This window comes from Hermetia illucens, chromosome 1 (genome assembly GCF_905115235.1).
Source record: "Hermetia illucens chromosome 1, iHerIll2.2.curated.20191125, whole genome shotgun sequence".
Taxonomy (NCBI): Eukaryota; Metazoa; Arthropoda; class Insecta; order Diptera; family Stratiomyidae; genus Hermetia; species Hermetia illucens.
Window position 1 is genome coordinate 187,050,691 of NC_051849.1, and position 144,179 is coordinate 187,194,869.

The 144,179-nt window shown below is 41.4% G+C and overlaps 2 protein-coding genes across 7 annotated transcripts; one reads left to right on the plus strand and one right to left on the minus strand.

The window, feature by feature from the left end:
- Positions 1-392: 392 nt before the first annotated feature.
- Positions 393-110,982, minus strand: LOC119654770 (uncharacterized protein DDB_G0280205). 6 transcript variants are annotated; one of them, XM_038060331.1, is made up of 8 exons: positions 47,165-47,175; positions 46,246-46,247; positions 38,895-39,528; positions 22,994-23,268; positions 15,360-16,236; positions 15,103-15,198; positions 8,795-8,878; positions 393-1,187 (listed from the first exon to the last, which is right to left on the minus strand). In XM_038060331.1, exons 3-8 carry the CDS (start codon positions 39,450-39,452, stop codon positions 984-986), a joined length of 2,094 nt encoding a protein of 697 aa, XP_037916259.1. In that variant the 5' UTR covers positions 39,453-39,528; positions 46,246-46,247; positions 47,165-47,175; the 3' UTR covers positions 393-983. The 6 variants fall into 6 exon arrangements, with proteins under 6 accessions (XP_037916259.1, XP_037916243.1, XP_037916251.1 ...); XM_038060315.1 differs by lacking the exons at positions 46,246-46,247; positions 47,165-47,175 and adding an exon at positions 110,676-110,982; XM_038060323.1 differs by lacking the exons at positions 46,246-46,247; positions 47,165-47,175 and adding an exon at positions 67,421-68,116.
- A 25,869-nt stretch (positions 110,983-136,851) lies between these two features.
- LOC119646212 (26S proteasome non-ATPase regulatory subunit 14) lies at positions 136,852-138,282 on the plus strand. Its single transcript, XM_038046595.1, has 2 exons — positions 136,852-137,810; positions 137,903-138,282. The coding sequence occupies exons 1-2, from the start codon at positions 137,046-137,048 to the stop codon at positions 138,062-138,064; spliced, it is 927 nt and encodes a 308-aa protein (XP_037902523.1). The 5' UTR covers positions 136,852-137,045; the 3' UTR covers positions 138,065-138,282.
- Positions 138,283-144,179: the final 5,897 nt, after the last annotated feature.

Genomic DNA, 144,179 nt, shown 5'->3' on the forward strand with positions numbered 1-144,179 from the left:
TACAAACAAAACCTTAAAAAAGTCAAAAAAACGGCCTTCACACGGGATGACCCCCTTAAGGATAAGACCAAAATTGAAGATTACATAGTTACATTACAAGCGAATGAACCAAGAAATGTAAGACGCAACGTTAAAAAAATTTAATAGAGATGCAGAAAATAAACAGAAATGGTTCACGTTTTGGATATCTACTATTGCAATATATCTATTGTTAGTATTTGTCATTCTCTTCATTCTCAAAACGAATAGTATTTGTCTTTTAAAGCGTTATTTAAATTGCTTTATTTGGTTTCGAAAACATTTAAAAAACTGAATTAATTACGACTCTTTAATGAATTTTGGAAAAAAAAAATAAACTGATACCTGGGTAAGGACAAAATAAAACAAATCCAGTTGGTTCTAAAATAAAATATAATGGAATACAACAAAACAATATCTTTACATCGTCTTCCTTTATCACAATATCATACAGTTTTTCATATACATCCGAAGTTGTATTTTATAAAATATGCGGAAAGCAGATGATTTCCTTTAAAATAATCACTAAAATTAAAAAACAATGCATGCATATCTCTTTGATTAGGTGTTCTGTATCTATCCACACATTTACGCCTATAACCCAAGTTTTCTAAATCAACCGCAAAAGACTCAAAAGCATCGTACTCAAAAGGCAAAAAAGCAACTAAGCCGATTATCATTGGATCTAAAAGTAAAGCAAATCAATTGAAAAATATAATATCAATGAGAACTAATTAATTAATTAACTCATCGCGATTAATCAAATTAATTAGTTTCTTGCATTCAGTGTCATTCTATCATTCTGTTTAAGCTCTTCTTGTATATATCCTTATCAATACTTTCATAACGATACTACCTCTTTGCGGATTTTCTTTTTTCATATCTATTCTTTTTAGTGAACAGTCTTAACATTTTCACAAGAGACTTGCCTACGCTTCCATCTTCCTACTACCATCTATATGTGTCTATTTAGCTTGTCGTGCTTTGCTGATATTATATTTTTCCTGTTCGGAAAATTCTAGGATGCTTTCGATTGCATTTAAGTGACCTTGCGAATTCTCTTTATCCGTTAAGAAATAGTAAATAGCGCTTTTCAGAAACTGCAACGTAACTTCTGGATCGACACGGGTTTTATTCTGTTGTGCCTCCATCAGTCGGCGATAAATGGTCTAAAATATATAAAAAATTGAGTTAAGTTTATTGGGGATTTAGAATAATAAGCAACATGCAAAGCAAAATGAAACATTATGGATACCAAGAAATAAATATATATTAAATAAATTCCAAAGCAACCAACTCATAGGAGAAGCTTTTATCCTCTTTGTTTTGAAGCCTCTAATCAAATTCTTCTCAGTGGAACTACCGCATTCCTATTTGGTGAATTGAATCAGATCAAACTAAAACTTTTTTCAACTTAACCTTTATTGTCCTAGTTTACAAGTGTCCTCGCCATACACTCTACATTGCTTGCAGGGTCGTATGAAGGAAATGTCAGGCCCGGGACGAAAATCCTGCGGACCACACTTTGTTAAAGTTTCTTTATTTCACAACCTAGAGATAGGTTAGAGGTAAGTGTCGCTTTGATGCTACAGACCTTCAGAGGCACCTCTACAGGTTCCACATCCGTGGGTCCGACTTTTCTCGGGGCCGAAACATAAACTTCACCTTTTTTTCCAAGATAAAGTAAACTTGAAAGCCAATCAGTGAATGTGTTAAGGGGGAACCGCTGTATCTCCAATTGCGACTACTCTCAGAGAAATCAAACACGAGGAGATCGAGTCTCGGGTGGTATGGCGTGGGGGAAACCCCGTCACAGGCCGACCGTGGCATACGCTTCTAACTGCGTTCCATAGCAAATTAAACTAAGTTTATGTCGGGAAACATAAAGATTGGTCAAATCAACCTGCAGTATGCCAAAACCTCCTCATATCTGTGGGCAGACTTCTCCTGCATTTTCCTGGTGCAAGGGCCGTGCGTTCGATTTAAAAGAATCTGTGGCATTGGATCAGTAAATGGGGGCTAAAATCTTCCACGATGAAAGATCCATAAGACCGAGAGCTTGCGTCCTCATGTCAAGACGGTTAGGGGCAACCATGCTGAGACAGTTCTGTTCCCCGGAGCTAGTTACGGTCATTGCACAATACCAGATTAATGGCGAGATAAAAAGCATCATCATCATCATCAACGGCGCAACAACCGGTATCCGGTCTAGGCCTGCCTTAATAAGGAACTCCTGACATCCCGGTTTTGCGCCGAGATCCACCAATTCAATATCCCTAAAAGCTGTCTGGCGTCCTGACCTACGCCATCGCTCCATCTTACCATAAATATTGCCCTCATAAACTTTCCGGGCGGAATCATCCTCATCCATACGAATTAATTGACCCGTCCACCGTAACCTATTGAGCCGGATTTTATCCACAACCGGACGGTCATGGTATCGCTCATAGATTTCGTCATTGTGTAGGCTACGGAATCGTCCATCCTCATGTAGGGGACCAAAAATTATTCGGAGGATTCTTCTCTCGAACGCGGCCAAGAGTTCGCAATTTTTCTTGCTAAGAACCCAAGTTTCCGAGGAATACATGAGGACTGGCAAGATCATAGTCTTGCACAGTAAGAGCTTTGACCCTATGGTAAGACGTTTCGAGCGGAACAGTTTTTGTAAGCTGAAATAGGCTCTGTTGGCTGACAACAACCATGCGCGGATTTCATCATCGTAGCTGTTATCGGTTGTGATTTTCGATTCTAGATAGGAGAAATTGTCAACGGTCTCAAAGTTGTATTCTCCTATCCTTATTCTTCCTATTTGACCAGTGCGGTTTGATGTTGTTGATTGATTCGTCTTCGGTGCTGACGTTGCCACAATATATTTTGTCTTGCCTTCATTGATGTGCAGCCCAAGATCTCGCGCCGCTTGCTCGATCTGGATGAAGGCAGCTTGTACGTCTCGGGTGGTTCTTCCCAGCATCATAATTGCCTCTACTTATTTACCCTATGATTCTTTGTATCCTCCACAGACTCAAGAACTAAGGGATCTGGTAGCATATGAAGAATCAAGTGGTCTCGAACTCTTAATAGGTTGCGATGCGAATGCTCACCATATTGGGACAGTAGCAAATGCAATCCAAGAGGAGAGAAGCTATTTGATTTCATCACTTCAGCTGGTCTAATGAGAGTGAACGTAGGGTACGCTCCTACTTTCGTGGGACCGAGAAAAAGTGAAGTAATTGACCTAACAATCTGTACTTCAAAAGTGTTAACAGTTGTTTATAGACTGGCGTTTACTTGACGAAGTCTCACTGTCAAATCACCGATACAAATAGTTCGACCTGACTATTACACGCGAACGGTCTGTTTTATGAAGGAACCCTATGAAAACGGATTGGACGAAATTCAATGAATTTCTTGGCAATAAAGCGCAGCTGCCTAGGTAACAAAGAACTCCTTTGGCGCTTGAAGATGAATTGAAAACTCTGAATTGTACACTTTTAGAGTGCTATGAAGAGGCTTGCCCTATTTCCGGAGGCTAAAGCGGTAAAACGGTTTCTTGGTGGAACCGGTAACTGGAAAAACTTAAAAAATCAACAAGGCGACTTCTGAACTGTGCTTGTAAAAGCAACAAGAATGAAGATTAAACTCCCGGAACTTACAGCGTGACTATAAGAGACACGTTAAGTGTTCGAAACGAGACTCCTTTAGAGTGTATTGTGAGGAACTGGAAGGCGGAGGAGAGACTTCAAAGCTGTGCAGAGTCCTTGAAAGGGATGAGTCGGCCAAGTTGGAGTCTCTTAGAAAATCCGATGGTACTTTCATGAGCTCCAGACTGGAATCAGTGCAGATCCTCTTGGAAGTACTCCATCCGGGAGAACTGGTAAGATAAGTGGAAGGGGAGATTTGACGGTGCTTGCCACCCCTTTAACATGCAAGTGTTGCAAGGTGAACTGAAATACTGCCAAAGCGGTTGTTACCAATCAAAAGCTGAGAGCTGCCATACTGTCCTTTGAACACTTGGAAGCCCCTGGTATGGATGCTATCTATCCAACAATGCTAAGAAATATTTCTCCTACATGTCTTGCTTTGGGTTATGTGCCTACCTTTTGGTATAAGGTTAAGCTAGTCTTCATACCGAAGCCTGGGAGAGATGACTATTCTAATCCAAAGAACTTCAGACAGATCAGGTTGACTTCATTCTTGCTGAAAGATTTGGAGAGGCTGGTTGAGCGTCACATTTGTGGGAAGACGCTTAGATCGCACCCACTTAATGAACAGCAACATGCTTACCAACGTGGAAAGTCCTGTGAGTCTGCTCTTCATTCTTTAATTTCAAAGATAGAGGATACAACTCTGAAAGGTGAGTACGCGATGGGGGTGTTTATGAACATTGAAGAGGCATTTGACTGTGCGCCTTTCCAAAAACTTTGTGATGCCGCCAGAGCGCATGGTGTTGATGATACTTTAATTAAGTGGATCTATGCCATGCTAACGCAGGCTTACTATCATTTAACTCTCCGAAGAAGTGAAATATCTGGGAGTCACTCTAGATAAAAAGCTTTTTTGGAACAAAGATGTAGAGATAAAGTAGAAACGAGCTCTCGCAACCTATGGGCTGCGCAGACAGACATTTGCTTCGCCATGATTGCTATCATTACGCCGATGTTCGTATATGCATCCATAGTGTGGTGAGTTAAGGTGAGACAAAAAGGTGTTCACCGTAAACTAGCCTCATTGCAAATAACTGTGTGTTTGGGTGCCATGAGCACCACATTCGGCGTTGACATCACATCCTACTATTATTCTCAAGGCTTTATTTTGGCACATTGGTTAGCTCTGATGAATGTTCCACTGCGAACTTCTTCTGCCGATGTGGTATCGCCATCACATAGGTCGTTGACCAAAATAGCCTAGAAATCTTTTGAGACTACCATGCATACAACAACAGCTCAGCCTGTTGGAAGTTTAGGCCCCTGACAACCCCACCAACAACCCACGGTTCTTGTATGAAGTATACAAATGTCTTGCAGCTATTGATCTGACAACAAATAGGTGCAGTCGCCGCTTTACAACGCTGCAAATTTATTTTGGAAATATGGCACCTCATCTACGCTTTAGATAAAGATGCCAAGGGCTTCAATAGTTTTAGAAGCCGACACTTGTAACGTGACGGTCCCTAGCCCATAGTAGAGCCTGCAGCCCGATTGCTCCCGAACCTTCTTAAGATCGAGTTCGAGAACGCCAATAGTAAGTAAAGTTCCTGGCCCATCGGCTCTCTTTCCTGTTTTGTTGCCTAGCAGTATTCAGGTGGAGGTGTTGAGGTTATTCTGGACACCAAATTGTTTCAGAATCTCAGCACCATTACGCTCTTCTTCTGGGAGCCAGAGGAAGCAGTTTTTGAACGATTGCAGCTCAGAGATCCTTTTCAGGGTTAGTCGCGCACCCTCCCACATATCGTTGAGGGATGAGCAATACTGCCTGAGCCACTCGATAGGGGGAAACTTAAAGTATGTATTGCATTTTCCACGACTATCCAATAGGCGCAGAGTTGATTCTACTGACCACTGCCTTGCTAAGATATTGTATCTGGATTGTAAGCAAATTATGACTAATTCAAACCATGTAAAATGAATGAATAGAACTACAGAAGTATGAAGTAGAAAATTGGTCTTATTAAAAAGCTAGGAAGCTCTTCTCCGATTCGCCTGATTCTAAGGATTATCAACTGACGATTGTTAGAAAATGAGTTCTACTATTTCAACAAGTCCGTTACATATGTACGAGTATATGCAACTTAATAATAAAGAAGGTTTCAGTGATGAACCTGATAACGACGGTGTGTGAAGCTTCCATGCCCCGGAGGGCCCCAGGCGCGACAAGCCTTCTATGTACTGGTGGACAGCAAAACTTGCCGACCTACAGAGGGAGTGTCATAAGCTCTGCCGTTTGACACAACGTTTGCACGCCAACGAGGAGGCATATGCCATAAAGGCACAGTATAGACCAGCAAAAACGGGACTCCGCAGCGCTATAAATAAAAGCAAAGCTCGTGGCTGGCAGAACCTTGTTAACGAAGTGAATGAGGACCCGTGGGGACTTGGCTATAAGCTTGTCACCCGGAAAATCGGGGCTCTGTGGAGGCCCTGCATACTAAGTATCGACCAGATGGACCCCATTGTGCGGGCATTGTTCGCCGGACACCCTGTACGGGGTGATGTAAATAGCGCGGAAATCGTTGAGGATTGCCCCCTTTTCACAATGTGAGAGCTCGAAGAAGCGGTTCTCACTATCAAAAAGAGGAAAGCGCCAGGCCCTGATGGCATCCCGGCGGAAGTTTACAAACTGGTGTTCCGCCAGCGGCCAGAATTGCTGCTTGAAGTGTTCAACGCTTGCTTGAAGGAGGGCATTTTTCCTTGCCGCTAGAAAGTGGCCAGACTCGCGTTAATCAGTAAGGATAAAGGAGACACGGAGCTCCCGTCTGCATACCGACCGCTGTGTATGCTTGACACGGCCGGAAAAGTGCTCGAGAAGCTCATCAGGAGTAGACTCGCTGAAGCGATCCCCGCTGCCGGGAGCTTATCCCAAGGCAGTTCGTGTTCAGAACAGGGAGATCTACAGTGGATGCTGTTATGGAGGTCGTAGATGCGATTTATCGAGCCGAGGCACACAGCCGCCGATTTCGACGGATAGTGCTCCTCATAACGCTCTATGTCAGAAATGCCTTCCATTCCGTAAAATGGACAGAAACGGAACGACTCCTACGCCCGAAGGGTCGCGCCTGGTCGGTTATGCAGACGACGTTGCGGCACTTATTGCCGGACTCACCCTCGAACAGGCGCAAAGCAGACTTGTCATATTGATGTGACGGGTAAACGGATGGATGACTGCTCACGGTTTCAGCCTTGTGCTGGAAAAAACCGAAGTAGTCATCTTGACTAGAAGGAGAATCCCGACCCTGCGTCACATATCGACCGGCGAGTTGACTATAGAGTCAAAACCAGCGGTTAAATACCTTCCAGAGGCGGGGAGCTTTGCGGGTGGCGTCTGGTTATCGCACCGTCTTCGAACCGGCTGTGATGGTAACCGAGGGAGTGATTCCCGTTGCGTGAAAACTTAAGAGAGTTGGTTGCCGTCAACCCACCCTTACCGAGTGGCAACTTTCTTGGCAAAATGAGCCAAGGGACAGATGGACTACACGACTCATCGACAGATTGGACCCATGGTTGAACAAAACGCACGTTGAGATTAATTACTTCCTCACCCAACTTCTAAGTGGACATGTAGGTTTTCAGTCTTACCTGCACAGGATCGGGAAGGCGTTATCTCCTAATTGTCTGTTCTGCGATGGAGTGGCGGACGACGCTGAACACACTTTTTTCTCTTGCGAGAGGTGGAACGGCTTTCGTCAGCAGCTTTATGCAGACACAGAGGAGCTCTCTCCAGACAGTATTGTCAGAGAAATGCTGAAGAGCGCTGGCAGCTGGAATTGTATTACGCATTATGTTCGGGCGCTTCTTATTGCGAAGAAGATTGAACTCGAGTGGCGGAGGGATCGGACGGCAAGGGATTTCCTGAACTGACAACTCGCTTCCTCCCCTCCCCTCCCGTTGGTGAAAGGAATTCCCTGACTTGAAGCTGGGAGAACGGGAGGGCTAGCCCGAAGTAATGTGTCAAACGGTTGCAGGCTAGTTCTCTGATGACAGGGAGGTGTTTAGTTGGTAGTCCGCCAGCGTGCTGTTGCGGGAGTCCAACACTCTGTGCGTAAACGCATTCACCTACCCTACTCCAAAAGAAAAATCATAAAGAAGGTAACTGGTGAAGAACTTTCCAGGGAGATCAGGTTACAGCTTCACCTAGATCTGAAAGTCGCTGGTGGATCTAGCAGGGAAGTGTTTTTTAGGTTACATTGTTGCATGTGCTTTTGGGCCAAGGTCAACGAAGTTAATACATGCATTAAGGCACTCGCCTTTCTTGTCAGAGAAAACTACTTTTTTTGGGATTATGTTTGTAAAACTCTAAGATAAATACGATGTCTTTTCAGGATCATGCAAATTTAAGTATAATAATTGCAACATAGTCATGGACTAGTAGACTGGACTACAGTAGACTTCAATAATATATAATAATAATCAATAGCAAAGCGCAGAATATTTTAGTATATTTTTAGTCAGATCGTGTTATCAAAAAATTAAGGAAATCATTAAGTCAAGGCTATTGGAGTACCATTCCTACTCCAACCAAAAGATACTAAAGATACTATAATTATTCCGGCCGATACCGATACAAAGAATAGTTTTATATTTTTTTCTTGGTAAATCATTGACTTATTATTATAGATACCACATGCATATTTACAAAAACCAAATGATATATTTACAATGTAGATTCCAATAAAAAGCTTGAAAGCAACAAAAAGCGATACAAGTGCAGCGGCCAACGACTAAGGTGGAAAACTTAAGATAGAGCTATAGAAAGCTATAATTCTACGATTTCCTAACCGCAAACGATATATCCAATAATTTGATACTTTGTTAAGAACTCATGTGTTCAAAACCATATTGTATTGTTCAAATAATAAGCAAGAAAACGTAAGCCAGTTCAGGTGCATAATTAAGGCCATGGTGTCTTGACTCAAGTGCAACATTGTGAATAGCAAAAACAAGTAAAATTTATAGCAAATTAAGAATGTAAAGAACTGAATTTGTTTGTCTATTTGAAAAGATACTTTTGTTTGATTCTAAGCTTGCAGGCTTTGATTGTTTTGTGTTGTAAGTGTACAAACCTTCCTTGCGCCAAGTACCCACAATGAAATTGCTTCTTTTGCGGTTAGAAGAGAGCTGCCACTTTCTGATCTACAATTCGATGCCTAAAAGAGTTTTGAGAGGAATAGTTTTGTTTCATTCATTCACAATTATAAATCGATTTCATATTGATAAATTTATATTATATTAAGGCAAAAAGAACAACTACTTTTACAAGTTTTTTTTAACATAATTGAAACGTATCAAATCAATCAATTGAAAGCTATTATGCATTCTGAATGTTGTTTTTCATGCACAAATAATAATTGTGCCACGTTTTAATTCAACTTACGATACATTGATTTTTCCTATAGTGGCACTACAATAAACTTTATTCAAGTATTTCTAACAGAATATTTTCCATAGAATTTATTATTACACAATTGTTCATTTAATAACTACATGCAGGCATGCTTCCCTTGCAAATTAAGAAAGTCTAACTGTTCACTAACGGACTTTTTCTTGTCTTGATTTTGTATTTGCTAGTGAAGGGGTGCATTGGAATATCTAATCAGGAAATTACTATTTGCGGACTTAGAGCTCCTCAAACCATTTGGAACTTAAATTGGTCATCGATCTGTTGTGATCCTGTTGGAGTATCCGCTCAATTATAAAGTAACGTATAGCACTGAAGAAAATTATGTGCCCCAATAAATCTTCCTGTCTTTTTAGAAAATTAACAATTCCGAATATCAATTTGCCGTTGTTTGGAGCAGAGATATGTATATAGTGGGAGCCATTCACTTTTTATTTCGTATAAAGAAACCTTTCTTTATAAGTTTCAAATTTTAAAACTTTTGCGATACTACGGATACTTTCTAACTGAATAGCAACTAAATAACGAAAAAGATACAAAAATATAAAATGAAAACTACAGTCTAGCGTGATATACACTAGCGACGAATCCATTTTAGAAAATGTGGAGTTTGAATATGCTCTACTCATATACTCATATATATTATGTACAATTAAACTCAGTTTAGAAAACTATAAATAGTGTCAACGTGCTTTAAGATAAAACTAAATCTACTCCAAAATATCACAGATCAGTGCTGAAAGAAATGGGAGCTTGAAATCTCTGGTGTGACATATTATGTTCTTTCGTGAACTGAAAAGCTATTTATAGATTGTGGTCTAGAAAGGATTACTCTTTTGAAAATTGAAAGAAAAAAATTATTATATTTGAAGACACTTAATTTCTTTCAATGTAGATTTTTGGAAAACTATTTTCTCAATTGCCGCAAAGTAGTTACATTATTGAAGCATACTATGCCTTTAAAGTGTTCCAATTACAAAAAAACAAGTCTGGAAACCGGAAGCTTGACGCTTCAGGTATAAAAGGTTTTGGTTTCCCTGTATGTGGAGCATAACGTAGTTCTCCATTGGCTGATGGCATTCCACAACTGGTGTTCTTTGTGATCGACGTATCAGCGCGCATCCCAAATCTAAAATTTACTGCAATGTCGTCCGTCTGCCGCTCTCTATAGTTCTGAGTGTTGGCCGACTATAAAAGACAATGAATGGCGTCTTGCGGTAATGGGGACGAAGATGTTGCATTCCAGTGGTAGTGTGACACGTTTTGACCACGTCTGAAATGAGAATATCCGTAATCGATATGGGTTTGCATCGATCATGGAAAAACTGCGAGAGAAGTGTTTTCGATGGTGTGGTCACGTAATTCACGCTAACGAAAATTCAATAACCAGTATTGGTCAGAACATCGAAGTCAATGGTAAGCAACCAAAAAGCCGGCCAAAACAATGTGGCTTGATACACTGGATGGGGATTTACATCCTGATCAGGCATTTGATAAATTAAAATGACGAAACCGATCACCACGAGCCGACCCCGCTTGTGAACTGAAGGCTGAAGAAAAAGAAAAAGATGTGAGGAGCGACGAGTGCACGACAGCTCCGTGTCACATAGCTTAAAATTCCATTGTCCTCTATTTTCTAGATAGCGTTTTAAATAAATCATTTGATGGAAAGCGCTGTATTGATAATAGTAAACCTCATACGCTTCACACTATGAGTTTAATATTATTACCAAATGCCAAGGATTTAACCTTGAACTGCTATAGCTTTGGCGTTAATGGCCAGACTTCCACAAAATTTAGCACGTATATGGGAAACATTGTCCTCTATGCTGGTACAAAAATCCTAGGATGAATTTAACGGGGGTTTTTCAGAAAATTTCTAAAAAGTAGTAATACACTATTAGTAAGTTTATTTGAGCAGATATCGGAATGGGACATATTTTGAGGACAAAATTTCGTCTAAGCGCACCACCCTGATATTTTTCGGATTTTTAGGTTGGGTAGTTTCCGAAAATGAGTCCTGTTTCACTTTAAGTGCGTACATTTTGACTCGTTACTCACGCACTTTGCAACTCACGCCAAAACTAATGTCAGTTTCGGAAAATACAAATGGAGACCTTTCATTTGATATCCTACACGACTATATCCGATGAAAAAAAATTTTGAGTCCCCCTTTGCATGTATGGGGAGCCCTCCTTTAAACTCCACCTAAATTTATGCCACTCACTGTATGCGTCGGATTTCACAGTTCCCATCCGTCCACCAAATTTCGTTTGGATCGGTTTAGCCGTTTTGGAGAAAAATGAGTGTGACAGACAAACAGACAGACATTGAATCGATTTTAATAAGATTTTGTTTTACACAAAACCTTAAAGAGCAAGGTTTTCAGTGACGGGTCATTACAATCATCAACAACCGGTATGTGGCCTGCCTAGTCGATATCCCTGAAAGCTGTCTGGTATCATGAGCTACGCCATCGATTTATCTGAGGCAGGGTATGCCACGCATCCTTCTTCTTTTTCTACCATAGATATTGCGTTTATAGAATTTCCGGGTTCGATAATCCTCAACCAAACGGATTTAGTGACTCGTCCACCGCTCATAGATTTTTCTTGCTACGACCCCAACTCTGCGAGGTATACATGAGGACTGGTAATAACATTGTCTTGTACAGTAAGAGCTTTGACCCTGTGATGAGACGTTTGGAGCAGAACTCTTTTTGCAAGATTACATAGACTCTGCTGGCAGCCAAAAACCGTGTGCGGATTTCATCGTCATAGCGTTTATCTGTTGTGATTTTCGACTCTAGTTAGGATAAATTATCAATGCTTTCAAAGTTATATTCTGCTATCTTATCTATCGTTTTCAGTTGACTAGTGATGGGTGATCGCCTTATGCCTATGGGCAGAATACTGAAGACGTTCATCAATTTATCTAACTAGGAAGTTTCGTTTCTGCCGAAGGCTACATTTGCCATTCCTCTTTTGTCCAAAATATGGCAAAGCATATGTACTACAATCTGCGCCAGGATAATCCGCAAAATACTAAATTCGTTACTTCATTTGGAGGCTCAATCGGGATCGCGGCGCTTGAACAACAGAATAACAAGCGGTAAGTATCATCGAAACACAAAAGGAACTGGAGATGTCAAATTAATAGCTGTGCTACCCCAGCTGGTTGGAGCATCAATGTTAGAAATGGACTGATTTTTCTCTGATGACAATGATGCAAACCAAAATCTCGGAAGCAGAGAAGCTATCGGCACAGAAGACGCTGGAGTACATAGTAGCAGATTGACAACGCTATCGTCAGCGAAGCCGCCAAGGACACCACTTATATTACGAACCGAATACCAAATGCACTCAATTGAGATAGATGTCAACCGGGGAAGGAAACCTTTAAAGAATCTCTCAGGATTTGTATTCATAGAACGTTTCCGAAGTCAATCTTACGGAAACCTTTTCAATAATATATAGATCACAGATTAGCCTGAGATACAAATTCTTCCGTAAGCTAAGGTAGAGAAGTGTAAGCTGAGATTTTGTGTGTCAAGGGGGAGACTCTAATAAAGTGACTGAATGGTGGATTCTCTAAGTTTGGCTCGGATTTATCATTGATCCGCTTTTGTTGCCCTGTCTAAAATTTGGAACTGCGGTTACTTCAACACCAAGATCAAGCTGAGTTTGTTCTGTGCTAGTGTTCTTTCTGTGTTGCTATATAGGAGTAGCACATCGAAAGGAAACTTCCCTGTTACCCAAAAGCTCTTAGCTTTCGTCAATACCTCTCTGTATCGTATCATCGGAGTGCGCTGGCCTAGCACTATCTCAAACGAGCAACTTAGTCGACGAACACACCTGCCACTCACTATAATTTTAAGACAGAAATGGCTCTCCACTGGCACATTTTAAGGAGGGGCGCCAATTACATTGCGGGTCACGTCATGCAGTGGAATCAACTCTCCCAAAATGGCCGACATTTTCACCACGCTCCAAAGGCACTTGACGCAGAATAGGAGAAGAGGAATGCGAGCGTCTCGAAAAGTCACGTTGAAGCGCATTTCAGCTAACTACGAACGATGGCGCGTAGGTGTGGTTCACGCGCTATACCCCATCAAGGGGTAAATGGCAACCAAATATATATATAAAATTATACGATTTCCCCGAAATCGCATAATTAATCCAATTTTGTTAAAGACTCTCTATTTCGGGCTTCTGAGAAAACTTCAGACCCGAGACTAATCCCTCGTTCTCCCTCGCCCCTCTCAACGGGCTTTTAGATACCGATATTGATTTTATATTCATATGTGTCGACGAGTACGTAAAATAGCACATCAGCGCTACAAGATTGAAAAATTGTGCCCAAAGAACAGCCAGTTCGAACGTGTGATAGCCCTTATGAAATTAGGCTGCCCTTCAATAATAATATTGACAGGACAGATAGGACAAGGACAATCGAAAACACTTGTGACCACTGCTAGTGAATTATGGATTTTTAAGCATGATGCTAAGGGGAGGAAGATAATGTCTCATGCCATACGGCTATCTTCGTCACGGATTTTTTTTCTATTTCACAGACCCCTATTTCAGCTTTTGCAATTTCTTTTCACCAGGGTAAAAAGATATTTTAAAAGGATATCATTTTAAACCAAGAGAAGAGAGAGAAGAGAAGAGAACATTAAAAGGAATGTGGCAGAAATTCTGGAGATTATACTCGTTGAAGCCTTCCAATGCTGATATCAAAACTGCAAAAAATCACTTCACCAATTGATAATTGTTCAACAAAGGAGCTATATTGGTAGGTATCAGTGATTGCTCCAAATAGCGGAAGTATTGCTGTAGTGCACCGTTTCGATGCCACAAACTGCTAAGGCCATGACTTAGTCCAGTCGGCTCGGATCTTCAGTGCCAGCCCGTAGCATTCACGAAGGAAAGAAACTTTTCCACCCTGTAGCTAGAGATCTCTTTGAGGTTCTCAAAGAATGGTTTCCTTAGTATCCGTAGCCTGACTCTAGCTAGAGTTGCGCAATCGCAAAGGAAGTACCTGAGGGTTTCCTCCTCTCCGCCGTAGCTTCGGCAATGCGTTGCAGGGTATGCAGATTCTGGTGGCATGGTCTCTTATTGGCCACTACCCCGTGCAGACCACCGTAATCTTGTAAAAACGCCGATATAATTTCAAAAAAACATTGTTTTTAAAGCGATTGTGGAGATGCCAATTTATGCAGCTTAAAGTTGAGTATTTCGAGCATCGATTCAACACTTTTCAGTCGTTCGAGGGTAAAAACGAATAATAACCAATTATCCAAAACAAGTGATAAGATCACGAACCAGAGGTTTCGGGATGGAACCAAAACCACCTGTAGCTATGGCATTCTCTGTTCACTTCATGACCAAAAGGCTCACAATTTTCTTTCACCATCACATACATTATAGACTACGAACTTTATCACTGCTTCAGAATACCTGTGAATTATATTTTCATCCATAAGCAGCGGGTATTGGATTCTGATACCTAACTATCGTTAATTTATCACATTTTTTACGACCTTTTGGGACTTTTGACAAAGTAGAAACTCAACCTAACTCGATGACAATTTCTGCGCTGTGATAGTGCGTTGCCAAGATGAGGCGTTGCGGTCAGAGGAAACCATAAACGATCCAACAAAACGACGGACGCTTTCCCATGACGTGGACTAGCTAGATGCTATCAAATGTGAAAAAAATACCACAAATGGATAGATCGATGAATGCGATAAATCACAAATGAAAACATTGACAGTACGGAATATACCATAGGTGAACGAGTATATCTACGTGAGCTGGTGTGTGATGATTACTGTGATATTATGGAAAACACCAAAATTACTTAATGTGCGCCAAACTAACGCCGCAGTACGTTCAATAACTAAACTAGCAAACAAAGCTACTAACACAAACAACTAAAAGATATTATGATAAAATGTGTATATTTCCTTACCCTGATATTTTCCAATTCATCCTGTGTGTTTTGCAGTTGCTGTAATAGTTCTGGCACCGAAACTCGGCTTGGTGCCCGATGTGCAAATTCCAGAACCTGTTCACCAATTTTATTTTTCAAAACAGCGCCCCAATCCCAAGATGTAAAGCAATCAAATAAAATAATCCATGCAGCAATAGAAAAAAAAGATGAAAAAGAAAACGATATACGATTAGTTCTAACATCACATACTACGGTATAGAAAGATCGAATAGTACTTGTTCGGCATGAGCCATTCTCTCTGCTTCTTGTCCTTTTGTGTACATGTGAAGATACATCTTCTTCTGCTTCTCCTCGTGCTCTTGAAGACGCCTCTGTAGATCCTCCAGTTGCTTCTCCAATTCACGGATTCGCTCTTTAGCTTGTTCATAGTCAGGCACAATATCTGCGTATCTTGTGTTGCATTCCGCCAGCTTTTGCAACAGAGCCTCAACTTTATCATTGTGTGATCGCTTCAGTTCACTAGTGGATGCATCATGCATGCGAATCAAATCTTCGATTCGTTTCTCATAGAGTTGAATCAGCTCCTGACGCTGCTGATCATCACTGGTGGTTGACTGAGTATCACTACCGCAAGCACGATCATGTGTCTGAACGAATGAGTCTTTTGAATGAACGGACGATGTTGTGAGATCCTCGAAATGCCCAGAGTCAGCAAAGGAACTTTGCATCTCGGAGTTAGAAATTTTATCCATAAATTGGACTTGATGAATACCATGCTGGTGGAGGACATGTCGTGGACTCGCTTTCATTCCTTCGTCTATCATGTCGACTATCGGAGAAACATCCTGTGATGTTTTCAGTTCTGTTGTTGCTTCGCGAACAGTCACAGCATCACTTGAATTTGAACGGTCTTCCGGTGAACTTAGTGATGCTTTGAATAGACGCAATTCTACAACTTCCCGAGTTAGTCGAAGTATTTCGTTATCCTTTCGTTCGAGATCATGACGAGCTTGTGTGAGAAGTTCTTTCAGACGTCGTAGTTGACGTTGAGCTCGTTGTGTTGGCGTTAGGTAATCTTCTCCAACTTGTCCAGCATAGGATGAACAATGAACAACATATTTCATTTTACGACCACTGAATGTGGTGCCATTCCTATAATGAAAATTGATACATTACTAACTGCATGTGATTTGATCGGATAATAATATTAAAACTAGTTTTTCTTTTCTGGTGCAATGCAATGTGAGCCATTTTCGCTTAATCAAATATATGTATATAGTTTCCTGGTGGTAACTGGAGACTGTAAGGAGAACAGTCGAGTTCCGCGCATAACATATCTTCTCCTACTCAAAAATAATGAAAAAAATCTAATTCTCTGCAGCAAAGCAGACGTAAGTCAAGAACTGAGGCCCTCCTCTTGCTGGGAACTACTGTGCTATCTCTCCCATCTCCTCTTGCTCCAAAATCCTCGAGAGATATATCTACGACTGGCCGATCGCGCACTTCGGTCACCTCATTGTGAAAGTGCAGCATGGTTTCGTGAAACATCGATCTACTGCTTCAAACTTTCCTAAATGTCTTAATTCACGATAGAAGATACACGCTGTTTGGACTGATTCCTACAAAGCCTTCGATACGGTTGGCACAATATTTTTCTCTCCAAACTCTTTCTACTCAACTTCCTTCTATTATCTGTTGGCTTTCCTCTTACCTCTCATACCGTTCCTGGAGAGTTTCTCTTTATTGCTACTGATTTCGTTCCTTCTCTCCATCATCCTTCATCATCATCCCTCCATCCTCACCTACCCATGTTTGCTTCACGTAGATGATCTTAAATTATTTGCTTCTGTTTCGCCTCCGCTGGTACAGTCCAGTCCTCTTGTAGTCCAACCTTGATACTTTGATCCGTTGGTGCTCGTTTAACCAGCTGATACTGAATGTCAGCAAATACGGCATCCTTTTCTTACTCTCCTGGTGGACAATCCTTTTCACTACTGACCTCCTTTGAAGACCTGCGTGTAACCCAGGATGAAAAAACTTCGTTTCAATTCCCACTTCATTGGCATCATCAACAGCATTTCCAAAATGTCTGGTTTTATACTATGTTCTGCTTCGACTTTACGTCAATCCAGCCCTCCTTAACGCTCTTCAAGTCCGTTGTTAGAAACATTCTTGAATATTGCTGTGCAGCCTGGTCCCCCTTCAGTCACGGCTCTGTACCCCCAACTTCCCTTCCCCGTAACAACGTTGCTTCTCCCTTGATATTTGTATCCTTTTCTAACTCTGTAATCGTCTGATAGATTGCTCTGCTAACTCCGATATTATTTTCCGCATCGCATCTCATAGACCACGTAGTGCGGACATTTTTGAAGTCCTCTTCGCGGAGTATACCGTCCCTACAGTGCCATACAGCCTGGGTCCTTTTGCTCTGCCTCCCTCCTTAGTTTGAAGGATAAGTAAAACCACTTACTTGCCTCTCCTTCTGAGGACAATATGTAACTAGAAATTCATTTCCTGTGTATTCTCATTAAATAAATAAATAAATGCTGAGATCAATAGTGAAGACATTCTTCCCGCAAAGATCGAGCACCCACAGCAGCCAACTCAGAGAAGATACCCTGCATCACAGAGGATGAATTGTTTAAAGTATTCAAGGAAATAAGCGACAAGAAAGTGCTGGGACCTGATGGGCCTACACGAGCCCAGAAGTGCTTATTCCATATAAAAAGGCTTCAATGAACAAACGACTAGATCTCTCATCATACCGCCCAGGTCTTCTGGATACTTGGCTCTCATAGGATGCCTATACGCATCGTTAGCTGCTTTCTGTTTCACCTTCAAATGAATAGGGGGTAGATTTAGAATAGCTTCGAGTGCCCCGGTCGGTGTACTACTCATTGCTCCAGTAATACTTAAGCAAGCGAGCCTCTGAATCTGCGTCAGCAACTTCCTATTGTTAGCCAAGTTCAGTTTTCGCTATTAGACGATGCATGCATACATCAAAATGGATGTATTCATCCAATGAATCCGTTTTGGTGAAAGACCCTAGGTATTACCTATCGCAGCCCTGCAGCACCAGAGCAATCCGCAGGATTTCTGGTATTGTTCCTGGATATAGTGCTTCCACATTAGCGCGAAATCGAAATGTACTCCTAAATATTTGATTGTTTGTATCAGCTGGCTTTCCGCTCCTGATGTGGTGGGTTGCTACCCAATTGACGATCCTAGTGAACATCACTAATCCAGCCTTCCTAGCGTTCACTGTGAGTCCTTTACGGAAGTACCAACTGTGGATTACATGCAGCGTTGCATTCATCCATTATGACGGCTAGATCTTCCACAAATACTTGTACAAAGATCTTTGTGCCTCCCAAGAGCCATAGAAACGTGTCGATAACCTGGAACCAAAACAGAAGGGAGAGAATCCCTCCCTGTAAGCAACTCCCAAGGCATCCTGCCTCAATAGACTTCTTTTCCACCAATATGTGGATCCTTCTCCAGTTTAGCATGCGAAGAATCCAAGTGATTAACAGTGGATCTGGTAGGCATATTGCCAATAGTGAAGTGGCCAACTAGGGATGTATGTATCCCTTAGCAGAAAGGGAACTAGACTAATCAGTGGGAAGCTTTTTGCATCCATGTAGGTTGGGTTCCCTAGTTCGAAAATAAATATCACCTTCACATCACGCCCGTCAGTTGGAATATAAGCATGTACTAAGCAATTACGGTATATATTCCGAATTTGTAGATCCAGGGCATCCATTTCCTCTATTACTAGGGCAGGAATAATGCCCAATAAGCTTAGATAACCCAGCTGCTGGCTACGTGCAAGGATACGCTTCAGCTTTGAGGTTGCCTCAGCAGACCTGGTCTTTTCGCAAAAGCGTCTCCATGATGATCGTTTAGCGGACCTTATGCTTAAGCCTCTATGTACCGATTCCAGCCAGCGGCTAAATCAGCCTTTAGAGCTTTATACTACGGAAAGGAGTGAAGGGGGAACATTTGTATACACTTAGCCGAGGTTCCTTAGGGTACCGGATCTACTCTTGCGGAACATCCTATATAGGGGAGTCTTACGTCCGCCGCTATCAGAATGAATGCTTTGTTGTGGCGAAGTGCATCCATAATAGTGGAACAGTAGCGAATTTGGCAATCTGGTAGATCCACGGTTGACTCCCTGTGGATCACAAAATAAAATTCGTACTAATAACAAATTAAAAGAGCCTGAATTACATCGAAATACAAGTTGGAGACGAGACGATAAGAAGCAAAGAGGCATTCGAATACTTAGGTGTAATGTTTGGTGATAAACTAACATTGGAAGTGCATATGCAATACATAGAAAACCGGCCTTTCAAATGCTAACAAATATCAATGGACTCAGATACGCCAGGAAAATACTGCTCTCTTGAGTTATTAACAACAATGGATCAAAACAGAATAAGAGTATCATAATTACACAAGAGGGCTTATGTGCCCTGAGAGTAATTAGTAGCGTTAAAATGATGTCGAATGACTCACAGTAGTGATTGAGTGATTCGTTCATTCCGATGCGTTGGTCTGCACCGGATCCTGAAACTAACTAAACGAGGGAATTCGTATGACCTATCGAAATACCATCATGCGATCTAAACCTAAAAAGTAAATTAAAAGAAATAATGGTTCAACCGCGCGAGTTTGTGCAAAAGGGGGGGGAGTGGTAAATTTGTACGGTGTCGGAATTGCATATAATAACTCCACACTTGATCTCACAGGTACAATCATCAAGAAATTCGGGTCTGATCGACCTCCCCGAAAACGTAAGAAAACAGCACAGCAGTAAGGAAACTGCCTCCGGGGAGCTCGTTTTTACAAGGTACCTGTATAGAAATATCAATGAAAAAAGGGATAATAGAGTGGAGGCGTCAAATTTTTAGCCCCTCCCGATCGGAATCAGCTGATTTTGGGTATGCACTCAGAAAAGAAATTCAGGACCCATGAGAAGATATTGTATTTATGCGAATTGCATGCGAATCTATGACACACAAAGCTTTTCTATTTCTCCCAAGTTATAATAATCACAGCCCATTAAGACAAGTTCTTTTCAATTTGTGCTTTCTTTGAAAATACCTTCAGCTTAGCAAACATTCAAATTTCCCTAAGAAGAGATAGAACTGATCCTCGATCATTGTCTTAGGGGTTTTGGCAAATACATTGGTCAATGCTTGATCTGGAACTGTCAGTGAGATTTTTCTTCCTTTTAGGGATCAATACTATACGAATGGCTCTGTAGTATGATGGCACTGATTTCTGCAATCACAGAGAGTTTAAGGATTCTAACAGTTGCATACATGTTGTCTCATTGTATAATAGATGTTGTGGTATGTTTGTAGAGTACTTTCATGAATTTGACTCTGTATTCGTCATTCCGGAGGGATATTTGCTCCTATAAGCTCAGAAGTTTTATAGGAGGGGCTATTTCTTCAACTTTGGTATTCCAAGGCAAGCACTTAGTCTAGTAGACTTTTTGATTCCATTCTGCCGAAGTTTTCTTTTATAAGTGACAGCTCGGGCTAAAGAGTGGCGTCAAAAACTTTGTAGGGTCGTTGTTTTTCAACAAAAAACCGGGTTTGGGGATATGATAGGCATGTAGGCGTGTAATCAAAAATTATTGTTTCCGTGGTCGATGGAAGAAAATTTTCCGTGTTAGCCGTGTTTCTTCTATTCAGTCGTTGAACTTTAACAACCTTTACTGAGGGAGGGGATGCAAATCCTTTTAATACATAATTCTATGGAGGCTTTTATGCCCTTCTCTTTCACTTCTTAGTTAGTCATGAAATCATTGACACGAAAACATGAGATTCTAATCCGAATATCCTTTGGACAAAAAATGTTGTCGACGAAAACAAACCCTTTTTTGAAAAGCTATTACCGCTTAAGTGAAGTATTGTAGCGAATGAATTCCTAGAGGAGCTAATGAATACTGGAATACAAGTCCAAGGTTATGCTGACGGCATTGTTTTAATTTGTAGGGGCAAATATGAGAATACTCTATGTTATCGAATCCAAACTGGACTAACGGCGCATCAATCTAGCCTAAACCACCATATTACCATTTATAATACTTAAGTTTGAGCATCTGAGAGCTATAAGGTTACATGGCCTGGAGGTGAACGGGAAACATAGTGAAATATATGAGAATTACACTAGACCAAAAATTACTCTAGAATACGCATATCGGAAATGACTTGCAGGTCCATAGCAGGAAAAAAATGGAGTTGCACTTCGAAGATACTACTATGGATATACACTGCAATAGTAACGCCAATGATTACTCATGGGGTGTTAACCTGGGCAGAAAGAACTGAACTCAGCACACAAGCCAGGGAATTATAATACATAAACTCTAATAACTGGCTTGCGTGTGTAAGTGGAGCAATGAAGACATGCCAGGTCCTTTGTCCATCTGCACACATAGATACAGGCATGGAGAACGATCTTTAGGATGGCTGGGAGTATCAATTAGGCGGAGAGCTGCGTAAATCGTAGGAAGATTGATATTCTTTCCAAGCGATACCCTGAATTATTGATACCAAGGGATGACATGACAACGAGGTTTCACTTCGAACACACGTTGGAGTAACAGGACAAACTGGGAGAGCATGGCTGTGGCATACGGCTTAAACCAGCAACTGAATACTTGATATACTGACGGATTTCTCACAAAAGAGGCGCGAACACCGGGATCATTGTTCCAAGGAAAATATACTTTGAACCATTGGGTAAGCACACTAGCATATTCTAGGCGGAGATATACGATATAGACAGATGTGGCTAAAGGAACGGGGTTAAGACACTTAGGTGCTATCAGGTGATTTCTAAACTGGTATGCGAGAGACTCGCGCAAACCCAAGCACAAGGCACAAAAGGCTGTTTGAATCTCACCAAGAAGAACCTTCGGATGATAGTGGGAAGACTCACTGGTCACTGCCGACTAAACTATCACTTGGGAAAACAAGGAGACTAGGGATATCTACGAACACTGCCTATTATGTAACTACAGGTTCTCTGCAGGACGTAGAGAAACCTCCATACACGTTCTGGGACATCGAACGGCCGCTCGAAGTACCTGAGAGAGCGCTTGAATACCAAATGCAAAGTTGAAATTTTGGGAACTTGAGAATATATTAAAATTCTTGACGGTTGTAGGCTTGCTTAACATACTATAGTCAATAGGTACACTACAACCAGTAAAAGGGGCACACTAGTTCTTTAAAGATGGAGGGCAACTTCCTTTAATAGAATAATAATGAATAATAATATTAAAGAGAACCAAAGAAACAGTAAGAAAAATTTACTGTATTCCTGTACATCCTTCAAAGAGAAATAAACAACAGACTTTCAAAAAAGTTGCAAGTGCGAACTTCTTCTGAACAGAGGTTTTCGCTTTCATAGATATATATTTTGTACAGTAGTATGTTCGTTTCAACCAGTTTCCCCGAGTCAATCAAGCCAATTAATTCTCAGAAGTCAGCTTTACCACGACCATATTATTTTTTAGAGGGCGAACTATTTGATAAATTTTTGAAATTTATAATTAAATTTCAGATACAGGTTACCAGTAGGGTAAACTTAAACAAGTTAAGCTTCCGTTTAACTCCTTTTGTAAAGACAAGATCACTCACATACTCTCCATCTCCCAATCAAGATTCGAACCAGGGGCACAAGATTGAGAGACATGCGTGCAACCACCCCGATAGGAAATGAAGCTGTGACTTCTGCTTGCTGTTCAACGTGGTCAGTTTACAAAGTTAGGTAGGAAAACTTCACTTGAAAACTCACAAAAATGAACATGTTCACTTCATAATTATTTTAAACATCACATACTATTTTACATAGATACATATTTAAATAATAAAATTATACTCACCGAGCCACATACGGATGCTCGCAGGACATTGTCGATCGTCCTGACGTCACCGAACTATAACTGAATAGTGAATCTAAATCGTCATCTAAATATATATGCGGCGAATCTGGAGTAACTGGCGGTGTTTTGGGTGTTAATTTATTAGCTACAGGGTTACTACTGTAATTTGGTATTCTAGGCGTACGAATTGTTGAGTTTGGCGAGGCTTGAGTTGTTGACAATGTCGTTGAAGGAAATGCTGTTGCGGTCGTTACCGTCCCGTTGAGGCTCAAAGACTGTGAACAAAATAAAAAATAAAAACATAATCAGACCCAGGCTTAGATATAACTCGGAATATTCGCAAGCGCTTGTTATATTTTGCTTAAATTATTCTATTTTATGATATTTAGTATAATGAATGAGAAGAGAAACAACCTGGAAATTACATAATTAGACTACACATTTTCACGAGCTTCTTCAAGAAAAGTCCCGAAAAGATGGAGATAATAATAACACGAAAAACTACGCTTTTAACGAACAAGCATTCTACAACGGAAACTATATAATATCACCATCATTTCCTTCCCTCTTGGAACACTGAATGATGGCTTATTATAATTTCTTCCCAGCAGTTATTCACCTTTCGGTCTGCAAACTTATACTGTTTCTCTCATGCCCATTTTACAAATTACTAAAAATTAAGACGATTTCAATAATAATTATCTTTTTTCACACAATAACGAATTACGACATAACTGAATGCATCTTGGAAGTTGCTTTTCGAGTTCGCTTCGATGATGACATTATAAAAGGTACAATCTCAGTAATGCTCTGCAGGTATAATTTAGCTTCAATTCAGTTTGGTAGGTCATCGCAACTCAAATGATGCATCAGCCTTTGAAAGATGTATGTACTCGTATGTGGGTAACGGTTACATCGATGGACCAGAAATAAAGTGGCTTGCAATTAAGGTTTCCTTTTAAAAACAATGAATGTCATCTATGTTAGATACTTTTCTGGGTCAAACTCATTTAGGGAGAAAGTTAGAATTAGACTTCCCATCAAGTTTCTTAGTTAAAATTCTTAGTAACAAATTGGTGACAGCCTTTTTAATTTAAGTGTAAGTGGTCAAAGGGAGAAGGATGAGAGCGAGTCTCCCGCGCCTAGAAACGGGATAAATGGTACCAACTGGTCCTCGAGGTTGGGGGTTGGGTAGGGCTGACAACCCTACATGGACAACCGAAGTTACGAAGCCAGAACAGGAGCCTCGGACTGGACGGATAATACAACGACGAACCCGGCAATGACAAAGGAATAACGATTTGCGCATTGTCCCATGAAACGTGCGCTCCCTGTACAGAGATGAAGCTGCCAAGCAGCTACTCGATACCCTGTTCCAATATAGGGCTGATGTGACAGCGTTACAGGAGATGCGTTGAGCAGCGACCGATTTCCTGAAAAAGTCACTACACCATATATTATAGCAGCCATCCAGTAAACCAACCTAACGTTCAAGCCACTACAGAGGAGACTGCAGAGTCGAAGAAGGATACCTTCTACGAGGCAGTGGAACGAACCCTCGAAGCCTGTCCCAGATATGATATCAATATCACACTTGGGGATTTTAACAGCCAAGTAAGGAAGGAGCCCGTATTCAGGCGATACGTTGGTTCACATAGGTAGCAGATTATTCAATAAGCAGTGTCACACGAAATGGTTGTTGGAAGTACCTGGTTTGCGCGGAAAGCGCTCCACAAACATACGTGGGCCTCTCCAGAGGGGACCACTTTCAACAAAATTGACCACGTGTTGATCGAATGCCGTCCCTTTCAGCCTTGATGAATGTCAGAACGTATAGGGGTGCCAATATAGTCTCCGATCACTATCTCGTTGGCATGGTGTTCTGAGCTCGAATAACAACACCACCCAGAATCCCTTCTGACAATCAGGTGAGAGTTAACACTGAAGCCATCCACAACACAACCCTCCGCGGCACCTATAAGAGGGAAATGGATGCCGCAATAACCACAGTCAACAGAGATCCTGGAGATGAAGCATCAACAAATGATCTTCACAATCACCTGGAGAACGTTATCATAAATACGGCCACAAACATACTTGGCCCCAGCCGCAAAAAGAGTCGGAACGCCTAATTTGACGATGAATGTAAGCTAGCAACGGAACGGAAGAATGTCGCAAACCGAATAATGTTGCATTCTCAAAGAACGCGAGCACGCGCAGAGACTTATCACGAACTCCATTGAGCGGAGAAGCGACTTCACAGACGGAAAAAGGAAGCCTGGGAGAACCAACAAGTCTGTGAACTCGGAAAGTACCGGGAACAACGGCACCAGGCGCGCAAGTTTTACCAACAAGTCAGCAGAGGGAAATCTGATTTCCGACAAAATGGGCATATTGGAGCGATGGGTTGGGTACTTTGATGAGCTACTGAACAACCAGAACATCGGCGAGTTGGAGGTCCCGCCCACTGAAGACGACGAACAATTACTGCCACCATCAAGTATAGAAGAAACAGTCCGTGCAATTCATAGGCTAAAAAATCATAAGTCGCCAGGAGCCGATGGAATTACAGCCGAATTGGTTAAATATGGAGGCGGCCAATTACACCAAGTGATTCATCAACTTGTGCTCAAGGTGTGGGACAGCGAATCAATGCCTGACAATTGGCAAAGGGACATTATCTGTCTCATACATAAAAAGAGAGATATCCCACAGTGCAGCAATTATAGAGGTACCACGGTGCTGAGTACCATCTATAAGATATTCTCCGCTATCTTGCTAGGCCGGATAGCTCCATACGCCCACAACATCATTGGCCCATACCAAAGAGGCTTCACTCCAAGCAAATCAGCAACAAATCAGATTTCCTCTGTGCGGCAACCAATGGAAAAACTGTTGGAATATGGACAACAATTGCACCATCTTTTCATCGACTTTGAAGTCGCCTATGACAGCATAGCCAGGGTCAAATTGTAAACGGCCATGAGAGAATTTGGTATCCCAACGAAATGGATAAGACTGAGTAGGCTGATCCTGAACAATGTGCGAGGCTAGATAAAAGCAGCAGGATCACTCTCAAGACCATTCGACGTCAACAATGGTCTACGACAAGGGGATGCCCTATCATGCGTTCTCTTTCATCTGGCCCTGAGGTAAATGCAAGAGGGACGATCCTCTTTAAGTCCACGCAACTACTGGCCTATGCTGATGATAGGAGAATACAACTTTGAGACCGTTCATAATTTCTAGGGTTGTGGTGGGCGGGTCACTTAATCCGTATGGATGAGGCTGATCCAGCCCGGAAAATCTATGAGGGCAATATCTATGATAGAAAAGGAAGGCGAGGCAGACTCTACCTGGGGTGCAAATGATAGCATAGGTCAGGACGCCAGACAGCTTTTAGGGATATCGAATTGGTGGACCTCGGCGCGAAACCGGGGTGTCTGGAGTTCCTTATTAAGGTAGGCCTAGACCGGATACCGGTTGTTGCGCCGTTGATGATGATGAATGGCTAGGTAATCGGCTTATTAAATACTAGGGATGGGGATGTATTTATTGCGGAGGTCATAGTTTCAGGTGGATCCTCATTGCAATTGGCGGCTTCACCAAATCGCAGAATAATTTTTTGAGAGTCTTTATGGCGACCGAGTGAAGGCTTTTTCACTTGTTGAGTTATCGAGATGGTGGATTTCGACTTTAATACTCTTCGCAATAGGGTCTTGTTGTATTGGATGTCTCAAAGGATGTTTTACGTGAGGGAAAATAGGATGCGGAAATGAGAGGTGAGTGCCGACACGAGTTCGTTCCATACTTTCTGATTTGCTTCAATGTATGCAGGAACCATGTGATCCATGGCATCATTCTAAATCTTTTCGTATTGTGAAAGTTCGATGTGGAGCTAATTCCGGTGAATGAACGGCTCTACCGTATGAATTGGACAACTGTGTAGTATTATCACATCGTGGTCGCTGATAATAATAATATTAATCGTTGGCAATTGGATCCAATTGGATCAGGGCCTTGAAGTGTGTTAGAACAGCTCATTGAAGACCGTCACGGTAAACAACAGGATTACAATACCCTGTAAGATGCAATGTGATCAGCATTGCGCACGCCCGAGATTATTACCCTAATTTATTTTAGGTACTTATTCACAACTGGGTCGACTGGTACCCGATGACAAGTAATGATACAAATCCCACTGCCACAGCGACTTTCCGTACGATAGCTCTAACCACTAGTCTATCCGGACGTGGTCCAGAATGGGAAAATATTGATGATTAGGTGTAACAGCAAGACTGCTAAGTGTAAGTGGCTTTTACTTATACATCAAAAGTAGGGAGCGACGGGCAGAAATGGTATATACTACATGCAGTAAAACAAACGGTTAGGCAATGGTAGAATTAACAGCATTTATTATTTGTGTAGGATACCAACCAGGAGGTGCGTATACCTTTCTAGATTATTTGATTATTCTGGACCAGAATCTGTCAGCTCGGCGAGGTTGGCCCGCAAGCCTTTAGGAACATGTCGAAAGGGTCAAGCCATTGATTAGGGCAATCGAGGGATACGACGTATACCCAGCAGCAGACGGTTTCAATAGAGGCCGTAGTTACCTTAAGGATAGATGGGAAGTATGGAATTTGTCAAAGACGATCGATGCCCCGAGGAGATTAAAAGTTTAAGTATCATACCTAGAATAGTACCTGGTTAGTATGGAACAGGTTATAATTTCCCCTTCTGCTGCAAGATAGACAGGTATTGGGAGAGTGGGCTACATCAGAAAGTGGTCAGAAACATATCTGTGTTGCTTAAAAGAGCAATTCAATCTTAGCGTTATAGGGCGCTGTGCTATAAAAAAGATATGAAGACTGCGATTTTTTTTTCTGATTGATTGACTGATTACTGCGGGCTAAGTAAAGGCATGTCATGAGAAAAATAGAGAAAATCATGGTATCTGATTATTCCAGTCCAGTCATTCCAAGGGGATGTGAACGATCGACACGTAACAGTTAGCTACACTTTTCGGAATATAGGGGACGGGGGTTGAACTGCACAGGTAAATGGACGAATTTACGGTAGCGCTAATTGGATCAAGGATACGTCTGCTACTACCTCGATGTGGGCATGTGGGAAACAAGCCATGAAGGAAACAATAACATTCCCGGCAGCCGATTTTGTCATGGCGAAAATCCTCGGCATGTTTTCTTCATATCGCCGTACTTGTCTTTTGGATACTAGAGGAATGGAGGCAAGGGAGGGAAAGTTTTTTCCAAAGTTTCTTATTAGCCCCAATATGGAATATCTTCTATGATTGGCATCCCTATGTCATAAAAGGCAACGTTGATTGATTTTACAGACTACCTGGTAGTGATTGTAGTTCCGAAATATGCCGAGGAGACCGTCAACTCATGATTATGTTCAGCACTCGTAGAAAAAACAGTGCCATCAATATCCGGGTTGGTGATCACGATGTCGTATAAAAGTCAATCGTTATTTGGCTGGAGGTAATGATTGATGCCAAGCTAAGCCTCAAAGGGCGCTTGGACTCTTCGTAATAAAGGACAACAAAGGTTAGTTAATCTCCAGCAAGGGTTATACATAATTTTGGAGGGCTAAAATATTAAATCAGTTTTAGTGTTCAATACGAACCTGCATCCGCCCCTATAACACGGTTGCACATACAAAAACAAACAAATTATAGCGATCCCATAGGGAATTCATTACCGGCTGTAACCGATGTAATTGGTTTGATTAGAATTATGCTACTGGTCATTCCAAAGATATTTGATCTTATAGAGAAATTTCGTGTTCTGACAAGGATTGCCAAAAACGAGACAATGGAGAGGCTATAAAAAAGCGCGATAGTACCATTGTTAAGATTTTTATTTATTTATTTATTTATTTATAAAATGGACAATAAACAGAAAAAAATCCAATTACGTATTGCCCTCACCATCATAGTTTACACGTAAACCTAAAGTGCAAAAGAAATCCACGGGACCAAGCTGTAGTGTATTTATAACTCCGACATAGTCTCGGGATCGGGGAATGGAACTAGACCTCAAGCGCCGCAAAGGGCACACCTAAAATGTCAGCGTTACAGGTATTGTATGACGCGTTACGTAAAACCATATCAGCAGTGACGGAGTAGTCCATTAGGCCGGTAGGGATTTTGAAGAGGGTGCAAAGATCGAAGAAGATTCTACGTTATTGGAGGTAAGAGAGACGAAAGGAACAAACAATTATAGAAAGGGGACCAAATCATGGAACAATACTCAAGGATACTTCTCACGAAGGAGTTAAAAAGCATTATGCAAGGTTGGACCGAGATGAAATCAGTACAGAAACGCAGTATGAAACCTGACATTTTGGAAGCACGTTTGGTCATATCGAAGTAGTGGCTGTCAAAACGGAGTTTATCGTCGAAGGTTACGCCCAGGTCGTGGATAGAGTTCAGATAGGACAGAGAGCAACCATCAAGAGAGCAGGAGAAAGACAGTAAGAGCCAACTTATTAACTATGCACCAATGGACTAAAGTAGGCAGATTTGTCTGCAGGGAATCCATTGGGGGCGAAATAGAGGAAAACAGCTTGAGGTCATCGGCGTATAACAAGCAAGGACAAGTGAGGATAAAGGGGAGGTCGTTAATAAAAAATAAAAATAAAAGAGGCCCTAGAATGGATCCTTGTGGAATCCCAGAGGAGGGGGAAAAAGGACTAGAAGTGCAACCATCAAAGGAAACAGTATAGGATCGCAGGGAGAAGTAGGAAGCAAGCTGCTGTGAGTTGAGACATTTGGCCACAAAGTTATTGAAGTCTAGAAGATTGGTAGCAGTGGTTCGGGATTTTATGAAGTCGTGTTGCTCCTTAGCTATAAGGTGGCCGAAATGGGTGGTCAACCAGTCATTGACGAACCTCTCGAGGATCTTGGAACAGGATGAGAGGAGCGAAATTTACTACAATAACTTATTAATGGAATGCCCGGTTGTCTTTTACGTTGTAGATATCTTTAATGCTGGAATTTCAATAAATGCAGGCATGGTGCTGGCTATCAGATTCAATGAGCTAGAAAAAATGTAAAAGAAATGAAGTAGAAAAAAATACTGATTTTATATCCATATCTTTAACCATCATATCATGGTTTTGCTTGCGGTTCAAATTGTATTGAAATAACCATCTGCAATTCGAGTGAAGATTTCTTGAAATCTGAAATATGCATGTTAAGATGAAAAATCAAGAGTTACTCATAAAATACTAGGAAACCATAGAGGATAGGCATCAAACAACTCCAACAAGTGAAAAATAATCAAGGAGAAACGATTGACCATGCAATACCTCGACCCCGTAACGTGGCATGTGCTCTGTAATTGTCTTTACCATAATGAAAATGTGAATTTGATGTAGGTAATTGTGAAAGCACTCATGTGTATTTTTATACTAGAACACTAAATCTTAGACTTTAAGGCGATTCAGCTGACGGCCAACGAATCGTGTGTTGGAAGCAGGACAGGTAATCAATTTTTCGTTATAAAAATTTGAAAAAGCTGTTACCTAATTTAAAAATCAATGAAGAACTACAATCAACCTGAATTCATTGTTACCTAGCCGAGTTTGAAACAAACGTTACTTGCAACTTTTCTTCGTTACAGAATGTAAGCAAGTTAGCGCATGGTTATATTCACAAACTTGCTCAATAGTGGTATCGGCAATTCACCCAGGTCAGTAACCTCAGTTCTACTCCGTGGTAGTTCTCATTCTTTCAAATAGTTAAAACATCAGACACATTCATAAAGAACAAAATTCTAGCCGCTCAAATTTCAACGTTCCGGTTGCTTCTTTTTTGGTAAAACTGGTTGAAATTAATATAAAACATGTATGATTACGTAAATTAACTTAATTAATATGTTGTCTGCTCCAATTCCACTTGACCTACCTTACTCACACACGTGTACATTAAACTTTTAACCTGTGTCTTCTGTGACCCTTCACGAAACAGAATACTTAAAATAGATACACTTCAACCTAAATCTATTGCAGCAACGCAACCAAATATACTGGAGAATTTAGAGTTTAAGGAAAATCAATAGGAAACTGTTTATAGTCACATATTTTTTTCGATTTCTTTCCATCTTTTGTTCACTTCCCGTGTAAGGGATCGTTATCACGAATGGTGTCATACAACACACATAAAAATGTTCTTTTAATTAACGATATGGAAGCGCTATCACAACCTAATATTCTAGAAAAGTTTTCATTCCGCCCATCACTTTCGTCGATAACATATCCCTGCGAACTGAGCCGCAACCAACGAGTTTTATGAATTTTCCGGTACAACATGGAAAAGTGGAGCAAGAAAATTCCGCAATCAATGGCCCATTCTTTCTTTACATCTATTTTTCTATGCCGCATTTGTATCTACAACTATACCCAGTGCATTGCAATTCAACGTGATGACATTCAACCCAATTTCTTTGGGGGTGTAGTTGCGGTGACAACAAGAGTACCTACTCGAGGGATGGTATGAACAAACACTTCACGTTTCTTGGTAGCAAGCACTTGAAGTGTTACACCAAGGGGAAGCATATTTTCCGAATGAATTATGCATGCGACAAACTAAGGCACTTTCGGGAGACATATTAAATCTATTTTGTAGTTCTTCTCGATGCTATTTATAACAGAAGTTATTCTTTTTTGCGATTCAAAATCACACCCAAGTTCGATAAGAACCAAATAAATATACCCAAATATTTGGTGTAAATTAGTCTGAAAGAAATGAAGTGACTTTCGATTCGGGGTCAAATTTCACGTTCCTAGATTGATTGTTGGTTCAGTGGTTGTTACTTCTGAGTCAATGAAAACCGTCCCTTATTTGACTTCATTTGTTGAATTTATTTATATTAAATAAGAACCACATGAAATAGAAGAAAATCCAATTACATGTTTTGCTTAGAAGAAGGACGAAGTTGATAACGTATCCTACGCTAGTTCTAAGCGAGATAAAAATATTGGAAAATGCTAATATAATATCGTCACAATATAATCGATGACACAACAAACCAACTTGAATCTAGTCCTTAAAGTAATTTTAAGATCTACTGTTGGACACTTGCCGCCAAGCGAAAATCCTTGTGAAGGAGCCTAGGGCCACTAGAGCGGCATTTTTGTTGTCCCTTAAGAAGTGGGACATGAAAACCCTAGTAGGGCTTTTGACGGGACACTGCCCCTTAAACTACCATGTGGAAAAGATTGGGGTAGTGGTTTCGGCTGTGTGCAGCCAATGTAAGGAGGAGGAGGAGACTGCCCTGCACTTTTTATGCAGCTGCCCGGCATCCTCAGATCTCAGACGAAGACACCTTGGCAAGGTTTTCTTCAATGAAGAATCTGCACACTCTCTGCCTCTTGAGAATGTTCTCAGTGTCAGTGTGTCTCTGATGACAACTCCACACCAACTGACTTGATATGCCGCTACCTTTTAGTGCTAATAATGCTGCCCGACTGTCGGAACAGATTCGAATGGTGGGGCCCCACTATTTTTGTCGCAGACATACTTCTGGTGCCAATAAAATGGCATATACCACTGTGAACTCCCGGCCATTAGAAAGGCAAGTAAATTTTTTTTTCCTAGGTTTGTAGGACTGTCTATAACCTTTGCCAGGCGTCTGTTTGTCAAAAGGTTTAATTATCTCCGAGTTGCACGCTTTTTTGTAAACAACCAAAAGTGAATTTTACAATGAGTGACTTCGTTGAACAAAGAACTTACATTGGCGCTCAATTTTTTGGAATTTTTTGCATTGGTTCTTCACGACTTTTTTGCCAAAACCTCGACCCATATCACTCCGCAACGACCGTATTCGCCTGATTTGGCTCCGTACGACTTCTGGCCATTCAGCAAACTCTAAAGACCAATGCGGGGACGCCGTTTTGTCACAATTGAGGAGGTAAAAGCCGAATCGAAGAAGGTCTTGAAGGCTATACCGAAAAAAGACTATTCCCACTGTTTCCAGGACTAGAAAAAGCGTTGGCAAAAGTGTGTTTTATCGGACGGGGATTACTTTGAAGGGGGTTAAATTGATTTGGAAGAATAGATAAATAATTTACAATATATCCGCCAGGAATATGTCTGTCACTTTTCCCGAGGAGTCGGGCCAGTTCCATAATCGGATTCCCCTAGAACCTAAATATTTGACTTTGTTAGTGCCAGCTGAATTTCCACCCTTGTTAAGGTAGGTAGTTCCAGTAGTCCAGTCTTCTTAGCGTTCACCGTGAGTCCATTGCGGAGGTACCAACTGTGGATGTTATGCAGAGTTGCATTGAGGCGGTTACATACTGTGTCCGCGAACTTACCGGTAATTTTTATAGCATGATCGTCAGCAAATGCTTGTGTGAAGGCTTTTTTGTATCCATTACCAGGAACTATAGCAGCGGAGAGAGAACCCCTCCATGTGATTAAATGCGGTTCGATTCCATGCCACCTCATAAATTAATTGCCGCGAATGAGGCATAATTGAAGGCACCTTCGATGTCCATGAATGCGCCTAAGGCATATTCTTTTCCGAACATCGCCTTTTCAATTTTTGCCGTGAGTTCATGGAGTACTGTCTCCGTGGATTTGTCTTTCTGATAGGCATGTTGCCTATGGTGAAGTGGCAACGCAGGAATGTGTGTATCCCTTACGAACCGATCTGCTAGTCTTTCTAGTCCTTTTAGTAGAAAGGACGTTAGATTGATCGGTCGGAAGCTTTTTGCGTCCATGTAGACGGTTTGGGAATAAATACCATCTTTACATCACGCCAGTTAATTGGAATATAAGAATGTGCTAGGCACGCACGATATACGAGTATATTCCGAATATCTATACCCAGAGCATCCATTCAGTCTTCAGCGCAGAAATGATGCCATCCGGACCTACAGACTTGCATCTATCATACATCTACCTCTTTTGCATGCCAGATTCCAATCTCTCGCTTGAGGACTGTATGCACCTGTTCGCCCCGAGTTTAGATTTGGATGTTGCCTGGGAAATGAACTTCAAGCAAATTATTTGCCGTCTCTTCATCGCTTTCTGTGTAAACGTAAATAACCCAGCTTCTGGCTGCGTTCTTTAACAAGAATCCACTTCGGCCTTGAGGTTGCCTCAAGAGAGTTAGTCTCCTCGCATCCAGGTTATTCTAGACATTAAGTTGTTCTAGCACCATTACGTCTTCTTCTGGAAGCCAGTGGAAAGACTTTTTGAACTATGACAGCTCAGAAACTCTTTCCAGGGTTGGTCACGCACCCTCCGACACATCATTGAGGGAGGAGCAGTACTGCCTGAGCCACCCGTTCGTGTCTTCCTCGGTAAGGTTTAGCCGTAACATTTTAGGGTATACACCTACCTACCGCATTGTTGCCTTATGTGTCGAAGAGTTGGTAGGATAGGGTAGTCCATCAGGAGAAATTTTTTTTTTTATAAAAAAGGAAAAGTTTTAATAGAGAAATGACGCCTGAAGAATAATGTTAGAGAAAACCAAACATTCTGGAAGCACAATGACGATATTGAAGAAGTGATAATCAAAACGAAGCCTTTCCTTATGCCCTCACGCCTTTAAATCAGCTCAGATATGATATTGATTGTCCACTGATGGATGCGATGGACAGGGACCGGTTTCCTGGAGAAGTGCCGCTACACTATATATTATAGTGGCTATCCAGTAAACTATGTGCTCGGAGTAGGTTTCTTAGTTAGCCAAAAAATGAAAGCTGCTGTTATCGGTTTTGAAAATATAAGCGAAAGGCTATGCCCTCTGCGTTTGCGAGGCAAGTTTAGAAATATAAGCCTCATAAACGTTCACGCCCCTACAGAAGAGACTGCCGAGTCGGAGAAGGATACTTCCTACGAGGCAGTTGAGCGAACCCTCGAAGCCTGTCCCAAGTATGATACCAAAATCATACTTGGAGACTTCAACATTCAAGTAGGGACGGAGCCGGTATTCAGGCGATACGTTGGCTCCCATAGCTTACATAAGGACACCATGATAATCATGATAACGGACTGCGGATTATTCAGTTAGCAGTATCATACGAAATGGTTATTGGAAGTACCTGGTTTGCGCGGGAGCGATCCATAAACATACTTGGGCCTCTCCAGGCGGGACCACTTTCAACCAAATTGACCTCGTGCTGATTGAACGCTGCCATCTATCAGCCTTGATGGATGTCAGAACATATAGGGGGGCCAATATAGGCTCGGATCACTATCTCGTTGGCATAGTGCTCCCAGCTCGAATTACGACACCACCTACAATCCCCTCTGACAATCAGGTGAGAGTGAATACTGAAGCCATTCACAACACAGCCCTCCGTAGCACCTATAAGAGGGAAATGGATGCCGCAATAACCGCAATCAACAGAGATCCTGGAGATGAACCATCAACAAATGATCTTCACAACCACCTGAAGAACGTTATCATTGATACGGTCACAAAAATACTTGACCCCAGCCGCAAAAAAGTCGAAACGGTTGATTTGACGATGAATGTAAACTAGCAACGGAACGGAGGAATGCTGCATACCGAGTAATGTTGCATTCTCAAAGAAGAAATTTATCACGAACTCCGTCGAGCGGAGAAGCGACTTCACAGATGGAAAAAGGAAGCCTGACAGAACCAGCAGGCCTGTAAACTCAAAAATTACAGGGAGCAACCGCACCAAATGCGCAAGTTTTAAGCTCAAGTCAGCCGGATGAAGCTCTATACACCTCGATGCTCATCCTGCTGAGACAGAGAGGAAAAATTGAATTCCGACAGAATGGACATATTGGAGCGATGGGTTGAGTATTTTGATGAATTGCTCAAAAACCAGACCATCAGCGAGTTGTAGGTCCCATCAAATGAAGACGACGGACGAATGCTGCAACTACCAAGTAGGGAAGAAACAGTCCGTACAATCAACCGACTTAAAAACCATAAGTCGCTGGAATTACAGTCGACTTGGTTAAATATGGATGCAACCAACTGCACCAAGCGGTACCTCAACTCATGCTCAAGGTGTGGGAGAACGAATCAATGCCTGACGACTGGCATGATCTGTCCCATACATAAAAAGGGAGATGTCACGCAGTGCAGCATTTATAGAGGTATCACGTTGATGAGTACCATCCATACGATATTCTTCGCTATGCGGCCAGATAGTCCCATACACCGAGAACATCATTGACACATACCAAAGAGGCTTCACTAATAGAAAAACTGCTGGAATATGAACATCAGTTCCACCATCTTTTCATCGACTTTTTAGCCGCCTATGATAGCATAGCCAGGGTAAAACTGTACACGGCCATGAGAGAATTCGGAATCCCAAAGAAATTGATAAAACTGACTAGGCTGACCCTGACCAATGTGCGAGGCCAAATAAAAGAAGCAGAATCGCTCTCGAGACCATTCAACATCAACAACGGTCTAAGACAAGGGAATGGCCTATCATGCGTCCTCTTGAACCTGGCCCTGGAGAAAGTGATTCGCGATGTAATTGTAAATGCGAAAGGTACCATCCTCTTCAAGTTGACCCAACTACTGGCCTACCACACACAGCTATGACGATGAAATCCGCGCACGTTTGTTGACAGCAAACAGAGCCTATTCCAGCTTACAAAAATTGTTTCCCTGGGAACGTCTCACGCTATGGTGAGCTCTTACTGTACAAGACTGATTTTGCCAGTCCCTATATATTGCTAGAAGATCTGGATTCTTAGTAAGAAAAACTGCCAACAGCTGACCAGGTTCGAGAATCTGCCGAAGAATTTTCGGCTCCCTACATGAAGACGGACGATTCCGTAGCCTACATAACGACGAAATCTATCTTAAAAGGAAATTTGAAAGAGAAACATTGAAACACAATTTCCCATTGTATCCAAGCTGATATTACATTCACTTTAAAAAACATCCCAGAGAAGGTCTTCCGATGCTGAAAACATCGTCTCCAGAAAAAAATCCACGCAGAAGGGTAAATAAAAGGGGTAAATAAATAGCCTTTTATGAACTTTTTATAGAATGTATCTTAGTAGTACCAGCGGTAAGATACAACCTTGACCATCACCACTTCAAACAAATTTTTCGGAGATTTTACGTCAGAGCAGTACGTGATACTTTGCGATATGGTGCAGGCTCCATCATACTCCACGGTCGATTCTTAGCAATAAGCTTCCGAATCTAAATTGCATTAATATTGTATATAACGTCGTCTACTTCCCTACACCAGTGAAACTTCGCGACATACTCCTTTTTTTAAGACACCAACTACACCGCGTTGGCTCGATCTCACAAGATATTTGGTTTCTAACGAACTGCACTCGGAACAGCTATTTAAGCCTTAAACTCCTGACGAATATAGTTCGACGTCTACATCTGCGTAGTTAGACCGATTTTCTGAGGATCCTCTGAGGCAGCCACCAACTTAGCGCTCACCACTAGGGACAAGGATGATAACTAGTTGCCACTAAAATTCACTGCATTATAATTGAAATCACCGAAAATGGTGTATCTACTTCAGGAACGCACGTACCTCGTTTAAAATTCACTACCCGAACAAGGTATTGATACCACAAAGTGAAATAACGAATGAAAAACTGGTAATAGGTATCTCCATTTTTGCTTAAAACTACAGTTCTACCCGCCTATGTTCGTATTTGTTTAGAATTTAGATAAAGTATGTCCTTCCAGCAAAAACTCGCGACGAGTTGATAGCGGAACTCAAAGGGTTATAAAATTGTGGAAAATTCAATTAACTACACATACAATTGATGAATTGGAGATACATTGCAAAAAAAACTCCAAAAAGAGTATTCAACCTTGCAGTCCCCAACTGAATAACCAGTTCAGTACTGGGAACCAGAGTTACATGCGTGCAGCCTTTTGCGCCACTACTATAGAGGATATGTATATATATATATAGTGAAATATATAGGATGAAGGTATGTAGTTATCTGATTCTCATGAAAAGCAGCTAAACTGGACAACCACTACAAAATTAATAATTGATTTTATTTTAAATGGGGTAGCCAAAAAGTTGTTAACACCACACTGTTCTTTACTAACATCCATAAATCGAAAAAATAGTCCTAGCCGTGTATATAGTATGTACATAGATAGTATAAGATGTAAGGGACCTTCTTTTGCTTTCTTGCTTCCAAGAAGAGTTCAAGTGCATTATTTAAGATACATAAAACACGAATAAATTAGATTAACCCACTTGTAAGATACTAAAAATATTACCTAAAGTAGATGCCACTGTTTTCCCGTTCTTCCTTATGGGTAGGTGAATATTTTCAGGAGTTTTGTAGGTGTAGCATTTAAATCTAATGGTGGTACTCGAGAATTCTTGGAACTTTGCCCAATGCCAACCATGATATAATCATCACTTTAATATGTACGTGCTTCTCATTTCTTTCATCTTAGGATTCTCAACAGGAGACGGTATACAATATTGAAGATAATAAATGTGACGTAAATTCACGATACATATTCAAAAATGTCTATCCACGGTCGTAGATACATACGTTTGTTCTTATTTCAGATACTAGATACAATTCTGTGCATTTAAATGTCCTTGAACTCACAGTAATTTTGGAGGTATTACTATTTGTTTTTGTATCAAACTTTCAATTAGGGCAAGCTTTATAGAGTAACAACAAAACTAATTTATCTCACTATTCAGCTTGGGAACCATTATTCACCTTGAAATACAAAAAAAGATACACAGTGCACTGACTTGACCAACATATAAAGTTAAAGTTTCAACTGTTTTCAATAAAGTTAAAGGGATGTAGTACGTTTGAACAAATCGATAGCTGGTATGAATATAGTACGTATGTCAGATGAGGGCGATGAATGGAGGAATAGGAGAAAAATATGTTGACACTTACCATTCCATGTGATTCCCGTTTCACTATTGAAATCCTGCTTCCGGCTCCTGAATCCACTGCATCGCTTCCACTCTTCGAGCCTGATTTACTACTATTATCACTATTTCCCGCGGAGTCCCCATTAAGAGGATCCTTTGGTAAACTAACACTACTTGAATCGGCCGTGATTACTGTTAAAGAACGAGAACTACTCAGGTCGCGTCTAGGACTGAGGCCGGCGCTCGTTGATAAACCATACGAAGCAAGTTGACTGCCACTTTTCCAAATGTCCTTCTTGTTCGCATCAAGGCCCTCACTTCTTGAAAACTGAGAGGAACAATTGAGAGCGTTCGTTGATGATGTTGTTGTTGTTTTCACCCCACTAATAGGGGTGGTGTTGGTATTGTTTAGTCCGTTCTGGCTTCCACGCAATCTCAATGAGACGGAACGTCGAAAAGGACCGGGAGATGGCAAAGGGATACGCGATTGAGTTGCCGCTACTCCGCCGCCACTGTCGTCATTATCATGCAAAAAAAGATTACGTCGACTTGCTGTGGGTGTACTTGTTTTTGACGTCATCGTTTTAGAATAAAGATATCATATGCAATTTTCTGCATAAACAAAAACGCAATTTGTTTTTATAATAGGATGTAATCTGGAAGGAAAAAGGAGGAATGGTTAGAAAAATAAATTTATATTTAAATATTCTATTTCTAACAACATTCAAAATTAGCCTTCAATTCGTTAGGGCAAGTATAATTATATGGTTTCAATATTCTTCGATTGTATATGTATCTATATACGTACACGAGAAACAGCAAGAGTCATGGAAGTAGGTTTGCCAGTGGATAATAGCAAGAATCCACCCAAAAAAATATAGAAGATAGTCATGAGTTTCGACGAAGGCACCCACTGCTACTATAAGAGAACTAGGTCAAATAGTTATCCATGATTTACAACAATAAATGGGCGCCACTTTCATAATTTCTGATTAGAGGATGTTTATACGATACCTTATATCACATCGCATGTGCTTATGAAGTTCTGGAGTAGTTGAAATTGTAATTAATGAAATTGAAATAAAATTTTTCAAAGATATAACAGGATCATATATAAATTAATTGAGTATTTTAAAAACAATGTTGAGATATCAGCAGCGTAAATTGGATATAGTTCTCTGAGGAAGCCTGAAAATAACATTTTTAATTGAATGCATCCGATATGACCATGATTGATACTCAAATGCAGCCAGATCGAAGTGGGTGTATTCATTAGAGAGAGAAGGAGGTTTAAATTAAAAATTAAAATCGATTTAATGTCTGTCACACCCGATTTACTCGAAAATGGCTAAACCATTTGTCACGAAATAGTAAGAAGGTGTGGTGTTGAATGTGAGGGGGTATGAAATTTCTTTTCACCAAAAATGATAATGTGAGGTATCAAATGAAAGCGCTCAATTAGTACTTTTCGAAAATTATCTTTCTTCTGATATTGGGTGAAGCATAGAGGAGTTAGGGCTCAAGATATGTGCCCCAAATTGTGGAACAGGGTTCGTTCTCAGAGCCTATCAAACCAAAAAACATAAAAAAATGACAGCGATGCATCTCAACAAAATCTAGGCCTCAAAATACATCCAGTTCTGATATCTGCACAAATAAAGTTAATAATAGTATATTAGCACATTTTAGAAATTTACCTGGCAACCCCCCTTAATTTCATCGTAGAAGTACAAAACTTGGTGTTAGTGTAAGGGATAAGGCACAATTTGGTCAAGTTTGGAGAAAATCCAGCTATTATTAACAAAGTTATAGAGGGTGAAACTTTGCAATTTTCTGTGAATTTCATGCATTCTACAGTGTATGACGTCATCATCACATATCAATTGGTCAATACAACACACAGTGAGCTCATATGAAAGAAGAAGTTTTAATTTATTAGTCAGTTGCATGTCAATATGAATTACTCGAGACAGACATATGAAGGTATATACATGCGAAATTTGCAGGTAATATCTAATTCAGATAGATATATTTCTACATTAAATCAGCGGCATTCAATATACGTACTATATATTCACATTTATATGCTTTTGTGCACGAAGTAAGTCGGGAGTATAGGTACGATCAATTTATATACGCGCATATATATGTACAGTATTCGGTAATAGACAGTTTGTTTTTTTTAGGGTGAGGGTAATATTTATGTTTGCTTGGAAAAATATGAAAGGAATATGTTGAATTTGTAGCTATATACGGATGGAAAAATTTGCGTAGAAGTTTTTCACATAAGATGAGCACAATACTTTTACACCCGATGCGCGAGCTCTGGTATTCCGATTCGTTTAATTTAGTACAAAGAACGACCGCAATTTCGTCCAGAGCAGAAGCAAACATCACCCGCTGCCTCATCTCTGCCCTGCAAGCATGAATATTATATGTATGAATTTTACAATAGCCATAATTCTGCGATTGCGTCGCATAAATGAAGCGCCAACTACTCAACTCATTAAAACATTGGTACAAAAAATTGAAGAGACCTAATCGACGAGGGGGGGGACTAAGATCGTCGTGGAGAGTGTATATCAATCAGTGAGAGTGAATGCCATTCCCTATCCCTCTCTTAAATCTTCCTTACACCGCATTATGCGCAAAGATTTGGGTCTTCACCCCAACAGGAGATTCGTCTCTGGCGCACAGGAGATTCCTTCCCGGCGCAGGAGATTTGTCTGCCAGCGCATTGCTTAAATTTGTATAATGAAAGAAAAGCATTGCATATGTTTGGCATTCTTCGACTACTTGCGCATGAAAAATTTCGTGCATTCACTCTGGTGTTAGTGGAATGTATGCGATGGAGTGCATTGATGTACTGCCACGTGGTTGCGAGCACATACCAGCATGTATCATAAGAATTCAAGCAAGCGGCACACTGCCGTCGACACATATCAATACATGAATCACAAGGGCATCGGCCAGTTAGCTATCTCAAACCTACCCCGCAAATACGTAATGACTTTCCATGCTCCCTAAAATCTTGATTTGCTCCTTCTGAATGTAGTCTTCTTACTCTACCCCTACAAGGTGCAGCTGGTTCAACGGTTGATACCAATAGGTGGGGCCGACAGGCTTAACACACATGTTCACCTTGACTTCACATTAGCGAGCGAAATTGCCAGAAACCAACACATAAACACAAACCACTTCCTGCACAGAAAGTCACTGTTTTGGTCGCGATATCGGCACGAGAATTAATTGGCACGTACTTTCTCGACCCGGTTATTTGTGAAAATTTTATGGTGGTTATGCCTATACCGCAGGTAGAGTTACTTGTGGGCTCAACAGTTGCGATATTGGTGTTAGATATACTTCGCATCCACTGGTATGAATACTGAACCTGCACTCAACATAAACAGTACCGCTGTGTCACTCATGACTCTGATTATGGTGTCCAAATCAATCCATATCCGAAAAGGACCGTGGAATTTCAGTACACGGCAGGTACTCACGTAAACCGCCCTCCCCCCCACCCCCATTCAGTCCAGTTCTATAAGATTTTGTTGGCACATACGTTTAACATACACCGGTTGTTCGTGAAAATTGATATCTGGACGATGTGACATATACTGGTGTCCAGTGCGAGGCTCCTTTCGTGGCTTCGTAACTTTAATTACTCCTTTGACGGTAACCCAGCCGTGCATCCAACCATATACTCGTGGATTAGTGGAGAAACAAGAGCGGTCGACTAAAGGAGAATAATACCCAGGAGACCACCAGGTTCCCAAAAAAACATGAAATTACCATGTAGTGTAGGGACTTAGGTGAGGTCACCTCTAAAGTAGAAATTTGCACTGCCTTAGCAGATTTGGTCAGGTTCCACAACTTACAGGGGGCGTCTATTATAACCCTTAGAGAAGGATATGGATGAACAGAGGCGGCTACCAGCCGAGGCAACGTGCAAGGTGCTGGATGTCGCAGAGAAGGTCCGCATTGGATAGGTACTCTAAGTGGATCTTACAGACCAGATCTCCTTTAAGAGATGATTTAAGTGTCCTCTGATCCACTGTGCAGGGCATACGCAAATGCGGTTGATCGGTGTGACCGTTGCATACAGTGTGGGAAAAAAGATCATATTACGCGGAAATGTGACAAAGATCCCAACTGAATACTGTGCGATGGAAAGAAAGACGGAGCTGCAACTCGCTATAATAAGCAAACCCTATAAAAACCATAACAATAATGTGTGGTTAGCCGATGCTACAGGTGGTGCGCTGACCAAGCCATACAAGAATGTATGAGGCAGCTTACAACAGGATTCGTATGGGCAAAAATAGACGGCATATGTTCCTCTAAACATGACGCTCACAAAATTCCGAAATACATTAGACTGATTGGTCTTTGAAGCGAAAGCACGGAGACAGGCAGTTTTTTTTTTATTTGAAGAACAAGGTAAGCAGTTGGTGACGTGCACACCAAGAATGAGAAGAATGCCAGGTTGGTTTGCGAATGCAAACATTTATAAATGTGTCGGAAAAAGCCTTCCATATCAAGCTATGTTTCGCGACGACATGCGACTCATTGATGAAGAGGTGCTATTCCTTTTCCAGTTCAAGGACTAACTGCGGATGGAACAGTGAACTGTCTGATCTGATGGGCATGTCATCGGGCCAGGTGACGTGGCTGCAATACTCCCAGTAACGACGAAAAAAATCCTGGAAGTTTGCAATAAGTTGGCAGACCAAACAAAGAGATTGTGTAGTTTTTGAAAAGATGTTTGGTGGATGGGTTCTTTCCTGAGATATTAAAACATTAAAAGTTAGCGTTGTTACCTAGACTGGTAAACCTCTTCCTGGTCTATTGGAAACCGATGCCAGCAATAGATGAATATTGCTGGAACAGATAGTATATAATATATTGCTCCGGGCTGTAGAGAATCTGGGAGGCTTATCAGAACGAAATCAACCATCGACGAGATCAAACTGGTTATTGACTAAGCTGGAAATACAAAGCACGGCAAAGGTAGTACTAGCAAATATTGCGAAGTGTTTACCCTTTATATGCCAAAAACGTTTTTGCTGACGATTGTTGTACCCAGTTACTTAACTGCGCCCGACGACAGTTATCTATCAGGAAGAAGGTTTTGGTACTACAAATACAATGGACCCAGGAAAAATATTCTCTCCACGAGTGTTGCATAAGACTCTGTGATAGGACTACTATTATAGAATATCGTGTTTAATGGTATTCTCGACGTTCCAATTGCTATCGAGACCACAATAGTGAGTTACAGCGATAGGATAGCGGCGACTGTTGTAGCCAAATATTTCGCGGATGCGAAGTTGTGTTCATCCGAAGCAAACAATGATGAGCAAGCGGGTCTGGAACTCGCACTGGACAAAACAGGACAGGAAACGACTGCTCGCATCCAAATGGGGAACCGCATCATCGCTTCAAATACCTTTGAGTGATAATAGATGCTAGGTTGAACTTCAAGCAACATTTCCAACACGCTTGCATTAAGGTGTCTAATTCCCAGTGGAACCCGGCTTTAGAACCATCACAGCCGAGCGGCGGCTTAGGCAGTAACCAAAGTGATAACGCTCGGCATTTCGACCAGCGAAATGACTCGCATTTATTTCACGGGAAATGACAGACATCGTAAATACCAGTATACGTTTAAACTGGACAGCTAAGCTGACTAGCCTGGCTACAACAATTTTCCGCGGAGCTAAATTGTTCCAAATTCGTAAAGGAAAGGAAAATTATAAAAAAGACACATTACAACATTACAATTGTGTGCCAAAAGAACTTCAATACAATTAACCACATGGTGGGGCAGATTCCACTAGGTTGAATGAGGTAGAGGAGGCCAGAAAGGCGCTCTTACAAATGCAATCGACAGACGAATCTCCCCAAGAAAAATCTTGGGATTATAGTAGGAATATTTCCTTGTCACTTCAGGCTAAATTATTAATTGGGTGAGCTGGGGATATGTACGAACACTGTTTGCAAACTCTGCAAGGAGAATGACGATACATCCACATATGTTCTGGGACAGTGTCCGGCACCTGTGCAAAGTAGGTTGAGGCACCTAGGAGAATACTTAATTCCAGATGCCAGGTTGAAATACTTGAAAGTAGGGAACATAATGAAGCTCCTGTCGTTTGTAGGCTAAAACGGCATACTATAGTTAATTGGTATAGTATAACCAATAAAGGAATACAATAGTCCCTTTAGGACGTCTTCATAGTAAAATTCTAATACCAGAGCGAAGAAAGACAAATACGATGATCTAATGAAGTCATCAAATTGCATAGACATAAGAAGAGAATCCATTTTGATGAGACTCTAACGAACATTGACAATCACAACATCAAACCAGCACTAAAGTAATGAGACCACCTTAAGATGGCTTTGAAGCACTTAAATTTAAGGGTAGGTGTATGGTAAAGTACATCCTTATGCTGGTCCTACATATGGAGCGAAGAAAAACTGCCAAATAACTGGTATAAAAGCTTTATTCACCCTATCCATAAGCAAGGCAATAAACTGATATGCGGAAACTACAGAGGAATCTCTTTGCTATACACCTCCTACAAAATATTCCCAAAAATTTTGGCGAAGAAACTCAATCTCATGCTAGAAACCTAATTTTTGAATATCGAAGCGATTTTAGGGCTAGACTATCTAGAATAGATCAACTATTTACGGTGAAGTTGGTTTTTGAGAAATGCTAATAATATAATGTTGGCGTCTACCAAATATTTGTAGACTTTAAGAACGCGAACGACGACATTACTCACTCAGCACAGTTCAAAATATTACTAACATTTGACATTCCAGCGAAACTAGTCCGGCTCGATGACGAGCATGATTACTAAAATGCGGATTCAAAATTCAGTAACTAACCCATGTGTCAAGGTCGAAATAAGAAGCCGACTAGTCTCTATACTTTTCAATATATTGATTGAGCATGTAATCAGAAAGCCCCTCATCAACACCAGACGGACACTACTATTTACATAAGTCTCGGTGTAAAAGAGATTCTGGTAAGCAGCGAAGATAGTCGGGCTTAGAATAAACGGAAACGAAACGAAGGTGATGATCAAACCTGGAAAAGGAGGTCAATTCAATTTTTTTCAGCTTTTTCAATTGAGTAATTTTTGAGAATGGGCCTTTGAAGTAATCCACCCTTCTTCTCACAATCAGTGTCAAAACTAATACCTGCTTCGGAAAGTATTAATCGAGACCTTTCCTTTGTTACACTATATGAATATATGGCATTTAGTGAAAATCGATTATGCACCCCTGTATCTCTAGGTGTATTTCACCCCATGGAGGTTCACAATTCCAACCTTTTTACTGAATTTCGTATCAACCACTGGCGCCGTTTCTGTGCATGGACAGACAGACAGTAAACCGATTTTAATAAGGTTTTGCTTTCAATAAAACCTCAACAAACCGATTTTAATATTGTTTTTAAAATTTTCGGATGATTTTATGCCTGTGCTTTGAAAGGAAAAGGGTTCACTTTTTAGATTCTTCTGTTAAAAGCTTTCTAAGAGTGGTACTTGGGGTAGTTTAAGCAATTGTATGCCCTGCACTCTCCCATTTCTCAACCAATTCCAAAAAACCATTCACACCACCAATTATGACCTGTGAAGTTTCATTTGAAATCGATCCGCCTATGTAGAGACAGATACAAAGATAGATGAATCGACTGAATACCTATTGGACAGATAGACAAAAAATCAATCGAATTTACTAATACATTTTTCATCTAACATAAAACATAAAGGCTCTTAAGAGAATTTTGATTGATCAAATGAATGATACAGAGTAATGATTATATATTATTATATTGAAGGTAAACCTGAAGATGAGTAAAGATTAGGGAAAGTATCCTTCTCATTTGCTATTGGACTTTTCATAATCCCTATTGAAAAGACCTCAATTAGAGTAATCAGTAGCCTGTGAGATAACAAATGTAACACTTTCCTGTCATTTCATAATTATGTAAGAGTTTATGATGAAGTTTCCATCAAATATCTGTGATTATGAGAATCAAATTATTCAGTGTTCAGTGTTTTTGCACTCTCATAAAAACTAAATTAATCTAACGGTATCATTTATAAACGATCAAAGGAGATCACAATTTTAAACAATTTATTGAAGGAAAAGCAAACTCATTTGTTACTTTCGCATCAAATTGTGTATTATCAAATCAATCTAGTTTAGACAATAACCAGAAAAGTAAACTAGATATAAATATAATAAAAAAAGCAATTTTTTTGTTACGTAAGATAGTAAGATATGTTTATTGCAGCTTCAATCTATTTCATTAAAAATAAATACTTTCATAAATTAGACTTCACAAGTTTTATGATGAGAGCGGAATGTTTAATTCCCCCAAAGCTAGTATCATTTAAATTCAATACAAAAAAGTCTCTTATATATGCTTATTGTTAGCACCAAGAACGCGGTATTTGTATAATAAATGATTTTCTTCGTGTTAATTAACGCAATACCTTTCAAATTCCAAACTAAAAGCAGCCAATCGTCTTCTAGACAACGTTCAATGATATTCTTTCTAACAAAGGGGGTCAATGCTCTGCCTATGACGGAATCTTTTTATAAATTTTAGTGTTAAACGAACTGGAACTGGAGAAAAATAAAAAAAAAAAATAAATATTGCAGTATCAACTGGCAATATCACACGCACATCTGAGTTGAAAGCTGTGAATAAGCAAACGAAGCAACAGCAAAGATGCATAACAACAAAAGAGAATTAAAATTATTTGCAATTGTATAAAAATATTTATAACTTTTATTGCTGCAAATTTTTCTCATCTACCGCTTTGATGAAACAAAAGCGAGCTGTTGTAGGTAATATGGTAATTTTGTTTAACATTTAGAATTTTATTCAGGTCAAGCATTTATAGGTTTGTTAAATAACGATCTTTCTTTGTTGTCCGGTAGAAAATTAGTCTGTCGTTATTAGTGAATCATGGATTTCAAAAATAAAAGGTGATCTTCTGTGATTGAAAGGATTTGAGAAAATTTTTGACATTTTGCATCTATCCATTAGTATGTTGAGCAAAACTGACTTTAGCTAACGGAATTATTAGTCGAGTTTATAAAATGAATAAAGTGTTCGTCAGATTGATTGGTTTATTGCCGAATCGTGGCTAGTAAATACTATTATTCAAACTAGTCGCACCAATCTATTTTCTTCAGTTCTTATTTATATTAAGATTATATTCATCTGAAAGCATCTATTCATGCAAAAAGTGAAATTAGTTCCAATGAATTCAAAAGCATCACTACCAGGGGAAAAATATGTAGTTATGTGGTAATGGAAAACCAGGTTTTCACCAGGCTCAAAAAGACAACTAGCTAAAACAAGCAGATATTCCCTCCATATAATGATCAACAAAAACAGCAAGATCCACCAAAAAGTAACTTATTTTTCATTGCAATTTGAATAGATTATCTTGAGGGCCTTGTCATTCTTTTTTTTTGACACGTGAAAATGAGAAGATTTAATATTTGTTAAAATGTCTTCAATTGTTTGCATATCGTGTTAAAATAGTTAAAATCTATTATAAAAATGTGGACCTGTGAAACAAGATTTTGGCTTTTAGTCGCAGCCAATTCTGAATTTAATGCGCAAATTAGAATTCAGTGATCCAGTAAAAAGATGACAACATGTGCTTGTGCAGGAGGTTCAACCAGAAATATTTCTGCAGTAGGAGAAAGCGTTACAGAGGTCACAGAATTACATATCCAGACATTCTCAAGAATCGAACCAATCCAAATTACAGCGAATTTTGCAGAACGATTTGGTTGTACTGCCTTATAAGGTGTTACATATCATTATCAACGTCATTGACTTCCTGATTGGGTCACTAAACTGGGTGCTGACTTTTGTGAAAACAATATATTTTCAAACGAAGCCGACTTTCACTTAAGGTAGTAGTACAGTGAGATGTTCGAAATGTCACTACTCTTGAACAAGAAAGTAGCACACGGTCGCTTTGCAATTTTTGTATAATTTTAATAGTATATTAAAATATACAAAAAAAAATTTACCTAATTTTATTTATGATTTTTAAAGTGAAAGTCGTGCCCCCCGAAAGATGAGGAAAGCATAGAGTGATGATGTTAGCTGGACATTCTGAGCCTAACCGGAGTAAGATGTCAGGACTCTGAAGAGTACTCCTCTCCTTTTTGCCACACTAATAGCAATGTGCTTTTGGGCTCTGGAAGGTGGTAGCAGCCGCAAATTCGGTGTAGAGTTATTCCTAACAGCTACCCCAAGGCGCGCTCTATTTGCCAGAATTCCAGACCGAATTCTAACTGTAAGATTTCGATCCAAGTTAAGGAGAATCACAATTTTACAGTGCTAACCACCAAAACAGACTTCTGATATAGTCGAGAAAGATTCTTTCTATGAGCAATTACACACAGTTCAGAAGAGGGTTCCTTAAGTTGATTGAGATCATTATCGGTGATCTGAATGCCAAGATAGGCCCTGAGGGCCCCTTGCTCGAACATGTTATGGGGAAGCATAGTCTTGACGACCGTAACGATAATGGTGGGAGATTTGTGGCTTTGTGCAGCTTCCACCGCCTCGGCATTGGAGCCACATTGTTCGCACACAGAGACTACCATAAGAACATCGTAGGAACAATTAGGTTGATCACATTGCGAGTTCAACATCGACCGTCTGTATTATCCAGCTGTCACTAGACAGTAGGAGAACTATTTTGCTGATCGAACGACAGACACTGAGTAACCCGCCTGAGAATATGGCGGATGCTGCTATAAGATCTGACTGACGGCGGAATTGTGGAAGCGGATTGGTGAACGGAAAGGGTTGAAGGCTCTATTGACCGCTGCAAGGGATGGGGCTGTGACGCGCTCGAACTTCGATACCACGCGCAATCCAGTGAAGATCAGCGTAGTTTACATCGTGACAAAAGAGGTCAGGGAAACGGAAGATGCCGCAAAACGCAATGATTTCAGAAGCGCATACTGCATTATAAAAGAACTTGCATAAGGCCGTAAATATTTCGATCGTTCTGCGAACGACGCAAACGGTGGATTTCTCATCCACGATGACCAGTAACCGGAGAGTTGGAAAGAACACACCATGGTTCTTAGCTGTGGACCTCCTAGAGTTCCACTTCATGTGGATGAAATTACTAGTCACCGTAACACGCGAATACGAAATATTCCTCATGGTAGAAGATAAATCATTTCGCCATCAATACACTCAAACAGAATAAAGCCGCTTAGCTTGGCGGTTTCGCCACCGAGTCATTTATCGTTACCCCTGAAGTTTTCGCAGGTCTGTTACTTCCACTCATATGGAAATGCTGGGAGTCACAAACCTTGCCCGGAGAGCGGAAGATGGGGCCGATCGTTATAATTCCAAATAAGGGCACCTGTTTTGAGTGTGACAATTAGGTGTTAAAATAATCCTGGAACGCATCAAGGAATACCTCGAAAATTTAGTCGGCAGAGAACAGGCTGGTGTTTTTCCGGATCATCCAACATTAACCACGTTAACACCTCTGCTCTTCATCGACTTCAAGAAAGCTTTCTATAGCGTCAATTGGAAGTGCATCTGGAGTTCTCTACGTAAGAGGGGCATTCCGCAGAAATAAATAGCTTTTATCAGAGCGGCATATGATAACGCAAAATGTCACTTGCTACACCGAGGAAAAATCTGAGAGGAATTTTGAGGTCGTTAAGTCACTAATATTTCATCTTCTTATTATCGGTGATGTTTTTCATGCTAACATGTCCAAAGAACGTGGAGGAGTTTAATGAACTTTGACATCTTTCCTCAAACACCCCGGCTATGCTGATGACATCTATATACTTTCTCATCGAACTGGATGTCGCCCACCGCGCTTTATCTGCTTTCGCTGACTTGTCTAAAATTTATGTAACCATATGGAAGTAGCACATGGAAAGTGACCACCATTGTCACTCGAAACCTCCAAGGCTCCGTGAACACCTCTCTGGGTGATATCGGTCTACGCCGGCCTGCTGTTATTACAAACGAATAGCTTGGTCAGCGCACAAGGCTGACATCCGTACGCAATGTTATCGGAAGGCGGAAGTGGCAATGAATAGTTCACACATGTTCTGGGACAGTATTCGGCACTTGTGCAAAGTAGGTTGAGACAGTATTCTCCGAGATACCAGTAGGAAGTAGGGAACATTATAAAGTTTTTGTATATTTTAGGCTTAAGCGACATACTCTAGTCAATAGATATACTGTATCCAGTAAAATATATATAATTACTATAAGACACAGTGCGACGTCCCTTCAGAATATTATTAACACTTAAAAAAGTAAAGTTTTTGTGAACTATTATACATATTCAAGAACAAAAGAGAGTTAAAAGACTAAAATTCGCGAAAGGCATTGGAGAGCGGATAGGCTAATGTGAAACATGAAAGACTACAAATGACGGCCATTATATACATGACTGACGTATGAAAGTTTCGTTTGACTATCCCCCGGATTTAAAGATTCCAGAAACCATAATGATCCTTAAATTCAGGGAAGGGTAGTTGCAGGTAACATCGTTTTGAACCACCAGTTTATTTCTTACTCCCTTAAATTAACATATTGATAGAAAAAAAAATTAAACAGTATCTTCTTACTTCGGTTGTGTGTGTCGTTTTTGGGCTTATTTTATAATGAACAAAAAAAAGACAAATTTTATTTTTTAATGCCGAATAGTGAGTTTTTTATTCCTCATATACCGGTATTTCGAGGACCAGTTGTCTTCTTCCTCAGTGAGTTTTTGTTATACAGTTTTTGAGCAGGGGCAGACCAAAGCCCCTGAGGAACAGCGTACAGGATAATTATGAAGAAGATGAGAGGGCGAACACCACAACTGGCCTCCCAGCATATTCTGCTCGATATCGTGATGGCGCTCTTCCCCCCGGATAAAAAGGAGCGCAAACAAAACAAGCGTCTGGATGCTGTTCCCAATAAAGCTGTTAAACTCGCTATTAAGACCAAGCCCTATTGGTTTATCAGCGTTTTTGAAACATGCATGGCAAAAGGAGTTTTCACTGACCGGTGGAAGAGGCAAAAACTAGTTTTGTTCCCGAAGCCGAATAACCACCCAGGACACCCATCATCATATCGAGCAACTTGTCTCATCGACACGGTAGAAGACATGCTCGAGAGAGCCAAATTGGATTTCGAAGTCCACTCAACGATCGACGCCGTAGACGTTGACAGAGGCGCGTCATCTAAAATTGATGTGCCGTGGTGACGTTAGATATAAAAAATGCGTTCAATTCCGCTAGTTGGGAGTGGATAAAAAGCTCACTGGTTAAAACAGGTGTTCCTAGTTATTTGACTAAGCTCTTCGACAGTTACCTTTCGGAGAGGGCCCTTTGGTACGACACGGATGAGTGATCCAACCAGTAGACTATCACCGCAGGAGTGCCACAGGGTTCAGTGTTGGGTTCTCTGCTGTGGAACGTTATGTACAATGGGTCCTTGTCTTTCCCGTGCCGAAGGAGGTCAAGATAATTAGTTTCGCAGATGATCTAGTTGTGGTTGTCGTCGCGGAACAACCTGAAGACGATGAAGTGTATGCTAACAAAACCATTAGCGCCATAAAAGCGTGGCTGGAGATGGATCAGCTTGACCTTGCGGAACAAAAGACGGAGGTGGTCTTAATTACCAACGGTAGGAAAAGGGATACGGTTAATATTCATGTTGGTGGTCACATCATCACTTCGAAACCGGTTATCAAATACCTAGGGGTGATGGTTGACCCCAAAATCAATTTCAAGGGATACCTGGACTATGCCTGTGAGAAAGCGGCAAATACCAGCGTATCATTAGCGCGGATGATGCCTAACATTGGAGCCCCAAGATACGGTCGCAGATTACTTGTAGTCGAAATGGTTCGCTTCACACTATTATACGCGGCACCAGTTTGGGAGGAAGCACTAGCGTGTGTGGGTAATCGGAGGAGGGTAAATATGCCTTGCCGCTTAGTGGCGCTAAGGGTGTGCAGCGCCTTCAGAACAATATCAGGCGACGGAGTGTGCGTTATTCCGAGAATGATCCCGATAGACATTCTGACAAGTGAGACACGCTGTCTGTATGAGAAAAGGAAAATGAATCCTCCTGAACAGAATGCAGAATAGCGAAATGCGGCAAGGCGAGAGTCGCTGGAGAAGTGGCAGCAACGGTGCGATGATCCGCAGAGGGTTTGCTGGACCCACACTTTGATTCCCCGTATTGAGGAGTGAATCCAGCAACGGCACGGCGAGATTAACTACCATCTGATGCAATTCCTGTCAGGACATGGTGGTTACAGGATGTATCTGCGTCAATTCAGGCTGGGTGATTCTTCTTTTTTGTCCTGAATGTGATTTCACACCTGAGGACCTGGAGCATGTTATGTTCCACTGTGCACGATTTTTCTCAGAGAGGAGGAGTCTGGAAGATTCCCTGAAAACTAAGCTCGCAGAACATCGTCGGGGAAATATTGAAGTCGGAGGGAAACTGGTGTACGGTGAACTCGGTAATCAAAAGAATACAGGAGGAACTTGGAGCGCGCAAGGAGGACGCGAAGAACGGAAGGCAGTCCACCCCGCCAAGTAATGCTTTGCGGAGGTTCCGCGGGGAAGGAAGAAGGAGAAAGTGAGGGTGGTTTTAATGGGTGAGAATTCCACACGCTGCTGCAATCTAGCGCGGCAGTGTCTTTGTAAGATTTCCACCTCCATTCATAAAAAAGAAAACAAAAAAAAAGGCAGACAGACAGTAAACCGATTTTAATAAGGTTCTGTTTTACACAAAACCTTAAAAAGGAGCGATTTCCATCTGCTGCCATTTTCGGTCACACTGCTCCCAGGGCAGAGTTGAGAGAGCATCTAATGAGTTACCTCTGTCCTGGACGAAACTTTCTTTCTATTTTATGAGAAATATTATTTTAACCTTCTCCACACGCAAAATATTTTAAAACAGCACTTTGAAATACATCTAAATTGTCTTTAGTATTTATTTATAAATAAAGGAGCTTACAGAAAAAGTAATTATAGACAATAACAAATTATGTTAATATGGCTGTACAATAAAGTAAACCACTCACTAGAAACCTAATAAACTAACCAAACCAGCGAATTTCCATGAAGTTTCTAGTTCATGATTAGTTCGCATGCAATCAAGCATTTCTGACGATCTGCAGTTTCTGTTCAAACTGGGAACTTCTCAAGGTTTACCTAATCAGCCTTCTGCAAAGATCTTACCTATCATCAGAATATCAGCTTTCAAAATAACAACGGAATAGACTATTTGGCACAATCTACCCTCATATGGATGTGTGTACTATTCAATTAATTAATTAAAGTTTCTAATTTTTCCGGATAAAACACGGTTTTCTAATTTGTGAAGATTCTTCTTAGTGTGACCTTGAGTTAATTATCAATCTGGGACGTATGTAAATATTTCCTTTTTTTTTGCACATAAAAAACAGTTTTGCATATCTTTTTTAACCAATTTAAAAATGCAGAAAAATCGGATCGTCACCTTCAAATTATTTATTAGGTTGTTGAACAACCTTTTACGATAGCCATTTTGAGTAAATAGATAGATTGTAAACTTCGGAAACACATCAACTTTAAATCTTAATACTTGATCACGAAAAAAGGATTAATTTAAAGAAGCAGATGCTAATATGTATGTATATGCAAAGCAACTATACTATCTGCCGGACAAACAGCAATCATTTATAGATTTTTGGTTCACAAATGCATTCATGATTTATTTCTGTTGTTTTTGGAACAGAAAGTGTTCAATCTGAATAAATTGGTTTGGCTCCAACAAAGCATGCATATTCGTATATTTGCATATGAAAAATCGTGTTTTTGATTGATTTTCAGCGCTTCATGATGCGGTAGTGTAGTGCTGGAACTATATTTTAAAAATTCAATACAAATTGAATTAAATTTTATTGCAAATCATAAATCACGAATTCGCTTCAAGTTTTCAATACATTTTGAAAACTGCAATACTCCAATGCTCAGGGCGAAACTGAAAGGAATATCGCAATAAATACACTAATCTCGTAACTGCCTTGATTTTCCGATTTGTCAGAGTTATTGCCACATTCAAAAACAAACTTATGACAAAATTATGCGTGAAATTCTCTTTTCCAGTGAACTACATAAATGAAGACGGGGCGGGAACTTGTAAAACTGATGCAATGTGAGTTAACTGAGAAAACTATGATCACTATAACGTTACGTTTCCATTGTTTTCATCAACTGGGTAATACCCATTTTGAGTAAAATTGACTTAAATTCCACAATCTGGCCAGTAAATATGGCGATAATTGGCATACATATTTTGGCACTTGCTTCTGTCTGAGTCAAGTTCAAAATTCTATAACGACGAAATTAGGCGACAGAGCAACATTTTCAAAAGCCGAAAGTGATCATTTCTTTCACGGATCCATTCTCAGAAACTAAACAAGTCGGGAAACCGGAAGCTTCACGCTTCAGGTATAAAAGGTTTTGTGTTTCCATATGTGAGGAGCATAACGTAGTTCTCCATTGGCTTATAGCGTTGACCCGGGATATTTAAATCGCTCAGTTCTGGGCAGGTTACCACCATTGCCAGAACTCAGCGATTTAAATATCGGAAGGGGCAGATTACTGCCATTGAAAGAATTAAGCGATTTAAATATCTCGAGTCAATGCTATCAGCCAATGGAGAACTGCGTAATGAAATGTTTCAAGCATTAACGCCACCTGGATGAAGTGACATTCCGCAACTGGTGTTCTTTGTGATCGACGTATCAGCGCACGTCCCAAATCTAAAATTTACTGCAATGTCGTCCGTCTGTCGCTCTCTATAGTTTGAGTGTTGACAATAAAGGACAATGAACGGCGTCTTGCGGTAATGGGGACGAAGATGTTGCATTGCACTGGTGGCGTGATACGTTTTGACCACGTCTGAAATGAGAATATCCGCGATCGATATGGGTTTGCACCGATCGTGGAAAAACTGCGAGAGAGGCGTTTTCGATGGTGTGGTCACGTAATTCACGCTAACGAGAATTCAACAACCAGTATTGGTGAGAACATCGAAGTCAATGGTAAGCAACCAAAAAGCCGGCCAAAACAATGGTCGCATGATACACTGGATGAGGATTTGAAGGTCTCGCGATTACATCCTGATCAGGCATTTGATAAAATAAAATGACGAAACCGATCACGACGAGCCGACCCCCCTTGTGAACTGAAGACTGAAGAAAAAGAAGAAGATGTGAGGAGCGGTGAGCCTGACAGTTCCGTGTCACATAGTTAAAAATTCTATTGGCATCTATCTTTTAGAAAGTAATTTAAATAAATCATTTGATGGAAAGCCCTGTATTGAAATAGTCAACCTCATACGCTTCACACTCTGAGTTTAATATTATTAGCAAATGCCAACAATTTAACCAACATCAAATATAAAAAAGGGCTAAGGAGAATTAGATTCTTCTTGAATGGAATTTTAATATTTCACTCGAATTTCAATTATTCTCGTTAATTATCACGTCAGCATCTTATTTGTATGGCTTAGAATGCTGTTAATTAGCACGAAATTGATAAGTTTGAACTGCTATAACTTTCCCACTAATAGTTAGATTTTCATGAAACCTGGCATGTGTATGCACGAGGCTGTCCTCTATGTCGGTGCAAAATTTAGTACACTTAGGATGAACTTAAGGGGAGTTTTTTAGCCTATTTCTAAAAGTTGATAATATACTATTAGTAAATTTTTTGAGCAGATACCGGAATGGGACATCTCTCGAAGATTAGATTTCACATAAGTGTTTTACACAAAACCTTAAAAAGGGCTGCAGATAAATAGATTCTTCATAAATGTGACTTTAATATTCCACGCGAATGTCAATTATTCCGGGTAATTATGACGTCAGCATCCCATTTGCATGGCTTTGGAAGCAGTAAACTCGCGCGAAATTGCTAAGTTTGAACTGCTATAACTTTGGCGCTAATTGCCTGATTTCTATGAAATTTAGCGCACATGCACGAAATATTGTCTTCTATATTGGTACAGATTCCGGAAGTCCTAGGATGAATTTAAGGGGGGTTTTTCAGTAAATTTCTAAAAAGTAGTAATATACTATTAGTAAGTTTATTTGAGCAGGTATCGGAATGGGACATATTTTGAGGCCTAGATTTCATCTAGGCGCACCACCCTGATTTTTTTCGGATTTTTGGGTTGAGTAGTTTCCGAAAATGAGTCCTGTCTCACTTCAAATGCGTACATTTTGACTCCTTACTCACGCACTTTGCAATTTATGCCAAAACTAATGTCAGTCTCGGAAAGTACAAATCGAGACCTTTCATTTGATACCCTACACAGCTATATCTGGTGAAAAAAATTTTTGAATCCCCCCTTTGCATGTATGGGGATCCCCCCTTTAAACTCCACCTAAATTTATGCCACTCACTGTATGCGTGGGATTTCATAGTTCCCATCTGTCCACCAAATTTAGTTTGGATCGGTTTAGCCGTTTTGGAGAAAAATGCGTGTGACAGAGAAGACAGACAGACAGACAGACAGACAGACAGACATTGAATCGATTTTAATAAGGTTTTGTTTTACACAAAACCTTAATAAAAAGAAAAGAAAAGAAAAATCAGAAAAAATCAGGAGGATGCCACTATATGGTGCCTAGGCTCCGAAATACCCTTCATACCGATATCTGTTCAAATAAAGTTAATAATAGTAGTATAGTAATAGTATATTACTATAATTTTTAGTAATTGACTGTTAAACCCCCTTAAGTTCATCCTAGAATCACCAATTGCAGCCATATACGCTATAAGATAGAGCACAATCTTACCAAGTTTGGTGGAAATTGCACTATTACTAACAAAGTTATAATAGGCTAAATTTACCACTTCTGTGCAAATCCAAGATTTGAATGTCAGTATCACACGAAAGTGGGTATTCTCATATAATATATACATATATTATGTGCTAGGCTCTAATCGGACAAATGTCCACCCAAATATTTTTATATAAGAAATACACAAAACCTTTCATACCAGAAGCGTCTAGCTTCCGGTTTCCCGACTTGTTTCTAATTTCATTTTCAATGACTATGCTCCAGTTATCACATTTAAAAGGGCACTGGTCAAACAAAAAGCCTATAGGCAACTCATCAGATACTAGCTCACCTCTGCCCTGGGAGCAGCGTAATCGAAGTAGTTACCGGGTGTTGTTTGCCCCTTATACACAATTCGTAAACACAACATGAATAGGAAAAATATTCATGCCAAAAACCCGTTAGGCTTATCTAAATTTTCCTTTAGCAGATGACGAGTCCTGGGTCTACCATCCACTTGATGGGGGACCAGGTCAATTGGGGAGGAACTCTCGATGTTGATGAGTTGTTCCCGCCCTGGCCAAAACCGCAAAAACAGTAGGAGAAAATCAATCAAGTCAAATCAACAGCGTTGAAATCACGAAAAGATGTTGAAACTCTCCACGAACAAAATTGTAACTCTAGTCACTACCTTATCAAAGCCAAATATCCACTTCAGCTATTGAAAGGTCTAAACTAAAGGAGGATCGGGAACACAAAATTCATTGTAATGTAATTAAATTAAAACCCAACACGAGCCGATAAAATAATAATCAGATTTTAAAACTTGATGAAGATATCAATAATATATGATATGCATATACTGCTATGAAAAATTTACAACAGTTAGGAGTTAGGCAAACTCCTGGATTTTAAACGCCAGCGGACTACGACATACCACCCGCAATCCAATGGGATGCTGGAACGTTGGCACCGGACGCTGAAAGCCGCCATTATGGCACGCGACGATCCGTCCTGGACTCAAGTCTTGCCTCTTGTCCTACTCGGCCTATGTACAACCCGCCGAGAGGAATTTGCTGCCAGCCCCGCGGAGCTGGTATACGGGGAGAACCCGAGACTTCCAAGTGATCCGATCTTCGACAAGAGATCGGGTCTCACAGAATCGGGGTTGGTGCGTCTGCTGAGAGACAATCTCCGACGCATCAAGGCCACTCGTCCCACCCAACACTCGTCCGCACCTGTCTGTGCGCCCAAGGAACTGGACACGTGTACGCACGTCCTGGTCAGGACGGATGCCGTCCGGAAGCCGCTGCAGCCTCCTTACAAAGACCGCGTTCTCGAGCGGGGAGAACATTTCTTCCAGCACAAAAAGGCAGTCTCCCTGTCCAGGCTGAAACCCGTGTGCGCCCCGAAGCAGCGTCGTGTCCGCTTTGTGGATTAACGGCGAACGAAGTTCCGGGATCCGTCACCGAAACCCCCTAGGTTTCGTCTGGGGGCGGAGTGATGTGGCGCGGCAGGATCTGCAGCATTCGAAATTTACTTCGAATGTTGCGGATGCGGACGGGTATATGGCGCGGAACTCTCCACTCGCTCATTTTCAGAACGCACCAGGGGAGTGGAGAATTAGCGGTGGAAAAATGCCGTTGGTTGGGACAGTAAGGACCGCATGGAGATAAGCCGGTCTCTTCTGTTTCCAACCGCGGCAGCGTAAACAGCACATCATATATAAAATAATTTGTAATATTTAAAAAGTTTCTTTTAAAGATCATCCAAAACTAAATTAAATTGGATTAGCAAGACGATCACGCTGTGCATTAATTTTCTTTAGCGTACTTGGTCTATACGGTATAATAATTTGTTGGCTATTGGCCGGTATCTATCTAGCGACATCAGTTAGTGTTGGTGACTTCTGTATGCGACCAACAGAATTCATGTGGCGACAAGTTGCAACTGTTTTACATGGCCATAAACTGCAAATAGCTGCATTTAAAGATTAAAACTCAGTCATTACTGGCAATTGCGACGACATTAAAAACAGGCGTACATAGCACTTCAGCGATTCTCTTAACCCCAGCTAAGTAGAAACAATTATATGAAGATCCACTCTAGAGGCAGAAGGGAGAGGACTGAGTTCCACAATGCTACCGAAGCCGGTGCAATGAAACACATGAAATCTCTAGCAAAGAAAGTGCTGATGGTTTACCCTATTTCAACAAGTTTCCTTGCAGTCGGGGCTTAAATCAGAAGGTGGTCTCGGTTCTATCCTTGTCAACTTGGTCCTCGAGTACGTCATTAGCAAGCTGTCCTTATTGGATACTAAAAGGTGGTGGTGCCCGCAGATGACATATATATTTATAATGACTCGATCAACACTTCGGGAGAAAAAAATCCACACTCAGCAGCAAGTGAAACAGAGCTCAAAACTTGTCCGACTAACAAAAATCACAATATGAATTTCAGAAGAAAGTCGGTACTGGACCTTGAAAATTGCATTGTCTTCAGGATAGATCATCTGTAAAATACTAATCGATGCCAAAATTGCACTTCTACCTAAGTTCTCTCAAATAACGACATACTCAGAGGGGAGGCAGCGTCTGATGAGTTGCCTCTTCCCTGCACGAAACCGTCAGTCAGCCTTTTCGTTCTTTTTTGACATACTCAGACTTCGCAAAAATTATTACATAATTTATTCCATATGCAGGAAACATTTTTCGACCCAGATTTGGCAAGAAAGGAAGTTGAGTTGAAAGTCACCGAATCAAAAAATTCAGATCTTTATCAATTTAAACTTCAGGCAAAAACCGCCTCTGAAAGATGACTACTTGGAAAGTGTGGGACATTTAGACATTTAGTAAATGTTGGCAGAGCAAGGAACGAATACCATCAAACTGTGCGGAAATGTAGTAAATAAAATATACTAAGCAGTTCTCCCAAAAAAAGGAAAAGTTCACAGGAAGAACAAGTCCCACATATACTCTTACTAACCAATTTTAAGTTCTGTGTTACTATATGGGGATGAGAGAGTTTACATTCTTAGACAGATTACAAAATGCAATGGACATATTTGAATGGAATATTCTACAAAGAATGTCCCTCAGAGCAACATATACTGTACAACGCTAGACTGCATAATCTACACGAGGGACTAACTACAACTGCAACACATAGACAAGCACCGAATTCCCCCTCCCCGCCACATACATTAAAGAAGAGGATAGGCGGATTCAATTGCCTCGGACAGTAGATCATTTTTAATACAAGAAGAAAAGCTAAGGGCAAATAATTAAGCTTACAGCTTGGAAGGTTCAGAATTCAAAATAGTTTTATTTATATGGAATCTGCTTATGGCGAATTCCAATAAAATTATTCTTGAATATTAAATATTGGAGTGAAATTATGCGGTGTTTCCAACGATTAATTAATTGAAGTAATAAAAACTTGTTGTTTCTTTTTCGTTGGTGTGGATATTTATTCTTGCAAATACCGATATTTCATCAGTGCTAACAATTTTTTCTGAAAAAAAATGCGTGTAATAGACAGACAGACAACCTGTGAGGTATTGCCAGATATCCCATCAGACGCGTCCCTTCGCGAGGATAAGGAAACGCTCCGCGGATGCTTGCACGCGCTCGAAGGTGTGCGTTTATGGACATGTTTATGTGTAGATCCGGTGGGTGGAAGCAAAACCCGTGAACAAAAATGGTTATGGGAAAGTCACCCAGAATAATAAACCGATATAGAGGAAGAGAAGGTGTGTAAAACCAGCTTAGTGCTGGCGGCTTTTGGGAGTGGACAAGGAGGCTTCCAGTCATCAATATCCCTTGACTGCACCGAGGTGAACAGCTCCGTACCATCTAATGCTACAAACAGCTTAGACAATGAAGTGTTTAAACCGAGCACTTCACTCTCTAGAACTTCTTTTTCTTCAGCCTTTGTCCTGTTCACAAGCGGGGTCGGTTCGTCGTGATCAGTTGCGGCATTTTGCTCGGTCTAAAGCATGATCTGGATGCTCAATCTCCTACAATATCCAAAGCGGAAAAGGATTTGGGCCAAAAGAACGCTGTTAATATCTGAAAATGTACGGAAAGAAGAATAAAGGCTGTGGACCAGAAGTTCGACCTGGAAGAGTCATCCTTCATTTTACTTGGAGCAAATTGTTGAATTGTCAGAATTTATCAAAGATAAACACAACCAAGCAATTAAGCATATGATGAGATCCGACAGGGTTCTACATAACAAATCGGGGAAAGATGCGAAAGAATCGAAGGAGAGCTCTAAAATTACTACTTCAACGGTAACACAGTCAACGCAGATGACACCCAACCGTATACTCGTGGATGGACAGAGAAAAAAGAGGCTTCTAAAGCCACAGTAGGCGGGAAGATAATGCCTAAAACACTAGTGCCAACAAGGAAGCCGATGTTCGATCAAAAGATGCGCGAGGGTTGGACTAAGGTTAGGCCTAAAATGTAGAAGAGAATGGGGATCCTTCCTGAGGTGATCATTATCTGAAGCAGGTGTAGTATATCTTAAGCAGGCATACTAAGAAGAGTAAAAGCTAACCCTGACCTCAAAGACTTGAGAGGATTTCCTCTAAGCAGGATTCGGAGAAACCAAAAGGGCGATCTTATGCTGGAACTGAAATTGTCCGAAGAGAGCAAAGCTGAAGGCTTCTACAGCCAATTGAAAAATTCAGTTGAGGAACGTGCTGCCGTGCATGCTCAAAACTATTAGATCACTATATAGAGCAAAGACCTAGATGAAGTCAGGGCGGAAATCTACACTGCCTTAGCGGAGCAGTTCAAGCTCAATGACTTGCAAAAGCAATCCATTGTAAGCCTCGGAAAGGCGTATGGAGGCACATAGACGGCAACTATTCAGCTACGAGCAGAAGCAGCACTCAAGATGCTAGATGTTGTAAAGGTCCATATTGGGTGGATAATCTGTCACCTTAGAGAGTAAATCTCTTTGAACAGATGTTTCAAGTGCCTCTTGTACGGACACCTGGCGAGAGCATGCACAAGTGCGGTTGATCGGTCTAATCGATGCAGACGCTGTGGTAAAATGGTTGACATTGCCCAGGAATGTACCAAGAATCCAAAATGCATGTTATGCGATAAAAAGTAGGGCCCGAATACCGAATACCGAATACCGACCTGAAAAGGAAGCCAAACGTTTGGAGACCTGTTTGTCCAAGAATGAGGAGAACGTCGGGTTGGTCTGCAAAAATAATTAACGAGCAAACATTCATAGATGCATATTGGAGCCAGGATACTATACCAGGCACACCCTCGGAGTGCATCGGGACGGCATGCAACTTATCGATGTTGAGGCGTTATACTTTCCCTAGTAGAAGGCCCAAGTGCTGGTGAAATAGCGAATTATCTGATCTTTGTTCGGCGTGTCATCGGGTCAGACGAGCGGCCCAGAGAACAGGATTGATCAGGAGATGAAGCAGCCTGTTTACAAGGAAGCTCGAAGAAACCTGAAGCTAGCTATTCGCATTACAAGAGCGACTACTTCAAACAAACCTTCGCAAAGGCGGATATAGACCCATGGGGAAGCACCTACAGGGTTGTAATAGGGAGATTCAAAAGTCAGGCAGCCCGGTCTCCTACTGTTTAGGACTTGTTTCCTTAGGAAAGGACGAACGAGTACAGTCTGCAGACACATTTAGATATGGCTGCAATCCATCAGTAACGACGAAAGAAGTACCGAAGATTTATAGTATACTGGGAAAACCCTTAAGTTGGCTGTTAAGTCGTGGCAAAACTTATTTGTAGAGTTGTTTGAACCATGCTTGGTGGATGCGATCTTTCCCGAGACATGAAAAAGGCAAAGGCTAATGTTCTTGTCGCCATCAAATGGGTCACTGACTTAGCTGGAAATGCTATGCCAATATTGGCACCAGCAGATATTGCGCAGTGCTTACCCTTGACGCGAAATGCATTTAACTCGGTCAGTTCCAATCTTATAAAAAGCCGGTGATTGGTGCAGCCAGTTACTTAACCGCAGACTCAGAGAAACCATTGTCTCCACGGGTGTTCCACAGAAATACCATGTATAATGATATCCTCAACATCCCATTTGCTAGCGAAGCTAGCGGACTCCGCCAGTGATATAGCGGTGATTATTGTTGTAAAACATCTCGTGGATGTGGAATTGTATTCATTCAAGCAACAATCATTGCTATAAAGAAATGACTGAAAGCTGCTGGTCTTGTTCTGGCGGAGGATAAAACAAAGGTGGTGCTTATCACGAAACAGCGTAACAAAACCACTGCTCGTATCGAAATGAGGAAGCATATCATCACTTCTAAACCAGCAATCAAATACCTTGGAGTTATGATAAATACAAGACTGAATTTCAAATAGCACTTACAACATGTTTGCACCAAGACGTCTAATTTTAGCACGGCCCTGGTAAGGATGATGCCAAATGTTGGGGTCTCGCGACGAACGCGTAGGCTACTTATAGTTAGATTGGTGAGCTCTATACTGTGCGCCTTAAGAGTGTGCTTTGGTTTTAGAACGAACTCAAAAGAAGCGGCTTACGCGATAGCCGGAATGATGCCAATCTTCATTTTGGCCGACGAGATGACGTGCATCTATAATGAATCTGATTCTTCCTCTAGTTAGCTAGCTACGGAACGGAAGAATGCCCCATACCGAGTAATGTTGCATTCTCAAAGAACGTAGGCACGCGCAGAGACTTATCACGAACTCCGTCCAGCGGAGAAGCGACTTCACAGGTGGAAAAGGAAGCCTGGGAGAACCAGCAATTCTGTGAACTAGAAAACTACAGGGAGCAGCCGCACCAGACGCGTAAGTTTTACCAACAAGTCAGCAGGATGAAGCCTTATACACCTCGATTCTCATCCTGCCGAGACAAAGAGGGAAATCTGATTTCCGACAGAATGGGCATATTGGAGCGATGGGTTGATTACTTTGATGAACTACTGAACAACCAGAACATTGGCGAGTTGGCGGTCCCGCCAAATGAAGACGACGGACTAATACTGCCACCAACAAGTATAGGAGAAACAATCAGTGCAATTCATCGGCTTAAAAACCATAAGTCATCAGGAGCCAATGGAATTACAGCCGAATTAGGTAAATATGGAGGCGACCAGTTACACCAAGTGGTTCACCAACTTGTGCTCAAGGTATGGGACAGCGAATCAATGCCTGACGATTGGCAACGAGGCATAATCTGTCTCATACATAAAAAGGGAGATATCACACAGTGCAGCAATTATAGAGGTATCACGTTGCTCAGTACCATCTATAAGATATTCTCCACTATCTTGCTAGGCCGGATAGCCCCATACGCCCAGAATATTATTGGCCTATACCAAAGAGGCTTCACTCAAGGCAAATCAATAACAGATCAGATTTTCTCTGTACGGCAAGCGATGGAAAAACTATTGGAATATGGACACCAGCTGCACCATCTGTTCATCGACTTTAAAGCCGCCTATGATAGCATAGCCAGGGTAAAACTGTATACGACCATGAGAGAATTCGATATCCCGATGAAATTGATAAGACTGGCTAGGCTGATCCTGACCAATGTGCGAGGCTAAATAAAAGCAGCAGAATCACTCTCAAGACCATTCGACATCAACAACGGTCTACGACAAGGGGATGCCCTATCATGCGTCCTCTTTAACCTGGCCCTCGAGAAAGTGATCCGTGATGCTGAGGTAAATGCAAGAGGTACGATCCTCTTTAAGTTCACCCAACTACTGGCCTATGCTGACGATATCGACATCATGGGAAGAACCACCCGAGATGTACAAACTGCCTTCATCCAGATCGAGCAGGCGGCAATCAGTGCGTGATCTTGGACTGCACATCAATGAAGGCAAAACAAAATATATGGTGGCAACGTCAGCACCGAAGACGAATCAACCAACAACATCAAACCGTACTGGTCAGATAGGAAGAATAAGGATAGGAGAATACAACTTTGAGACTGTTGACAATTTCTCCTATCTAGGGTCGAAAATCACAACCGATAACAGCTACGGTGATGAAATCCGCGCACGGTTATTGGCTGCCAACAGAGCCTATTTCAGCTTACAAAGACTGTTCCGGTCAAAACGTCTCACCATAGGGTCAAAGCTCTTACTTTACAAGACAATGATCTTGCCAGTCCTCATGTATTCCTCGGAGACTTGGGTTCTTAGCAAGAAGAATTGCGAACTCTTGGCCGCGTTCGAGAGAAGAATCTTCTGAAGAATTTTTGGCCCCCTACATGAGGATGGACGATTCCGTAGCCTACATAACGAGGAAATCTATGAGCGATACCATGACCGGTTGTGGATAAAATCCGGCTCAATAAGTTACGATGGACCTTATCCATATGGGTGAGGATGATCCAGCCCGGAAAGTCTACAAGGGCAATATCTGTCGTAGAAAAAGAAGACGAGTCAGACCCTGCCTGAGATGGAGCGATGGCGTAGGACGCCAGACAGCTTTTAGGTATATCCAATTGGTGAACCTCGGCACACAGCCGGGATGTCTGGTGTTCCTTATTAAGGCAGGCCTAGACTGGATATCGGTTGTTGCGCCGTTGATATTGATGATGATTCTTCCTCTGATCAGCACGTGAAAAACGCCAAAAGAGAAGAATCGTTAAGAAGGTGGCTACAACGGTGAGAACGGGCGAATGGATGGCCCCACAGATTAATTCCCAGCATTAAGGTGTAGACGCAGAGAACATATAGTGAAATTAACTATGATCTCACACAGTCTCTGATGGGACATCGCGGATACCGTGAATACCTCTATGGGTTTAACAGACAGACAGTAAACCGATTTTAATAAGGTTTTGTTTTGAAGAAAACCATAAAAATTAGAGAGCGCTTGTTTTTTAATCTCGAATATAGTCGGATAGTATTTTTCCAAGTAGTTTTTTTTTTGTAAAATATACAAAATATCTAAAACCATAAAAAAAAGTGCTCATAAATTTGAGATTGTATCATTTAAACCGCATAAAACGAAAGTATAATATTCCTGTCGCTAATCTCTCAATCTATCAACAAAACACTTCCAAGCACGGGCAAAGCACATTCACTCAAATTTCTTTTAAAAATGCTCACAATTCAACAATAAAAGTGGAAATAGGAGGATCAACACAAATCACTTCCGATCACTCTTTCAAACCCATCAATCCGATAATGAACTGAAAAAACGATAGCCATAACACAGGCACACACCACGAAACCCAATTAAACTGCTAACAACTATTACGTAGGAAAATGTGGAAAACTATTGGATCGGTACACGACATCTAATTACACACAGATAAAAAATCCACATTTCGCACGGCTACGAACAATAATAATAATTACGGGCTTTTTGTCGTTATCTAGGTTATCGTGTAAAATGTATCTGAAATTCCACCTGAATATACGTGGAAGTTTGAACATATGGGTATGTATTTATCCAGTTGATGAGAAAATATATTGTTCTGGGATGTATGTAAATGCTCGCGTTTCACCTGCTTCCCATAACAAGAAGTCATAAAAGTCCACAATAATAATTTCTTAGGTTATGAGAAGGTATTAGAAGCGCCGGTTATAAGGAAAGTCTTTTCCAATTGATATACATGCGATCTATACATATGAATATATTATATCAAACGCTCTCACCATATTTTTATTTAAAGCGTAAATCTGCTTGCATCATGCATAATATGCGGATTCTGGAACTTATGACTGATAAGAAAGGTGCACTTGTCTAGCTTCGCATTTCACATTTCACCTAGAGTTTTGCTATATTCTCATGGCCGCACACGATATCAGCGACGACTAAATACAGTCCAAAGGGGATAATGGAAATTGGAAGAAAAGCGTCAATTGATATCAATCAGGTCAGTAGTTCTAAACAAAAACCTTAATTCCAAAGATAGATTACACACACGTGGAAGATGCAAACAATTTATCGCGTCTAATTAACTCAATTTTAGGAGTCATTCACAACCATTGGTATTAATTGCAAAAACTGTTTAAAACACCACAACTTTCTCTCCCTATTATTCCATATGTTGAATCTGTTTTCTAAGTAGATGCACCCGCGAAACAAGATGTTATTCCAACTCTCGCCAAATATTCAGAAAATTCGACTACGTTAAATATTCTTCAGACCGTGCGCTGATAACAGCTTATCGCGCTCTAGCGATAGCTCTTTTGATTGACTGATTGGAGAAATTTTTTGCGGATACTGAGTCACGAAACTACATTTCGTCGTCGGAATATAAAAAAGATACTCGAACTCCCAAATAAGAGAGTGTGAGCAACTTTTTTACAGACGGGATGCACTACCAGCACTGAATATGGCCGGAAAAAGTCAGGAAATTACAATCAGAATAAATGACATGTAGACTACCTATAATTCGATTTAACAAAATTCTCCCTTTGCAACGAGCTGCAGCGAATAGAAACCCCTTATGCGGGTATATCTAGGTCTATTCGATAAATTTTTTGAAAAGGGTTGTAAAGTCGATGGTTTTACTATGAAAATTAAGTGGAAAGTTTTCTGTTACTGAAATATGTACATAGAAACTCAATTTGCTCTCCAGAAATTTATAGAGATTCTTCAACCTATTTGAGTAGTATATTAAGTAAGATACAAAGCAAAGCTGAAAAATCGGGTGGTGTGTATAATATAGTGTACTTGGGTAAAGTGCGGTTCACCAACACCGATAAATAATTGGAAGTATAATAGTTTGAATCAATTTCAACAGACATTATTTTGAGAAAGGATTTCACATAATATTATAGAATAGAATCACCGCAAATATTTAAAACGTAAAACAAGTCGGGAAACAGGAAATTGGTCGCTTCAAGTATGAAAGGTTCTGTGTATTTCTCTTATAAAGGCATTTGAGGTTGCATTTGTCCCACTAGTACGTAGCACGACATTCAAAGTCTTGAATTTGCAAAGAAGCGACAAATTTGATACCACATGACTATACTTGGTGAAAAGAAATGTACACCTCCCTTTTGCATGTATGGACTTAAATTATGTAACTTACTGTATGCGTGAGTGTTCACACTTTCCACAGTGATAGACGGACAGATAGAGTTTTGTTAATGGACCTAAAATAATAAATCCTCACCTGAAGAATATAGAAACAAGAGCACTTGATGAGGATACATTTCTAGAGATATTGCAGTGGAACACCGAGTTTACTGGAACGGCCATAGAAAAAGCATAGCAGCTATCCTAACAGATATAGTGAGAATGTGACGCTTCCATGCCAAGGCGCCCACACTTTTGGAAGCGCCACCCTAACTACGGGTGGAACGCTGAAATATCAAAGTGTTGTACAGAATGCTTGGGCAGGTACCTCGAATATAAACAATCATGCAAAAAGTTGCAGTGGGCCATCACGAAAAGTAAAAATTATTACTTCAAGCGACTCTATGATGAGGCAAACTCCCATCCATGGTAAGGAACGTACAAGACGGTTATGTCGGCAATAAAAGGCAAAAGGTCCTATCCTATTATATGCTCTAGATTATTATGGGAGATAGTTTCGATAGTGTTCCCCCACATCCGGAAACAATCTTCCCAATGATACCACAGACGAAGTCTTGGACCCAGCCAAAAGGGTCCTAAAAGAAGGACCTTCCCCGCAAAGTGGAAAATACAAAAGCTTGTATTGATACCGAGACAGGTAAGCCGGTAGGTGAACCAACATCCTATAGACCTATCTGTCTTCTGAATACAATAGGCAAGGTTCTCGAGCGGGTAATCTACGAGTATAACCTATAATCTATATCTATTAATTGATAGTGGCGTATTATTTATCAATTAGGCAGTTTGGCTTCTGAAAGGTTCGGTCAGCGGTTGATGCTACCAAAGTGGTGATTGAGCTGGCCAGAAAAACCTACGACGAACGGAAATACTGAGCACTGGTGACTCTTGACATCAAGAACGCGCACGGCACAAACGCCAAAATATATAGTAAATATAATTTTCGATTACTTCCGACAACGTAAGCTATTTTATGATTCGGGTGAAGGGCCCAAGATTTATGTAATAACGATAGGACTTCCGCAAGGGTCTGCTCTGGGCCCTTTGCTATAGAACTTAATGTATAATGGCGTTTTACGGGTCCCAGTAGCTAAGTAAGCCGTTGTCGTCGTCGAACACAAGACGGAGTTGGTGCTCTTTACAAAGCAGCGTAAATAAAAAACTGTTGAAATTTGTATCGGAGCGCATGTTGTCAGCTCTCAGCCATCGCTGAAATACCTGGGAATAACATTCGACTCCAAGCTAAGTTTTAAATCCCACTTATAGCTTACTGGGCAGAAAACGGCGACTATCAGCTGAACACTAGCAAGGATGGTTCCAAATGTAGGCGGCCCGAAACACAGTCAACGATTACTTTTATCGCGAGTCGTCAGCTCTGTCCTTTTATACACGGCACCAGTGTGGGAGTCGGCCATAAAAATCGAAGAAAATCACAAATAGCTTCAAAGTGCATATCGGTTAAGCACTCTCCGAACATGTTGCGCCTACCGAACAACATCTTATAGGCAGTATACGTGATTGCGTTAGTGATCCCGGTAGATATTCTAACCGATCAGGCAAGCCGTATGTACGAGAATCAGGAAGCGAGCCTAAACAAACAAAGTGAGGGTATGCAGTCATTGGCTGCATGGCAAACAGCATGGGACCAGGCGGAGAATGGCCAGTGGACACACAGCCTTATCCCAGACGTAAGTATGTGGACTATGCGGAACCACGGTGAAACGAGTTACGATCTGACTCAGTTCTTAACCGAACACGGTGGATACAGGAATTCCGTCTATAGGTTCGGTCTACATGAATCGCCCGATTGTCGTACATGTGAAGGTGCAGCCAAAAATGCAGAATACGTTTCGTTCGCCTGCCCAAGATTTAAAGGCTTAAGGAGAAAACTTTAAATAGAGCTAAATACTCGTTTAACGGTGGAAAATCTGATAAGGTCCACGGTGCAATGAAATAGAGTATGGGACGCGGTAGTTGCAGTGGCGAAACGGATTCACCAGCAGCTAAAAGCAGCAGAAGCGCAGAGAAGACATAGAAAGGAAGCTACTGCCATTAACGCCACGCAAACGGTACCAGCTCGTTTAGTGTGAACAGCTAAGAACTGAACAGCCTCGCGAAGCAATACCAGAACGTTGGTCCCACGGGGAGAGTGTGAAGAAAATATGGAAGGTTATAGTCGGTAAGAGTCCGGCATGCGTGTCCTAGATTCCAGATGCGTATCCACGGCAGACGACTGATTTTAATGTCCGGATAGCACTAATTTTAGGGCCGTAGTCTCTAGTGCCTAACCCCAAGCTTGTCTAGTAGTACCTCATATAGTGCTTTTGTCGCACTAGGGGGAGGGGGCGTAACAGTTGTAGACATGGACGCTATTGATTTTTGCCTTTACAAAGCTGGCTCCTGGAAGTGCCATTGTTTCTTGAATGGCTTGTCTTTTGCACGTCCATATCGTCGCATTTCCAGATGTACTTTTCACTCGCATAGCACTAAAGTAATTTCGATAATTACGTCAGATTCATTTTCGACTCTCAAATGGGTTGCAAGAGCAGGTCAACTTCATTTTGCCCTACAATTGAACTTCCTTCTATATGTCGGACATCTGTCACCACATGCACTGTGTAGATCGTCTACTCCCTCTTTCCCCTTGCACAATATGAATCGTGGATTTCCAGTTAAATCTTTGATGGGATGGCCCTCTTCTCACACTTCCTCCTTTCTAATCTGTCGTGTTGGATAGTGCTTGCTGTGTGCAGCATCTTTTGAGAGATACCTGCTCCCTTAGTCCGCACACACGAAGCTTAGAAACTAGCAACTAGCGGAGGATACGGAGATCTTCAAAACTAAGACAGAAAGATGAGTTGCAGAAAGGAGAAGATTATCAAAGTGGAAGTTAGTGATGATAAGCTAATCTCGATTACTAAATAAAAGGCGGTGATGATCAGTGCGAAATTGAGCTTGAAGGTATACCTAAAATATTCTTGTCAAAAGGTGGCCAGCACCACTGCGGCAGACCCATAGTTAAAATGGAGCAATCGATACTGCTGTATTCATCGCTTGACGTCCTTAGAAGTGAAAAAGATAAAGTCGGTTTCCCGCCCGATGACTTCAAGAATTTTGCAAAACTTCAGGGCAGCATCTGCCGAGGTAGAGTTGGAAAGAAACACTGCTTACAAAGTTATTATGAATAACTTATAATAGCAAAGACGCTCCAGTTATGTCCAAGTAATAATAACCCTTTTGTCAGCGATGATAAGGCTCTAGTCCAAAAGGACGTCTTCTCAACACCTTCGGTTGCCAGGAAGGAGCTTCGAGAGATATCTGGACGTTGTGTTGCTAGATGTAATGTAAGTCTTAACAATGGTTTCACAAGGATAAGGAGAGAAGAGCGATGGGGGTGGTTTTAATGGATGAAAATCCCACATATAACGACAACCCAGCGCAGCAATTTCTGCCGTTAAGCAAGTTTCCGGTTACATTGAAAAACGAAATCACATAAAACTATCTAATAACTGCTCCTAGAGGCAGTATGCAGGTAAGCAGTAGCATATCGAAGTGTATCACTGCCAACAAGGCACTGACTAAAATCATAGATACCGTTTACTACGTGAACACCTATGTCGTCTAGATTGCGGACGTTACTACTAGCAAAGCGCTAGTTAAAATCGTAGATACCGTTCAATACCTGAGCGTCCATGTCGTCAAGATTGCGGATGTCAGAGTACGCTGGACAGACACAGAGGATATGAACCAGTCCTTTGAATCTCCGCCACACAGAACACAACCCTGACTGGAGGCAAAGTTCCGCGAGAAGAGAAACTCATTCACGCTACCAGCAGTCAGCAGGAAGCTAATCTGGCAGGTACACATTTCATGTATTCATAAGTGACTCCAACTTTCCCACTTTCGTTTCATCTAAGCCGCTACTTAGATTTTACACTCTCATCTAAAAACTTTTTGGCCGCAAGCGGTCCTAGATCCTCCACTTCACTACTCCTAACAAGATCCGTTTGTAGCAGACACGCCCCTCCCGATCCTCCTCGTATTAGCGGTGGCACGCCAGACTACCTCAAAATCGAAAGGAAGAATTTTCAACAATATCTGTATGGCATCGATCGAAACCCAGCGAAAAACAGGAAGACGTGCCACTAACTAACAGGCGTACGGCAATTTCCTGTCCTGCATAGTCTACGCAAAATCACACAACAGAGGGGAGAGGACACGTAAAAAATGCGCTCGGCTGCTTAGACCCCATTCCTACCTCACCACACTCTCACCACCGCCCTGAATTTGATCAGGTGCCGATATAAGCGCATGTGTTCAGAAATGGAAACTCCCAAGTATGTCATTTTCTTTTGGTGTTTCAAATTTACTCCTTTCAATTTAACTAGAGGCGGACGACGTAGTGCGCCATTGAGCAACATCGCGACGGTTTTTTGCGCTGAGATCGCGACACTGATTTCAAGAGACCACAGATTAACGGTGCGCATGCACTTAATACCCCGTTGCTTTTTACTCAAGTCGGCTTTTCTCGTCAACGAGAATGAGGAGATCATCCTCGTAAAAAACGCAATCAACCACCGAACAAAGCGCACCTAGCAGCTCATCTATCATCAAGTTCCATATAAACGGACCTGCGATAAATCTCTCCGGACAGCCGGGCTTCATATTAACCCACACACATTCATTAACACCTTAACCGAAAGCTTTCCTACCATGGAAGTAGCTCTACCGCAGAGCTAATTCTGGCAGCCACACTCCTAATGTGTCGATAACATAAATGAGCAGCTTAGGAAATCAAATGCGCTTTTGAAATCTACAACGATTCCAAGAACATATTTGCTAAGACAACGGACAACAAAATTTTTCATTAAGGCGTCATCGGTCACCCCCAGTCGCTAGACCACAATCTTCTCAAGGACCTTACCAGAGGCTGCGAGAAGACCGAGAATTACTCTTATCCTTCTCTGGCAACTTCAGGAACGCAACAACCCTAATAGTCTTCCAGAATGTGGGGAAATAGCCCACCCGTAGACAACACTCGTATAGACACGGGATTGAGATAAGACAACCCGCCAGATGATCGTATAAATGTGCACAGAATATACTATGATACTACACTCTGTAGCAATTAGATTGCTTTGGAAAGTAATAGAGTTAAAAAAAAACTTTGTTTTCAATAAAAGATCTAATACGTAAAAGAAAAGAGGACTGGTGTTCGATATCAGTTGTCAATTTACCACTTTACTTTATCTAAAACGTAAAAAATAACGATGCAGAAATGCAAATACGAGTGTATCCATTTGTTCATTGTGAGCGGGAGCTGGTTCATTTAAAAAGAACTCATGAAAGATAAATCATGTTTTCTTAAAAATTAGACATTAGATAATTAGCAGTTTAATATCCATCCCTGAATATCTTTACCCTCCAATAGTCATTCATTGCAATGGTAATAGTTTAAAGCATGACAATTTTATTAGAGCATATGTGGGAATATGTAACTTAAACATACTACAATCTTTTAGATATAATAACCGACGTAAGCTTGAAAATGCAGTAATTTATTTTGTGTGTCAAATTAAACGTAATCAAGTCGCACTTGAACAGAAGTTACACTAAAGTTGCCACTATTTGGACACTATCTTGAACGTTAGAATTTATTTAGTTTAGTCTAATAGAATAATATTCTCACACATTCTGATCTCACCGACTTTATCTCCTTTGCCTATTTCTGTATATCCAGAAATCCATTGAGCAAGGTGTTGGGGCAAGAGGATATTTATCATGTTTGACTGCAGTAACGTAGGAACACGAATGGCATAGACGAAATGAAGTAGCGCACATTTGAAGGTGGCAGGAGTTTTTACTGTTTCTATAAATTTGCCCAAACAAACGTGAAAAATCAATACTCAATGGAAAATATCCTTTCGGTGTATCCATGTACCGGCATGTATTTACATATATACATATTATTTGAAAATATCTATGGCGCGTGACTATAATTTGAATTACAAATTTATTTAAGTCCTGCACTTTTAAATTGCTTCGTAGATCATAAATTTAGTTGATTGACGTGTAAGTACTTTTCTTTAATAACAATACATACATAGGCCATTTTCATAGTGCTATGTTCCAACTACCTAACAAAATCAAAGAAAAAAAAAGAAAAATAAGAAGCAGGAAACGAAACCCCAATTTCTTATTTTCTCTTAATCTAACTTTACACCTTTCCATATTAATTTGTGTTCACATTTTTATAGAAAGCTTGAGATTGTAAACATTCATTTTCTGAAGAAAACCACTTCCATGATGCTCACTTTCAATTTTCTTAGACGTTCTTATGCAATTAAGTGTTAGATCAGAAGATATTTCCTCCTTCACAATTTCTTTCAATCAAACACTTCACTACGTTCCCAATTTTTTCATGACTTTCTTTCAATTTTTCCAACATCTGTAATTACTCTGTGTTTACATAAAATTTTCAATGCATTTTGATCTGATAGTTTGTGGTTACGGCTTTTGCATATCATTATCTTGTCTCGTAATTACCAACTGCGTTATGCAGATTGCCTTTCAAAAATTAAGTTCAACTCATGCATTTAAAGGCAAGACTTGTGTCGGGTAAGCTACAAAAAAGGTAGTAATAATTACTACTTAGCCATCAATGGTTGTGAATATTAAATTAAAGATAAGAAAAATTTTGGTTATTGCGATTAATACAAATTGTGCGCAGCGTAATTAGTTTCAAGACAACTGTTACAGAAATAAAGTTCGACGACACAATGGATGATGAGCAAAGGCAATAATTCTGTAGTTTTCCAAATATAGAAATAAAATGATGTTGCAAATGCTATTGGAGGAGGAAAGTGTTGTTTTTAAAGTTGTCTAACAATATTTAATGATTTTTAGTCTTGTTGATAGCGTGAAATCGATGAACATTTCTAGAAAGTAGAGAACTATAAAACTATATAAGATGGCAAAATAAATCGCAAAATATACCCCACATATCTGGAAAATAATTCCAGCAAATATAATTTAAAGCTAACTCATCCGATTTTATAAGATAAATTTGCTCATTATGCTTTGAAAAGCTTAAAATAGCAACTCATGTTCATCACACCAAATGTTATGTAAACTATTTTAACTACCCCGAAGTAAATTAAATGTGGCAGATAGATGGATAGGTATGCAGGCATTATTAAGACTGGAATAACTAGTCGAAAGAACGTCATCAATACCAAAGCAGGAAAAACGCCGACCATGTCAAAATCTATAAACAAAGATGTTGGCACCGCAATAAATAATATAGATACGCGAAACATCACTTTAGTCGGTGATGGGTTTTTTCAAAGTAATATCACAAACATCACCTTTTATTACTCCAATCGTACATGTGATGTCGGATCACCAACGTCACTAGAGTGATATTGTGGAACTTAATTATGAATGGAGAATGAACCTTCCATGCAAGGGAAAAAGAAAAAGGTTAGCGTAAAATATAGTAAGATATTTTCAAATGCAAATAGTAGGGAATCTTCCGAACGAGTACTTTTTATCACTTAGAAATATATATAATGAAACAAAAAGACAAATTTTATCTTTTAATGCCGAATAGTGAGTTTTTTAGCCCTCATATACCGGTATTTGGAGGACCAGTTGTCCTCTTCCTCAGCGAGTTTTTGTCTGACGGTGGCAACTGGTCCTCGGAATACCGGTATATGAGGATTAAAAAAATCACTAGTCGGCATTAAAAGATAACAAGTCGGGAAACGGGAAGCTAGACGCTTCCGTTATGAAAGGTTTTGTGTATTTCCTTTAGAAAGAGATTACAGTGTGCAGAATTTTGTGATTCTAGGGTGAACTTAAGAGGGGTTTTCCTGTCAATTACTAAAAATTCTAGTAATGTACTATTATTAATTTTATTTGAAAAGGTATCGGTATGGAGGGTATTTCGGAGCCTAGGCACTATATAGTGGCAGCCCCCTGATTTTTTTCAAATTTTTGGGTTGGGTAGTTTCTGAGAATGGGTTCGTTAAAAAAATGATCACTTTTAACCCCCCGCACTCCCCACCTTTTCAACAAATGTCAAAACTAAGAGTGGCTTCGAAAAGTACTAACATTTAATTTGATACCCCATATGACTATATTTGATGAAAAAAAATTTACACCCCCCTTTTACACGTATAGGGACCCACTCTTAAATTCGACGTAAAAGGATGTAACTCACTATATGCATGAGCGTTCACAGTTCCCACCTTTATACCAAATTTGTTGCCAATCGCTACAACCGTCTCCGAGAAAAATGCGTGTGACGGACAGACAGACGGGCAGACAAACAGACAGTAAACCGGGAAACCAGAAGCTGGGCGCTTCAGGTATGAAACGATTTGTTTGTTTCTTGTGTGAGTATATTTGAGTGTAGAACTATCCCATTTGTACGTAGCCCGTTAAGAATAGGCATTTAGCATATCAGATTTAGTACTTCGGGTTGTAAATTTACACGGTAAGGCAACTTTGAACTACTGTAACTTTGTTATTAATAGTATGATTTAGATCAAACTTGGAGATAATATGCTTCATATTATATTTCATACTATTACCAACTTTTATAATTCTGACATAAACTTAAGGGGGGTTTTACTCAATCTTCCCAAAAATACGGTAATATGCTATTATTAACTTAATTTGAATGGATATCGATATGGAGAGTATTTTGAGGCCTGGGTACCGTTGGCAGCTTCATGATTTTTTTCAGATTTTTCGGTTGGGTAGTTTCTGAGAATGGCTCCGTTAAAGAAATCATCACTTTGCACCCCTCCCACTCCCCGCCTTTTTAACAAATCTCAAAACTAAGACTAAGGCTTTGAAAAGTACTAATCGAGACCTTTCATTTGATACCCCACATGACTATATTTGGTGAAAAAAAATTTTACACCCCCTTTTTACATGTATGGGGACCCCCCCCCCCTAAATCTCAACGTAGGAGGATATTACTCACTGCATGTCTGGGGGTCCACAGTTTCCACCTTCTCACCAAATTTGGTGTCAATCGGTATAGCCGTTTCTGAGAAAAGTGCCTGTGACAGACAGACGGACAGACAGACAGACGGACAGACAGACATTGAAAAACGACATACACAACCGAAGAAATAGAAATATATGCATTTTTTGTTGCATCGAAAAAAAACCCAATAGTTGAAAGTTATCAGATTGCAACCCGAAATAATTTTTCTAGGCCAAAGAGAACAGGGAATCTTAACATTAACAGATTCGCGAGCAGTAGTCGGCTTCGGCACTCAACAGTCGCCACCACTGCGTGTACTACAATACATTGCAGTATTAAATTGAAATTTAGTAATATCTTGTAATGTGGTATCGCATGGATATTACCAAACATTACTTATCACGGGGGTAATATCATTATCGTTTGACGTCGTGGTATTAAGTAATATTTTGAAGTGTAATGATGTTTAGATCACGCTCGGTGATGGTGATGCTAAAGCGATACCACTTTTTTGATATTACATACATTACTCAGCAATGATAGATAATAGATTCACTTTCAATTATAACTCGCGGCAGTATACAACAGGGCACAGAAGCATTTTTGTGTAACATGCCAAGCATAGCTGAATCAAGACAAGTGATAGAATAAGATTCATTATTTAAATCAATAAACAAGCAATATAAATGGTGTCATCCTCTACCTCACCTATTCTGACATTACCCTATTGCCACGAAACCCGGAGATGGACTTGGAAAGGAAATGGATCGACAGAAATGAACAAGCAAATGAATACTGGATTACTCTCTTGAACTTTGAACTTACAATCTTTATACAGACCTGCACGAGCGCTAGATACTTTTTTCCAACAAGTCCCGCAGTACAAACTGAATATCTTTGCATTCATTATTGACAAAACCCTTGAGCTACTTGACCTAAAAAGACTCAACGGAAGTCTGTGCATAAAAGGTTTGGGTAGCCAACAGCAAAGCCCTCGTTAATAGAGTCAACATGACTCCAAACAAAACCAGTCGCACAGGTGAATATTTCTACTCTAGAAAAGGAACTAATACCCATGCCAAATGATTTGAAAAGTATGTCAACGGCTTACCAGCAAGAGTAAGATACACTATTAAAATTGTCACGGAGGCAGGCAATCATGCAGCAACTGCGTGGTTTTGTCCGGGCAGCAAAGTATCCGTCAAAATCCTTGAAGAGTCGAAGACTACACGTTAAATATCATCGGGGAGTGCCAGGACGGCTGCAAAGCTGGACATGGCAATTAATCTTATTTTTACCATGAAACAGGCGCTTGAGAAATGTAACAAGTTCAACGTTCACATCCATGAAACATTCGTCCACTTCAAACCAGCATACATCTATATCGATCTCATCCGAACTGTACGAGGTCATGGTCCCCTTGGGCATCCCAGCTACTTTTCCCGTTTTACAGCAACTAAGACGGAATCAACCTCGTATGTACGAATTTAAAATAGTTTAATTGATGTATTTCCAACATAGAACGGTTTTAAGGAGGAAGATGGGTTAGTCCCTATCATCTTTAATTTGGCCCTTTAAATGCCAGTTTGTGCTAAACGAAATGTCACTCTTAAAACTAACATATTATAAATAATAGCGTAGAACGATGATATCGACAGCTTATCACGCCCCATCCCTGGTGATATGGAAATCTTCGTGAACTTCCACAAGGCAGCGAATGATCCAGGATTCTAGGTCAATGACCAAAAAACCAAGATTACCATTTAGCCATATCTTAAAAACATGTTCCAACTAGCTGCAGCGGCCGATCATGTTCAATGAATCATAGAATCAAAAATATCCTAAGGAATATCCCAAAAGATGACCGATATGTTAAGGAAGCAAAAGGTTTAGGCAACTTATTATGATGAAGAATTGGTACTGCATCGTTAAATCGATCATCAATTAAATGTCCCTTTGCCGTAACTCTAGTCTTTTTATTGTTCCCCATTAGTCTAAACTTCTCTATTTTGATAGGTCATGAGCCCAGAAGGATCAATAAATCAAATCGGCTAGTAAAATAAGTTTCCCCAACACCATTCAGGTTGAGACACAAAGAGGATACTGACATGGAAGATCATGATGAAAGTTCTGACAATGAAAAATAAAGCCTAGTGTGATGTTGATAGTGTGATAGTGAAACCGGGAAACTAGAAAAACGCGCCATCATTGTCGATACCTGGCCATAATGGAAGAGCTTGCGCCCTCCCCCGACTATTGTGCCTTCCGTTCGCAGACTATCATGAGAGAGTGGATTACAGTGCATGGCATAGTGTTCACCCGCCAGATGGAAACTCTCGGTTTTGTTGGTACTTACCATATCTTCTTCCTCCAAATCCAGAAACATTCGGGCGAGGCCCATGACTCATTGGGAAAGCAAGGTAATATCAAACAAAACAGCATGAATTTTATGATTCAAGTTTAAGAGAACATACCAGCCAAAGGGGCTATTCGCAAGGCGCCCCTTTTGAAAAATTAAAAAATTAAAGACCGTAAAATTTTGCTCAAACACGCAAGGGAAAGGAATAAAAAATCATTACCTTGAATAATGCATTTCAAGACCAAAATATCGGCAAAAACCTTATGTCTACAGCAAAATTTACGAATGAGGAAACAATGTGTGAAAATGGCTGAAAACAACAACGGCGCAGCAACCGATATTCGGTCTAGACCTTTCTTAATAAAGAATTCCAGGCGATCATTGTCTTTTACGATAAGAGCTTTGACTCTGTTTCAAGCTACCAACAAGCGTAGGCGGATTTCGTCGCCATAGCTACTATCGGTTGTGATTTTTGACCCTAAATAAGGGGAATTATCCACGGTCTTAAAGTTGTAGTTTCCTTTCTTTATTGTTCTCATTTCACCTATGCCGTTTAACGTTGAAAACAACGGCGAAATTCGATCATTCTTTAGGCCCTATAAATCTAGAAATATGGTATGGACATAGAGAATACCTATGTAAACATTCAAGACCTTCGAAACAATGTACAAATATTAGTAGGTCTATCATGGGGCACTCGGTAGCCTAGAATAGAGAAAAATTATGCTATTTCAAGGGGAGGGTGAGAAGTCATAATTTTCATCTTTAACCCGGTTTTTCCCCCATAAACTTAATTATTAGTAAAATGAAAATTAAGAGAAAAAAGTAAGAATGGAAATGATGACTTCGTACAAAAATATCACCTTCTAATCTTTATGGCCCGATGCAAGCAAAACAAAATACGTTGTAAAGTTAATGATAACAGTCCACCATGATGCAAAGTGCAATTTTTCAGCTTTTAAATATAAATAAAAAACCTTCGTAAAAAAATCACAAATAGAAGATAAAAATTTCCCAGCCAGATAACAGGATAAAATGTTTACGCAGCAAGTTCAGTGAAACTGAGTTCAACGATGATTAACTGTAGAACAAAAAAGGTTTAAAGGCAAAACAGGACTCAGAATATTCAGTCAGGTCTCTCTTTCCAAATGATAATTATATGAAAACCAGATGCTCAGTGAAAAGCCTGGACGGACGAACATCCCATGAAATGTGGAATTGTAATTTAGGAATTGTAATCTAGGTTAGCGGCTGTATTGTGGGTTTTGTTGACATTCCGCCCTTATACTTGGCAATATATAGATTTATTAACCGATTGCCTCTTTTGTATAGTGTGGGAAGAGGAAGATGCAAATCAATTATATTCGCTGTCATATTCCATCACGAATAGCAAAGCCGTTCCCTACGAAACCATCATGGCAGTCTCGCAAATCAAGGCACCATTGAAACAGCCCGTGGAACCCACTGACAAACCGCAAACTAAACCAAATTATAACACTCACGCAACTGTTGACCATTAAGAACTTCGAAGGAACGAGGAATCAAACAAAAAATACTATCCAGAGGCGGCTATCCAACCCTCGGTGTTACCAAGCATGATAAGAGACTTATCAACAGAGATACTTTTCTTTAGAATAACGATGTCCAAATGAAGACCCATGAGGGGAAGTGCTACGTTGATAAATCGTTGATCAATTGTCAACCGGGCAGCCCACTATAAAGATCTTTATCATAAACTGGCCCCTCGGGGGCAAGAGAGAGATATGTGTCTATTGTCAAAAACGGACACCAGTAGGAAGAATAGCGAACACTTCCATGGTTCTGATGGTAAAAATGGTATGTTGCTTAGCGACAGGCGAGCCGTGCCGTGAAAATGAACTATGCCTGGTTTGTCAAGGATTTTTTTTTTTTGTGCGTACACGGAGGTGGAAAATTTTAGAAAGACACGTCTGCCGCAGCTCCGGCGCCCGAACGGCGGAACTACAGCGGACGCGTGTGGGATTCACACCCACTGAAAACCACCCCCGGTCTCTACAGCCCCAGCCCCGCGGGACCACCATTCAGGTATTACTTCGCGGGGTAGATTTGCCCTTAGGCACTCATCCTTCTTCTATTTCCGGCTTTCCTCCTTCTTTGTTCCTTCAGCAACTCCTCCTGCATTTGGATGATTGCAGAGCCAACCGCAAGCCACTTCTCCTTGGACTCCAGCATCTCAGTAACCAAGCTCTCCGGGGTCCCGCTCCTGCCCAGCACCTGGTTTAAGCTCTTTCTCTCCATCGCAAACCGTGGGCAGTGAAACATCACATGCTCTGGATCCTCCGGTATGCCATCGCATCTGGGACAGTTCGGAGAATCATCCAACCCAAAGCGGTGCAGATACTGCCTGTAGCAACCACCGTGCCCCGTGAGGAACTGGGTAATGTGGTAGTTGGTCTCCCCATGTTTTCGCTCAAGCCACACCCTAATGTTGGGAATGAGCCTGTGCGTCCACCGACCTTTCGCAGACTCGTCCCACTGCGTTGCCAGATATCAAGCGACTCTGACCTTGCCGCATTTCTACGCTGTGCATGCCTCTCCATATGTCTTGCATTGTACAGGACACTCATTTCTTTGGCCAGAATGTCAACCGGGATCATGCCTGCCACCACCAATACTGCCTCATCTGAGGTGGTTCTAAAAGCACTGCAAACCATCCAAGCCATCCGCCGGTAAACCGAGTTCACCTGCTTCCGTCTCTGAGAGTTTGCAAGCGCCTCTGCCCACACAGGTGACGAGTAGAGCAGGATGGAGCGCACCACTCCGGCTAACACCAACCTCCGGTAATGTTTCGGCCCACCAATATTTGGCAACATTTTGGCAAGTACCGTGGTGGCACTGGCTGCCTTTTGACATGCATACTCTAGGTGTTCCCTAAAACTCAATTTGGTGTCAATAATTACCCTCAGGTATTTGATAGCCGGCTTTGATACGACCGTATGTCCACCGACCTCCACTTTTACAGTGTTATTTTTCCTGCGTTTCGTTATTAAGACCGCTTCCGTTTTCGCGTCCGCCCAGGTCAGCCCGGCCTTTTCTAGCCAGGACTTTACCGCTCTCACTGTTTCCGTTGCGTAAACCTCCACATCTTCTGAGTGTTTTGCTGCAACAACCACAGCTAGGTCATCAGCAAAGCCGACAACCGTAGTCCCCTCTGGGACGGGAGAGCAAGCACCCCATTATACATGATATTCCACAACAGGGGACCAAGTACCGATCCCTGTGGTACACCGGCTGTGACAATGTATTATTTGGGGCCCTCATCCGTCCCGTACCAGAGAGTCCTCTCTGAGAGGTAGTTTTCCACCAAATTCGCTAAGTATCCGGGGACACCTATGTCAGCCAACGCCCCTTTAATTCTATTCCAGTTGGCCGAGTTGAATGCGTTTTTGACATCCAACGCCACCAAGGCACAGCAGCCGCCAGAAATCAGTGCACCTTTTGCCAGGTTTACCACCATGCCAATTGCGTACACCGTTGAGTGGGCGCGTCGGAAACCAAACTGGCGTTCCGGCAAACCATTGTTGGCTTCGACGATGGGCAGGAGTCTGTTGTAGATGACTCTCTCCATCATCTTCCCCATTGTATCCAACAGGCAGATAGGACGATACGACGCTGGGTTTCCAGGTGGCTTGCCAGGCTTCGGAAGCAACACCAACTTTTGCTTTTTCCACTGGGCAGGGAATATTCCTTCTTTTAGGCACGCCTCGAAGGTGTTGGCGAAAAGGTCGGGCCTAGTCTTCACTGCCAGTTTCAAAGCTCGGTTGGGGATGCCATCCAAACCTGGGGCCTTGCTGTCACCAAACCTACCACATATTTCCCGCAGCTTCTCCACAGTTACAAGCGGTATTATGCCGTCATTTAGCTGGACAAAAATTTGCCTTCCCCTATTTTCGTGGTGAGGGAACAGAGTGGTAACAATCTGTTTCAGGAGGCGCGGACAGGTCACCTGGGGTGATTTCCGCAGCCTTTTCATCACCACTCTGTAAGCCTCGCCCCCAGGGTTTATGTCGGCATGGTCGCACAGCTGTTTGAAACAGTTCCTTTTGCTCCTCCGAATGGCTTCCTTTAGGCGGCCACACAATTGCTTGTGTGCCTCCTCTCGACCGTCGCCACCGGGTTTTCCCCTGAGCCTCTGGCAAAGCCTCCTTACCCGAAAACATGCGGCTCGCAAACTTGCGATTTCGTTGTTCCACCAGTAGTTGGGTTGCCTACTGGGGAGCAATCGCCTTCTGGGCATAGTAGCATCGCATGCTTCCGTCACCCATCGAGTGATCTGGGTGGCTTTCTCTCCAGCAGTACCATTCAGGGATATGTCGGATTTGAGCACCGCGGAAAACGTGTCCCCCTCGAAAGCTTTCACTGTCCAGCCAAGCATGCCACCCGGCATTCTGCGAAAACTCTTTTTCGAGTTCGATCCGCCCTTGATCTCTATGCAGTTTGACTGGTGGTCGCTTGTGAGTATAGTCCTCACTGACATGCCAAGCGATTCTTCTGGCTAAAGTGGCACTCACGTATGTCAGGTCCACTATAGACCCCAGGCCCTTTCTCCGGAAAGTGTACGAAGACCCAACATTCGCCAGTACTACCTCCAGCTCCGCGAATGCTTCGAGGAGAACACGTCCCCTGATATTAGTTATTCGGCTGCCCCATTCAAGAGCCCACGCATTGAAATCGCCTCCTATTATGATCGGCCAACGTCCTCTTGCATCCAAAACAAGAGCAGCAAGCATCCGCTCATACTCGACGAGTGTAACGCTCGGTGGAGCATAGCAGCTGTAGATGTGGATGCCCTTCACCTTCGCTCTGATGAAGCCCTCCTCCGGGTGCTCCATTATTTCCTGGAAGGCTTGTTCTCCACAAGTCCACAGCGCTGCTTGGCCCGTTTGGTCTTTGACCCAAACGCTACCACCGCGGTTTCGGTATGGTTCACTTAGTATGGCTACATCGATGTTTTTCTCGTGGATGGTTTGCGCGAGTAGATTCTGCGCCGCAGTGGTTTAGGTTGATTTGTATCAACCTCATCTGCGACTTGTGCTAAGGGCTCTCCTGTATTCCGGGCACCTGCTGCTGCCCGCAATGTGCCGATGGTCCACACCCTCCTTTCCTTTGCACAGTAGACAATTTGGGTCAGCTCCGCAGTCCTTGCTGATATGGCCTTCCACTCCGCATCTCCTGCATTGCTTTGACCTGTCATTTGGGTTAGTGCATGCCTTCGCAATGTGACCAAAGCCAAGGCATCTAAAGCACCGTTTTAACGCCACCTGTTCCCTAAGGGGACACATAACCCAGCCTATTCTCACTGTCCCTGCTGCTAACAGTTTGAGTGCGTTCTCCACTGGTAGGCTGATGATGGCGGTTTGTGTTCCCCCATAGGCTTTCCTTAACGTTTTCACCACTGACTCTTGTAGTCCGGCAAGATCGAACTGTTTCTCCAACGCTTCGCGAACCTGCTCCTTCGTCGTGATTTCATCTATTATTATAGTGATCTCCGGCCTGCTAGCTCTTATGTCGGCTTCCTGTCCTAAAGTCTTCCCGATTTGGCTTAAGAATTTGTCCGCGGTTACATCCTTGGATTTCTTAAGTTCCAACATAAGATCTCCCTTCTGGGACCGTCTAATGCGGCTGACGTTGTCTCCCAAATTGGTGTTTGTCAAGGATAGGGAAACTTCTGACATAATATACGTTACTCGGGCACTCATGAAAAAACACTATGAGAAGCATTGCATTCTTGGACCTAAAAAAGGCGTTTGACCACGTGCCACACAAACTCATTTGGTATGCATTGTCGTAACACATATTGCTAAAGGGAATCATGCGGCTAAACTGCGATGCGCTCACCCTCCCTTTATTTTTATGGCCGTATACAATGCTCTCTACAGATGATATTTTTCTGATCTCGAGGAACTTTTCGAAAAGTGGAATGATCAATGCTACAAGCTGACACAACCTGGATGAAGTGACGATCCACAAATGACTCCTTTATAAATGAGCATACCAAATTCAAAATTTACTGCGGTGTTTTTCACCCTATCGCCCTGTGGCTCTCAGTGAATACTGGCTATTAAAGACAGTGCACGCCAACCTCGTAGTAAAGGATATGAAACTCTTGCGTTCGATCAGTAGCGTTAATAGGATATGATCACGTCTGGAATTAGAACATTCGTGATCTATATGAGGTTGCACCCTTCATGGGAAAATTTAGAGAGCGGCTCTTCGCTGATATGATAATTTGAGTCGCGCCGACTTAGAACTCATTAGCTAAGAGCGGCCTAAATATCTAAGTCGCTGGAAAACCACCCAAGATCCGACAGAGATTTGAAAATTTTCCATAGTTAAGCCCATCATTTTTACATGTTATTCGAAAGCTAATATAATGGGCCAACTTTTATCAACTTTGCAAGCTTCTAAATTTAAAATACCGTCACAATGCTGCATTTTGAAATTTAAATGAAAAATCGATTGTCAAATTTCTTTAAAGTGATAGAGTCCATTCCATGGAACAACCAACTATCCATCATCCTGATTCACCTTTGGAATGCTGCTGAGTTCTTAGGTGTCATGAAAAAAAGGTTACGCCTTATCTATATTTCGGATCTACCAACTGATCCTAACCTGGGAGCACCAACGTTTGCAGATGATACTGCTATTTTAAGTATCCACACTGGTCCTCAGGTTGCAGCTCGGACTCGAGTACAAAGGCATGCTCTACGAAGCTGCCGTAATACGAATATGGACTTACGAAATTCCGCTCTGGGGTTGAACGTGCACATCTATCATAATATCGAGTTGCTACAGAGAACCTAGTCCAGGATATGTAAAAGGATATGTTCGTCAGTAAGAAAGGAGATCTCATTTCAGGTGATGAAGTATAGAGGAAAGTTAGCTTCCCATCAAAACCCCCTAGTCAGAAGGTTGTTACTCGTACAATGTAGGCCTAGTGTCAGTGGAATAAAAAAATTCAACATTGCAAAATACAGACAAAAAATATGTTGTTGAAAAAACAGCTAACCAAGAAGAAGGGGAAACGTACTATATTAAAAGTTCACTTTCCCAATTGCATTGTGGATGTTGGCTTGATTGATTAGGGGAGAGACTCTCATACCTAACTTATAGAAATAGCAACCCACACTCTCTCTCTCTTTCTCGACATCCCATGCCCATTGTTCTCCTTCAAAAAGTATCTGGATCTTTACTTTAGTTGATATCATTAAAGGATATGATTGATATGTACTATATTGATATCATCCAACAACTAGGTAAAATTGCACATTCTGCAGTGCCTCTAATTCAATGCTCTTTAAAAGTAATTTGGCAAGGGCCAAGTTAAAATGCATTTTATGAGTACGTAAGCGTACCTTGAAAACGCATTAAACAGTAAACGAGAAATGCAATGGCGCAATACTATAAATACATATGCATGTATACAGATAATAGATTGCCATGCCTTCATCCCCATGTATGTCCAAATGTGGATAATGGTTGCACTTAATTGTAACTGCAATTAGTGCAAAACTGTTATTATTTAAATAAAACAAGCGTCACGTAAATTATGGTTTCATGTGAGTTGATAATTGAAGGTGAAGAATTCAACCAAACAAGATACTGCCAAGTTCATCTAATTTAGACGAAAACTGATGATAAGATTGTGGAACAATCTTTCTCATTATTTTTTCGTATCTTTATGAGCTTTAGTATACCAGTAAAGAAGCTTACTTAGGTAGGTATTTAATTAAAATTTCATAAAAGAACATTATATATTGTGCAGTTAGAGGCTTCAGGCTGCACAGGTTACCATCCATGTGAACCTCGGCAAAAGGAGAGTTAAGTTAAAGTCAGGTGTTACTTTGGTTTGCTTGCTTAGATTTAGTGGCAAACATTCTCTCATTCCTTTAGTACGTAAAAACCAAACTTCTTGGTACCGCGTGAAGAGTTATGCACTACTATCATTAGCACATAAAACCGCTCTGAAAACAGTCCTCTCGAAAGGACAAAGCCGTAACTATGTACAAGAACATCTATACCCTTCTGACACTCAAGAATTTTACTGTTTTAATACTACTATAAAGGCAGAAAGGCAATTTGGCAGAGATCGGAGAAGACGTAAAATTAGTATTAGTATTACAATTGAAACAACACTACGGTTTACGCAATGTTAGCGCTTTTTTGACAACTTCGATGATCCATTTATTATACATCAATATACATATATACACAATTACCACTCCACTACATATTTATTCTTCATTAGGTCAAACATAAAATTTGTCTAAATATTTCGTATATAAGCAAAGAATGCCATTAGGATATCAATTTATAATATAAATTATTTCTTTCAAGTAAACATACAAAAGACATGTAAGATGTTCACAAGCGAACGGGGAGTGCTCGTTTAATGCAAATATAAAGCAAAAGAAGAAATGCCGATCAGTGAAAGTGAATAATGCCTATAAAGACTAGAGTTGTGTATTACAATTTATCCAACGTAAAAAGATACAATCTACAGGAGATACTATAAGATAAAGACTGAATCTCAAAAGTTCAAACTACACTTCCAATTTGCATAACACCGCAGTAATGAGCAGAATAATTGCTATCATTCGTAAAGCAATTTTCACTTAATTACGGATAAAATGGGGGAATTTATAGAATCAAAGTGTAAAGATAATAACCAAGCGGTACTTTCAATTCATGGCAATTTTGATCAACTTTAAGTAAAGAGAGGCATACAAGTAAAAAATTACAATATTTGATTGCAATCAAAGGTATCCGTCTGAAATACAACACATATGTGTATGTTGCAGGTATGATGTATCTGTATGAAGCGGAACGTATTTTCATGAATTCCACCATCGTAGTGAATTTGGGACTCAAAGACGGAAACTGGCAAAAGTAAAAGAACATCAAGCGGGACTCCTCTAGAGTATACTATAAAGGGACTGGAAGGCAAAAGACTCTTTAAAAGATGTGAGTCGGCTTAGTTGGGTTCTCTTAAAAAACCGAGTAGAACTTTCACGGACCACAGAGTTAAGTCTGTACAAACTCTCTGGGAGGTATACCACCAGAGAGAAAAGGTGACAGAAGTGGGAGGGAGCGGTTTCTCCAAACCTTTCAAAACGAAAGTGCCGCAAGGGCAATTGGGACACTGCGAGTGCGGCGGTTATCAATGAAAAGGCACTTCAAAGCAACTGGCCCTTTTCAGCCATGCTAAAGAAGCATCGAGGAGGCGACTTCTACGAAATATTTTTCGAAAATGTCTTAGCAGAAGGTTAAGGTAAGATTCATATCGAAGCTTAGGAAAGATGACGATTTAAATTCAAATCCAAAAAATTTCAAACAAATCGACTTAATATCATTTTCGCTGTTTGAGCGTCATATTAGCGAGAAAGCGCTAAGGCCACACCCAATAAATAACGCGATGATGACGTTCGTAGACATTGAATTGGCTTTTGACTGTGCGGCTTTTCAAAAACTTAGTGCTACCTCCTGCAGCGCGCCGTTGATATGATTGACTGTTGGTGGTTCATGCATGGACTTTCAGTAAATCCAAATAAAAACACAGAAAGGAGGAAGCTGAATGGTCTTTGCCTTCCAGAGATGAGGGGTACAACCCTTCAACCTTCAAGAAACATGTTTGGAAAAAACATGTAGAGGACCTATCCTAAAACGAAGAGAAAACTAAGACGCCCCAGAAGAATCAGAGGCCATATATACTGAGGTCTTCTACACTGATATCTTTTGACCAGTTCAAAAATCGTTCAGGAATGTAGAAACCGATTAAACTCTAAATCTATATTCAATATGGTGGAACTACTCTAGGTGCCTGGCCACTGTTGTGCATAGGGAAATAAAATCTCAGAAGCCTTAGCAAAAGAGGATTCAATTTCCTCCATACCAAGACCAGAACCAACAATTGGAATGTCATTAGCCTTGGCTAAGGCTGCTATCAAAAACTGGGAACAAACTTCCCATAATAGCAGGTGGCAGAGCTTTACGGCTGCTAGACATACCAAACTTTTCCTGTCAGAACTAAATTCCATTCTGACTGACCAAAGGTCACTAGTTGAACATTGTTCGGAATTGAGATTTTCCAAGATGATGTGTCCATCCTGTAATGGGATAGCGAGATCCACGGAACATTTCCTACGTAGGTGCCCCTATGCCTATGGCCGCAACAGATATCCGATTTTTGGTGTTGCTCCTCTAGCTAATATTGAAAATTGCAAAGTTAATTGAACCCTTATCTGACATGACCTTATTCTGATAAAATAAATTTGATACCCCTCCCCCTCATATGTACATTCAATTCAACACAAAGTGCTATCCCTGGGTATAAGTAAAAGATTAGATTAGGTAGTGACTGAATCGGTTTTAATAAGTACTGTTTAAAACCATAACAATAGGAATGTGTAATTGGTTAATATAGTGCCTTGGGGAAGGGAAAAAAGAACCGGATGAGCAACCAGCAGATGATTCCCTGGATGAAATATGGGAGACGAACCATGCAATAATTGATCCGGGAAAGATAAGTGAAGAGAAATGAAAGAAGAGTATGTTGCGTTTGAAGGAATCAAATTACTTTCGAGAAATTGGTGTAAATGACGTGTACTCCTGCCGTGAATTAAAACATTTAGCAACAAAGTTGGTAAAGTCGGCTGGAAACAGTAAACCCATGTTTCGCGCCCTTTTGCTACAAGACGACCGAAGTTTGCAGTCAACTGGTCGAACAGGGCAGTAGTTGACAACTAGAACAGGAAAATCGCTTCTGAAAATATGAAGTCCTTCTTTCTAAAGGTGTGGGAAGTAATACCCGTCGACTATTTTTTTTCTTTAAATTATGCTTAAAGGGAGCAGGAGATGTATTTTCTACTGTTAACAAGTTTATAACATCCATCGGAGCTAGGTCTAATACATATGGTTTCCATGCACCCCTTGAAGGGGTAAAGCGCTTCATCCTCATCATTCGCAGTTACTTGAAATACGCTTCAGCTCCCCCAAGGACTCCCCGAAACACCCGCACTCCCCCTCTACTTTCCTGCGTCAAGTGCTCTTGGAGTGACACATTCATCGGCCATCTTGGGAAAAGCAATGCCAGCAATGCTATTGTCACCCCCCTTTAATGTGTTACCTATCCACTGCTACTTCCGTTTTCCGATCACATCGCGTATGGACGTACTCCGATAATACGACGCAGGTCTTGAAGAACATTTGGAGCCTTAGACTTACAGTGAGCGTTACTTTCCATGTGCTACTTCCATATAACAACATAAAAAGAACATTATAGCACAGAATAGTCCCAACTTGATCTTGGTGTTGAGATAACTGAGTTTAGCGGATTTAGCGCTGTTAATGCATCAGGCAATATTCACTTCAGTACCACCGTCAGCAAAAATTACCTTTCCTAAATATATAAATGGTTCGACGTCATCAATGTTCTGTCCAATTATGCAGATAGGTTGAGTGCGATGACCCGTCAGACTGACAACTTGGTTTTGTTGGTGTTTGTCTTCAATCCAATTTAACCTGCCTCTCTTTCCAAATCCAGAGCCATTTAGCCAAAGTTTGTGGAAAGATGGCATAATTCATTGTAGTTCTTCACCGCCTCCGGACAAAGTATCCTAAAGAATGTTACTGATAAAAAGAATAACCATTCAATAGTGGTGTCAAATTTACCAATGAGGAATTCAACCAATAAAAAAACAAGGAGACAAATGGCAAACGACTCAAAACGGTGTACACCAAAAAGAGGCATAGAAGAGGTACAAGGATGAGGAGGTAAACACCAAAAGATGGTTGTGATGAATCCACAGTGAAGCCAGCAAAACTGATGAAGGAGGGAAAGATTGAGTAAGATTGCAGAAATTGTGAATGTCGAGCCTGACCGACTTGACATCACTTAGACCTCAATGATCAACAAGTATAGTTTATACCCCTTTTTTACCGTCGATTCATGATGGAGTATAGGGCATTTAAATGAGCATATTTCATATTTCAGCTATCACGGAATATGTAATATGTAATATGGAATATGTATGCATGAGCATGTCTCACTCTTTTTCAATCTCCGTCCCGTTCGGAAGCGGGGTCGGTTCGTTTTGATCGATTTCGCCATATTGTTGGGTCATCGACTTTGATGTTCAGACCAATCTTAGCAAGTGAGTTCTTGTCAGCGTGAATTACATGTCCATACTATCGAAGACGCCTTTTTGCAATTTTCACCGGGCGACCCCATATGGATCGCGGATGTCTTCATTTCAGTTGTGATCATGGCGTGCCAATGGTCTCCATTACCGTGAAGCGCCGATCATTGTCGGTGATAGATGTTCAGCACTCAGAACCATAGAGGACGACAGGGCGGACGACAGTGCGGTAAATTTTAGATTTGAGACATGCACTGTTACGCCAATCACAAAGAACGCCAGTTGTGGAATGTGACTTGATCAAAGTTTCGCTGATGCGTGAAACGATTTCATAAAGCAGTTTATTATTGGCTGACAGCATTGATCCGAGATATTTAAATCGCTCAGTTTTTGGCATGACATTGATAGTGCCTCTTCCGTTAGGCTCGGTCAACAAAAATTCGGCGGTAATCCCACTTTAAAATATATCGCTTTTTTAAAACCAAGTTCAAAATCAAAATATGTAATGATCATCTGAAAATATTACCTCAGATGAAAAGGCTTTCAGGATTATTGTATTGGAGCACAATCTGTGCTGTTTCTATTAGAATTATAAAAGAAAAGAAAAGACGTAAAGTATGCATCTTATTCTGAGGGTGTTGGCCTCCATCAGTGACTTCATTAAAAAGTTACTGACAGTAAATAAGGAGGAAGAAAGTAGAACACATTTAATTCTCTCGAGTCTTTAGTATCAAAGAAAACGCAAACAAGAATGTATAAGTGAAGTAGCGGATTCTACTCAAATTTCCGATTACGTAATGAACGAATCCAATAGCATTCATACCTCTGCTGCAATTAAGGGGTACGGCCCTTGAGTTGTAATGCAACTACACTCATAGATCCCACAAGGAGCACTTTTGCAATATGAGCGCAATTACAACCACTGATCACTAACCTCGAGTACATAGGGACAGCACTTCCCAAAGGATTGAAACGTGTCAGGCCACTAGTCCAACGCAACATCTCCGTTACCATTATTGCAAAACACCATTCATTGCCTTTTATAGTCGGCCAACACTCAGAACCATAGAGAGTGATAGGACGGACGACATTGCGGTAAATTTTAGATTTGAGACGTTCGTTGATACGTGGATCACAAAGAACATCAGTTATGGAACGCCACTTCATCCAGGTTGGGTTAATGCGTGAAGCAATTTCATAACGCAGTTCTCCATTGACTGATAGCGTTGACCCGAGGTATTTGAATCGCTCAGTTCTGGGCAGGTCACTTGCCGCTGACGGTGATCCTGCCTGCTTCTTGGGGATGGGTCGTCAAAAATTCAGTTTTATTCAGATTCAATCTGAGGCCGTGTTGCAATATAAAGAGGGCGATGCTTCTCACGGTATTTGAGGACAATGCCCTGTCAATAATTTATCTTTTTGTATGGTGTAAAAGAAGATTCTAGCTAAAGCCACGATCGCCATCCAGGAGTGAATGTGATAAATGCTCAAAATGCCATGAAACATCATTCATGGAAGTGTCAACAATTCGTGGTAAAAATTTTCAGGACATAATTGCCAGCCAATATAATATTAACTACCGTATTTCTCATGGCGATGCCAATTTTAGTCATTCTGAAAGATAAGAAAGCCAAGATGTGCTAAGACCTTATGACTTTCGCTATTTAAACTGCTCAAAAAAGCAGTTGGAGTCCAGGGTTTCAATAACATCCAAGCATCCCATTGAAACCCAAATCAGTGGGAAAAAAACCCTTCAAATTCGCTGAGAGAAATATATTCGTAGTACAAGAAATGAGGTATTTTTATAAGTAAAAGTAAAAATATATAGTTACAATTAAAAACGAGTCCCGTTTATATTTGATACACCTCGTACTTGATATTAAGTACAAATGGTTGTCTTCGACCGCAGTCTCAATTCTCAATAACTAAACCAGGTCTAACTACAATGTTTTCTAGTAATGCTATACCTACTAGGCTGCAGCTTCGCTTCTGGAATTTTGTATTGATACATATTTGTAAGATAATTTTATCTCATTAAATCACACTCTAGAAAATCGCAATTAAAATGCGTTTCATATTGCTTGTATGAATGAAGCCCTGGCGCTAATGGAAGTTGCATATATAACCCCATGAAACAGTTCTCAGATAGCATTTAAACAACAATAACAATTAAGTGATTTAAAGAAATCATTAATATCATAAATAGGAAAATACTATGTGAAAATCTCGCGGCAAGCTTCAATCATCTCAGTATAGTACTTTTAACAAACAGCGTGAGACACGAAAGAAAGTACTATAAACATTTTGAAATCAGATACGAATCCAACAGCATCGCAATACAGAGACGAAGAGAAAACAATTCAAAGGAAAAAACTTCGTGAACCATGACAATAGTTGATCTTGTATTTTTCTTTGGTTTCTTGAAGAAAAAAGTAAATTTCAATTACCATATGTATGTACGAATGCGCACTGTCTGCTCGAAATACAATGGAGGAAAATCTCCATGTTAAATCTTACTAACATATTTTTTCGTAATTTCTTCTTATTTCTCTTATTTTCATCTTTGCGTTTTCTTCGAATCTTCAATTGTCCATGCAGAAAACTCGAAAATCCAGACGAACCAGTGCTTTATATAGCCGAGTTAGTTTTAAGCATGCAAATCTAAGTAGCGAGTGCACTTTACGTTATTTCAACCGGTTATATTTATATACACATGTAGACATTTATTACGGAAGATAATATCCAAATTTTAATTTCTTGGGTAATTGCATAACCAATTATTTATGGCTTTTTGAATGAATTTAACTTTTTTATACTATATAGCATAGATATGGCAAAATATGAAAGAAATAAAATTAAAGACTTTAATGACTGAAAACAAGTCAAACTGCATATATGTGGTTAAATACATGAAGCAGATAAATTATCTTAATATGGGCCGGTAAATGAAAAGTGAAAAGTGCAGCGGTCAGGGAACTTCCTCATTTTTCAGCCAAATTACTTTGCTTCCCTAGGTGATAGTTTAGCTGGCAGTGACCAGTGAGAATTCCCCAATAAGCACCCTGGAATGCTCCATCCCTGGTAGGCCCGCCCAGTATAGTTCCCTCAACCGTTCTTCTTCATTACTTAGAGTCATAGCCATGAAACCGTTTCCGATTCCACAAAAGGGTTCTGGCCCGTGTAAAGGCGTCCCTGCTCCCTTCTTGGCTAGTTCGTCCGCTGTCAAGTTGCCTTCCAACCCAGCATGGCCTGGAACCCAAGGTATCCAGACCTTGTTGGACGAGCCGAGTGTATTCAGCCTTTCAAGGCATTCCCACACCAGTTTAGAGCTCACCTGGTTGGACCCAAGTGCCTTGATCTCTGCTTGGCTATCGATGAGAGTAGCTATGTTCCGCCCCCTGTAGTTCCTTTGCAGATTAAAGGAGGCACATTTGTGTTTCCCGTATATTTCCGCCTGGAATATGCTAGTGTACCTGGCCATTGGCTCAAAGTACATTTTCCTTGGGCCAATGACACCGGCACCCGCTCCCTCTGTTGTTGATGTCGAATGGTCTTGAGAGTGATCCTGCTGCTTTTATCTGGGCTCGCATGTTGGTCAGGGTCAGCCTAGTCAGTCTTATTAATTTCGTCGGGATACCGAATTCTCTCATGGCCGTGTACAGTTTTACCCTGGCTATGCTATCATAGGCGGCTTTAAAGTCGATGAACAGATAGTGCAATTGTTGTCCATATTCCAACAGCTTTTCCATCGCTTGCCGCAGAGAGAAAATCTGATCTGTTGCTGATTTGCCAGGAGTGAAGTCTCTTTAGTATGGGCCAATGATGTTCTGGGCGTATGGGGCTATCCGGCCTAGCAAGATAGTGGAGAATATCTTATAGATGGTACTCAGCGACGTGATACCTCTATAATTGCCGCACTGTGTGATATCTCCCTTTTTATGTATGAGACAGATAATGCCTCGTTGCCAATCGTCAGGCATTGATTCAGTAAGGAGGATCCTCCGGGAAACTAGAGGTGACACCTGAAGCTAAGCGGTAATCAAAACATCAAGTCAAGATGTGACTACCGTGCCGAGGGCTGATTGGTTACAGGGGTTAAGACGTGGCTGTGAACGATAAACTCTGGGTACCAGGCAACCCCCATGTCTTGGAAAAAAATGGCTCTGCCGAGATCTTATTTTCCTCGGCAAAACAAAAGCCGTGTCAGCGAACTAAGAAGTAACTAAAAACCCGACAAATTAAAGAAATCAACAGCACTTTGATCATGACCATCCAACTCTGAGCGAAGGGGCAATCCTGAGCTCTTCGATGGAGAACCTGAGTCTAGACTAAAATTAGCCACTTATTCAAGGGGGAACCAACCCTATTGGGACCCAGTCCTTAACGGACGACCCAAAGCAGTCCCCTTCTGTGTCCATCTGGAAATTTCTTACCAAACATTAGGTGGCTTTGATGCTTGCCGCTCATATGGTGTCCAGATTCGTCTTCGAAAAGACATACTCCAACGTAATCACCAAAAGAGAAGAGTGATCGATAAATGGCCACGAATCTTTTCGAATTACAGACTTAATAATCTTCACCGACGGGTCCACGGGCGCAGGAGTATTCTCGGGAAAACCGATTATGAAACTGGCTCGACCTCTTGGAAAAATGACAGCCATATTCCAGGCGGTGATATTTGTCATTTTATTGACAGCAAAAGAAGGTTTGCGGCAAAAATGGAGAAGTTCCGACAGTCGAGCGGCATTATCAGCACTAAACAGCAATGACATATCAAGCCAGTGGATGCGGAATTGTCATCAGGTGTTGCTGAAACTTGGCCGACTGAACGAAACATTCCTGATATGGATGCTAGGGCACTCAAACATTAGTGATAATGAGACATGACAGACTGGCTCGCCATGGTTCTGTATCTAAAATGATGAGGTCAGAACCAGCTTTTGGTCATCTACTGTCAAGTCTACTCGAAAAGGGGAAATAGTAAGGATTTACGCAGCCGAATAGAGAAATTTGAACTTCTGCCAGCAGGCGAAAATCTTTGTGAAGGAACGTAGAGCCACTAGAGCGGCATTTTTGTTGTCCCCTAAGAAGTGGGACCTGAAAACCCTAGTAGAGCTTTGAAGAGGATACTGCCCCTTAAACCACCACATGGAAACTATCGGAGTGGCGATCTTGGCCATATGCAGCCAATGCGAGGAGGAAGAAGAGACAGCCCTGCACTTCGTATGCAGCTACCCGGCCTCTCGAGACCTCAAGCCAAGATACCTTGGTAAGGTTTTCTTCAACGAAGAGGCTGCACGTGAAAGCCTGCGAACGCGCCGTCCGCGAGTGGCCGATAAATAGTCTACCTCGGAGGGTAGTACAATGATCCTAGCACAGGTTTGAGTACTTGAAGTTGGCTGCCCGTTGTGTTATTAAAAAATAAAGTCGCCGCCGCATAATTTTTCTGCGAATTCAATCATTAATATCTCCAGAAGTTCACAAAACTTTCTCGAATTCATTTTTGTTTGAACTTAACCAATCTCACCTTCTCATTAGTCGCAAATTCAACCCAAATTATAACACTGGCCCCATTTGATAGCCGACTCATTCTAACTTCATCTCCAAGACGTTTTTAAAGTTTTGTGTAAAACAAAACCTTATTAAAATCGAGTCACTGTCTGTCTGTCTGTCACACGCACTTTTCTCCAAAACGGCTGAACCGATCCGAATGAAATTTGGTGGACAGATGGGAACTAAAAAATCCCACGCATACAGTGAATGACATAAATTTAGGTGAAGTTTAAAGGGAGACTCCCCATACATGCAAAAGGGGGATTTTGCACCGAATATAGTCGCGTGGGGTATCAAATGAAAGGTCTCAATTAGTACTTTCCGAATCTGATATTAGTTTTGACGTGAACTGTAAAGTGGGTGCGTAAAGAGTCAAAATGAAATTTTTAGCTATGTACACGCAGAACTGTCATGCACTCTTCGCTCCTAACATTGGGAAACATAACCTTTTATACCTGAAGCGTCAAGCTCGCGGTTTCCCGACTTGTTCATGCTTATAGAACTGAGATAAACATTTTTCTCATCACAGAAAAATACTTTACACCATTCTTACTCCATGTTTTGCTCTTTCTAACGAAGTTTATTTTTGGCCTTACGTGAAAATGATTAAAAGTTGGCCTTTTTGCTCTCTTCTTGAAAATCGAGTCTGCCTTATGCTCTCATTTTCATACAAAATTTGTCTTGCTAGACTACCTGCAACTGGAGGCTTTGACATAATTTGACTAGAAAAGCCGCAATTTTTGAATGTAAGTGACTATCAGATTGCGGTCCTGCGCCTCAACCAATTTGCCTTGTCGAGAAATCCGCAGGTTTGTATGAAGGGATGACAGGATTCGCCGAGGACGACAAAAGCTTTTTGGGCAGTATTTTTTGTGCACAAATTATTGAGTTTATGAGAATTTCCACTTCAGATACGCTACAGGGTCTTACAACACACTAAATATGCCTGTGAATTTGCTAAACACTAAAAATTCACGACCGACAACATAAGGGTATTATAATAGAACGTTTATAGATTCAGTAAGCTGCCCACATTTTCCAACAAAAAATTGGGTTATTATCGATTTTGAAATTTGAAAAGTGTAGGAGTTTATGTTAATTTCCACCATTGTACATCTGGATGATGCTACTATGATAGTGGTTTAATTTTCTCCCATCTGGCCTCTAAAATATATGTTGCTTTCAGTTACTAAGATAAATTTTGTGGGTTTCATCGCAAGATCGTATCAAAATGTTTTGGTGAAATACAGAAAGACGGCGACTAGAAATACCTTTATGATATATTTACTTCTATTTCCGCATATCTTGGCAAAGAAAATCAGCGGTAGCGCTACCAAAAGATAAAACTATACTCGATGCTTTTAAAGCAAGTTTGGCGTCTCTGTATCAGCAATTGCAAAAAATTGTACAGACAGATATTAAGGCGGTGTTTTTTTTTAATTGATAATCATAACAAAACTATATACATACATAAAATCTAAAAAAATCGAACATGGATATAACCGCCAAAATAAATGCCTGAAATTTTTTGTATACACAAACAGATTAAAATTTAATCATTCATCAAACCAGATTTTAAAAAATGTCAGACCAGCTAAATTTTATGCTACATATACTTATGTTAATTGGATTGGATTGGTGATATTCATCATAACATATCTGCATATGCACATATATTAAGTTGGGGTATGCAAATTCAAATAGAAAACGTTTAATTGCTTTTATTTTATGTTGTAGATTCTCGTAGAAGCACATAATAAAACCTAATATTTTTTGTTTTCACTTTTCCGACTATTTTTTGACCCAAAAATTTGAGCAAAAACGCCTAAATACTTTCTAGAACTTACAAGCATCCAATATTCAAATAGAGAAATTTTCCTGAAGAAAAGTACATATACTCGCTGCAACTACACATTACGCAGAGAGACTCACTGCAAAACCACAAACAATAAGTGAGCCCAAGGTTATTTGTGATTACTATGATACTAGAGGAGGAGTTGATATGGTCGGTGAACATTTTCCAAATTACAGACCATCTAAGACAAAAATTATTGTGAACAAATTTTTTCCAACCTTTCCAAATACGTAGGTACTGCGGAGCTCAGTTACTTTGTACAGAAAGTAATGGCAAACAATATACAGTAATATGATTCCACAAAAACTATTAAGCATGTTTTTGGATGCGTACATGGAAAGTACATACGTGTATACTTTTTTAACTTATTCAACCAAGTAAACTCGCGCAAGTTTAGCTCGGCTGTTGTAGAAGTGTGCTTCTCCTAAAATTCCGTAAATATAATAACATATATAATATATAACAATATATATAACAATTACATATATTGGTTTTATCAGGATCATATTGGCATGAGTCATGGGCAAAAAAACGGAGAAGATTAAGATCATCCAAAAAAAAGTTGCCACTTACCACCACCAAAATTTTATTTCTGCTCAGAGATAATTAGGCTCTACGGCCCATAAACAGGAAGGAAGGAAGGGTGGAATACTACCTTATCACTGCATTCATCTGGGGCTGCTAATACCTCAAAACCTATCCATACATGGAGAGACATCTTCCAGTGGGATTCATTGAGTATCCTCTAGTTTTGCATGGCACTGAACCCCCTTTCAGGGCTACTGAATAATGCCAAAGCATGGTTTGGCAATTAAATATGGCATACGTACTAAATGTGAGCTGGCACATTTGATGCACCTGGATGACATCAAGCTGTATGCTAGTACTGACGACCACCTTAGAAGCCTGTTGCAAATAGTAGGCATATTCAGTCGTGATGTCCAGACGGAATTTGGAGTAGACAAGTGTCGAGTCCAAAATATCCGCAAACGTCAACACGAGCTGTATCTCGGACATAGCATTGGTGAACTCCACATCCGAGCTATGACGGATACCAACTTCTACAAACACCTAGGAAAACTGCAAGGAACCCGTGCTCGAGTTGGTGATCTGAAGGATGCTCTGCTATCCGAATTCCTGCGACGTGTAAAACTGGTGCTGAATTAATTCGCTTCACTGGCTTATGCATTCGAAATATTGCCGTGGACGAAAACCGATTTGGAAAACATCAAGTGACGGATATGGACTGCTATGTCCAAATTGCGAACGTATCACCCAAACGCTGCCGTGGAGCGGAAGAACCTTCCTCGTGACATTGAAAGTAGGAGCGTGACTGATGTAGGGGCACAATATCATCGCCAAGTCGACTCGCTTCGTGCTTATTTTTACAGCAAAGGGCAGGCGAGTCCCTTGCATGCAGTTGTTTGTAAGGCAGATTGCGGGCTGATTCCACTTAACTTGAAGAATCGATCTTTCAATCCTCTGAGCGAAATGAAGTCAGACTAGGAGCGGACCGATGAATGGAAGTCAAGACTATGCACGATAAACACGCGAATTGTCTTTGGCAGACATTTGTCGATTTGCATTTGTTGAACAGATGGATGTGTGCTGGGGAGCCCTTTGTTGAAGCGGAGAGATTTATGTGTACCACCTGAGCTTATAAAAAGTTCATAATGAAAGAACGGGTGGAATACGACCAGTGCAGAATGTGTGGTTTGGCATTAGACGTTGGGCTATCTCATTTCTGGCTGCACTGTAATAGCACTAGTATAATACACGAACAGGTGCAATGCTGTGTGCTGCCCTACCTTCATTCAAAAATTGTGTCAAAAATTGAGGCTACTTGCTCAAATTGTCAGTCATATGTACACGGCCTAACCTTTATTGAAAAAAACCTGGAAGCAAGTACATTCGTTTCATTCAATTGAAAAGGGACAGCAGGTAATAAAACTGTTTTGTTTTCTGATGAATCTTCCTCACCCTCCTTCTAAATTTCGTCCTTTTGAAAATATTCTTCTCAAAACTATTAAGCAAATTGCTTTGGAAAGCATGAAAAGTTCAGTTTCTGTGTGTGTGAAGATTCTCAACTTACAACAAAGTATTGATGAAATGACAGTGGCTGTAGATGGAACCTGGCAGAGAAAAGTCACCAATTCCTGAATGGGATTATTTATTGTAAATGCCCCAATAAAAAGTGCGATGAAGAAATGTGTAGTGCAAATGTTTATGGAACAAACGAGAATTTTGGTCGCTCGGCAGCTTTTCATGAAGTAAAGTAAGTTCACTAATCTATATGTATAATTTGAACTACATTTATAATTTCATCAATTTTTTTTTTTCAAATATACGCAATATTTAGGAGAAGGCGACTGCAAAGCCTTCAAGGCTATTATCAAAAGCAAGGTTTATTTATTTATTTATTTTATTTAATTAATTAGCACCATATACAGAAAACAAATGCCTTGTTACCTATTGTCCTGAGAAGGAGGAGCGCTTAAAACTAAAGAAGGAGACAGAGTCAAAGGGCCCAAGCTGTAGAGCGCTGTAGGACCGGCATAGCCTCGAAATCGGGGACTGAATATAGATTTCGAGCTCCGCGAAGGGTACTTCAAAAATGTCTACACTACGTGTGTTATGAGAAGCGATGTGCAAAGTAATATGCGAGTTGGCAGAGCGTCCTTCAGGCAATTGCAGAGTTTGAAAAGAGTACACACATCAAGGAAGATACGGCGGTGCTGCAGGGAAGAGAGATATTGAGGGTGCGGACTCGTGATGGATAGTCAACTCATAGAAAGTTATTTTTGTAAAAGAGGGTCCGGGTGAATTTGCGTTGTACAACTTCCAGAAGGAAGGCAGACCAGACTGCAAGGCAATATTCAAGGACATTTCTGACAAAGGAGTTGAAGAGTGTTAAGGAGGGCTGAATTTTGGAACATTTTGGAAGCTCTATTGATGATGTCAACGAAGCGGGAATTGAAACGAAGCTTGTCGTCGATTACTACACCCAGGTCTTAGATGGAGATCGGTAATGAAAGGAGTTGTCCACTAAGAGAATAGGAAAAGGATGTTGGGGAAGGTTTAAATGAATAGAACATCTAGTGACATTTGCTGACATTCACTGTCAGCTTGTTAAATGAACACCAATGGACCAGATTATCAAGTTTGGACTGCAAGTCCAGCGGAGATGAAACCGACACAAATAATTAAAGGTTGTCTGCGCATTGCAAGCACGGGTAGATAAGGATGGAGGGGAGGTTATTAATAAAAAACAGGAAGAGTGGGGGGCCAAATATAGAGCCTTGGCGAACCCCAGAGGAAAGAGAGAAGGAACAAGATAAGTAACCATGAAAAGAAACTCTTCAGGAACGGTATGAGAGATAGGAGGGAAGCCAGGAGATGATTGAAGGGGAAAGTTGAGTAGAGAGAGTTTAGAGAGGAGAATATTATGGTCAACGGTATCAAAGGCTTTTGCGGAATCAGTATAAATCGTATGTACTTCCTGTCGTGAATTAAAGCATTTGGCAACGAAGTTGGTAAAGACCAGTAGATTTGAAGTCGCCGTTGACGTAACTTTCCAGGATTTTAGAGCAAGGAGAGATAAGAGAGATGAGGAGTAGAAGTAAGTCGTTGGAGTAACTTTCCAGGATTTTGGGGCAAGGAGAGATAAGAGAGATGGGGGTTAGGGATGATAATGATAATGATTTTTCCAGAGATGCGGAAAGTAGCAGTCTTCTATACTTTTGTTATAGTTTATACACAGGGGAAGGGAAATGTTTTTTATACAGTAGAGAAGGAAAAGGTTAGGAAGCCCATTGGGGTCAGGTCCGACATTGGGGTTAAGATTACCAATGAACTCAATCAAGGAAGGTATAAGGATAGAAATAGTCAGAGATTCGGAATAGTCCTTAGTTAGAAGATGCGTAGAGGGTGGAGTGGTCGAGAGAGAAAACACAGAAAAGAAGAAGGTGCAGAAAAGGTAGCAGGATAGTTTTACGCAGTGGAGCCAGCAAAACTGATTGAAGAAGGGAGAGATTGACTGGGATTACAAGAGTAGCGAGTGTGGAACCAAAAGGGTTTCAAGTTACCGTAGGCAAGGACGGCCTCGACGCTCAATAAGTACCTTCTATACGCTTTTTAAACATTGACTTCACAGTGAAGGGCACAGCCTTAAAGTGAGCAAGGTCGGCGTCATTCTTAGAAGCCCGAGACTTCCTCCGCAGAGCATATTTCAGGCGAATGTTATTAAGGATCTCTGTTGTGAAAAAAAGTTGGATAAGAACGCAAGCAAGCAGGGGAAGAAGGGACATAACAGAAGAGGAGATTGAACAAGTACATATTTGTTACAGAAGTAGCAGCAGCAGCACTTTAGACCTTCCATTCACAACTTTCATAGCTGTGAATGTAAGGTGCGTTCCTAGAACAAATCTTTCTGCTACCAATGAGATCTGAACCGCGAACACTTTAACTAATGAGCCACATCCAACCAAAGTATAAATGTGAGTTAAGTATACACTAAAAAATAGAAAAAGAATATGGATTGCTAGTAATGCATTTTGTAGCATAAGAATATCACACAATTGCAAAAAAGCGTAGTATGGATTTGTATCTAAGAATACAAAAAGGTTATATTTCCTTTTCAGACATTGTTGGGGATAATTGAAATTAAAAACTTTTGAACAATGGATTAACGCATATCAAACATTTCTTTGATTCAACAGGGACCGAACAATGAGGTGCTGGTGAGGATAAGCAAGCAATAAAGGATATTTTTCTGGTAAAGAAACTTAATCTAAAATATTCGGACCATATCATGCCTACTCAAATGTATCGCCTGCTGCAGGTATCAATCGAAGGAAACCTTTAACAGGCAGGAGGGCCATATCCTGGCTCAGAAAAAATGACATGTCCAATCCCCGTCTACTCAACGCTTGATAAGGAGGAAGAGATCAGCTCAGACATCATCTTGAATAATGCTATACTAGAAAGTTCAAGAAGGAAAGGTGAGTTGTTGATACTTCTGCTAACAACTTTATTATCCAAAAAAAACTTAGCTCGTTGTCTCTGAGACCCGCAACTAAAGGAGCTTTTGTCAGTACGAGTTTTGGTTGTCCCTCAGATCTGCAAATTCCCCTAAATGGACTGATGACTAGGACAGAGTCTACATTGCCATCGTATATGAAGGACGACTATTTGGTTTGTTCTCGAACCCTTGCTAGCCAAAAAAAATCCTCAACTAGCAGACATGTGCCGCATGATTTTAATGGTACTTTCAGTGAATGGCCGTTATTTTAAAATTTATAGGGTAGATTATGTGTTTAAAGCAGTGATTATCGACGGCACTTTCTTCTCGATTTTTTTGTTTAATTGTTTATTAAATTTATTCCAATATGTTTGAACAACTGTATACTGAGCACTACCAGCATCAGTGAGCAATAATTCCAGTCATTAAAGCCTTTCGGCTCCGGTGCGACCTCTAAATTCTTTCAGCCCGATTGGGGTGCCTGTAGAGGGAGGCATAAAAAATAAAAGTTATGCAGCACCGATGTGCGCCACCCCCCCGGAAATAACCGCAAAAATCGATTAAATGGTGCCACATCCCTCCAGGGGGAAGCGCTCATCGGCGCTGTATAACTTTTGTTTCTTCTGTCACTCTCTACCCCCACCCCAAATTTCATGACAATGGATCTTGACTGAAAGAATTCGGAGGCTGAAAGCTTTGATGACTGGACTACTCTAGGAACAGAGTCAGTAGGGGATCCAATGATATCCCACCGTTAGTTGTCTCCGAAGTGAATGTAGAACAGCGAACCGCTTAACTGGTAGATGAGCTTTAAAACCCAAAATGACGCCCCCAATAGCAGGGAAAACCGCCAACAATTGGTTCATTACTTGATTAGTCATCAGCTGTGGATACAAGGAGATGTTGCTCAGGTTTAGGTTTAGCTTAGCACCTTATTATTGAACAAGTTTGGTGTTCAAACTACCATTGCTTTACCGTGATGAAACCAAAACCACTCGTAAAGTACTGCACATATTTTTCCTTGTTGATGCAAATCGGGTCGTCGTTATTCAACCGGGATCAAATTCAACCACGTCCAAATACTCATCCCTTCACAATTCATTCAATCGTCTAGTCCGTAATGTAAATATAATAAATTCCCGAAAGTCAACAAAGCAATCAAAGGGCAGTATCGAAAGAGAAAGAAAGAAAATAAATGAATAGATTAAATGACACACTATTTGCCTAAATTAGGTGGTCATTTGAAAAGGAAATTGTAAAGTATAAAAATTGACTCTCCTAACCATAGAAGGAAATTAATTAATTAATTTCTATTTTGCATTTTATCCATGAGTGTTATAGGAGCATGAATGAAAAGGTTTAGGAAAGCGATAATGAATAAAACTGTTGAAAGGAGGTGAATGCCAAACATTTACATTTTAAGTGATATTCAATCTTTGTAGCTTTATTTGAGGCTTTAAATTTATACGAAATATTTTCTTCCTTCTTCTTTTTCTCTAGTATTTGTACCGGAGTCCTCAAAAGCAATAATATTATAGTATAATATATTATGTCTTCTACTTTCTGTTTAGAGAAAAATAGTTTGCCTACATTGCATTGTTTTCTTGTAATAGTTTATTTCATTTCTAATTAACCGCGGAATTTTCTTTAGTTTTGTTATTGCCATATTTATTGCTCTGCGAGTAGTAGGCCTACAGTAGCGTGGCAAGAACAAAGGCAGAAACGCATTCATGACCGAAGGAAAGACTTGAATCCAAGGCACTAGATCAAGAGGCTAATACATAACTATGTCAGCCATTGAATCATTAAGAACAAAGTTTACAATTTTTTTTTTGCAAAATCGATATTCATTTAAATTTTATTCCATATAAGAACTAAAAGTTAAATTTTTGTGACTTGCTTATGCCAAATAAAGAATTTTTAATATTTCGTTCATATTTAACCCAAAATTTTAATTCACTTTATAATACATATATGTATATAAACGAAAAGCTTCCAAATTAATATAAGTCTAATATACAAGTATAAATAATATATTGATAAATTAACAATAACTCGTTCATGTTGTAACTTGTTTTGGTGGAAAGTTTACAATAATGAAATAGTTGTATAAATTTTGCTACATCCGCGACATCTAACTCACTCATTATCATTCTAAATCCTGAAATTTTTACCATATTGTTTACCCAAAATATCAACAATGCCAACTTTATTTCCATACCCCTTTTGAGTAACAATAGATTTGTGAAATTATATTTATTGAAAAGTCAACAATATTGCAATTCGCTTCGTGAATTTAAGTTGAATTCGATGGATTCACAGATACATTTACCTACTCATTTCATTTAGCATCTCCCAGTGAATTGGATGCAATTTATTCTTTTTATACAGTTATATCTATTAAACCCCTGGTTGTTGGAAACATTGAGAATGCTGGAAAAAATATATGGGCAAATTGAAATTCTTGCATATAATACTTCTACGCGACAATCGAAAGAGTCCAAACCGGACCTCGAATTTTATAACACGATACATCCTTTTGCAAGGAGAATGCCCTGCAATTATTGAGTCTCTTCGTTTCCCTACTGTTTGCATTCAATTTAATTGGCAAAGGTACACGTCTTCTTTTTCTTCGATATATCTTACCCTTATAGACTTTCCGGGCTGGATGAGCGGCCCACCGCAACCTATTCAGCCGTATTTTGTCCACAAATAGACGGTCGTGGTATCACTCATAAATTTCATCGTTATAAAGGCCAGGGAATTGTCCATCCTCATGTATGGACCAACAATTTTTCAGAGGATTCTTCTATCGAACGCGACAAATTTTCTTGTTTAGAACCCACATCTCCGAGGAATACACAAGGACTGGCAGTAATAAACGAAACAGTTTTTGTAAGCTGAAATAGGAGCTATTGACTGCCAACAACCGTGCGCGGATTTCATCATAATAACTGCTTTCGGTTGTGATTTTCAACGCTAGATAGGAGAAATTATCAACGGTATCAAAGTTTTTCATTGTTCTCGCTTGATCAGTGCAATCTGATGTTCTTGGTTCTCTCGTTTTTGGTGCTGACTATACATGCAGTCCGAGATCTCTCGATCTACATGAAGGTAGATTATTCATCTCGGATTGGTCGATATATTTAAGTCGCTCAGTTCTGTCAATGGCAGTAACCTGCCCAGAACTGAGCGATTTAAATATCACGGGTCAATGCTATCAGCCAATGGAGAACTGCGTTATGCTCCTCACATAGGGAAACACAAAACCTTTTACACCTGAAGCGTCAAGCTTCCGGTCTCCCGACTTATTTTAAATTGTTATTGATTTTGGGATTCGAACAAATAATAAATAAATAATAAAAATAATGCGTAATAAAATTGCTTCACGCATTAACGCAACCTGGATAAAGTGACGTTCCACAACTTGTGTTCTTTGTGATCGACGTATCAGCGAACGTCTCAAATCTAAAATTTACCACAATATCGTCCACCTGCCGCTCTCTATAGTTCTGAGTGTTGGCTGACTATAAAAGACATTGAACGGCGTCTTGCGGTAATGGGGACTAAGATGTTGCATTGGACTAGTGGCTTGACACGTTTTGATCACATCGAAGTCATGGGTAAACGACGAAAAGGTCGGCCGCAACAAGGGCTGGATACGCTGGATGGGGATTTAAAAGCCTCGCGATTACATCCAGATCAGGCATTTGATAAAATAAAATGGCGAAATCGATCACGACGAGCCGACCCCGCTTCTGGACAGGACAAATGCTAAAGAAAAAGAGGAAGAAGTGAGGAGCATGCATTACAGCTCCGTGTCACATAGCTAAAAATTGCATTGCCCTCTATTTTTTAAAAAGCAATTTAGTACTCCTAGGATGAATTTAAGGGGAGTTTTTCAGTCAATTTCTACAAGTTAGTAATATACAGCAGATATCGGAATGGGAAAGGGCTGGGGCGAAGTAGATTCTTTATAAATGCGTCTTTAATATTCGCGCGAATGTCAATTATTCTCGCTAATGTTAGCATTTTATTTGCATGGCTTTGGAAGCAGTAAATTCGCGCCAAAATGTTAAGCTATAACTTTGGCGTTAATGTCCAGATTTTCATGAAATTCGTCACGTATATACAAAATATTGTCCTCTATGCTGGTGCGAAATTTGGAAGTCTTCGGATAAATTTAAGGATTTTTTTTTGGTAATAGTAGTAAGTTTATTTGAGTATATATCGGAATAGGACATATTTTGAGGCCTACATTTCATCTAAGCGCACCACCCTGATTTTTTTCTGATTTTTGAGTTAGATAGTTTCCGAAAATATCGGTACTAATTGAGACCTTTCATTCGATAAACCACATGTCTATATTGGGTGAAAAGAAATTTGCATCCCCCCTTCACATGTGTGGGGAGCCCCCCTTTAAACTGCACGTGAATTTATGTCACTGGATCTGATAGTTCCCCTTTGTCCACCAAATTGCGAAACTAGTATCATCTTCATCATTTTCCAATTCCAAATCCTCGTTTATTCTCAACGGGATATAGAAACTTACTTAGGTTAATGGGTGGTTCCCTTATGTCTTTGTAAAGATGATCCTAAGGAGAATCAGCAGTGCCGGAGGACAATAAATACCAGATAGAAGTAAACAGTGGAATTCGGTAACTCAAACCGTTTAACAACATTCAAAGCAAGGATAAAGGATAGTCAAAAGAAGTGCTCAAGAATAAAAAACATAATATCTGACTGGACAAGAAATGAAAAAATCAGTAAAACAACTCCTTTGAAGACAACAATCGGGCATGTTTACCCTTGGATGGCGAAGTTGGCTATTCTAAATCCGATTTTCTATTATACTTCTCTTCGATTGTTAACTGGAGTTTTAAGTTTTTCAAATTATTGTCGAACGTGGCACACTATCGCTGGCCTTTAGATTCTTTTCCATCTACTTCGGTGTTCAGGCCAATTTAAGGCTACCTGTTATGATCAACTAAGCACAACCTTACCTCAAATTCTTCTTGAGTGGAAATGACATGGATCTGGACCAAAAATTCAGCGCCCTGCCCCTATTATTCTTGTTTTTTCTTGAAATTTCTATTCCGGCTTTCCAAGGAAACTCCGGGCCCGGTAGGAGTCCCTCCATTTCCACCACCTCCCGTCCCGCCTGCTGCCTATCAGTTTGTTTTTATCACTCCAAAGCAGACAGAACTATCAAGTGTAAAGGGTTGGTTCTGAATTCAACCAATGACCTTTCTATTTAACTTTTTTAGATCTCGTCCGTAAGCAAAAATTAAAGATATTTAACTTCCACTAAGAATAAACCATATTATTTGCAAATGGCTGCTCAAAAGACTTCTAATTACATGCTGAGGATTAAAAGAACTTTGTGCGTATCAATATCCTTGAAAAGCACTTCCGAGATAATAGAATTCCTTCTCAAACTTCAGAATTGAAACCATGCAACTAGCATCATCGAAGGTTATTTTTGATCGCCATCTTTTTGCTTACATTTCAAAATAGATCAAATTTCAAATATTTCTTATCTCCTCTCGCTAAATTATAGTTTTATATAATTGTATATACTCGTACATAGCCTAAAGTGAAATATGCAAAAGATTTGCGTAAATTTAAAATGAATGTGCAAATAAGTAAATTAGCAACTGTGCGGGCAACCATTAAACTTTATCATCATTTCGTTTCGAATGGTTTCAGTGCATGCAGTTCGACTCCATTGGAAACATTTCAATTCATGCTTCATTATTTACCAGTAAAAACTTGCTTTTGAAGGTTGGGAAGTTAAAAAATCGTTTTCATGTTACTCTACAAGGTCTATCTTGGAAAAATAACTGTTTACGAAGCTTTGTTCATGAGGAAGACATAATTGAAAAAAAGTTTAATACTAACCAGTAAGATAGTATCCACTCACTTCTCACTAGATATTTTTTAAAAACTTAACAAATTTAAAACTCACGAATATCACTTGCTATGAAAAAGTGTTAAAACAAAGATATCAACTTGCAAATTTAGGTTGAAACTTAGAAAAACCAATAAATACGTAAATTTTTAATTTACAGCTCCCGGTCAGTGCACGATCGATCCAATTATCACGAACGCGAGGGAATATTGCTGCGATCTAATTGCCAATCTGTATCTACCGCATTTAGTTGTTTACCGTCTTAGCTCCTATCGACAAACTGAATATCTACTATCTACGATTGGACTGACTCACTGGCGTTTTCCGAGTCTGCGACACAGTCTCTATTGTTCCCCACATTACCCACATTGGAACCAGACGAAAAGTGCTCCATCATTATAACCGGTGATGGTGTAATAACTTTTTTTCTTTTTCCGCAAGAAAGCACTCACCTGAGCTGGTACATTTTAGGGGCCTTCTTGATTGTGCTCGCATGCATCTAGGTGAGTTGTGATCAAAATCTTGCGGTCAAAGTGCATTAAGGTATAAACACATGGTGAATAGACAAAGCAATATTACTTTTATTGCCTAGTTATAATGTCAGTGCTCACATTATGCATTCAACAGGAATGTTTTTAAATAACGCAACATTTTGATGCACGAAATGGTAACAGTAGTATTACGATGCATTGTATGCCAATTAGCTGCTAGCGAAATGTCTGAACCTTGAATCCGGTATTAATCCGGCCCAATAATTGTAACGAACAATAGGCAGCAGCACCTGACTGTCCTTTTCGTCTGCTTCCACACTTATGTATATTCATAACTCTCTTGCCATAAACCCCTATGTAAGGCATAGCGGCAGACTTTGCTATATTATTTTCGAGCGATTTTAAGAATTATAGCCAAAATTTTCTAACTCCCTGAATATTTTTTAAAATAAAAGTGAGCTTAAACTAACAAGGACATATATAGAAAACATTAACCCATTTCGGGCCTTGGCCATCAGGATGTCCTTCCTCCAACCATCTCCACCTATTGATCGTGTCTTCCAATTTCGAAATCCGAGCATTGATACGCTGCCCACCCCTTTCACTTCCCATCGGTTTTCGTCCTTCTGTTCTCTCCTAGAATACCCTTTCAGGTATCCAAGTATCGCCCATACGTTCAATGCGGCCAGCCCATTGCAGCTTCCTCGTGACATTTGTGAAAACAGGTAGAGTTTGGTACTATTTCAGAGCAATAATTTTTCAGATCGGTCTAACTTATTTGAATTCCTTTTTTTCAACCACCGATTACGCAGAGATCGTGAGCGCTTTAGTCGGTCATCGCTCACCCTGATATCAATTTCAAGTCTACAGCTGACATCGAGTGATGCTCCTGTCTAAGTATGGAATAATACTGATGTCGTCTCCCATTTCTTATTTTCTGCTCTAATAGATGCTGAGGTTGGGGGCCTAAAAGGGCACTTTTAGAAACCTCATTTCTATCATCGTCCTTTAAAAGCATTTTTAAGGCAGAGGGAGAATTTGGAAAAAAAGATGCATTTTCAATAGCGAATAAGCTACTTTCTGTTCTCAACGTCTATACTCAAAACCACAACACTAAACTGTACACTAACACAAACCAGTACAAGTTTACGTCAAGATTTTTTCAGAGATTTCCAGACCCCACCAAAAATAAAGCCTACGTATTTCGGGATGCCACTTTATTCAGGAATTTGATAATCAGTGTTGTGTCATCCAATATCGAGTCGAACACACCGATCCTTTACAATCAACGAATGGAAGTTGCAGGTACAGCCAAAGCTTTCCAATAAGCCGTAGCCGCGCGCAGCGTCTCAGAGGATAGTTGAGGAAGGTGATTGTAGTCTTGCAGATTACTCACTGAGAACGCAATCACCACACCTCGCAGTTAGGTGTAGGTACAAAATCCACTATCAAAAAGGAGGAGAAGGGAAAATGTACTTGGTGACTGGGTCGGGTTTCCGTAATGGATAGCACATCTAGGCACCATGGTGACCAGGAGCAGGGCTCCGCTTGCTACAGTTGTTTCACCCCAAACTGTGGCGACCACTTCAGCAGATTCGCGTAGACAGCGGATGAAGTGGACTGAGGACATGAATCTCTTTATCATCCGTTTCAACTGCGAGGTAACAACGGTGGTGGCAAGTACAGCTTACCAGCACTTGTTGCGCCAAAGATTCGTCGAGCGTTTCCTGCAATATGCACATATGATGATGGAGGCAGAAGCGGTGGCATCAACACCCGGCTGAAGTTTCCGTAGAGGTACCCGGCGAATTCTAAAGAAATTCTCGAAAATAGATCTTTTGCATAGACCAGGTATTCCTAGGCTCTATGCATATCCAGCAACTCTGAGAATTCTATATCAAATCAATGATAATTACACCAGCTGTGTGCCGATATGTCAGTGCAACTACAATTACTTGTGTATTGTGGTGCAGTTGCGGCTGTCAGATTGCACAATCAGAAGATTCGCTCTCGCGGTTTGAGTGACCAAAAAGGTGCACCACGAAAAATTCGTCTGGAATGTCGGCTCAACTCACTAAGGAAGCACATTGCTAGGCGGACTCAAATCAGTGACAAACCTGCAGTTAAAATTCTAGTCACACTAAAGCAGAAACATTCTGTCGTATACAGAATGCAACATACGTACCAGACCCACGAGTTTTTTCGGATCTCTCAAGAAACCCAAGAGAGCGACCAGCCAGTGCAATTTTCGATGACTAAAGCAAGAGAATATTAGGGTAGAGTTTGTGGGTCACCCGCCCAGCATGCTGTGTGAATTACCGCTAAAGGCACACGCCATGCCACTATGCTGGGCATGAATTTGGCGGAAGGATAGGTTGGACAAGCCATAAATAGCTCGAAAAACTGGAAAGGCCCTGGTCTGGATCGGGTGCAGAATTTCTAATATAAGAAGTTTACCAGTATACTTACATAATCGACTGGTATATAACAAAAAACTTGGTCATTAGTCGGCCTCAGGAATTTTCACTTCTCCTCACTGTGAGAATTACCTACCTTGCCCCTAAAAAGGATATGGTACATAACCCCGAAGACACAAGACCGATTACTTACTTACCAACCCTCTACGAATCCGTAACGTCTTTAATAGTGGAAGGGTCAATACGCGCCTTAAGATCAATAATATTCTGTCCAAGGAACAAAAGGACTGCTCAGTTGAATCAAGCAGTTGCAAAGAGCCCTTATTTTCGACTCGGTAGTACTTTTTTAGTTGCTGTATCGATTTCACCGAGGCTTTCGACAGCGTCCCGCATACCTGGCTAATCGATGTCCTATGCCTGTATCGCATTAACGCGAAACTGACAACAGTTATGGACGAGAGGCATACCACCTTGTCAGTGTGCTCATCTCAATACCTCAGAACCAATGCACATACGGACGTAATATTAGCGACTTCTACATCTAATTTTTGACCTAAAATATCTAGGAATTCTGCAAGGAACTCATGCTGGAGTTGGTGATTTGAAGAATGCCTTGCTGTTCGCCTCTCTCGGCGAAGAATAAAATAAGCAGACTGAATGCATTCGCTATCCCTCACAGGCATATGCATTTGAAATATTGCGGTAGACGAAGACCAATCTAGAAAACGTTCAGCAGCAGATATTAACTACTATGTCCAAATTCCGATTGCATCACCAAAATTCTGGCATGGAATAGATGAGCCTCCCACGTGACATCGGAGGCAGGTGACGTTTCGGTATAACATCACCCCCAAGTCGACTCGCTACACGCTTATTTTTACAGCAAGAAACAGGGAGTCCCTTGAATACGACTGTTTATAAAGCAGATTGTGGGCTGACGATCTTTCAATCCTCTGAGTAGGGTGCATTCTGCAAACGTGCTTGGTGTTACGGGAAGTTCTCCACGGATTCTCCCATTAACCGACCACCTACCCCCACCACCAAAGTCACTGCATATTTTAAGTAGATAGGATCGGGGTGCACGGACCACCACCACCACGTTGTGTCTGACTATCTCTTTAACGAAGAATAGGCAGTTCCCCCGCTGGCTTGTTGACTGGGATGTGCTGCATGATATGAGCAAATGCCACGGATTTTAGCGTTCGTAGGTCCCGTTTGGTGGCTTTCTAAGATAAAGCATATGTTTATCTGTTCAGTATTAAGAAATACTTCCAAATCTTGTAGGTGTTGTTTCAGTCCATTTGCATTCCACGTTATGATTTTCAATTTATTTGTCAGTTAGTTTTCTTATTATATTTTTGTCCCCCTTGCGTTATACTGCTTAAGTTTGTCAAACATTTGTTTATTTACTATTTGTTGTTCGTCAAGTCTTCTATTTAAAATGTCAAGTCTATTTAAAATAGTTTTCACTATTTGATGAGCATCGTCATTTTTTTGGTTAGTGCACCTTGCGTTACCACCTGCGAGTATCCTATTTTCTCGGATCTAACAATAAACGTTGGGTTGGCTCAGTTTGTCGTTTTTCGGGAGCAGCCAACTTTAACGACAGCGATCCTTTACATCTGACCTTCAGTAGTTCTTTCGCTAATTCACAACCTCTATAATTGGCTGGCTACAATTTACACATTGTGCCGGGAAAGCTCTACTGTTTGGGTATTTTGAAGCACTTTTCATACAACTTGGATTTCGATTTTGATTGAGATTTTGATTGAGATAGAAACCTGACACCTTTTTGCACTGGGGTATTAGGTCGCTGACTTTTCTTGGTGCTTCTATTTTAACCTTCGTGTTAAAAATAGCTCTTGTGAATTTTGTTGGGGTCTTCACTATTGTCCAACGTAAGCATGAACAGTGGGAGTCCCCGCTTACTGATTATTGATTCTTCCTTATTGTTGACTTTTTTTTCTTTTTTCAATATATTCACAGCGTCTAGGATCTTAGAACCCTTTCCTCCCTAGCTGTAACCTTGAGAAGCCTGTTGTTTTTGTCTTCATACGTGTATCATTGGATTTTTTCCATGTTCAGTTTTTTCGAGAGGGCTTTATAGTCATCTGCGTTTACAGTATATACTTTCCAAACATTATTGTTTAGAGCAACTATTGAGTACTCCTTTGTCATAGCTGCCGATAGGAGGCTTCTAATTTTCTGGTGCTTATCCATTCCGTTAATATTAACCGACGGAGGAAGTTTCATTTTCAATTTCGTTTGTCGAATAATTTCCGGTGACGAGTTTGCCTTTCTTTTCTTAGACGCTCTTCTTGTTTGTGAGATCCAATCAGTTTCTCTGGCCAATTTTTCTTCATCTGTGTGGTATCCTTTTGGTTCATTTACACTAGGGCTGCGTCACTTCACTGGAAGTAAACTAGCCTGAGTTGTGTTCTGAAGGATGTCGTTTTCCTGCTGTTGTTCTTTAATTTGCGAACTAAGCTGTAATGTAAGCTTCTCTAGTTTGTTGAGCTTTTCGCGCAGTTCCTCATTTTCCATTTCCTGAGATGTTTTCGCTACATTACCAGTTGGTTTTATAGTTTCAGATCTTTCTTCCTTTGATGTTAGTGATAAATTTTTTGGTAGTTGGGTTTTGATAGATGATCTTGTAACCCTCGAACTCCAACTAAGGGGTCGATCAAATGCTATAAAAGGCCCTTCCCAGAATCCGTAGGGCCTCCTAAGAGGGTGGATTTTCCAGTGCAACTGGTCTGCCACCCGGGGCATATACTCCATTGTTTTGTTCCATTGCTTATGGGTGGATTCCATTTATAACTCTTGCCAGGTTCAGTGGTCTTTGTATTAGAGTGCGCGCTAACATAAATTGTGCATATTTTTACTTTAAAAATTTATTTTACTTTAGGTAGATTAATATCTTAAATTACATACGAAAACAAATAGATGATATAGGTAGCCTCTAAGTTTTTCCATTTTTTTAAATTTCTTGATTTGCATGGATGATTAGAACAGTGAAGCCAAAAAAAAGAATAAAAACTAAATAATCAACTATACACGACCCCTTAAAAGCTCCTCATACACACTCCATCTACTCGTGCTCCATCATAAACCTCTCCACTCGCTTACTGGTACGCTGGGTCATTATAACGAAATTCGGTTTGTGGAGTTAGCGTACGAAGTTTGCTTTTATGCAACTGTTACAGTGCGGTGAGAATAAACCTCAGTCGTTTTAGTTCGCTGAGCTCAAAAGATACTTGCGCATAGACATTTCTAGCCTTAATTTCAATTAGATAACTCTCTAAGCCAGATTTCATTGATATCTATTCTTTGGTAAGGTAATTTGTAGGGTATGAGATTACACTTCTCACTTTTAGTATTAAACGTTCAGCCAAAGCTCAACGAACTCTACCGATTGTGGTTGATTGTGCAAAAACTAATATTTGCAAGATTCGCTTTATTCATTCCTTCATTGCTTCATTACTGTTGCTGACGATCGCCAAACTTCTCCTGGCCGATCACAGTAATTGCATCGGCGTCTTTCTAAATATCAATAAGCAATGAATTAATTTCTCTTCAAATGTTAATGGGACATTATTGTATGTTGCAGCTTTTTCAGAAGTTCATGGATTTGCATAACACATTAATTGTATATTTAATGTGTTTTTGATAGACTATGAATAATGTTTAATATTATTTATGTAGCAAACGTGAGAAGTCTAACTGGCTTCTGTCGTAGCTATCACAGTGGTTGATGGATGGATGGAGTTTAAAGACCTCTGTTACAACAAGAGTGTGGGTTAGTTTCTCGATGTATGCCGAATTACTCGCATCGCTGATTGTTTTATAATCAATGCGAGAAGCGCAGGAAAAGTAAAGTTCATATTTATGACTAAACCATGCACAGATCGTTGCGAATTAACTTGAAATCACTGAACCCATTTGCTGCAGTATGCACACACGGTGAGCAACTTAGGACAACCGAACCTTTTGGGAATGGTCATGAGCAGCATATACCATAGATCTTAACTAAGTGGTGCTATCTAATATGGGATTGCATATAAAACCACCATCTCTACCTTTGAATACTACATGAACTACTAGACCATTGAATAATTGTCACCTAAAAAATGAAATAACAAACTGATTCTACGGAAATTGCTCTACAGAGTGCTGCAGAAAGCTAAATTTTCTATTTAAAGGAAGATCCTCCTGTTCACTGTCTTTATGGAAGTATCCCTCTTAATATGCTAAAGGAAAATGTAATAAACCGAGAAGTACGGAATGGCCACAATGACCATCCGAGTGATTTAAGATCAACCACGGGGGTAGAACTATCCTAAGGGTAGAAAATGTAGCGATAGTTGGCCATGTCGGTTCTCCAGCACCTAAATGGAATTACACTGAAGTTTACGCTCCTGTGCTATCCAGGGGGCCGCAGGGATGTTTTTTTTTTTTTTTTTTTTTTTTTTTTGGGGTAGGGTAGGTGAATGCATTTACGCACACAGTGTTGGACTCCCGATTCGGTACGTTGTCGGACTACCAACTAAACACCTCCCCATCGTCAGAGAGCTAGCCTGGAACCGTTTGTCACATTACTTCGGGCCAGCCCCCGAACTCTCCCGCCTTGCGGAGCCTTCAAATCAGGGAATTCCTTTCACCAACGGGAGGGGAGAGGAGGAAGGGAACTGTCAGTTCAAGGAACCCCCTGTCATCCGGCTCCTCCACCGGTCGAGTTCTATCTTCTTAGCAACGAGAAGGGCCCGAACGTAATGGGCAACACGGTTCCACCTGTCAGCAGTCCTCAGCATCTCTTCCACAATGTTGTCTGGAGAGAGATCCCCTGTGTTTAAATAGAGCTGCTGACGAACCCCATCCCACCTTCCACAAGAAAAAAAAGTGTGGTGGGCATCGTCTACAACTCCATTGCAAAACACACAATGCGGAGAACGCGCCTTTCCAATCTTGTGCAGGTAAGACTGAAAATTTCCATGCCCACTTAAAAATTGGGTAAGGAAATAGTCAGTCTCACCATGCTTCCGATTCAGCCACGCACCTAAGTTGCCGATGAGCCGCGCAGTCCATCTGCCTCTAGTTTCATTTTGCCAAGAGAGCTGCCACTCGTCTAGAGTGTGTTGCCGTTCTTCGCGAGCAACCACCTCCCTTGGCTCATCTCCCTTGCGCTTGTATATGGCCTGACGCTCCCTAGCAAGAAGGGCAACGGGGATAACTCCCGCGATCACCATCACGGCCGGTTCAGAGACTGTGCGGTACGCAGACGCCACCCGTAAAGCTCCCCGTCTCTGTACTTGCGCGAGGCGTCTACGATATACCTCCTTGTCAAGAGCGCCAGCCCATACCTCTGCGCCGTAGAGCAGGGCAGACTGCGTTGAGCTCATCAGGAGACGTCGCCTACTAGACGTAGGACCCCCAATGTTTGCCATTAGCCTACTTAACGCCGAAACTCCAGCCGCAGCCTTGTTCGCTGCTGCTTGGATTTGCTCAGAAAAGCTCATCTTTGAGTCAAGAGTCAACCCGAGGTACTTTACCGCTGATTTTGACTCGATTATCGACTCGCCGAACGATATGGGACGCAGGGTCGGAATTCTCTTCTTAGTCAGGATGACTACTTCGGTTTTTTCCAGTGCAAGGTTGAAACCATGAGTAGTCATCCATCCGCTTACCCGTCGCATCAATATGCCGAGTCTGCTTTGCGCCTGTTCGACAGTGCGTCCAGCAACAAGCGCTGCGACATCATCTGCGTAGCCGACCAGGCGCGACTCTTCTGGCATGTCGAGTTTAAGCAGACTGTCATAGGTAGCGTTCCAGAGGTCCGGCCCTAGGATGGATCCCTGTGCTACCCCCGACGTGACCTCCATCCACCTTTGACCCTCTAGTGTCTCATAGAGCAGGGAGCGGTTCCTCAGATAGTCCCTCAAAATCCGTAAGAGATAGTTCGGCACGTTGAAGGTATTGTCTAGTGTGCCTAGAATGTCTTTCCATCTTACGGAATTGAAGGCGTTTCTGACGTCAAGCGTTACGAGGAGCACCACCCGTCGAGTTCGGCGGCTATGTGCCTCTGCTCGTCGAACGGCGTCCACGACCTGCATGACAGCATCAATTGTCGATCTCCCTGCTCTAAAACCAAACTGCCGGGGAGATAAATCTCCGGCAGCGCGTATCGCTTCAGCGAGTCTACTTCTGATGAGCTTTTCGAGCACTTTCCCAGCAGTATCAAGTATACAGAGCGGGCGGTATGAAGACGGCAGTCCTGTCTCGCCGCCATTTCCAGAATTCGTTTCCCTCTGGAATCTGTGTGAGGCATGCCCCATTCAAGTGCCCTAGCATTGAAGTCACCCCCGACCAGGATCCGCCCATCCGTGCTTAAGATAGCGTCCTCCAAAGCCTCAAGCCTCCGACGAAAGTCCGGCATCATCTCATTCGGCGTAAGATAGACACTAAAAAACGTTATCCCTGAACACTGAATCCAGACAAAGCCGTCCCCTCGGCCTTGGGCAAGAACCCCCAGGAAGGTGCCGTCCCGAACCCAAATGGCAGCGGTACCTGATATGTCTGGGTGCCATGAAACTGGGCCCTTGTTTCGGTACTGCTCACTGATGAGTACTAAATCAGCTTTGGTCTCCGCAGCGAACTGCGCTAGCAACTCGTGAGCGGTTGCACTCCGGTGCATATTGATTTGTAGGATGCGAATCATGTTGACCGTATCCTAGCTCTTTCCAGTTCTGCTCTGAAAACTGGACAACGCCCCGATCCCGCAGTGTGCGCAATGCTCTCATCAGTCGCACCACGGTCCCTGCATAGGACGCAGCTTTCCTTTTCATTGCAGCTGTTCGCTTTATGGCCTGCCTGGCCGCATTTACGGCATGTTGCCCTTCTGTCAGGTCCCCGACAGTTTGCAGATGTGTGCCCATAATCCAAACATCTGTAACATTTAGTTGGGGCGGCCCGAATTCGTATCCTACACACTACCCAACCAATTCTTATTTTCCCGCTGTTTAGAAGCTTCCTCGCGTATTGCTCGGCAACTTCCACCACAGCAAGTTTTTGGCCTCTTGAGTTTGCGGAGGTGATACCAATCCGGACATTGGTTACCTCCGGGCATTCGCGTTTGATGGCCTCTTCTACCTCGTTCTTTTCCGTGAGACAGTCAAGATCTCGTATTTCTAAAGCACACGTGGGTTCCAGACTAGAAACCAAAGCTTTCTCTCCTAGAAGCCCCTTGACTGCTTCACAGAACGTGACTTTATTTATAGTCTTCGGGCCTAGTTCGACTAAGACTCCACCACCCTTCGTTTTACGTATGGAAGACACCTCCGCTCCGTTGTCTTCGGGTTTGATTTTGTAACGGATTTCGCTGAGGACTTCCGCAAAAGTCTTGCCTTCCGTCGGCTTAATAAGCAAAGCTGGCGGTCTAGTCCTCCTTCGTCTCCCCACCTTTTCTTTTGGCACTCCGTCCTTCGTGTCCGCCTTAGTTTTAGGCAGAGGTTTTTCTGATGGCGCGACGTGTTGTTGTCTTTTGATCCTCTTCGCCTTCTTCTTTTCAGCCCTGGAGAGTACCTGAGTGAAGTCTCCTTCAGATGTCCCTTCCTCCTTTCGTTTTTTACCAAGTTCGCTCTGCAATGGGCTGTCAGCGATCCGTTTGGTACTCGTGGTGTTCCCCTCGGGAAGCGCGGTTGCTTCTGCTTCCTGCGGATTTTGTCTTACTTTCCATGTTCGTCTATAGTATGAAATCCTGTCCAGGAGCTCTTCCAGTTCCATTAGCCCGTTTTTCACCCCTTTACCGACGTTTTTCTGAAGGAACGTCGAAGATCGCATGTGCTTCACAACCGCCGTGCATTTTTTAATAAGCCTTTCCTCTTCCGCTTGCGCCAGAGTAATCGACAGTCCTCCCACTCGGCTTATATTCGAAACCATTTTATTAGCTTCGGCAGTTTCCACTGTGCCTCTTTCCCCAATTACAGCACTGTGCTGTATGATCTGGGTTCCTATCTGTGTTGCAGGTGCCGCATCACTTTCTGAGTCTTTCTCTCCGTCTGCGCGTCCCGATGTCTCGTCGGGTATTTCAGCCCTTGTTGCGTCCTTCGCTGGGCGCTGGGGCGAACGGCGCATTTTCGTGCTGCGAATAAACGCAGCCAGCTCACTCTCCATTTCCACTATCTCCTCGTTTCGTTCGTTTTTATTCTCCATTTGAGTTATTTACCAGCGCATCGTGTGCAAGGGAGCGGGCCGCAATAGTCAGGGACGGGTATACCCTCGGGGACACAACCCCTACCCCAGTTCCCTGAGGCCTGACCTACGCTTAGCTGATCCCGGAATTCACGGACGGATCAGCGCTCGCTCGGGGCAACGCGGTCTACTAACACCGGTTCAATGCACACTACCCGACCAGGGTCCCGAAGGGGCTGGCTCCTGATACACGCCACAACTACCACCTTGGCAGAGCTAGGCTCACATCACCCCATCGACGTCAACAGGGAGTTGTCGACGGCTCCGGGGACTCCCAGTGTGTCCCGGCGTGTATCGGTCATTAGCAGTTCGCTCTTCACCGAGACACTTTCTCGAGGCTACTACCTAGGACGCAAGTATTATGCCAGCTAGGGGGTCAGAACTACTTGCTCGGGCACCTCGGGGACGCCACTCCCCGTATCGTAAACGACCCATGAAGGATCGTTGACGATCCCTGAGGGCGCCGCAGGGATGTTGGAGAGTGCTTTTGGGCACTTCAATCTCCTAAACATCATTGACGTGTCCTTTAATCTGGCGCATTGGGACCAAACCCGAATCCAAAATACGCAATTGGGAAATTCGTGACTAGAATGCCACAATTGAAAAGAAAAAATCCACGACGGATCACATCCCCATCCTATGTTTCTTCTGCCTCAAATTTCTCCGATGGAGGAGAATCGAATGGTACATCAACCCCACAACGCATTCAACTCCTTCCAAGATTTGCCCAAATGGAGAAACAATAGCCTCCTTCATTGGCAGCATAGGTGTCCATTGAGTCTCAGATATCAATAAATACCTAGCAAAAAGGGAAATGGCTCCCTTATGTCATTAAATGGCGAGTGATGTATAGTTTTTAAGAACGGAATTCACGATTCAGATAGGTAGTAAACGGAAGCTCAACACCCCAACGGTCTAGATACTAGACTATCAGGTGTGCAAAGAATACGCAAATTATTCAAACAACTTCGTAAGTATATGCATTGTCGAAAGTTAAATGTTTCACTTCATAGTTTCAAAAAATGTAGGAGAAAATCGCAATTCGATAAAATCGAGTTTTTAAATTCTTTCAGTTTTTCCTTTTTTTACTGAATTGCCGCAAAATAGGCAGGCAAACGACACTCAACAGCTCTCCTGATGGGATCACAACTTTGTTTCCGAAAAAGAAACGTAGAAACCTTTAATTTCTCACACCTCCAACCAAAGAAAGGGAATTCGAAACTCCTCCGGCCTTCCGTTCCAATTCTCTAAAAACCACAAGTCGCGTTTTTTTTAAATCCTGATTAATCCAGAAAGAGGCCCTTGGTCTAAAAAAAAACAGGAAAAAGTTTTTCTCTAAACAGTATGAGCTATCATCAAGTCGATGACGGGTCTAGTGCTCCATCATTCCTAAAAAAACATTTATTCGAAACTCTTCCCCTAACCTGGTGAACCGTCTAGCACCCTGAACCCAATCGCTACTGCTCATTCCGCGTTACCAATTACCTCCGGTCCAAAACTGATCACAAATTGTGCCTACCGTACCCCACAATGAAAACCCAGGCTGCATTTCCTGGTATGCACATAGTGCAGCGACTTGCTGTTCAAAATCTATTTCATTGCTGGCTAGTATGAAAATTTACGCAGCATTACAATGCTAAATGTGAGAAAAAAATCAGTAATCTTTTTTATTTTCAAAAGTATATAATGGTAAAGAATAGGATTTAGTGTTGCGAGAGATTCTTACTAGGTTGGTTTTACGTACAAATCTTGAAGTTTTACTGATCATGTAAAAATAAATGTTTAAAAATGGTTAAGTTTTATTATTGTGGGGTCAGGATGGTATAAAGTTCCTATGGGTTTAACTTGAGTACCTGCCGTGTAGGCATAATTCCACGGTCCTCTTTGGACGGGGATCGATCTAGAGATCATTAGATAATCAGAGCCCCGACATGATTTGCAGCGGTACTGGTTCATATTGAGTGCAGACTCAGCATTCATTGGATGCAAGGCCTATCTAACTGCTCTGCCGCAACTAAGAAGTACGGCACCTGAGTTGTACAGTGAAGCCCATAGTGTTTTACGTAGGCACCTGTTGTGAGACTTAATCCTACGGTCCTCTTAAGACACAGATTGATTTTGTGACCACAATCAGAGCCCCGCTGAGGCAAGCAACAACGGTACCAGTCTATACCAAGTGCATGACTTAGCATTCATACTGGCGGATGCAAGAATTACCTAAATCTTTACCGAACTATGGAGTACGGCACCCGTGTTGATACGCAACACCACGCCGAGGCCCGAAGGTCTCTTCTCGCTTGAGCACAACCACAACCACCATGAAACTCCTACTAGTTGACTGGAATTAGCTCGGAACGGAGAACCGCAACGAAATCTGTCCACCAGTCAACAACCGCTCTCCGCACAATACAACACGTAAGACGTCGTAAGACAACATTAACACAAAACATGCAAGGCTATCCACCACGGTCACTATGGCCATTCGCCCATCATACTGCAGGTGAAACAGCGTCGAGGAACTCCCTTCTTCATCGGAAGGCAGCACGCGTAAATTCATTAGCGTATTGAAGTATATCATTGCCAGCAAGGCACTGGCTAAAATCATAGATACCGTTCACCACGGGAATGCCCATATCGTCTAGATTATATATATCACAATACGCTGGATAGACACAGAGGGCATGGAACCAGTCATCTGAGGCTGCCCCACATAGAACACAACCCTGACTGTAGGCAAGGCTCCGCAAGAAGAGAAACTCACCTACCATGCTCCGTCAGGAGGAAGCCCATCTCAAGCCACGACGGAACTTCCTCTGCAGACACATTTCTGACGTATGCAGGTCGGGTCCCACATTTGTTCCACCTAAGCTGCCACTTAGATGTCACACTCGCATGTAACAACCCCTAGATCCTCCACCTGATCCACACTTACTAAGTCTGTTCGCAGCGAAGATACGCCCCTCCTAATCCTGTAGGCCGTGGTACACCGTACCATCTCCAGATCACCAGACTTCCGAGATCTGATCCTCGCCTTGCTCTCCCCGATCTCACAACACCTCAGTGGAGGAATTGCTTCCCCTCCTTCAGCACGATCGTCAGGAGATACCGAAGGCTCCCATCTCGGAAATAGTTCACCCAGCAAAGCACAAACACTATCACGCCAAGTCAGCATACCGGCTACTGGCCATGTCGTGACTACGTTTCCCTCTACATATCCAGTACACCATACCCCAAGGGTCATCACTGCGCTCACCGACGAATTGCCTCGTATTTTTTTTTTAGATTACCTCAACAGATCTTTATAAGACGAAACACCTCGCCTATAGGCAAGCCTAAGTTGGTCAACATCAACGTCATCATTGACAACATTTAGACGGCGCACCCTTTGGTCTCTTTTCCTCAGGCGGCGGACTTCCCTCCACTTAATACGAAGAGCATTCGTTCACCACGTGACATGTTTTCGAGCTCTTCATTCGGGCTTCGTAAGCAGGTCATCATGGACGCTACACATCCGTTCAACTAACTCCTCCAGCCGAGCAATATATTCCACAAAGTTACACCCACATGTATCCCCACGCGTCGGCGTAAGTGGAGGATCTACATTCACATTCACACCCCTATTGACCCCTCACCAGGAGTGTGGTCACTCACATTGCATTCATCCAACAATCTCCATAACTGGACAAACGCCTTTGCTGCTACTTTCACACACGTTATATCTATATCACTGACACCTCTGGAACTCTCAAAAGTCGAAACATTTGACGGGACATTTAGATAGAACAAATCGTGCTTTAACAATACTTCGGACAATACCTCTCCCCTACATATAGCACGGTAGCAAGATGAGCGCTGGGCAATTTTGTTGTGCCACATGGGGAAGACCTTCGCGTTCATGTCCAGGAAGAATGGTGTTCCGCGAATACGCGTGCTTCAGGTCATCTTTGGGTGGACAATACAACCTCGAGCAAAACGACCATCCCAAAAGCCGCGTGATTGAGACACACACGCCCCACTCATTTGTGAGACTCTCAGCATAGTCGCAGTCTAGACGCGTATCATTAATGATGACGGCCGCCTTGGCCGTCCTCCTAGCAATGAACACTCGCATGTCTCCAAGCAAACCTCTGACGCAGACATTGACTGCCCCGGACTCCTGCAACATCGCTACACTATTATTGTACTTGCACAAGTGCTGGCCAAGATCATGCATCACGGCAGTCGCTTGGCGCCGTTCAACTGCAGCAGTGCGAGCGACATGGTGCTCAGTGGCGGGCATCGACCGCAGCCAGCCTTGCGGCATAAATCGGGCACAACATCGGCCTGAGCATATGCCCGGCCGGACGTCCCCGGACCGCACAGTTTCTCGTTACTGCAAGAGGAGGTCATATGGCCACTCTGTGAGCAACGGCAAGATGGTCCTTCGCACGGCAGTCACCCACGCAATGATCAAACCCAAGCACCTAAAACACACAAGAAGCAAGTCATACGACCTGACCCTGTAAATAAATCATTTTACATACACCCTTTCGGTGGATGTCAATTTATCTATGACTGCGGGTGTGCCCCCAATCACAGCATTGCTAACTGCCGCAGGATCGAACTAGCAATTTTCGAATCCTTTTTGAATCACTCAAAGGACATCTGCTCCCCCAAGTGATTCTCATGAGTCTGCTGCATCAGCTCATCAGTACTAATGCATGAGTGCGCGTCATACACGATGGCACGAGGGGTTCTTCACGACCTTTCTCCCTTCCTTTTCGAAGCGCACGCGTAAGTACTTTTTGCATAAACGCGGTTTTAAAATAAGTCACAAATAAACTTTTAACCCATCCCTGGTTCAGCCCAGATAAACATTTTTGGCAGTACCCCCCACTCCCTTAGAAAGCTATGGCCTCTCAAAGTCGGTTTTTTTATAATATCTTCGCAAAATTTGAATTCTCAACCCCACCACATAATGTGGAGAGTGTGGAAAGGGAATATAGTAAGAAGCGGAGGTGCCCCTCCTCTAACCTCTTTCAAAAATTGCAGTGGCCATCCCCACCTAAAGAATTACCCCCGAAAGCTGTGTGTTATTTTCAAGTCATAATGATAAGGTTTAACTTTGAAAGGAGAAGAAAAGAAGGATGGGGAAAAACAAAAAGTCCTCCCTCTTAATGCCGCTTGAAAAATTGTAGCAGTCACTCCACTTAAAAAGTTATGACGCGGCAAATGAAGGGGGGATGGGGGGTATTTTGGTATGGTAAAATTTGATTTGCCAACCCCACCCCCAGGGGAGGAGTCAGAAAAGAGGGTATGTGGGAGAAAAAAAAAGTCCTGCTTTCTAGCACCGTAGAAAAATTGTGGCGATCATCGTCCTTTTCGGAGCTGGCCCCAATTCTTTAACGGAATTTGAAAGGGAGGAGCTTCTTCGTCCTTCTCTATATTTCAAATCCTCTCCCCTTCAAGGGGGTGGGGGTTGAAAATTCAAACTTTACTATGATAAATAAATCTTACTTTAAGGGGCAATAACTTTTTAAAGGAAGGTGACCGCCACAAGTTTTCATCAGTTGAAAAGGAGGACGCTTCCCCCTTTCTCTTCCATAAATTCCCTATCTCCTCCGGGAATGGGGTTGGAAGTTCTTCTTTACCAAAGTTACCAAAGTTGTTCATACAAGAAACCACAAATCCTTTCATAACCAGAACGTCCAACTTCTGGATTCTTGATTTATTTCACTGCTGGTGACCACGAAGAACGATGTTCAAAAGGTTTAAATAAATTTATTTACATGAATGCACATATGATAACGTAGAAACGAATGGAAAAATCTCGTTTCGCGTTTGGAAACGAACACATGAAGATTTCAAGACTTATCTACGTCTGTTGATTTTTTATTGAGTACTTTCCCAGGACGCATTCTATGAGAGATTCATTATTGTCAAAGGTACAACTTTCCAGAAAATCATGATCACTATTTAGTAACTAAATGCATCATTGTTGAAAACGTGCCGGTACTCACTATTGCCCATGAACCCGTTTTATCGTTCACACTATTCAGACAAGAAATATAAACATCATACACTCAGTGGATATAAATATTTTCATAATTATTTCTGCAGTAAGTCTCAAGTCTGCGGCTAATTTCTCTTTACCATAGCATTTTTGGAATAATTAACTTGATCTTCCACGCAATACTAAGTAGTAGATAAAACAATGGGTGGAAATTAGTTCATGGTGTTATTAAGTTGTCTCATCACACGACATAAAATATCATAGAAGAGAAACAGGAAAGAGGTGAAGATTGCTTGGGATAGAATGAAGAAGGATAAATTGCCCAACTCAAAATTACCGAATAATTATGTAGCTTAATAGCTTTTTGTAAACACTTACGAGAAATAAAGCATAAAGCACCGCAATTCCAGTTAATTTTTTGATATACTTGTCTTTGAGATGATTATATCGGTCAAAAATGGGAATCGTAAATAGTACTTGTATCATATCCACCTCGGTCTTTCGGGAGTTTCATACTCAACAATACTTTACTAGAATGGAAATCATCAAAGTTACCTCCAATACATCACACAGAAAAGTTAACCGAAGATGCCGCCCCCAAATATCCGTTCCGTCGCGTTATGTCAGCAATAAAAGGCAATAGGTCCCCTCCTATTATGTGCCCTAGATTATTGTGGGAGTCAGTTTCGACATTGCTTCCCCAACATCCGGAAACAATCTTCCCAATGATACAAATGAGCGCTGAAGACATCCCACTGACGAAGTCTTGGATGCAGTGAAAAGGGTCCGGAATACCGCGTCCCCCGGCATCGATCGTATCCCCAAACAAGGCGTTCAAACTAATAATCAGAATGGCACCAAGAAATGTTCGCACAGATATTTACAAACTGCATAAAAGAAGGATCCTTCCCCGCAGAGTGGAAAGTACAAAAGCTTGTATTGATCCCGAAGACAGGTAACTCGATAAGTGAACCTACATCCTATAGACCCATATGTCTTCTGAATGCAATAGGTAAAGTCATAGAGCGGGTAATCTATAGCCGGCTATATCCAATAATTGATAGTGGCAATTATTTATCAAATAGGCAATTTGACTTCCGAAAGGCTTGGTCAGCAGTTGAAACCCCACTTAAAGCTTACTGGACAGAAAGCGACGACTATCACCTCAACACTGGCAAGGATGCTTCCAAATATAGGCAGCCATAAACACAGTCGACAATTGTTTTTGTCGCAAGTTGTCAGCTCTGTCCTTTTATACGCAGCACCAGTGTAGGCGTCGACGATAAAAATCGGAGAAAATCGCAGACAACTGCAAGCTGCATATCGGCTAAACGCTCTCTAAAGCAAAAACAAATCTTATGAGGCAGCATGTGTGATTGCGGGGATGATCCCAGTGGATATTCTAACCAATGAGTCAAGTCGTTTGTACGAGAATCAGGAAGCGAGCATAAGTAAGCAAAGTGAGCATATGAGGGCAATGGCTGCATGGCAAACAGCCAAGTGAGACGAGTTACGATCTGACTCAGTTCTTAACCGAACACGGTGGGTACAGGAAGTACCTCTATAGTCTCTCAATAGGAAGTACCTCTTGTCTCGATAAATCGCCCGATTGTCCTATGTCCTATATGTGAAGTGCAACCGAAGATATAGAACAAGTTTTCTTCACCTGCCCAAAATTTAAAAGCTCAAGGAGAAAGCTTGAAACAGAGCTAAACACCCGTTTAATGGTGGAAACTCTGGTAAGGTACATGATGCAATCAAATACAGCATGGGACGCGGTAGTTGTAATATTGATACGGATCCACCAAAAGAATCCTAGATCCTAGAAGTGGGAGAGTGTGGAGAAAATATGGGAGGTTCTAGTCCATGCGGGACTAGATGCATGCGGCATGTCCTAGATTTAAAAAGTGTATGCATGAGACAATGATCCGGTTTAAAAAAAAGGACAGAACGGTTTTAATAAGGTTATGTTTTACCTTGAGAAAAAAGTCAATGAATGCAATGTGCGGTCCCTGCAAAATCTATCCATGAATACCAGCTGAACTACATTATGAAAAGTATGTCCATTATTAAATTGATGGTGACAAATAAGGACGACACATGCGATCACGATACGAAATCTGGAGTGTATGTATAGAGTGAAGAAAAGACTCAGTCTCTGAGCACTCAGACCTTAGTGGATTTGACACTACCCTTTGTCACTGAAACACATCAACACTAAAAATCTGAACGACTTTTAAGATGATCAAAGGACTGTTCAACGCAAGGCTTCTTGGCTATCGCCGCAGATTGCGATGCGCTTATCCATTTGTGAACGATTTTGGACGTGATAGAAAGACTGCTTAACGCCGTCAAAGCTGTTTGGGCATTGCTGCAGATCGCAGTACGCATATCCTTCAATCGCTCATCAATTACCTGTCATTATTAGGATCGCATATACTAGGTGGTCAAAGGGTAGTATAGGTCCCAGGGCGAAACGTGAATTGGTACCCACGATGGAGCATAAAACCTGGGAAACGCTTGCTAAACCAACATCAACAGCTCTACTACCAAACCTTATCTCCAACTCCACGTGGTGACCGCTGGGAGCTCTTTCTTAACGAAAACCTGCAGACGAAGAAGGATGAAGGCGAGTCTCCCGCGCCTAAAAACGGGACAAATTGTATTAACTGGTCCTCCAGGTTGGGGGTTGGATAGGGCTGACAACCCTACATGGAAAAAAAACTTGTTACGACGAACCAGACAACGAAAAAGGAATAACGATTTGTGCATTTTCTCATGTAACGTGCGCTTCCTGTACAGAGATGGAGCTGCAAAGCAGCTAGTCGATACCCTATCCCAATATAGGGCTGATGTAACAGCATTGCAGGAGATGCTTTGGACAGGACCGGTTTCCTGGAGAAAAGTCACTACACCATATATTATAGTGGCCATCCAGTAAACCATGTGCTCGGAGTAGGTTTCTTAGTCACTCAAAAAATGAAATCTGCTGTCACGCTTGAATGTCCGGCTTTGAAAACATAAGCGAATGGCTATGCACTCTGCGCTTGTGAGGCAAATTTAGAAACATAAGCCTCATTAACGTTTACACCCTTAGAGGAGACTGCAGAGTCGGAGAAGGATACCTTCTATGAGGCAGTAGAAGAAATCCTTAAAGCTTGTCCCAGACATGATATCAAAATCATACTTGGGGATTTTAACAGCCAAGTAGGGACGAAGCCCGTATTCAGACCATACGTTGGCTCCCATAGCTTCCATCAAAATACAAATGATAACGGACTGCGGATTATTCAATTAGCAGTGTCACACGAAATGGTTGTTAGAAGTACCTGGTTTGCGCGGAAAGCGGTCCCTAAACAAACGTGGGCCTCTCCAGACGAATCACTTTCAACCAAATTGACCAAGTGTTGATCGAACGGCGCCACCTCTCAGCCTTGATGAATGTCAGAACATATAGGGGGCAATATAGACTCGGATCACTATCTCGTTGGGATGTTGCTCCGAGCTCGAGTAACGCCACCACCCAGAATCCCCTCTAACAATCAGGTGAGAGTTAACACTGAAGCCATTCACAACACAGTCCTTCGCAACACCTATAAGAGGGAAATGGATGCCGCAATAACCGCAATCAACAGAGATCCTGGAGATGAAGCATCAACAAATGATCTTCACAATTACCTGAAAAACGTTATCATAAATACGGCTACAAACATTCTTGGCGCTAGCCGCAAAAAGAGTCGGAACGGCTAGTTTGACGATGAATGTAAGCTAACAACGGAACGGAAGAATGCTGCATACCGAGTAATGTTGCATTCTCAAAGAACGCGGGCATGTGCAGAGATTTATCACGAACACCGTCGAGAAGTCGCCAGGAGCCGATGGAATTACAGCCGAATTAGTTAAATATGGAGGCGACCAATTGCTCGAACCACTTGGTGTAATTACACCAACTTGTGCTCAAGGTGTGGGACAGCGAATCAATACCTGACGACTGTCAAAGAGGCATTATCTGTCACATTGCTGAGTACCATTTATAAGATATTCTCTCTATTGTGCTAGGCCGGATAGCCCCATACGACCAGAAAATCATTGGCCCATACTAAAGAGGCAAATCAGCAACAGATCAGATTTTCTTGCGGGAAGCGATGGAAAAACTGTTGCAATATGAACATCAGTTCCACCATCTTTTCATCGTAAAACTGTACACGACCATGAGAGTTCGGTATCACGACGAAATTGATAAGACTGACTAGGTTCACCCTGACCAATGTGCAAGGCCAGATAAAAGTAGCAGGATCACTCTCAACGCCATTCTTTAACCTGGCCCTGAAGAAAGTAATCCGTGATGCAGAGGTAAATGCGAGGGGTACGATCCTCTTTAAGTCCACCCAACTACTGGCCTATGCTGACGATATCGACATCATGAGAAGAACGACCCGAGACGTACAAACTGTCTTCATCCAGATCGAGCAGGCAACGCGAGATCTTGGGCTGCACATCAATGAAGGCAAGACAAAATATATGATTGCAACCTCAGCACCAAAAACTAACCAGCCAACAATATCAAACCGCACTGGTCAAACGGGAAGAATAAAGATAGGAGACTACAACTTCGAGACCGTTGATAATTTCTCCTATCTACGACGATGAAATCTGCGCACGGTTGTTGGCAGCCAACAGAGCCTATTTTAGCTTACAAAAACTGTTCCGCTAGAAACGTCTCCCCATAACGCCAAAGCTTTTACTGTACAAGACAATGATCCTGCCGGTCCTCATGTATTCCTCGGAGACTTGGGTTCTTAGCAAAAGAATTGCGAACTCTTGGCCGCGTTCCAGAGAAGAATCCTCCGAAAAATGGTTGGCCCCTACAAGAGGATGGGCGATTCCGTAGCCTACATAATGATGAAATCTATCAGCGATACTATGACCGTCAGGTTATGGATAAAATCCGGCTCAATAGATTGCGGTGGGCAGGTCATTTAATCCGTATGGATGAGGATGATCCAGCCCGTCCTGTCCTACGCCAGACAACTTTTAGGGATATAGAATTGGTGGACTTCGGCGCAAAACCTAGATATGTGGAGTTCCTTATTAAGGTAGGCCTAAACCGGATACCGGTTGTTGGGCCGTTGATGATGATGATTATTATATAATTCCTAATTTTGTTCACATTAGCCAGTATATATACACCCCACAAGTTATTCCCGGAATATCAATATTTAATAAATAATCGTTGGCGCAACAATCCATGTTGGATCAGGGCCTTGAAGTGTGGTAAAGCACTTCATTCAAGACCGTAACGGTACACTAGGAGGCAATGTGGTCAGCATTGCGCTCGCCCGAGATTATTACCCTGATTTGACTCAGGTACTCATTCACAGCTGAGTCGACTGGTATCCGACGTCAAAATCACGATACAAATTCCACTGCCACCAGTGAGATTTGAACCGCGACCTTCCGTACGACAGCCTTGCGCTCTAACCACTCAGCTATCCGGACACTATATATACATCAATATTTGCTTAATAAAATAATCACTACCAGCAACGGAGACGGTACTATGTTTTAATTTTTAAAAGAGAGGATATTACCCATAATTGAATGCGTTCTTTTCTCAGATTGACCTTGGAAAGAGGCGGATGAAATATCGCTCACTAGCTACCAACTCGTCTAGCAACCAGCCCATTTATATAAGCTTTATGAACCCTTTTTTCATAGGTGATAGACTCACCTTTTCCTCAATTCATTTTCAGATTTACTTGCATAATATGATCACTTAAAACAGGATTCACTTTAATTTCTTTCAACAAATATCTCTCACTGGTTTTAATTTTCAAAACTCATTTGATAATTTTGCCAACATACAACGTTAAAATGAATTTACTTTTGAGGGAATTCCCCTAAATATATCAAAAGTAGCACATCAACTTAGCCGCGGTTTTCATGCGAGGCTGTGCAGGAACAGCTGGTTTTTGTTCAAGTATGGTTTGTCCATTATTTCTTCGTTTCCTTTCAGTTCAGCTACTTTCACTTGTGTATTTATTTGCTATTGGTTTTTCTATGCAGCACTTTGGCTTGGTCCCACTGTGTTTTCGCGAAAAGTATGGGGTAGGTCGGTATCAGTGGTCGCTCCGAGGAGCAGAGAGGCAGGGTTTAGCCGGCTCAAATCTTCAGAGCCAGCCCGTAGCATTCACGAAGCAAAGCAGCTCTTCCACCCTGCAGCTAGAAATCTCTCTGAGGACCCCCAAGAATGGTTTACCCAGTGTCCGTAGCCTGAATCTAGCTAGAGCTGGTATTCACCGAAAGGCTGCCAAGAGCAGAGCCTCGCCTGGCCAATCCGTCAGCCCGCTCATTCCGCTCTATTTTCCTATGCCCGGCAACCCAAAGGAGGGTAACATTGAGCGTGCCGCCCAGACGGTTCAGCGCGTCTCTGCATTCCCCACCAGCCTGAAAGATGTCGCCGCTGAGTACAAGGCCTTGATGGCCGCATAGATGTCGGTCAGAATGTCTTCCACTTTGCCCTGGTTGGAAAATCCACAGCAAAGTTTCTCGTGAAGTTCAGCTTGCGTGTGGCATAGTCCGTGGGAAATGCCCCAGATCCGGACTCAAGTAGTCTGACGGCACTGCACGCTGCAACGTATATAATGTGGAGGTCTAGGGGGAAGAGATGCAGGAGTACATTGAGAGCATCTGCCGGGCAGGACTTCAGAGCCCCAGAAGCACCTACACACGCATTTCTTTGAATCCTATTAAGCTTCATCCTATTGTATTTTTTGCTCAAAGCCTGCCACCATAGAATAGAGCCGTACGTTATTATCGGACGCACTACAGCGGTGTATATCCAGAGAACCATCCTCGGCCGGACACCCCGTTTCTTTGCAAAGGTTCTTTTGCAGGCATAGAAGGATATACAGGCCTTCTTAATCCTCAGTTCTATGTTAAATCTCCAATTTAGCTTTGGATCCAGGATTACACCAAAGTACTTTACATTAGAGGAAAGAACCAATCTTTGTTCATTCAGCCTTGGTAGTTGCAATTCAGGTATGCTTGTCTTGTTGGTGAATAGCATCAGTTCCGTTTTGGTTAGATTTATACCGAATCCGCACCTTGCAGGCTTTAGGCACACCTTTCGCAACGCTCCTTCCATGATGTCACTAACGCTGACACTAATACCACCAAGTCGTTGGCATACGCATCACCTTCACCCCGCTACCGTCCAATGTTCGTCAAATTTCGTCCATTACTAGTAACCAGAGTACCGTAGAATAGTAGAGTAGGAGATGGCGCCACCCTGGGGCGTGGCTCTGTTCAAAGCTCTGGTCAAGTGGTTGCCTCCCAGATCCGACTGGATTATCCTGGATGGATATAATCCAATGCGTAAGATATCCCTCTAATCCAATACTGGTCAAGGCTTCCTTGATGGCGTTGGTACTAACGTTGTTGAAAGCTCCCTCTATATCCAAGAAGGCAGCTAGGGCATACTGCTTGTACTGTAGTGACCACTCAACAGTGCCACTTACCTTGTGGAGGGCCGTTTCTGTGAATTTGCCTCTGAGGTAGGCATGTCGGGACTCAGAGAAAGGCGTTCTCTCCATAATCATCCTTAAGTGTATGTCCAGGACGCGCTCTAGGCTCTTCAGCATGAAAGAAGTCAGGCTAATTGCTCGAAAGTCCTTCGGAGACTCATGACCCCGCCTACCCACTTTCAATATGAAAACCACTCGTACGCGTCTCCTGGACTGTGGTACGTGTCCTAAAGAGATGCAGCTCCGGTAAATCTCAACAAGCCGCGGCACAACCCTTTCCTGCTGCTTCTGTAGCATGACTAGCATTATGCCATCTGGGCCTGGAGATTTATATACGGAGAAGCTGTTTATAGCCCAGCCGATCTTATCCTCGGTAATTACCAATTTGATAGTCTCGCACAGCTGAAGTGGCCGCAACCCCTCCAAGGTTTCAATAGAAGATTCCCTCCAGGAGCTTTCCGACGTTTTCAGAAAGGATGGACTCTTACGTTCCTTGGACAGAATCTTACTGAGCCTCGCGGATTCACTGGTGCTTTCGATGTTCTGAAAATAGCCCAACCAAGACCGCCTCTTGGCGATCTTGATGGCCGACGTGTACTTCTTCAGGCAACTCTTGAATAACTGCCAATATTTATGCCTGTAGTAGATGTTGAAGATTTCTCTGGTCAGCTTGCTGAGGCTGGAGAGATTTTCATTCTACCACGGTGGCAGTGTCTTTTTGCTGTAGTTAAAGGACACGGGACTTTAAAGGCGGAATCGAATGCCTTTTCCAGAGCCCCGACCTTTGACTCCAGTTCGTCTGTCATGTCAAACTTGCCAATTTGCGCACCGAAGAGTTCGTCCTTAATTATTTGACCAAACTTCTTCCAGTCGATCCTACTGGGGTCTCTGGAGGGTTTGGAGGCCTATGCAGCGAGATCTAGACTGAAAAGCATCCAGCTGTAATCCGAGCAGGATCTCTGGTCAGACAGTCTCCAGTCCACCACCCGAAGAATCTCATTGTCGGTTATTAAGATGATATCGAGGACCTCTTCCCAACCGTCACAGTTCTTCCAGCTGGGGAAATGAAGGTTGGTGTACTGTACCCTATTACACACTGATAGGTTTGAAGTAATAATAAAATCAAAGTACGACTCACCTCTCTGAAGAATTGTTTTCCATTGAAAGATGGTCTAGAACGAGGATAAACATCCAAGGAAATTTCAATTGGAATTCCGTTTTTTAGGGAATAATAAACGGTTGTAAAATTAAATTTTTTTTTTTTTTTTGAAGATTTCGCCGTTATTAAGTTTATCTGAATTCCCTTGAAAGTGCAACTTCCCGTTGTTTCATATCTTTGTAACCATTATTAGTTAAACCTGGCATATGCTTGTTTATAATTTTTGTATAAACATAACGAATTGTCCAACATGTCTCTAACCTCACTCAGAAAGACACAATGTCATTGTGATCCCATTGAACGTACCCATTCGGCGTGATTTGAGATAAGTTGTTACTTGCACATTTGATAGGAATCATTCGAGCTGTCATTTACGTGTAGTGTTTGCGGTTCTTTATTCATTCATTTGTTCAGTGAAAATTCGAAGGAAATTGAACAGTTACTGTTGCTTTAATCTCCCGAGAACGCTTCGTCCACCTGTCGTACGTCAACTAGAACCGCTTCCGCACAAAAGTTCAGATATTACCCATGGATCGCTTACTGAGATTAGGAGGCGCAATGCCGCAGGCCCCACCGCCAACAGATGCCCCAGTTGTGGACACCGCCGAGCAAGTATACATTTCCTCGTTGGCGCTACTGAAAATGCTAAAGCACGGCCGTGCCGGAGTGCCGATGGAAGTCATGGGTCTCATGTTGGGCGAGTTCGTTGACGATTACACTGTTCAGGTTATCGACGTGTTCGCTATGCCTCAGACTGGAACCGGCGTTTCCGTCGAAGCCGTAGATCCTGTCTTCCAAGCAAAAATGTTGGACATGCTGAAACAGACGGGACGGCCGGAGATGGTCGTCGGGTGGTACCACTCACATCCTGGCTTCGGTTGCTGGTTGTCAGGCGTCGATATAAACACACAACAGTCGTTCGAGGCACTGAGTGAAAGAGCCGTGGCCGTGGTGGTGGATCCTATCCAATCAGTTAAGGGCAAGGTCGTCATCGACGCCTTCCGACTAATCAACCCTAACATGCTAGTATTGGGACAAGAGCCCCGGCAGACTACGTCGAATCTGGGCCACTTGCAGAAACCCTCCGTGCAGGCCCTGATCCACGGGCTCAATCGCCACTACTATTCGATTAGCATAAATTACCGTAAAAATGAATTAGAACAGAAAATGCTTTTGAATCTGCATAAGAAGTCGTGGATGGATGGCTTGAGGCTGGCCGATTACAATGAACATTGTACGATCAACGAGAATACAGTCGCCGAAATGCTGGAATTGGCGAAAAATTATAATAAGGTGAGACTCGACCAATCGCTGTAGACAGCAATGAGTTGTTCCCGTCAACCTCTCTGAGCTTTAATCACTCATGATCCTTTCTCCACTTTCAGGCCCTGGAAGACGAAGAGAAAATGACGCCCGAACAGCTAGCGATCAAGAATGTCGGCAAACAGGATCCAAAACGACATTTGGAGGAGAAAGTCGACAAAGTCATGCAAAACAATATCGTCCAGTGTCTGGGGGCGATGCTGGATTCGGTCGTTTTCAAATGATTCATTTGCGTGGATGTGCGTTTCATGACTGCGGTTTTATTCTATAATTTTTTTCCACCCATTTCGCATTTTGTTGCTGTTCAGATTTCATCTTGAACCAGACAAGTTTGATTCGATGTGCGTCTTATTTAACGAATAATTCAATTGATAATTTTGATCGAGTACTTTGTATAAAGGAATTAAAAATATTGAAAATATAAATTTACAAGAAATAGGAAGACAATTTTTAATAATTAATTGAAGGTGATGGTCGGAGTCCAATTGGACAATGTAGTCCATGTTGGGTCCTGGATTTACTGGGTGGTTTTCTTATAATGTGTAGACTCGGCTGCTGTGTGGCACGGTTCATTTTGGAGAAGGAGCTGCATCGGTCAGGTATTTTGCAAAAATCAAGAACCTAACCTATCTGCTTATTTTATTCTACCTTTGCATCCGCAAATGCTACTCTCATAGCAAGATTTTGATTACAATGCTAGTGAAATCCCTTGTTCTCGATATGATCAGACAAAGGCGGCTTCCACCCCACAAAAGCATTTGGACCGTAGTTGCCCATTGTACTCAACACCCTAGTCTAACGAATTATCCCAGACAGTTTTATGTATTGCATGATTTCCGCGGGCGGATGTGAAGCTACCCGCTGCAGCAAGAGTATATCGGCACCAAAGGTCTGATGTCTGATTCGTCCATAGGCGAGGCATTCAAATATAAAGTTTTTCGTGAATTCTGCTTCCTCATTACAGGATGGACACGTATCATCTTAGATAATTCCTATTCTGAACGTATGCCCCTAGTAAATTATGGCCAGTAAGAATGTCCACAATATTTTGCAAGTCTTTCTGCTTTTCGACAGGATAAACTTTGCAGTATGTTTGTTTGTTTCTGACAAGAAGAGTTTGGGCTGTCTAACAGCATTAAGGCTTCGCCACCTGTCATTATGGGAAGCTTGTTCCCAGTTTTTGATAGCAGCATCAGCCAATGCTACCGACACCCCAATTGCTGGTTCCGGTCCGGGCATGGGGAAAGTTGAAGCCTCTTTTGCTAAGGCATCCGAGATTTAATTTCCCTCTACACCACAATGACCAGGTACCCAGAGTAAATCCACTGTATTGAATCTGGAAACAGAATTCAATTGGTTCCTACGTTCCTGAACGATTTTTGAAGTGATCAAAGTACCACTTAACGCCCTCAATGCAGCTTGATTATCGCTACAGATTGCGATGCGCCTGCCCTTCAACCGCTCGTTAATCATCCAGGTTGCAACCTTTAGGATCGCATACATTTCAGCCTGAAAGACCGTTGTGTATTGTCCCAAAAGAAAAGTTCAATTCTCGTTTTTACTCGAGAGGTAGACTCCTGCTGCAGAACCGTTTTCTGTCAAATGTTACTAACAGTCCAATGGCTGGTTCCGGTCCTACTATGGGGGAGAAATTACATTTCCTTCTACACCACCGTGACCAGGTACCCAGGGCAGTTCCACCATATTGAAACTAGAAATAGAGTTCAATCGTTATTTTGTTTGGTTGTGTGTCGTTTTTTCGGCTTATTTTATAATGAAAAAAAAGACAAATTGTTTGTCTCCAAACAAAAACTCACTGAGGAAGAGGACAACTGATTCTCAAAATACCGGTATATGAGTAATTAAAAAAAACTCACTATTCGGCATTAAAAAATAAAATTTGTCTTTTTTTCTGGGGTCAATCTTTCTACATTCCTAGACGATTTTAGAGGTGATCAAAAGGACTATTCAACACCCTCAGTGCAGCCTGTCATTGCAGATTGCGATACGCCTACCCTTCAACCGATCGTTCATCAACCAAGTTGCGCCCTTAGGATCGCATACACCTTAAGAGATAGATTCCTGCTTCATAACCCTGTTCTGTTTTCCAGCGATCGGTGTGGAAGATTTCAGTATATCCCGTCACGCATTCTTCTGGTTCGTCCAAATTCTATCTGTCATAAATTTCGTTGTTTCAAATCTTTTCTTTAGAGAAAGTTTGTTTTGTTTTCAGATCCCTGTGGGGCTGTTGTTCCGGCTGGTTGTCGAGACCACGGCTGATTGTTACCGCCCTGATCCTGATTCTGGTTTTGTAGGTTTCCAATAAAATTCCATTGTTTTAAAGCAGCAGTAAAAATGGCAGGATTGGGTAGTCACTTCGAGAAACAGGTTAAAATTTCCGTAAAATCGCAAAATCAAAATAGCGATTTCGGTGAATGTAGCTCGCCCCATCATAAAGGCATAAAATAACCCACTAAGTTGATCATAAAGTGGAACGACCCACTGCGAAAGCTGGTACTTCGAGGACAACGCGGCGTCATTCGCAATTTAAAAAAAAATCCCTTCCAAAACGCCACGATATGTTGCGACATGCAAGAGTGGACAGGTATATTTTTAGAACATACGAGTATTGTGGGTAGCAAAGTTTCATAGTTGCCCTGTCAAAACAAAAGCGTTTGACTTCGAAAATATCCGCGAGAACAGTTTGCCTTTATAAAAGGCCCTGCTACAAAAATCGAAGACATACAGCATGTTTGGGTTGGAATCAGTTGGGGCTTCAAACGACCACAGTGAATAGATTGGTATTTATTAACTAGAACAGAAGAAGAAAGAGTACTCTCTACTCCATACCTCAATGTGCTGTACTTTAATTTGTTACAAAACGCCACCTCAGGTATGGAACAAGCTTTTGTCTACAACAACTCCAAGTACACTTCCTTTTCGGCAAGAGAATGGTTATTGTATAGTGTCCCACGCCGACTCTATATGCCTACCCCATTGGTAAACCTTAACCTGGTTAAACACATTAACGTTACATCTCCTAAAAAAAAGATTTCCGGAAGGCATTGTAAGAAGTTGTGAACGAAATTTCACCGATGTGATTTAATACCTGTCTATTAGAGCTTTAATTGCATCTATAATATAAAAGTGGAGGTGGTTGGTATACCTACTCATTTATGATCGATGAACTCCGAAATCGTTCATCCGATTGTCATGAAAAATCAGTAAATGTGTGCATTTTTTAACGGAGAAGATTTTTACGCTATACAAATTCTGATAAATCTCCAATAGACGGCGCTGCACAGGATTAACTTCTACACCATTCATCCGATCGCTATAAAAATTGGTTGAATTTGAGTTTTCAACTTCGTCCTCGTAGGAGGTGAGAAGTTTATGCAGGAGGAGAAGGGCGGTCTTCCCTTCAATTCTGAACCCGTGGCGGTCACCCTACTTGAAAAGTCATGGCCCTTCAAAGTGGGTTATTGATAATGTTTTAATTTTCAACCCCATCGCGTTAAGGAAAAAGAATCGAGGGGGTATACAAAAGAAAGGTCCCACTCTCCAACCTCATTAAGTAATTGCTACGCCAACCTCGCTTAAAAATTTATGGGGCCCCAAATTCGGGCTAGTTTCATGTCAAAACGGTAGGGTTTTTTTCAATATCATCATGGTATAGTTTGACTAGTCACTAACACCCCCGAAGAGTATAAGTGGATAAAGACGAAACACAGAAGGAAGAAGAAAGTCTCCCCTTTCTAACATTATCGAAGAATTGTGGCAGCCATTCCCTGTTGAAAAGTTATGGCGCCCCGAAGAGGGATTATTTTAGTAACATTAATGAGCTTACTTGTAGTCGTTGCGACGTGTAAGGGAGGTTAGAGAGGTGTGCCATTTAGTACTTTTTTGTTACATTTTTTGACACCATAATTTTCTCCCTTCCGACAACCCTAGTAATATCCAGTATCGGTCAAGGTAATCGCCGGGTTTTCCTTTTTCAAAGAGGAGCGGTAACGTTACCTAAACATGTTAAACGAATTTTTATCCCCTCTTTGCGTCGCATTCTATCGAGAATGTGGTTCCAACAAAGATGGAGCGACTTCGAATATTACTACTAAAATTTTAAACCTGTTGAAAGAAAAGTTTCTAAATCAGCTGATTTCCAGAAACAGTGAGTTTATTTGACCACTGCGTAGTTCAGATCTAGCGTAACTAGATTTTTTTGTGGAGCCATCTGAAAAACCAGGTTTATTTGAACTCGTCAAGAGACAACGAGACCCTGAAATCCGCCATCGGGAACTAAGTTAAAATTACGAAAAATCTTTTTAAAATGGCATATTTTTTTCTTTCTTTTCGTTTTCGATTTATTTTCTCATCTCAATTGTCTTTGAATAGGAAGCGTTTCAAAATAAAGGTCAGTTTTGGCCCTCGCTGTATACAAACTCTTCCGCATTCCATTTTTTTTAGCCAGCAAATTATCTCTTCTGAATACATATATATATAAAAAAAAGTAAGCCAAAACCCGGTGATAATTACCTCTGGCCTAACTTAAGGGTTTGGAATAATAAAACTTGTTTTCCCTATTCGCTAGTCTTGTCTTTTATTTTGCAAATACTGATATTTTTAAAGACTTATATCTAAATCCTGAAAGAGAAGAAATATTTAATTACATTTTAAAGACATATTTGTCTATCCTGAAAGAAGCATACGAAGGAGGCAGAGTTGGCTATCAAGTAGTCCCGAAAACCTATAAAACCTATGGTGGAAGGCGGCCATAACATAAGCGCCGACGATTTGAAAGTATTAAAGGTAAGGAAAATTAGCCAGCTGGACGCCTACGAAAGCTTATTCATTAGCAAACAGCCGGTAGACACTAGATTGAATTCCAATCTACGCAAATGCTATTCACCATTATTTAAAAAACCATACATACCACTACAATGTACTCCTCATTCAGATGGTAGGACTGGTAGAAGAAAGTACTATACAATATCCAAAGAAATATGCGCATAAAGAAATATTAACATAGGCGCAACTTTCACACCTGAAGCCGAAAATAGACACCTCTTCTTTTTCCTCAGCCTTTGTCCCCTTCACAAGCGGGGTCGGTTCGTCGTGATCGGCTTCGCCATTTGGCTCTATCGAATGCCTGATCTGGGTGCAATCGCGAGGCTTTCAGATCCCCATCTAGCGTATCAAGCCACCGTTGTTTAGGTCTGCCTTTTGGTCGCTTACCATCGACTTCGATGTTCAGACCAATCTTGGCAAGTGAATTCTCGTTTGCACGAATTGCGTGACCATACCATCGAAGCCGAAAATAGACTAATAGTTGAATTAGCTTGACCATACAGTTCCAAGGACAAAACAGAAAACGGATCTATTAAAAATTTATGTTTGCATTTCCAGATTTTGGGCAAAACAGTGAAATAGAATTAGTCGTTAATGCGTCAATGCACATCATGTTAGCTGCCGGCTCCTCAATATACAAATTGTGACAGAGTGCAATCCTGACCAACGCAATAGTGGGATTTAACTTAGATATTTAGATCAATCTTGGCGAGTGAGATCTTACTAGCGCGAATTACATGACCATACCATAGAAGACGTCTCCCTCACAATTTTTCCACGATCGGTACAACCCCATATCGATCGCGAATATGTTCATTTCGAATATGATCAAGACGAGTCATGTCATTAGTCTAACGCAAAATCTTCGTTTCCATTACCGCAAGATGGGTGGGGCGCTTCCTTGATGAACACCAACAGAGGCACTAGGTGTTGTCGTAGAGCATACCAGAGGAGTTCGTTCGGCACACGGTCAAACGCTTTCTCCAGGTCCGGAAATGTATTCGGCGATACTTCGCACAGTATTTCTTTATGAGTAACCCCGCAACGTGTGAGCAAAATGAGGAAATTAATATAGCAAAACAAATAATACACAGCAAAAGTGAAACCATTGCAAAAATTTGTTGGAATCTAAGGCGAAACAGATGACGGATTCATACCATTATTCAAAATTCTGAAAACTATGGGAATAAGTTAAAATTACGGCTGGGGTTGTCGAATATAACGCTGCTCATTTAACATTAAATTCAACGTTAACCATGCGTTTAACCCGCAATAGCAGGCTTTAACGCCATCACCAGGTTATAGCGCGGACAAAATATCTAATATGCTATAAATTATAAACAAGTCGGGAAACCCGAAGCTGGGCGCTTCAGGTATGAAAGGGTTTGTGTATTTCCTTTATAAAGACATTTGAGTGTGAATTTGTCCCATTAGTACGTAACACGTAATATACGTACATATTATATGAGATGACACTCAAAATCTTAAATTTTC

Excerpts from the sequence above, each read along its gene's own strand:
- LOC119654770 (XM_038060315.1), bottom strand. The coding sequence starts at position 39,452 with ATGACGTCAAAAACAAGTACACCCACAGCAAGTCGACGTAATCTTTTT. Across the intron at positions 16,237-22,993 it reads GAGCATCCGTATGTGGCTCG|GAATGGCACCACATTCAGTG; the intron begins GTGAGTATAATT and ends TTTTCATTATAG. Across the intron at positions 1,188-8,794 it reads GGGTACTTGGCGCAAGGAAG|ACCATTTATCGCCGACTGAT; the intron begins GTTTGTACACTT and ends TATATATTTTAG.
- LOC119646212 (XM_038046595.1), top strand. The coding sequence starts at position 137,046 with ATGGATCGCTTACTGAGATTAGGAGGCGCAATGCCGCAGGCCCCACCG. Across the intron at positions 137,811-137,902 it reads TGGCGAAAAATTATAATAAG|GCCCTGGAAGACGAAGAGAA; the intron begins GTGAGACTCGAC and ends CTCCACTTTCAG.